At 32.2% G+C, this 115,413-nt stretch overlaps 5 protein-coding genes across 10 annotated transcripts; 3 read left to right on the top strand and 2 right to left on the bottom strand.

Annotated features, from left to right (window-relative positions):
• The first annotated feature begins 9,988 nt into the window (after nt 1-9,988).
• LOC134687912 (adhesion G protein-coupled receptor E1-like) lies at nt 9,989-14,729 on the top strand. The gene is made up of 4 exons (XM_063548370.1): nt 9,989-10,088; nt 11,562-11,698; nt 13,086-13,369; nt 13,811-14,729. Exons 1-4 carry the CDS (start codon nt 9,989-9,991, stop codon nt 14,727-14,729), a joined length of 1,440 nt encoding a protein of 479 aa, XP_063404440.1.
• An 8,009-nt stretch (nt 14,730-22,738) lies between these two features.
• LOC134687380 (DNA polymerase theta-like) lies at nt 22,739-56,290 on the bottom strand. Of its 2 annotated transcripts, none has more exons than XM_063547635.1 (27): nt 56,246-56,290; nt 52,664-52,801; nt 50,445-50,496; nt 48,805-49,924; nt 48,213-48,362; nt 47,566-47,720; nt 46,915-47,071; nt 46,284-46,410; nt 45,263-45,627; nt 44,441-44,578; nt 43,690-43,905; nt 43,283-43,425; nt 42,223-42,552; nt 41,605-41,929; nt 40,845-41,088; nt 37,694-40,443; nt 36,778-36,921; nt 33,572-33,871; nt 32,623-32,835; nt 31,092-31,219; nt 30,351-30,717; nt 29,669-29,839; nt 28,182-28,366; nt 27,059-27,170; nt 26,471-26,595; nt 26,066-26,201; nt 22,739-24,604 (listed from the first exon to the last, which is right to left on the bottom strand). In XM_063547635.1, exons 2-27 carry the CDS (start codon nt 52,741-52,743, stop codon nt 24,372-24,374), a joined length of 8,466 nt encoding a protein of 2,821 aa, XP_063403705.1. In that variant the 5' UTR covers nt 52,744-52,801; nt 56,246-56,290; the 3' UTR covers nt 22,739-24,371. The 2 variants fall into 2 exon arrangements, with proteins under 2 accessions (XP_063403705.1, XP_063403704.1); XM_063547634.1 differs by lacking the exon at nt 56,246-56,290 and adding an exon at nt 56,019-56,098.
• LOC134687381 (chromatin assembly factor 1 subunit B-like) lies at nt 56,075-75,389 on the top strand. Of its 3 annotated transcripts, none has more exons than XM_063547638.1 (13): nt 56,075-56,162; nt 57,759-57,881; nt 58,256-58,361; nt 59,631-59,657; nt 60,071-60,182; nt 66,376-66,479; nt 67,417-67,513; nt 68,687-68,959; nt 69,322-69,428; nt 70,911-70,965; nt 72,068-72,193; nt 74,067-74,223; nt 75,035-75,389. In XM_063547638.1, exons 2-13 carry the CDS (start codon nt 57,759-57,761, stop codon nt 75,320-75,322), a joined length of 1,575 nt encoding a protein of 524 aa, XP_063403708.1. In that variant the 5' UTR covers nt 56,075-56,162; the 3' UTR covers nt 75,323-75,389. The 3 variants fall into 3 exon arrangements, with proteins under 3 accessions (XP_063403708.1, XP_063403706.1, XP_063403707.1); XM_063547636.1 differs by lacking the exon at nt 56,075-56,162 and adding an exon at nt 56,300-56,509; XM_063547637.1 differs by lacking the exon at nt 56,075-56,162 and adding an exon at nt 56,306-56,381.
• A 3,317-nt stretch (nt 75,390-78,706) lies between these two features.
• LOC134687379 (uncharacterized) lies at nt 78,707-88,205 on the top strand. Of its 3 annotated transcripts, none has more exons than XM_063547632.1 (2): nt 78,707-78,762; nt 86,990-88,205. In XM_063547632.1, the coding sequence occupies exon 2, from the start codon at nt 86,999-87,001 to the stop codon at nt 88,109-88,111; it is 1,113 nt and encodes a 370-aa protein (XP_063403702.1). In that variant the 5' UTR covers nt 78,707-78,762; nt 86,990-86,998; the 3' UTR covers nt 88,112-88,205. The 3 variants fall into 3 exon arrangements, with proteins under 3 accessions (XP_063403702.1, XP_063403701.1, XP_063403703.1); XM_063547631.1 differs by lacking the exon at nt 78,707-78,762 and adding an exon at nt 82,942-83,176; XM_063547633.1 differs by lacking the exon at nt 78,707-78,762 and adding an exon at nt 86,220-86,293.
• Nucleotides 88,206-89,604: 1,399 nt separating this feature from the next.
• On the bottom strand, nt 89,605-101,296 carry LOC134687378 (betaine--homocysteine S-methyltransferase 1-like). The gene is made up of 7 exons (XM_063547630.1): nt 101,132-101,296; nt 99,217-99,407; nt 98,029-98,223; nt 97,307-97,418; nt 92,054-92,232; nt 90,885-90,966; nt 89,605-90,099 (listed from the first exon to the last, which is right to left on the bottom strand). Exons 1-7 carry the CDS (start codon nt 101,142-101,144, stop codon nt 89,810-89,812), a joined length of 1,062 nt encoding a protein of 353 aa, XP_063403700.1. The 5' UTR covers nt 101,145-101,296; the 3' UTR covers nt 89,605-89,809.
• Between the last annotated feature and the right edge of the window lie 14,117 nt (nt 101,297-115,413).

Here is a 115,413-nt window from a genome sequence, read left to right as displayed (position 1 = left end):
TACATCCCCTATTGCTGTTTGAGGTGAGGTAGGTATGTCTGAAACTTTTAACTGAATTTTCAGCTATTATTATACAACAAAGAAGTCACAAATGAATTTGAAAATCCTTTAGTGAAGTAATATTTGGAAAAAAGGAAATATATCAGGAACCAAACAATACAAGCAAATAAGTCCGTTCTTTGTAAAGTTATTGAGACATTTCAAAGAGAGCATATAGTTCGTCACATGATACACTATTCTCAAACAAATAGTACGGCTTTATTGCGTAGAGGTACAACTTTTAGAAGTAATGTATAAATGGGCAGAAGCCTAACATGATGACCACCACGCATGTCTCATTTATACAGACTTAGCGAAAGCTTTGATAAAGAACCACAGTGGAAAAACGAACAGAAAATTGAAAACTTTTGGATAACTTATTCAATCTTACTGACAATTTTTACTGTTTTATTATATTGTTCGTACATATATATATCAAATAGTTTCAGTCAATAGTGAAATCTCTGACTGGGAAGAGGAAACATTAGGAATACATAAGGCTCAGTATAACATGCATAAGTATGACACTGAAATTTTCAAAAGATAAAAGTTACAAAGATATTCTACAAAAAGCAGTTAGAAAAATGAAGTAATGCAATGTTCCCGGAATTCCACCGTGAAAATGTAAACATATTAATATACGTGGCTGCAACCGTAGACAAAAAAAAACAAATCATAAAATAATTGAAATGATTCATTTTTTGTCTTATTAAACATGTTAAAAGGGTATCGTTTACAAGAGCACGAATATGTCACATTGTTTTTTTAATACGTCTGAAAGTAACAAATTATTTTATATTGTTTCCGGGCACCCACAAATTAATATCATAAAAAAGGGTATTAAAAAAAATACCGAAGCACAAGGTAAATCCAATAAGGGGCAGTCCATAAAACAGACATTTTCAATCGCTCGACTATATCACCCAACTGGAGAAAAAAATGCCATACGATAAGTAATAAATAATTTTCACTTAAATATGATTTGATCTAAGAAAAAGAGGAGTCAGATTTGATTGTTATTGGATGTTGTTATTTCACTTAATAAATCGTGCGGTCGCATACTTTCGATAGAACATGTAGGATGTTTCTGGTAATTTCTGAATAAAGGTATGGTTCTGTTATATAATTATTATTTCGAAGCATTGTTTATTTAATGATTTAATTCATACTGTCATATTGTTAATTAAAAATAAGATATGGATACTTTTTTAAATCGGTAAGAAGTAAGTTTAGAAAATTTTGTAAAATCACTCACATTATAGATCGTGTTTTAATATTCGATTTCATGACCCTCAGAGGTATTTTTTTATAGCACAGGTGCTATATATTTAATTTATAAATTTCTTTTAGCAAATCGACATCGATAATTCAAGATATAGAGATGCCTTTGTTTTTTTACAAATGCAGTCTAAATCCTGCTCTGTGCATGTAAATTTAAAAAAAAAAAAGGAAACCATCCCGTGTGTTTACAATGACATAATGTTGGTACTATAATTCATAATTCAGAAAATTTCAATGATTTATACATGCAACATTTTTTGACAGGGGTTTATTTTAGAAAAGAAGACGTTTTGTATAATAATTTTATAACATCCGTGTATTTTTATATAAAATCTACCTCGCTTAATATTTATGGAATCTTAAGCCTCGGTCACACCTTACCGGATAGCTCGAACGGACGCCTAACGGATAAAAAAAAAGTTATCCGTTGGGAGTCCGTTGGTGTACTAACGGACATGTAACAAATGCCTAACGGACACACAACGGACATTGAACGTACGTGAAACGGATACATACCGGACAGAACGGACGTCGAACGTACATCCAACGGACGAGTACCGGATAAAACGGACACCTAACGGAAGCGTAACGGATAAAACGGATGAACAAAATAATCTGAAAATTAAAGGCAATAAACCATATGAAAATTAAAAGAAATAAACCATCTGAAAATTAAAGGCGCGTCAGATGGACATGGTATCTAGTATATATGTTATAATATTTGCTTCTGGGAAAGTCTGGTCAGTAGGACAGTTATCAAGGTCACACGTACCAAACAAATTGAACAATTTATCCGGTTTTTTTACGTTTCTTCACACGAGGGTAACTTTTTGAGTTAACTGGTTTAGTTGATTTTATTTTGTATTGCGTCTTGTTTAGCATGATATATGTGCAAATATAGAGCTCCTCTGATTAAAAAAAAATCAAGGTAGAAGCAGTGTGGTAATTCAGTCTTATAGAGTTTAAGTTGATTTTCTGAATTTGTTTATATTATGTACCTCTGGTATGAAAACGGATGTGGTGTTATGCGGAACTCTCCATCCATACTGCATGCTACGATATTTTGCTCCAGAAGCAAGGTGTCTAAGTGTAATTGCTAACTTGAGTCCTGGTTCCAGCGGATTTCTGTAAAAGTTATTCTGATTGGCTTTGCGAGGCCCAACCCGCTGCAATATCTCGTCGAACATCTCTGTGGGCATTCGAAGGAAGTGTAGAAAGGAATGCCGATCCTCCCGCCTAAGTTCGGTCATGAGTTGGTCATATAGACCAAAACTGCGTCGTCTTTCAGGACTAAGCCATGGTCGTGTCCACCATCTCTTTTGTCTTCTCCTTTCGACAGCTATAAGGTTTATATTTGCTACATTTAAGTTGAGTCTGGCCTGAATAAGAGCTGTTTGGTAGCGAAGACGTGCTCTTACTCCAAGATCAATCACGAATAATAAATAGTCATGACACTCAAGAAAATGTAACATACCATATATTGGCATTTCTGACGCGAAATTTCAATTGGCATTTGTCCGTTTTACATCTAGTATTTTTGAATTTTATGCATTTCTAATGCATATTTTGTTTTTTATGTATATTATTTTTCAACTTCTCTGTAACCTTTGTACTTGCATGGTTTTATGAGAATAAACTATCAGTAGGCATCCGTTTTATCCGTTATTCTTCCGTTAATGTCCGTTTCACATCCGTTTTATCCGTTAGGCGTCCGGTAGACGTTCGTTGATGAATTGGTCTACCGGATCTCCAACGGATGCATAACGGACACGTAACGGGTACAAAACGGACGAGTACCGTACAAAACGGACACCTAACGGACGTCTAACGGACGTTCAACGGACATTTTATCCGTTGGACGTCCGTTCAAAGTTTTGAACATGCTCAAAATTTTCCACCGGACAGAACGGACGTCAACGGATAAAACGGACGCTTAACGGACACGCAACGGATATGGACGGACGCCTAACAGATAAGAACAGACGTCTAACGGACATCAACGGATTGAAAAAAAGTTATCCGTTAGGCGTCCGTTCGAGCTATCCGGTAAGGTGTGACCGAGGCTTTACATTTTACAGTTGTTCTTTTTTTCAAAATTTTAAGAAAATAAGATCAAGACAACCGAAAATTGATTTGAACCACACTAAACTTCAAGTTTTGTACCTTTATTTGTGACATTTTTACCTATCAGTATAATTTGATGCGACTATGATACCAGTGAGAGGTTAAGCTAATTTTATTACGAGGTTTAATCCACCATTTTATACCAAAAAAAAGCCCTTACCAAGTCAGCAATGTGACAGTTGTTAATCATTCGTTTGATGTGTTTGAGCTTTGCATTTTGCCATTTGATTAGGTACTGTTTTGTTCTTTCTCACATCGTTGTCAATAATGTAATTTTATGCAACTGTCACACAAGGGAGAGATTACGCTAACTATTAAAACCAGGTTTAACCCACCATTTTTCTAAAAATGTCAGGAATATGGCACAAATAGTCTGTTTCTATCTTTTTTGACGAAGTGTATGTAGCACTTTAGTGTTTGTGTTGTGCCGTGTTTTTTCTATAATAGTTGGGTTGTTTCTCTCGGTAATGTATGCCCTTGAACAGTGAAATGCAACTGTTGTCTTTATTTACTCATTATGCCAATCAATTTATTATCATCATTCAAACTAGAACATCGCGTTTAATATGTTTAAAACTGCGAAATCGTAGGGACATAGCTAAGAGAAGTTGAAGATTTTGATATGTTCTAATCAATTAAGAATTGATAAATTATTAACTAGCCGCTTAAGACAATTAAGGTAATGTATTCAGTACTTTTTTTATTCTATCCAACCGAAATTATTCAAATAGTTAGAGCCAGTCTTTTCAAAGCTTTTTATATGTTTTTGATAAATCTTTTGGACAAACCATTTTTTGGAGTTAGGGATAAACATTGATTTTAACTAAGGCAGATAGATTCTGGCTTATGGGCGCGTTCGTAGTTTTGTAAAATTTGATGTCCGGAAAGTGGACTTGGTAGAACTAGAAAAGATTTTATGAAAATACACTGATATACTGGAAGAAAACGATGAGTTTTTCTCGGATTTTCCACTGTAATCATATATTAACATTATTCAAGAAAAGAATCCATATTGGTGCAAGTATTTGTTTATTGATATAGGAAGATGTGGTGTGAGTGCCAATGAGACAACTCTCTATCCAAATAACAATTTAAAAAGTAAACCATTATAGGTTAAAGTACGGCCTTCAACACGGAGCCTTGGCTTACACCGAACAAAAAGCTATAAAGGGCCCCAAAATTACTAGTGTAAAACCATTCAAACGGGAAAACCAACGGTATACATGTTCTATTCTTGGAACAGTATAATACATGGGATAGAGGGCGTAGCATTTAAATATAGATAAAGTTTTGATGTTTCCTCATTTGTATGTGCGATCTTCTTCATGCAAGTAGTGACTTAAAAGGAATACGGCCTGTTATATTTTTCTTAAGTTGCATTATCCCCTTGAAGAAAAGACATCAAATAAGCTAGAAAACTGTAAAAAAAAAAGTTTCCATACATGATTTCAAAAGTAGCATTTGAATATTATAATTGTTTGATAAAAGGCATATATATATACATGAAATAAGGTAGGTTATAAGTTTTACCACTCATTCATTTTGAGTTTAATTATATCTTTCAAGAAATAAAAAAGATACCCAAATTTCACAAACCACTTTGACATCAAGTTAATAATATCTGGGAGTCTTCTATTACTATTATAGATCGCAAAGGACATCCTGCGAACTGTCCATCATTTCTTTAAGCATTATATTTTTTAGGAAAGAAAGGTTTTTGTAAGGATATTTGGTATAGTTTGTACTACAGAAATCTGTGTGTTTTAAACTTATGGTAATTACTTTTTTAAAACAAAAATATACGTCTGTTTTCAGCAAGTTATGTGTATCCCGGGAACATTATCAAATCTAAATAAAAAGTGCTTATGAGAGAACTCAACTCTCCATCCAAGTCACAATTTGTAAAAGTAAACCTTATAAGTTTTCGACTCAGACCCTTGGGTCACACCAAACATCAAGCTTTAATGGACTCAAAAAATGACTAGTTTAAAACCATTCAAACGGGAAACCCAAGGTCTAATCTATATGAAAAACGAAAAATGAGAAACACTCGTGTTTATGAAAAACGAAGAATGAAGGATGATTGAACTGTTTATTTATGCTGTAAATAAAAACAAGTACGATGACCTAATATTTCTGTAAATTATCTAAACATATTTAGTAAGATACTTTAACGTGACTTTGTATATATAAACAAAAGATAGATAGAACTGATAATAAGCTTTCGGGGTTATAAGTTTTTTTAGCTGTATATAAGTGGTGCATTAAAATTAACATTAAAAGATGAATGTCATTTTGATACTGGTAAAATGTAGTCTAAAATTTGTAAAAGTCTCGAAAAACAAATAATTGTGTGTTTGTATAAATAATGTGGCGTAAATTTATGAGTTAAATATTTATGAAATTTTATTCCGGTCAGGAAATTTCATTAGATAATATTTGAGGATAACATTTAAAGTTTTTTTTTACATTGTAATGACAGCCAGGTTTTTTCTGACCCATTGTTAGTCAAAATTAAAATCACAAAAATACTGAACTTAGAGGAAAATCAATTCGGAAAGTCCATAATCATATGGCAAAATCAAATAACAAAACGCATCAAAAACGAATGGACAAGAACTGTCATATTCCTGACTTGGTACAGGCATTTTCAAATGTAGAAAATGGTGGATTAAACCTTGTTCTATATAATAAACTTTTCTGCGACTGTCAAACTTTCTAGATGTTAAGTTAGCTATAAAACCAGGATTAACCCACTATTTTTTGCATAAAGTAATTCTGGACGAAGTCAGGAATATGATGGTTGGTTTCCATTTTTTTTATGTGTGTTTGAGCTTTTGATTTTACAATTCATTACGGGTTTTTTTATTTTTTAATTTTGCTTTTTTTGTATTAATTTTTGCTTGAAATATGACAATTGTTTATAAGAATTAACAAAAAACCAAAGGACCTTATTATCTTTTTGATACTTATTTTGTAGGTCTGGTGAATCCCGAAATTAAATGTTCAACTAGGTACAAATGTTCTATATGCTTGGATGAATATTTTTAGAAAACCATGATATCAAACATCAATGAAAATAATTGTGTTTCCAAACTTATTCAACGACTGTAAATAAATCCACTGGTGATTATATAAAGTAACAAAAATAATAATATCGGAAAAATGAAAATAATATTTTTTTCACCGGTAAGCATTTTATTTCAGCGTACACAAATGTACTTGCGTACGAATGCTATTTATAATGCGCTGTTTTTTTGGTGTTTTTTTTATCAAAACCGCAAGATCAGTGCAAGATGTTTAGTACTAAACGCATTGACTATATACGTTCAAGTCAATGATTTTGATGAAGAAGAAAAGTGTGTTGTTGAAGTTTAAGTGATCCAATTTGCAAAATCGTTTTTGTTTTCCCATATGTTTTTTTATACAATCTACCCTGATTTACCAAACATAAAATGTCATCATATATATACATACATCTTAATTGAAATTACCCATGTCGCAATTATTAATAATCGATGCTTTCGTGACCAAGATTTTTTTCTTTCAAATTTTCAAGATCTGCTATATTTCAACCCGGATTAGACTTTTACATACAGTATGACATGACAAATTTGATCTTTGTTGAATTGTACAAGTCTGGTTGTTTGTTGTTAACTATGTTATCAGACATATTATAAGTAATTTCCTTAAGGCTGTTTGCTCCTCTACTTTTAAAATTTTTGCCAAATTTTCAGAATCCTCTGGTTTTATCCATGTATTATTATTAAAAAAAAAAATCACACTAACCCCTACTTTTCTTTTCATATTTTTATTACATATTATTTAAAAAGCCATATTTCAACATCTTATGAAAACCTTGTTGTTTTTTCATAGTCTTTTTTAACAAAAAAGGTGCCAATGTTAAGTGGAAGAAAAATCTAGAGATAATTATTTCCCGCCAAATTTTCAACGGCTTATATCTCGAAAACGAGCACACGGACCCTTCCTTTTTTCTGGCTTTTTAATTTCTTTATTTATAAACTTTCAATTTATAACAGTCTTTTAAAAAGCTTGTTATTTTTAAACAGAGTAACGTACATCCTTAAAACGGTTCAATATGAAATTCAAATTGTTACTTAATTTTAAAGATTATGAAAAATCTACATCTTTGATAATAACAACTAATTTTGATTTTGAAATAAAAAAATGTTGGTCAGAAGCTTTTTTCAACAAAAATCTGCTAAGCGTCTTCGGTAATTGTGAAAGATTATTTTATTTTTTTACAGGTGTCAAAAGTAGAAGTACTATCTTACGTTGTCTTATTCTTCAGTCGTATAAACAGTCCTAAAGTAAATTGTCTGCTAATAACTTGATTTTGGACCTGGATCCGATAAAAAAAAACAATCCTTAAAAATGTTGCTGTCAAAGTTTCTGTTAATTTAAGAAAATGATTATGACTGCAGTTGAAGAATTTTCATGAAAAGATATCTAATATTCGTACGTAAAGATTATATGTTAGTTATGTGTCAAAACTAACAGTTGTATTATTCATGTATTTGGTTTTGATGTTATATTTGTTATTCTCGTGGGATTTGTCTGATGCTTGGTCCGTTTCTGTGTGTGTTACATTTTAGTGTTGTGTCGTTTTTCTCCTCTTATATTTAATGCGTTTACCTCGGTTTTAGTTTGTTACTCCGATTTTGTTTTTTGTCCATGGATTTATGAGTTTTGAACAGCGGTATACTACTGTTGCATTTAATTATTAAAAGACGTCGGGAAATTTTAGATTTGCACAATATTGAGAGGTTTTAAATGGTAAATAATTTGACGATTGGATTGTTTTTTAATACAATTAATGTCTTATTTATAATTTATACATATTTCGATCACAAATATGTTCAAATTGGATTATGTATAACACACTTTTCATGCTTAATCTATAAGTGTGTGTGTGTATAGGATGAGTTATTGAAGTAAATTAAATTATTTTAATTGATTAAATGCATTCAGGTTGTTTAATTGTCTTTTTAAAGTCACTTTCCTAAAGAGACAAGACTTGTAAGAAAAATTATGGATATACGATAATTGCAAGTTACAAACAGTGTAACGAAATAAATATCGGAAGACATCGAGCTAAATATTCTGGGAAGTGCGGTCGGAGTTGTCATTCCGAATCCTAAAGTTATAATGCATCTTTCCCGGGTCCTGAAAAATGTTCTTGATTTTTTTAAAAGTCCTGATAACGGTCAATCCCAAATACCCGCGACAATACAAGCCTTATCCCGAACTCATGCAAAAATAAAAGACCGAAAATGGACCTTTCGCTGCCCCTCTATGGACACACGTGAATTAACCTGAGTTGTATTTTTCAATGTTTGTCGTAAATTTTTGTGTAGATATGAGTATTTTTACTACCAATGGTTACATTTTCTCCGAGGGTATCACCAGCCCCGTTTATAGCACTTCTGTGTTGACTTGAGTTATCATTGATATGTTCATAATTATAAATTTACTGTTAACAAAACTTTCAATTTTTGAAAACAAAGGCCTTTTCTTCCTCAGGAATAGATTACTTTAGCTGTATTTGGCAAAACATGTAGGAATTTTTGGTCCTCAATGCTCTTCAACTTCGTAATTTATTTGGCCTTTTAAACATTTTTTTTATTCGAGCGTCACTGATGAGTCTTTTGTAAACAAAAGGCGGGTCTGGCGTAAATATAAATTTTTAATCCTGGTATCTATGATCAGTTTTTTTTCATGTAAAAAAACGCTAGATTTGCCACTGTTTTAGGTATATATTGTATCTGCTAGAGTAGTATGATACTTTCATTATTGAGTTAAATCAAGATTTCATTGGAAATGCAAATTTTCATTGTTTAGCCTGATACAAACTATGATATTTCTCTTTTCAGATGTTTCAATATTCTGTATCGGACAATTTTCATCATTAGATGGGAGTCGGATATAGGTCACTTTAAGCATGATTAGTAAAACAGGTTTCATGATGGGCTTCATTTTTATTTTCATTACACTCTTCACACCAACGTTTATGTATAATTATAGCAATATAATACATAATCATTTTCTAGTGTGTGGCCCAGACTATTTGTGTGACCTTGCCTATATGAATTACACGCACTTACCTGACAATTCATACAAAAACATAGAACTATGTCCTGAATGTTTTTGCAATTCAACATGCATAATAAATGAAAATTGTTGCCCAGATGTGTTTTTTAAAATGCCAGAACAAACTTGCATAGATTCCATTATTCTCGATTCAACCTATAATGAAATAACTGCCATATTTCCAATGGTGACAAGTTGTCCATACGGGTCAAATGATACTGAAATTGAATTATGCGCAAAGAACACCTCAACTGTAGACCGTATAACAACGCCTCATGTGACGACAACCAACATACCACTAACTTATCTTAATAAACACTGCGCATCATGCCATGGACAAACCACGTATCACCAATGGAATTTAAATATTTCTTGTTACTTGTTTTCTGACTACAATTTCTTATCAACCTATCAACAGGTAATAGACGAGGCGATGAAGAAGGAGTGCTTTATTATGCATCAGATAGATACTCTGCCTGTTCGAAACTGTTCCCAAAATGAAGAAATACATTTTGACAAGTGTAACATGACAGGTATGTGGGACATATTCGATCCCGATATTCAGTACGCATGTGAATCTACATATAAACTAGTTTATAAAGTGTACAAAAACATATTTTGTTTCATTTGTAATCCTATTCGTCGCATAAACACGACAGATGTTCGAACTTGTAACTCAACTGGTTCCTGGAAACCGTTTGACCAAGGGCTCAAAGATGCTTGTCAACATTATAACAACCCAGAAAACAGTTTCTCGTCTTTAAATGTATTTTGCTACTTATGTAATAGAGATAACACTTTTAGTAATTCCTTTGTAGATGTAAATGCTAGTATCACTTATACACGTAAAGGCGACTTAACCTTTTATACTTTGCAAAATATAAGTGACTTCAGCCTGCCGTTTTATAAGCAATATTTGAAAGATCAGATGAAAATTACTACAGGAGCTGCTAATGATAAAGAAACTAAGAGTTTTACGTTAAACCTTACAAATACTTTGCTTAAGGCATATGCATATAATCCATTTCTTCCTGGATTGTGTAATGAAGAGTTGTTGCCCCTGGATGCTCTTAATGTGATCAAGCCGATTACGACCCCATGTAGGTGTAATTTGTCAGCGATTTACGAAGGAAATGTACCACTTTGTTTAGATTTGGTATTAACCAATCCATTCATGTGTATGGGCAATGTTATAAGTTTTGGAATGTCCGAAAAAACTGAAGAACTTGTGTTTGCCGTGGTAGAAAGCTGCTCTCAAAATTTCAAATCTACTTTATTAAGGAAAAGATGTACCGGGAATGGTTATGATATTTATTCATTACTCCCGGTCGTAGACACAGTTACGAATATTCAATACAAAAATTTTCATTGCTTCATTTGCAATCAAGTTACGTTTATGGATGATGTAGATCAGGTTTTTTACAATGATCGTTACCTTTTTCTGTTTTACATAAACATTATCTGCGAAAATGATATCGACATTGTATATGATCGTTATTTGTCTATATCTGATATTATTCTAACGGCTATGTTGAATAAATGCAGAATAAGCCTTTTAAAGCAAAACGAATTACCTGTAGAATGTCACAGGGACGGATATAATGATATCGTTCATCAGTGCAACGTTTCCGGATTATTGACGGAGTTTGATTCCGACATTAAGTGGTCATGTGAAAATCTATCGTATGCAGTATTACCCCAGACAATTCATAAACAGACGATATTTAAAAACGTATTTTGCTCGATTTGTAACCCTCCAAATGTTAGTGGAAATATCAAATCGAAATGTAACGAAACAGGTACGTGTCAGTATTTGGCTGAAAATGTAACAACTGGATGTCTTGTATTTCCAAAGGTTATCAGGGAAATTCCATATAAAAATGAATTTTGTCACGCTTGTAACGAACAACCATGCATGACGGTATTTCAAGTCAATGAAACTGCAATTGACACAAAAACCAACCTATGTTTTCCCCCTTTTGAACCTTTTGAGTGTCAATGTCTAGGCTCAGGATGTGTTGCTCCAATTGATATTCCGGGAGTGAAAATTCGAAACTTGTTCCAAATTGGTCAGACAAAAACAAGTGATGAACCATGGGATGTTCAATACTGTTCTGATGGACAGCTATACGACAAAGTTGAGGTAAGTACATCCCGACATATTATATGAAAATATTACAACAAATGTGCGTTAATTTAATTCTTGAGACGAAGTCACAAATTATAAAACAGTGAGTTAAACGCATATACACTATGTCAGACGCAATTACACTGACTTCTAAACTATCATCACGTACACTCGAGATAATGGTCAAACAAACACATCCAAAGCACCCTTATGGGATAGATATTATCATGGATCTTATTTCTCCTTCTGGTTTTACGATATATTTTATGGACAAAACAGTTGCTCGTGTCATGATTACAATATGTTGCTTGGTTTTTTTCTGCCTTGGTCCCAGTTAAACTATTGATATTGTCTTTTAAACGTTTTTTGTGAATGGTCATCATCTTAGTAATAATTAACTATTTAACGCGCTACAATTTAAACGCTATTCTAGTTTTCTCCGTTTTTATCAAATCTTTTATTCTTTTCAATTTAAGTTTATCTTTTTATATGCTTTACAAACTACCGATGATGACTCACATTCACAAAAGCACAAGGTATAAAGACAGGCGGAAGATACCAAAATCATAGTCAAACTATAAAAAAAACGAACTGTCATTTCTTTGACATAAAACAAAACACACAAAAAAACGACCAAAAGATAAAATCTACAAAACGCTACAAACAAAACTTAACACTGCGCAACATAAACTTAACGCTGGATCTCGGAAGGGTTTTCATAAGGTAAATCCAAAAAAAAAGAGAATGATGGCTTTTAAAAAGGGACAAAGGATTACATATGTTTTAAAAATAAAAGTAACAAAGACGAATAATTGAGATCACCCCTAGTTTTGGTGGGGTTCGTGTTGTTTATTCTTTAGTTTTCTATGTTGTGTCATGTGTACTATTGTTTTTCTGTTTGTCTTTTTCATTTTTAGCCATGGCGTTGTCAGTTTGTTTTTAAGAGTTTGACTGTCCCTTTGGTATATTTCGTCCCTCTTTTAAATCATGTATTTGTTCAAACATGTTCTTTGTGCAGCAGATTTACAATTACTTTAAATGTCATTCAAGATTATTAATTTTTGTTTACTTCGTTTAAAAGCATAATGCAGCCCATCTTTTCTTGATTTTGAATTTTGGTATTCCAACACCAAATTGTACCATCTGTTTTATTGGATAAGTACTACTAAATATTTATTTGTCTTTGCAATGTCTTGTGTAGTTCTATCCGTCATACGATTGTGTGTTAAGCTTTGAAAAATGAATTTCAATTTCATTATTTGCATCCGGTCCACTTTTGCAATCTTTAAACATTGGGATAAATCACATGAACATACTACACCACTCGTTTAATGGTCTCAATAGATATATCGTATTCTGATTATTTTTTAATTCAATTTTTTGTTTTTTTATTTTTTTTCAGAAAAACTGTCGCGACATCACGTGCTTTCCAGGAAGGCATTTGATTGGTGGAAATTGCGACCCTTTGTTCACCGTCACCAGGAACATAAGATACAACTTAGAGGTCTTCATTAGAAATGCTGATTCATCAGAACAGTTTAATGGAACAGAGAAAATCATATTACGATGGTTGGAAAATATTGTTAGAAATCATTCCATTGGCATAACTAGTATGGTTATTCTTAAATCTGAAATATTTTCAAATTTTCCATGTTCATTAGGTCAGTCAAATCCAAACGTATTTACGTATATTGCATTTGATGTGTTCATAGAATCAAACATTCATCGGAATGGCCTTGAACAATCACTTTTGGAAATAGTTCATGAAAACTCTGTGTTTAGGGATAATAAAGACATTTTTAGTATGGAAATATCTTTAGCATCCGCATTTTCTGATCTACTTCGTTTTGTTCACATGGCTAGGGAATTTAAACATGAGTCGCAATGCTGGAAATTGGAAGAAAACACCGAAATTTTAAATAAATACGGCAATTATATATCAACAAAAATCAATAGACAAATTGTCTGCCCACAGTTTGTTTTTGACGCAGACCAATACACAATAGATGGTTATTCTGTTCTACTTATAAAATACAAAAAAATCATTAATTACGACCTATTTTTTATGGATTCAAATAACAAAATAAGAATTTGTGTCGATGATTTCATTTCATTGCTATTTAATAGATATATCAAATCAACCACAGAATATGCCCTTGAAATAACGACAATTGTATGTACATGCGTTTCTTTATTTTGTTTGCTAGTAACTTTTATTACCTACTGCATTTTCCCAATACTAAGAACCTTACCTGGTAAAAATAATATGTGTCTCATATTTTCTCTTTTAATTGCTCAGACATGTTTGCAATTCGGAACAATTTGGACTGATCATATATTCATCTGTAAAGCCATAGGCATCATCCTTCATGTGTTTTGGTTGGCAACATTCGCCTGTATGAACGTGTGTTCGTATCATATGTATTCTGTGTTTACCACTTTCAGACCAACCAGTAGTATGTCGGAGAATAATGGACTCTTCTTAAGATATGTTTGTTATTCATATGGAACACCTTTCGTTATAGTTATCATTAATATAGCCATTCAAATTGTGCTGTCAGGTGGAGCAAACATTGGTTATGGTGGGTCGAACTGTTTTATATCAGATATTCCCCAAATCGCTGCGTTCATTTGTCCGGTAGGGGTCATCTGTCTGGTAAATATTTGGTTATTTGGGTTCACAGCTTACACGATATACACAAGACCAATCATTCGGAGCACCGCAAACGATAAACAAGATTTTTATGTGTATATTAAGCTTTTCTCGCTAACCGGAATCACGTGGATTGGGCAAATAGTAGACTCATTTATTCCATTGTCAGTGTTTTCGTTTGTTGTGACCATACTTACAGGTTTGCAAGGGTTATTCATTTTTCTAAGTTTTGTTTGTAACAAACGAGTATACAATTTGTTTTTGGGCATGTGCAAATATAATCATAGCGAAAGTGTTCGAGAAAGTATCAGATTGTATTCACTATCTGAAGTTAATTACCATGATAAGTATATCAAACGCTACCCTATTACAAAGCCATCAAAGATCTCTTAAATGTTCAACTTAATTGTAGTATGTGCCGATTGGTATTTTTTTTTTATGGAGCGTTTAACCAGGTGTGATTTTTATTTTTTATCGACTCCTAGGAGTCGATATTAAGAATTGAACGATGCACAGTAAGTGTGTGAATTTTTCTTGCTACCTGATTAGAAGATATTACGAGACGTGAATAATCAAAATTTATTGATTGGTTAGAACAATCCAAACATAGTAAATGTCCTTCAATCCCGTAGAGTATCGGATTTGTCCTCTCTATTTAAGCAACTAGATTTTACACAGGTAAATTTTATCTATAAATAATCGAATCTTCTGGAGTAAACAACAACGTTAAACGATATATGTGTGACCTCACTGTCCGTACAAATTTTGTAAACAAAAATGTCAACTGAAAATTTTTCGAGGTTTAGATTTACAAGAAGCGGAAGATTTCAAATTTTAACGGGAGGGACGGAAAAGGGTCTGAAAAGCGGGAGATTTTAACTCCCGCCGGAAGAATCACATGTATGTGATGCACGTGGCTATTCTAGTAAATGAATTAATCTACAAAGCGAGAGCACATTCCATTTTCATCAGCTAAGAGTCGACTATAGCCCTTTTGCAAAGGCTAACGCTTGTTTGAACTTCAAGTCGATTTAAAAACCATGCTAGTTTTCATTTCTAGGTTGCAACTCTACCAGGTATATCTGATTTTAGATATTGAAATATGATTCTGTATTATTTTTATATGGAGCCTTTAAATCAGTGATAATATAACTTTTATAATGCCCGCGTCACACTGTCCCGATTTTTATATTCGATGGACACTTGAATGCAAAAATTGTAAGTTCGTACGAAGTTGGTCCCGATCTCGTTTAAATACCAAAAAGTGACCGAAGCAAGTACGATGAATAACGAAGTCTATACGATGGTGCCGACATTATATACGATATCAAAAGATGGACATACGAAGGTTAATTGAAGACGGATATTAAAGCTTCATATCTCAGCCGAAGCCTACACGATGGATCACGAAGCTACACGATGGTTTACGAAGGCTACACGATGGATTACGATGATGGCGCGATGGCAATACGATGTCTCAAATGCGTTCTACCTATTTTGAACCTTTCTTATGATACGAACAGAATTTCGACAACATATCGTTTCTGTTCAAGTCTGCCATGCATGGCATAATTCTTATAAAACTTAGCTTAGTATTATCCTCTCGCCTACTACATGTAAGTTGCGTGTAGATAAAAAAATTATGGACACTCTAGAGCCAAAATGCTCAAAACTTGGGATAGTGTTACTCGTTAGGAATATCTTAAGCGCTATTGACTTTAAAATCAAAGGTCAAGGTCACAGTGGCAGTTATAATACAAGGCAATATCACCCTTGTGGACACTCTAAAACCAATATGCTTCAAAAGATTTTAACCACATTTGGTATATTGTCCTCCTTGTAATGATCTGACATTTTTTACGTTCAAGACCAAAGGTCAAGGTCATGCAGATGGGCTTGTTTTTCTCCTTGAAATAGCATAATACATAGGAAATTCGTTGCTTTATTTTTTACCTGCTGGTTCTAAAGACAACATTAAAGTTATTTCCAGTTACTGAATGTTTCGGTTGATTTCTAAAAAAATAGTTATTGTATCAAATATGCATATTCAATTTACCATTTTCGGCATGTGTCATATACAAATATAGTGTCCATATTTGTCCCCTATATGTTACATACGAGGGGATGCCACTTTCGGCATTGCCTTGTTTGAACTGCAAAATGTGTGCACTAGTCTGAATAATCACCCATAATTATGCCCATGTTTACTAATCTATCTTAAAGGTAAGGTAATGGGTTCGACGATCCCCTTTATTCAAAAAGAGCTCTTTCCAGGAAAATATCATAATAATATAGACAAAAGGAAGAATGTGGAGAAAGCAACAAATGCGGCAATATGACATATAGAAATTGATTATGGAGTAAACATTCGTGTGACAACAACTCAGACGATACATAAAAAAATCAGAATAATGAAGAAAAAGTTGGTTTCCCTATATACGTGTACCTACAGTGTTGCGTTTATGATTTTCATAATGTTACTTGATATGAACAATTGACCAAAAATAATATTTGACTTGTACAAGTAATTTCTGAGCCTGTAATAGCTGCTCTTCTTGTTCAATTTGAATTATTAGAAACAACGCTGTCTCTTGATCTCATAGAGTCATATGATATGAGCTCCATGTTTTGTAAACGCCTTTCTTAACTGTCGTATTAGACTGACCAGTGCATATCGCGCATGGCACTTTAAATGTATTTTAGCGCGAAAATTAACTTACATTAAGCTGGATTTATTGCCGTCGTAGTTCTATCTTATCGCCTTCGTACTTTTATTCGATGGCAACACGACGGGATTACGAAGTCTTCACGTAGTCGTGTTGCAATCGTAAGACCTTCGGGTTACTTCGTGATTCATTCGTGTAGACATCGTAATGTCAAAACTGCCCGATGGAAACGATGGAAACACGAATGCAATACGATGTTTAAAGATGTATTCCCGGTGACATTACGATGGTGAGGATGGTGATACGAACTCAATACGAACCCTCAACATCGGACGCACCTTCGGGGATTTTTTAACATGTTAAAAAATTAAGAACCCTTCCCGAAGTTGTCACCGAAGGCAAGAAAAAGTGGCCGATGGTTCTACGATGGTTAAAGATGGCACTTCGAATAGCCCGATATGATACGATCAGTCCCGATTTTGAAAATTTCCATAATCGTGTTGCCATCGGCGTAAAAATCGGAACAGTGTGACGCGGGCATAAACATATACAAAAATCCGGTCGAATGAGATAGCTAAAATTACATCCCAAAAAACTATTGAAATTATTTGCAAATTATTTATGCTGGAAAGCAGCAAATGGAAAACTGTATCCTTTCCTTTCGTGTGATCAGTCTTGTACTTGATAACTAATTACACAATCTTTTTTGATAACTATTTACACCACTGGGTCGATGCCACTGCTGGTGGACGTTTCGTATTACCAGCCCAGTAGTCAGTAGTCAGCACTTTGATGTTGATATGAATATCAATTGTTTGGTCATTTTTGTAAATTTCCTGTTACAAAACTTTGTATTTTTCGAAAAACGACGGATTTTCTTATCCCAGGATAGATTACCTTAGCCGTATTTGCCACATTTTGGGGGGAATTTTGGGTCCTCAATGGTCTTCCGTCTTTGGCTTTATTACTATTTTGTTCTGGGCGTTACTGATGAGTCTTATGTAGACAAAACGCGCGTCTGGTGTATCAAATTATAATCCTGGTACCTTTGATAACTATTGTAACTTTTTTTCAAAAATAATCATGTGAACGTAGCCTTTTATGAAGTGTGTCACACAATTACAATTCTGCATAATTCTTAAATGAACCATTACTTTATATCACAGTTGTCTTTTTTCAAGTTATATGTTTTATTTGTTATAATAGTAAATGGTATATATACATGTATTTGATCTATGTTGATCACTTTGAATATTTAACACACTATTTTTGAGTTTATGTATTGTCATTTACTTCAGGTGCATATGTTGTTACTGTTATTTTCATTTTCAATATTAGACGTTTGTTATTCAAACGTGTTGCTTAGTGTTTGGTTTGTTTTTATTATTAAATATTGATTCTATTTAAGTGAAGTTGTTTGATACTTTATGCCACTTTGCAGTACTATAAAAAATAAACATGCTTGAAGAATTTATATCATACACAGACCAAAACCATTTCTTGTTGAAATTTGTTGTTGGACAGAGGGCCGGGCTTTGTCATTCCATTCTTCTTTTCACGTTCCGCCACCTATAACGTGATGGTACCAAATTTGCAACTATTGACAGTTTTTATGCCCCATCTACGATAGTGGAGGGGCATTATATTTTCTGGTCTGTGGCTCCGTTCGTTCGTTCGTCCGTTCGTTCATGCGTCCGTTCGTCCATGCGTCCGTCCGTTCGTTAAAATGTTTTTGGCCAAGGTAGTTTTTGATGAAGCTGAAGTCTAATCAACTTGAAACGTAGGACACTTGTTGCTTATGATATGATCTTTCTAATGTTAAAGTCAAATTATACTTTTTACCCCAATGTCACGGTCCACTGAACAAAGTAAATGAAAGGGGAGTTTCAGATTAAAGTTTTTGGTCAAGGTAGTTTTTGATGAAGCTGAAGTCCAATCAACTGGAAACTTAGAACACATGTTTCCTATAGTATAATCTTTCTAATTTTAATGCCAAATTAGATTTTAACCAGATTTCACGGTCCATTGAACATGGAAAATGATAGTGCTAGTGGGGCATCCGTGTACTTTGGACACATTCTTGTTTTCATCTACTTTTATTTATGATCCAGACAAAAGTTTTCAATCCGTTATTATTTTGTTTATGTGTCCTTATTGACGATAGCTAAAATTCTAAATATATTTTTATATATTAGAAATGGTTAGTGTCCGATTTTAAAGCATCCTAAGATATAGTCAGTTGACGTTCATAGATTAGGAAAAGTGAAAACTTATATATTTAAAATTTCATTTTCATACTCGTATTAATAAATAAGACACTTCTAACGCATTTTGATATTTATGATTGTTTTTTCGTATCATATTTAATGAAACAGTTGTCTCAGTGTCCATGCAGGAGCGGGATCTTGCAATATGACCCTATAATTCTACGTTAGACCGTTTGCTACAATATGCCGAAATTCAAAGTTGTGTAAACAGTTAATTCATAATTGTGAACATATCAATGATAACTCAATTCAACACACAAGTGCTGACTATTGGGCCGGAAATATCCGCTGCGAAGTAAAACTCCACCAGCAGTGGCATCGACCCAGTGGTTGTAAATAAACTCATCCATTTTTGTCATCGTAGATACCAGGATTTAAATTTTATATTTGCGCCAGACGCATGTTTCGTCTACAAACTACAAAAGATTTATCAGTGACGCTCGAATAAAAAAAATGTGAAAAAAGGCCAAATAAAGTATGAAGTTGAAGAGCATTGAGGACCAAAAACCTCTTAAAGTTTTGCTTAATACAGCTAAGGTAATCTATACCTGAGATAGAAAGACACAGTATTTCAAAAGGTCAAAGTTTTGTAAACTGTTAATTTATAATTATGATATATCAATTCTAACTCAAATCAACACAGAAGTGCTGACTACTGAGCTGGTGATACCCTCGAGGAAGTAAAACTCCAACAGCAGTGGCACCGACCAAGTGGTTGTAAAAAACTGATCTTGGATACCAGGATTGAAATTTTATAAATTTTAAAAAGACCAAACGGGTTTAAGGACCAAAAAATCATAAAAGTTTTGCCAAATACATCTTATGTAATCAACAATAGGTGACCGTACCACCTTTAACAGTGAACTTTAATCCGTACCTCATGCGGCCGATTTTATTCTCAAAATATTTAAATCTGTAATTTAACGAGCAGATGTTTTTTTTTTTTTTCGTTTTTGTTTGTTTTTTGTTTTTTGGTTGTTGTTTTTTTTTTTTTATCTCAAACACCTCCTTTTATCTTAAAACGTTACAACAATAGAGAAGGAAAAAGAGGCATATAAGATTTAATCCCGTTGACTTAATAGACGTATGAGTTTCACTCAGTCCTTGAGAGGTAAAAAGTTCCAACAGAGGTAAATTGTATTAACTAAATCTGCAGGTTACATATTACAAATCTTCCTTTGTTAACTTAAATGTAAACATTATTTGATGATAATACGAAAATTTCAAAGTTTTGCAAATTCGTGTTTGTTAACAAGAAAAAAACGCATGATAAATACTCTTTTTATGATTAAGTCGTTATTTACATTTTTAATATTGTTGGATTTTAAACTGTGCAGATCACAAAAGAGGGACGAAAGATACCAAAGGGACAGTCAAACTCATAAATCTAAAACAAACTGACAACGCCATGGCTAAAATTGAAAAAGACAAACAGACAAACAATAGTACACATGACACAACATGGAAAACCAAAGAATAAACAACACAACTTATACGATCACAAAACATACGAAAAATGCCAAATTTCTTAATAACGTATATAATACGTGTATAAAAAAATCCAGGTATTTTTCAATACTTTCTCTGAGGACATTTGCAAAATGAATATTATATAAGGGTTTCAAACCCTTTAAATCGTATGTTAACCTTTAAAAGAAGTTGCTTATTTTGTTTCGTATTATATAGATATAGGAAGATGTGATATGAGACAACCTTACATCCAAGTAACAATATATAAAAGTATACCATTATAGGTCAAGGTACGGCCTTCAACGCGGAACCTTGGCTCATACCAAACAGCAAGCTATAAAGAGCTCCAAAAATTACTAGTGTAAAACCATTCAAACGGGAAAACAACGGTCTAATCAATAAAAAAAAATATATGCGAATAGTTAAAACGAAGTCGATGACCCTAAAGGAAGATCTGTGACATATCCCATTTACCTTAACCTTAAACAGACATAATCACAAGCCAATACATTGTTGACACTACAGCTGGAAATACCAACTAAACTTAGATTTAGGTTGTTTCAAGTCAATATTCTGATTATGAGATAACTACTAGTCTTGATCACTTCACTCTTGCTCTTTGTATTGTTTCTAAATTTTAACAATGAAATTGTGACTATTTGTTTGACTTCCTGGTCTGTTGAGCCTATTTAATTATACAGTGGGTTTGTGTCACAAATATTTCATTTCCATTAATTAATATCATCATTAGTTTCTTTGATTGACGATGTTACAATTCACTCACACAATTTTACAACTATTAGCAGCCTATATAAACAAGAAGATTTGCAGCTAGAGAACTGTTCATCTGCCTTAGATGTTGTCAATATACTATCATAGATACCAGGATTGCAACTGTATACACCAAACTATGTTACAAAAGACTCACGTCATCAGTGACGCCCAAAACAAAAGATTGCCACTTTTTATTTGACTTCCTTGTCCTTTAAGTCTGTTTTATTATACAGTGACTTTCAGTGACCTACCCAGAAATTTTCATAAGTGTAGCCCACTGACTGCCTAAGAGAGGACCCGATCCAGTCATGCTTCAGTGATTAATTTTATTATCAACAATTTGTTTCCCACTGAAGGGGAGGAGCAGGCCTCCTTGGCTGCCCAAACCCGTGAATATGCATCTAACTTTATATACTGAACTCACCCTATTATCTCATTTTAATTTGAACTTAATATTATCATTGGTTTGTTGATTGATGAGGTTACAACTATTTCCTTCACTATTTTACAATCAGAAGCTTCTTATTTTATATATATAAACAATATGAAGACTAGAAGTAAAAAAACTGTTCAACTGCTTTAGATGATGCCAATAAACTTATAAAAGATTCCAGGACTACAGCTTTATACAACAAACACAAGTTACAAAAGACTCAGCCATCAGTGATGCTCAAATCAAGAGCTAAAAGGTCACAAGGTTTTGCATTATACAGCTAATTTAATGTTTTCATGGGGTTAAGTAAATCCAATTTTGTAAAATGTTAATTTATAATAATGATCATAACTAATAATAGTTCATATCAACACAGAAGTACTGACTAGTCTATAAAATATTCTTTCCTTTTTTAACAACAACCAGCTGTCTAACACATTTAGCATCTGAATCAAACAGAAATCATTGAGAAATTTATTCATCAAGTTTATTTTTATCGCTTACAAATATACCAGTAAATCAATTTCAAATACAACTATTTTTCATAAATATTATTTATTGTAGTAACAAGTAACGAACATGGTATCTGAATTCACTAACATAATTTAATAAAAAAAAATATTTAAACTATAGCTATTTACATCTACAAAAATATCAGTACATAATTTGCCTTTACAAATACACTGTATAAAATCAATTGTTTCTAATTCAAGTTTGTTACACCTGCAGTGAGTGAAAGAGGTATTATCTATCTGAGCAACAATAAATACAAACCCCTGTATGAAAATTATATTTAATAATCAAAGCACCTTCAATGTTGTGAGTCAGACCATCTAATTTGATCATAAAAATCAGCATATTAATAAATTTACACAATTTCTTTAAATAAAATCCTTGCAAAAGTTTTATTTCAATTAGTTGTTGAAGCTCCTTTTCACCTATTGTTTGAAATTCTCATGTGACTTTATAGTTAACAGTAAGTTGAAGTAATTTAGGCTGGTTTCTTAAACGGTAGAGTGCTTGTATGAAAAAAAGGGCACATTAGCCAGTAAACATCTGCTGTTCGACTTCACCTTTTTCTATAAATGGTGAATGAGATGTCAGAGTTGGTGGTAGAAGAATAAAATGATGTTTTATACTTTCTGCAAGTCGATTTCTGATCTATGGTTTTGTTGTATGCCTTTAATTCAAATGCTTCTAAATTTAAAACTCTAAAGTGGTGACATTGAGCTCAGGCTTGCTACAAAATTGTCGTCATGTTATTCGCTGTTCAATGAAGTTCAACTAACAGATGTGCAAATACTGTAAATTCAGAAATTATTGCGAATAATGCGACAGAGTTGTAAATGCAATAATTAAAACTCGCATTTTGTAATATCTTAACTGAATAAAGCATGACTTTTCCCAAAATCGTAAAAATTAAAATCGCATTTAAGTTGAAATGACAAAATCGCAATAATAAGTGAACGCAATAATTTCTGAATTTAAAGTAGATGAAAATATGTATCCTATTACAGTTAATATTTAGTTATATGACAATGTACAAATGTATGAATGTACATGTATTTTCTATTTTCTTTGTTCAATGGTTTTCATATGTATTAAATAACTGACATGTATGTGCACAAGTAAACATAATTGAAGATGTAAAGTTAATTATCTGTTAAAGACAAAGATACAAATAAATGATTTAATTTGTATTTCAAAACTGAAAACTAAATTAAAAAGTTGTGATATCAATATAAATTTTATAAAGATTTAAAGACTTTATATATAACAGTAAAAAAATAGAAGTCTGCACACTTTCCAAATCATTGAACGCACAGACACAATATTGATTGCAGACTTTGAAGGAGTGTAGAATTACATACAGACAATATAAGTTAGATATCACAAAATACATTTAGATTCTTTGGCACATTGGTAAATAACAGGTCATTACTACTACTTTAAAATGTAGGACTAACAATGCATATACAATTTACAAAACAACATTGAATAAGTGTTTGATACCATAGTTTATATTTTGCTTTCTGTTCTGAAATGTTCATTATCTGTAAAAAATGATTCTGTACAAAACAAATCAAATACACCACACTTCAACAATTGTTTCTCCTGGTAAACAACTTCACTTCATTCTACTGTGTTCAAAAACAAATTCTTAAGTTCTATGAACATCATTTATTGAGTATTTCTGACACTTTTCTAATGGAGATCTAGACTAGTCCTCAAAAATACTATGACCTCATCAAAAATTGAATAACCCTAACATGTCTGATAAAGATTCAATGCTATGACCTTATCAAAAATTCAATAACTTTGACACATGTGTTCTTCATTCTTGTTTTTTATATATTCAAACTTTCCATCTTTTCTTATAATTTATGAAAGAGCCAATGTCAATACTTTCTTTTCCACTACTTGTTTACAATTTTATTTCCTCAAGCTTTCCCCAACTTGGTCCTGCCTTAACTTTAACTGGCAGACGGACAGATAACTTCATGGCATTCTCCATCTCACTTTGTATGATCTGTGCCACAGGTATCATATCATCCTGACAGACCTCATAAATCAGTTCATCATGTAGCTGTAGGACAAGGTAGCCACCAGATAATTTCATTGTTGTGGATTTACTTCTGCTTCTAACATTGCGTCTTTCTACAACAGCAAAAGATGATATTTATATTTTTAAAGGGCCATAAATATAAAACAGTAAAAGTAATGCCACCAATATTCAAACTTGATTTGTGTTTTGTGGTGATTAGCATTGTGCATAAGTTTCATAACTGTTGAAAAAAAAAAGGCAAGACTGATTATTGTGATTTTCAGAAAAGACTACTCACAATAATTTTATCAAGATTTTAAATATGAGTTTTATCTTTGCAATACCATTTCTGTTTCAATATTTTGCAATAATAAAAACTTGCAAAAAAAATCTAAATTTACTGTTACAGAAAACACCAAGTTGATAAATTCTTGATTTTTTTTTTGTTATTTTCACTGCTATTTTCTACTTATTAAATCCATGAAGATTCCAAGACTCACCACTTTTTATATGTATATGAAAAATTTATACAAAACAGTAAAAAAAACATCTAATAGGATATGAACCCGAAAGTGGTTCTTTAAAAGGTTCATGTCAATGATCATAACTAGCTCTAAGAAAACTGTACAATTTCTATAATCATGTTACTTTATATATTTTAAGGTGGTACCTAACACTACAGGGAGATAACTCTGTAAAGTCACGTTTTAAATATGTTGTGTTGTAAAGGGAATTTTAAGCTTCTCAATGATAAAAATTGGTATTTGTCAAACTGCTATATAACCAGTGTAATTTTTCTGACAAAATGGTTGGTTCAAAATTTTTGACATTTTTATATTTTTGTTAAAAGGTAAAAGTAAATACATTGTCAAAATTTATTGAAAATTAAATGAGCCAATTAATTTTAGTGAAAGTGTTGGGTACCACCTTAACAACTATTGTATAATAATTTGTTAATCAAACCACTTATACTATGAATTTACTTGTGATTTCTGTTTATCCAGTGACTATTTTACAAGAATACTTACATATGTAGTTAAGGTATCCGACCCATAATAAAGATGGTGGAGTGACTAGTTATAACATTATAGGAAAGTGCAATAAAGATGTTTAATATAAAAGATATTTTTTTAATTTCCTATAGTTTTGGATTAAATAGTATTTGGTGGTGTGTGAAGTTTGTTGTGGTGGGTAAAATTTGTTATATTTTCAATTATTTTTCTTATGTTATAATATAAAATTAAGCCATTTCAATTGATATTCATAGTGTATGTCTTTTTTATGTTGTGATGTTACACTTTTGTTTCATATAAGAGCGAAGGTTGGTACCTATTATAACGTTTAAACCTGCTGCATTTGTTTGCACCTGTCCTAAGTCAGGAATCTGATGTTCAGTTGTTGTTTGTTGATGTGATTTATAAGTTTTTCTCGTTTCTTGTTTTTTATATAGATTAAACCATTGGTTTTCCCATTTGAATGGTTTAACACTAGAAATTTTTCAGAATTTACAGTTTTATAGTATCCTTTGCAAATCCCTTAAATAGCTTTATCATCTACATATAAAAATTTCTTACCAATGAACTTATGAGAATGAGTAAATGCTGATTGTGGGAAAACTTCCTTTAATTTGATATCAATTTGATTCATTGCTGTTTTGACCAGGTCGGCTGCTGACCCTTGTACTGTAGTATTTACTGCCTGTCTTTCTGCCTGAAAAATATAAGAAAATATTTGTTTGTAAAAGCCTTGACTTTTAAAAAGTTTCCTCTGTAATCTCTATATAGCAACAAATTTCATAACTTTAGCAGGTAAAAAAAATATGCAAATATAAATTGTTGAGAATATGTCAAACTTGTATCTTCCTTTATAAAAATACACTAGAAAAATCATTGGAAACAGAAGGAGAAAATTGTCTGCTAGACAATAAACAAAAATTGGTATGGATGAAAATAATTGAATCCGTTCTAAAGGATAATTACATGAGCTCTGGAATATGGCTGAGTAGAAGTTATGGATGGTAAATATCGTCGTCTGCCAGTCATGGTTTGTACATAGCCTTTATTTCTACAGAATTCTACTGTTGTTCTCAAATATGTTCTCATGCCTGTAAAATTTAGAATTATAACAGATTATATGCTCATAAATAGAGGTAATGTTAACTTAATGTGGTTATCTCAATGCCATCCAATTATTCTGCTTTTTCAGACTCAGTCCCATATTTATATAAAACTTTGAATGAAGGGTAAATAGAAAATATCCTTACCAATTTTTTTTTCTAGTTATTGTTATACATTTCACATTGGCACCTTTTCTTTTCAAATTTATATTTAGATTATGAGGATTTCATAAAAATTCAAAATTGGCTTTTTAAACTATATCCAATAAAAAATATAAAAACATAAAATAAAATTCCACTGGCAAAATTTTTTGGCAATAAATGGATCAACTTGATGATTCTGAATAACTGACAGAAAGTTAAAAAAAAAAAGTACCAAACTTTAAGATTCTTAAAATACATACATGTGCAAATTTTTATTTTTATTCTAATATTAAATGGCAATACTGACTTGGATATTTAGCTTTAAACGTCTCTATGAATACTGCAGCATCATTTTCATCCACTTCTAACTGTTCTCCCAGAGCTTTTGCACCAATCCCATAAATCATACCATAACACACCTGTAATAATGAACTTCATAAAACAACTACCTATTTTTTTAAGTAACAATATCTTTATTTCATATTTGCTGTAACAACTTACTAAGTTTACAGCTTATAACTTAGTATCCTTTGTGTTTGTTTACCTAATAGTTTAGGGAAGCCCTATTTGGTAAGATATAACTTAATCATTATATTTAAATATAATTTACAAACATATATAATAAATATTGTAAATATTCATACAGTTCATTTGTTTTTTCTTTCGATTTTTTTATATATAACTTTTCCACTCTGATATTTATATGATCATATGATCCGTTTTCCATTAAAATTTGGTCACAGTGCTGCTTGAGAAAGGTAAAAGTGACAACATCCAATCTGTATTTTGTGGTAATATGCATTGTCTCATAACATTTGGTTGAGGTAAAAAAAAGTAAGAGAACAATTTGGGGACATACATAGATTGACTCAGTGGCATTTAAAGTTTAAACCAGTAAATAGCCTGTCACTTTTGTCTTATAAATTTTAAATTTGTGGAAAAGTATTTTATGTTTTTAAGGTTTAGTTTCAAATAAAATATGGTGTTTGTAAAAATTCTTTTTTAATTTAAGTTCTTTTGAATAAATAGCAAACTTGACCAATGCAATTTTACAATTATCATAGTTTTGCTCCTTGAAATATTTATCTACTAAAAAAAGGAAGAATGAAAAAACTAAAATAAACTTAAAAGAAATGCAGATATTTCTAAGAACTACTGTGGATTAATTAATTTTTCGTGGGTATCAATTTTCGTGGATTGAGGAAAACTTGCATGTTCGTGGACATCTGATTTCTTGGTTTTCCTGAAGTCTGCAGACAAGCCTATAGAAATTTTATTATTCATTGTACATTTAATTCGTGGTTACCTGTATTCATGAAATCCACAAAAATTGGTATCCACAAATAATAATGAATCCCCAGTATTTCTATAACAACTTTTAATCTCAATCAGTTTTAATTTCTCATATATTTCAAAAGTGTTACACATACCTGTTTAGCCTGTTGTCTTTCTACAGCTGTAACCTCCTCAGGAGAAATACCTTTCCATTGAGCTGTTATAAGTTTGAATACATCCCCATCTTCATTTAATATTCTGATCAGCTTCTGGTCGTTAGACAAGTGTGCTATCATCCTCAACTCTAACTGAGAATAATCAGCTGCTACCAAAATGCCACCTGATTAAAAAAACTTAAATAAGTTAGGCTTAAGGGAGCTGGCTTCTCAGTTTCAAAGTAATAAACTTTTCAAAACACTGTATATTGATAGTGGATTAATAAAGGAATGAAAAGAGCAATATATATATACCGTGCTTGTTTTTGAGATAATAGACATTGAAATTTTGGCGGGAAAATGTTCTCTCTTGATTTTTCATAGCTTTATCATTGACAAGTTTAAGTCCTCAAAAATTATTACAAGGTAATTAAAATTTTATAAGACTTTAACAGACAGCTTATCATTATACATGTCAAAGAATTGTAAAAAGAAAAATGGGGGTCACCGGACAAATTTTATTTAGACATTCAAATGGATAAAACCAGAGGATATTTGATTTCATTGATTTGCCAAAGTGTGCATACAATCTTAAAGAAAATTTGACATTTGTTGAACATTTAAATTCGTGGTTCACTTGTATCTATGAATTCTATTTAATTGGTATCCCATGAATAATATTTTCTTTTTAAGGTGGTACCTAACACTACAGGGAGATAACTCTGTAAAGTCAGCTAAACGTTTTAATTATGTTGTGTTCTAAAAGGAATATTAAGCTTCTCAATGATCAAAATTGGTGTTTGTCAAATTGCTATATAACCAGTGTAATTTTTCTGACAAACGGTTGGTTCAAAAAAAATTAATTTTTATATTTTTGTTTATGTGTCAAAGTAAATACTTTGACAAAATCTTATGAAAACTAAAGGAGCCAAATTAAGTTTAGTGAAAGTGTTGGGTACCACCTTTTAAGGAATACTGTTCTTAAAAGAATAATATGGTAGAATAGTATTCTTGTGTTTTTCTTTACACTGAATACATTGGAAGGTGCAAAATATTTTTCCAGATTCGCTACTAAAAAAAACCATAATAAACTTTTTGAAGCATAAACAAAATACATATATTCATAATAAACCATTCCGATTTAACCGTATCAAAATGTAGAGCAGATGTATTATTACAAGCTTTATTTTTGGGGTGTAATAACACTTATGCAAGATTCACATTTCTCTTTTTTAGTGTGGTCATTGTCAATGACTATTGTTAATCTTTTTCATCAGATTCTCTTCAGAATTTGTGCTTCAAATAGTGCATTGTTATGTGATGTGCAGTTTTTATAGGAGCCAATGATTCTCAGTTCTAGTAAATGATTAATTTAACCCATTAACCTGCATTTTTATTTTACTGCAAAACAGAAAAGACATATCTCACTGTTTTATTTTTTGTTTTTTCTGTCAGTTTATTTAATTCATTATAATAGTTTTAAATACCTTTAAATGGGACAAAAGCATGTCTCATGCTAACAGAATATGAACTATTTCTGTTTACATTCTCAACCCTTGCTGTTGATTTTGAAGCACTTTTCAACTGATTCAATTTTCCTTTTATTTTTCTTCCTGTAGGGGGTCCTTTTTCTGGTGTAGGACTCTCTCCTATTACATCTACAAGATAAAATATGATTAACACTGAATAATAAAGTGGATAAAGTAAGTTATACCATTAGTACTCATTTCATATTTTTAATAACGTTTGGTTTTTCAAACATTTTGGCCCTGAAGAGACATTCATTGTCGAGATGCACATCTGGTGCACAAAAATTGGTACAGTTAATGTTATTCAAACAAGAATGATAAATTTAAAATTTAGAAAGGTCAAGAGAAAATCTTGTAAATCTAATCACTTCTTATCATACATCATGTATTATTATTCATTTCTAATACAAGAACTTATTGAATATTCACTATATTTAGAACTATTCCGTCATGGATCATGTGTTGTTTGTTGATTTTAATACATCTGTGGTTTTTAGGGGTGTTTGGTGTGATCTGTTGTTTTGTGATTCTTCTTATTCTTTTTAGGTTTTATACCATAAGTCAAGCTCTCAATCCCCCTCATGAGTCTAGAAAAGCTAGACAATAGCTACAAAAGCATATTATTTTTCTTTAAACTCACCTGGTAAATTTATTTCAAAATCCTTGGGAATGTTCTGTAAATTAGGTTCTATCATACTGACTCGGCCTGTAGCTGTGTGAAACTGTGTCTCACAAAATATACGATACATATCTGCTCGTGTGTTGTGAACTTTAACCTTCTGTAACTGAAAAACAACCTTTGTCAAAGCACTGCTAATTCTTCTCCATTCCAAGATAACACTGGGCAGTGGATGGAGGGGCTTTAACTTTTCTAAAACTTCTTTGGAAGTACTAAGTGTACCTCTACCACGACCTTTCTTTTGACCTACTGCCCTTTTGTTTCCACGTAATTGACCTACATTTGATGGGTCACCATCAGGTGGCAGTTGCAATTCTATAAACAAAATCTGAAATCAAGAATGCAGTAAATATTAAATTTGATAAATATCGCTTGAAAAACATTTTAATAGAATTCTAACATTGTCTATATAATGCATATCTATATTGTGAGGCAAAATCACTTAAATCAATTGAGAAATTTCCAATCATGTCAATAAGGAAGGAATTTGCCATTTGCAGACAGAATATCATTGGTTTTCCATGGCTGCTACAGTTTCATATATCAACAACAATAACTGCTATGATATTTATCAAATATAAAGCGGAAATAAACAGAATAAATCAAACTAGTTAGCATGGGAGATAACTCCAGAAGCTTCATTACTATTATATAACTATGTTTTAATAGGTCAACTTGATAGTAAATAGTTTTATATGTTACCTGAGCTATATCATCAGTAGCAGTTAATGAGAATGGATGTCCAGCAAGTTGATATGCCTGATCTTCTAATGATGATAACCTAGCTAACATAATATTCATCTGGCTCTCACACTCATTTTCACTGTATCCTGAAAAAAACACCAAACTATTTTCATTATAAGGAGCAAGGGTCCGGAAACGGTCATATTTGCCAGTCATGTCCTAAACTGAAACTATAATGTCCTAAACTTTTAATTGGGATTTAGGTCAAATTTTATTTTTCTACATTAATAATTTCGGTCATTTCGTTGAGATCGACTTTCAAAATTGACATTTTGAACACATTTTTGTTGAGTTATCGACTTCCTGTAATTAAACTGCCACTCCAATAAAGTGTTATAATCCTGAGGGCCCTCCTAATAACTATATTAATGCCTCGGGGAGCTATTGGCTAATGATTGCTAATCTCTTTACCTGTGTTTTTAATTCATTGTAATTCACACCTGGCAATTAATCACAAGCTCCAAACTATTATTATAAAGAAATAAAAATTCCATACCAACTGGCTTCAATATTTAATTACTCAACAAGTCAGACAATTGTCAATTATGATTTAAAACCAAATTAAAACTTGGTTTAATTTTGTAGAATTTTTTTTTTTTTTTACTTCTAACACACGTGCTTTGTTTACTATGTAATACGCATGCTTGAAATTCTCTTCCACAGATTTAGACAATTAATCGTAAATTTTAAATAATTTCATCCTAAATAAAGCCAGTGCAACTACTTTAATTAATATTCTTACACTATTAAAGATAAAATATTAAAAAGCCGATGATTTCCTGTGATTTGGATAAACAAAACTAATCCTGGAATTGTTCGTATTAGTATTGTCGCAGTACATCAGATTTGAATTTTGACTTCAGAATCGAAAGAAACATAAGCGATAACTGAGAATATTATTGTTTTGAGACATTAAAATCATTTTATTTTTAAAATGCTGCCCTCCCTTAATTGCCCTTGATCGATTTTTGGAAAATGGTAGGACAAATCATGAAGTAAATGCGATGCAACAGTGAAACAAGTTTGTTGATGCTACAAACATGACGATCGAGTATGAGCATACTCATAATGAGTCTCATGCAGTAATGTGATTTTGGCAATCATCTTTTGAAAAGGGGTATCAACTTTTAAGTTGTATGAAAATGACCAAAATTAGGTGAAAAAATTTCCGGATCCTTGATAAGGAGATACAGTTTTTATTTAATTCATTCAGTATTTCTGCATTAGTAGTCTTAAATATGGACCAGCATTGTAAAAATATTTAAAACTTTTCAGCAATATTGATCTAGCTTTTTATCAGTGATTTCTCAAATACTAACATCCAGTCAGTCATAAGATTGTTGGTTCTCCTGACATAGGAGGGAGTTATAGTAAAGGTAAACAGGTAGGAAAACCGGCATCAGTAACAAGGAATGAGACAGCAATACATGCACCTTACTTTAATATCATCAATTCACATGTTACAAATCATTACGCTAATGACACTTACCAAAACCATTCAATTCCATCCTAGCCAGTGTAACAATGGATGGCATCTCAACATCCAAAAAGGTTGTCAGTAATTCCTCTTTCTGTAGAACATTGACAAAATAATCCATAACATGAAGCGTAAGGACTGATTCTGTTGTGGCTCTAAACCTCCCAGATCCTGGATTCTCAGGTGTCAGTCCAATACTACCATAGCCTATCCCACCACCTATCCCTAAAAAATTAGAGAAGTACTAAATGTACAGTGGTTTTTGTATTTACTGATACTAGGAAAGAACAGGGAATCAGTCCTATCCTGCCTAGACTAAAATTATCAATTGTTGAGGAAAAAAAGAAAGCTTTGTAATTTGTTAGATTCTAAATCTCAGATGAAATTCACATAGAGCAATAATAAATCTCTTAATTTATTGTATATTCTGGTGGACATCTTGTTCAGTAAATGTCAAATACTGTGGATTCATTATCATTCATGAGATACCAATTTTCACAAATTTCGTTGGTTCGGGCAAACCACAAAATTAAATGTTCAACGAATGAAAAATTGTATTAAGGCTTGTATGTAGACTTTGGCAAAAAAAACAAATCAAATATCCACCAAGTAATTAGTTTTCTTTTATCCACAAAAATTTTTACCCACGAAAATTAATAAATTCATGTAAAAATCAAACTTTACTTGCTGTTTATGTTCCATGATATAATGTCAAGTGTTAATTTACTTTTCTTCAAGATACATATCATCTCAATTTTAAGGGTTAAATATGAGGCATATAATTCTTAAACGGTAAATGGAATTTTGTCCTTAATTGTATGATCAATAACATTGAGTTCAAATCTCAAAAGAAATGGTGAAATATACTTCAGTTTTTCTACCAGAAACTGAAAGTGTGGCAAACAAAAACCGTCTAATGAACATGTGGACCAATCTAGGAGGAAGGGGGGAATAAAAATACCTTCTAACAATCCTCCTTCTGTTGGTAGATAATTGTGCACCATTCCAAGTAAGTTCTTCTCCTTGGCTCCTGGGTCTAACAACCAATAAGCTATTTTTGGATCCTGGATTTTCCCAGCTGGGATTAAACCACATCCTTTAACTAGTGTTGTGTACTGAGATTTACTGTCAAACATCATTAAGGATTTAGGCTTGCCTCTATACATGGATTTCTCCAGGACTGACTGAATGACCTTTAATTTGACCTCTGTTGTTATTGATTCATCTGAAGGAGCTGGAGCTAATGAATCATCTGGACATTCTGAAAATGGATTGATAAAAAATAATTTAACGAATAATCGTATTGCGCTGCATGTTCTTCATTAAATGAAGATATACTTTTGAAAATCTTCTAAAACATATATTTATTAGTATAAGATAACAGATACTTTTTTCAAGGATTTTAAACTATATAAAACTTACAGCCAGTTCATTACACAATAGAGCTGACCTTAAGACACTTTTATCATTTTTATTTAGGCCTCACTTGGTTTTGTTGTTTATTAAAATGAGTTCTCAAATGTTTGGGCCCAGTTAACATGATGGTTATTTCTTTACACAGCTGTTTCTTAACAACACTTCTTAATAGAAAATTTGCTAATTACAATCAGTTCAAAGTGTTTGACTTCAAGATGAGAAAAACAGCTATTGTTGATATATAAATTGTGTTTTAAAAGGGCGTTCACTTCTCAGTTTCTAAATAATAACCTTTTCAAAACACTAGTTTATATTGATAGGGGATTAATAAAGGAACCAAAAGAGCAAAAAAAATTATATAGGTCAATGTGCTTGTTATCGAGGTGTTAGCAATTGAAATTTTGGCAGGAAAATATCCTCTCTCTAATTTTCATAGCTTTATCATTGACAAGTTTAAGTTCTCAACCAGATGCTTCGCAGGGCGTAGCTTTATACGACCGCAGAGGTTGAACCCTGAACGGTTGGGGCAAGTATGGACACAACATTCAAGCTGGATTCAGCTCTAAATTTGGATTGTGATTAAATAGTTGACACAGCATAGGTTTCTGACACAGAATGAATGTGTTCTAATGAACTTAAATTTTTTGTTTTCTCTTAGAGCAATTCACTATGCTGTTCAATATTAATCCTCTCAAAATAATGTTTGAAGGAATTTTCTTTTTATTTATGAAATTTCAAATGAGAAAAATTGAACCCAATTTTTTAATCACATCCCCCTTTCCCTTATTCCAAAACTAATCTCAATTAAAATATTCTAATGGAGTTTGCAACAATAACTACTCATTTAAATACATCATAAAATAAACTGTAAATAAAATGTAAAAAAACTGCTTGTTATCACTGAATGGTAAAGATTATTTAAATTTATCAGTTGGTAGTAAAAAGTGAATATACATTGTATATTGTATATAACAAAGATTTATGTTGATTCTGGACAAAGAAAGATAACTCCAATTAAAAAAAATTCTTGCAATAAGATATTTCTTGCTTACTATTTTGGACAAAGAAAGATAACTCTAATTAAAAAAAAATTTGCTATTTCACAATATTGTGAAATTAGATATTTCTTGCCATTGCACAATACTGTGCAATTGAAAAGACTTGCTATTCCACAATACTTAATATAATAATTTTAGATCCTGATTTGGACCAACTTGAAAACTGGGCCCATAATCAAAAATCTAAGTACATGTTTAGATTCAGCATATCAAAGAGGCCCAAGAATATAATTTTTGTTAAAATCAAACTTAGTTTAATTTTGGACTCTTTCGACCTTAATGTAGGCCAATTTGAAAACGGGACCAAAAATGAAGAATCTACATACACAGTTAGATTTGGCATATCAAAGAACCCCATTTATTCAATTTTTGATGAAATCAAAAAAGTTTAATTTTGGACCCCGATTTGGGCTAACTTGAAAACTGGGCCAATAATAAAAAATCTAAGTTCATTTTTAGATTCAGCATATCAAAGAACCCCAAGGATTCAATTTTTGTTAAAATCAAACTAAGTTTAATTTTGGACCCTTTGGACCTTAATGTAGACCAATTTGAAAACGGGACCAAAAGTTAAGAATCTACATACACAGTTAGATTCGGCATATCAAAGAACCCCAATTATTCAATTTTGATGAAATCAAACAAAGTTTAATTTTGGACCCTTTGGGCCCCTTTTTCCTAAACTGTTGGGACAAAAACTCCCAAAATCATTATCAACTTTCCTTTTATGGTCATTAACCTTGTGTTTAAATTTCATAGATTTCTATTTACTTATACTAACGTTATGGTGTGAAAACCATGAAAAATGCTTATTTGGGTCCCTTTTTGGCCCCTAATTCCTAAACTGTTTGGACTTAAACTCCCAAAATCAATACCAATCTTCCTTTTGTGGTCATAAACATTATGTTTAAATTTCATTGATTTCTATTTACTTAAACTAAAGTTATTGTGCGAAAACCCAGAATAATGCTTATTTGGGCCCTTTTTTGGCCCCTAATTCCTAAACTGTTGAAACCAAAACTCCCAAAATCAATCCCAACCTTTCTTTTGTGGTCATAAACCTTGTGTCAAAATTTCATAGATTTCTATTAACTTAAACTAAAGTTATAGTGCGAAAACCAAGAAAATGCTTATTTGGGCCCTTTTTGGCCCCTAATTCCTAAAATGTTGGGACCAAAACTCCCAAAATCAATACCAGCCTTCTTTTTATGGTCATAAACCTTGTGTTAAAATTTCATAGATTTCTATTCACTTTTACTAAAGTTAGAGTGCGAAAACTAAAAGTATTCGGACGACGACGACGACGCCAACGTGATAGCAATATACGACGAAATTTTTTTCAAAATTTGCGGTCGTATAAAAACTATTAAAAAATAATAAAAAATTTATAAGACTTAAACAGATGACTTATTATTAAATGTAAAAGATTTATGTAAAGAAAAATAGGGCTCAATGGGCAAATTTCTTTAAGGCATTCAAATGGATAAAACCAGAGGCTTCAAAAAATCTGACTAAAATTCCAAAACATGACAAGTGAACTTCCTTAAGTGTGTCTTTTTAAAAGAAAATTTGTTGATTATTATTGTTACTAGAAGTATCAATTTAATGCAAGATATTACTTAAACTATGACAAACAAAAAGGCATCAAAATGCAAAATATATGAATCATATTAAAAACACCATAAACTTTTACTTTCTGTTTCTTCATCTTTAAATGAGATGTAGTAGGAGTCTCTGTTCCCCCAACAGACGGCCAGACCGACAATGATCAGATCTGTTCCATCCACTGTGAATCCTTCATTCTTATCAATCGTTTCACCGGCCGGCATGGACTGGACTATAATTTGAAAAAAAACACATTAAAAATAGTATATGTTAAAATAATTTTCAATGAGACTAAATATATTAAATGTACAATTTGATTTTTCAACCACAGAAACAAAGGCCATTTTTAAAATACAGAAACTAGGGTAAAAAAAAGTAATAGTTTTTCATTTAAATGCAGAAGTCCAATTGGGTTAGTAGGAAGAAATATTTTATATGGCTATAGCCTTAAAAGTATTCATTTTTCTTATCAATATTCCATTTTGAAATCCTTTCTTAATCAACCCTTATGATCAATAAAAGAAGTTTTGGTAAAAATCAATTAAAGCAATAGAACATCACGAGAACAATTTGACATCAATGGTAAGTCTAGGTCAAAGCCATTACAACAAACTCAAAAATCTTACCTCGATTCAGTCAGCTATCATTACTATTGTACAAATTGCAGTTACACAAATATTTTTTTCTTTTATTTGTACTTGTGAAATTAGAGACAATGATTTAGATTTTAACATTTAGTTTCAAGTGTTGGGTGTTACTTTCAGAATAAAAACAATATGTGTACATTGTCAGACTGTCGGAAAATATAAATTTAATTTTTACTCATTACAAAATAGGAGAAATGCTCCGCCAGCCTCGCTTTTTGCCCAGTTTATAACGCTCATACAAATAAATTCATATTTTCCGACAATGTACATATATAGTATATATAATGTCACAAATCCATGACATAAAATTATTGTAGAGCTTCTGAATGATAGATTTAGTAATGATATAATTATCACCTTTATCTTTTCCTCTGATGAACTTCCCACCTATACCTCCACCTTTTGGAAGATCAGGTTTCTTTCTCTCACAGGCAAGAGACACAGAATATTTCATCTTTGTTGACCATTCTTTCCTAAAAGTGTCAAACAGTCTTGTATCAGCACATACATCTATTACAGTTAGTGCACTTTGTGTTGACGTAATTCCTGACAGATCTGGTTCAAAGTCAAATGTTCTTTCCGTGTAATCAATGTCTTTTTCAGAATCTGAAATATCATCCTCAAGATCTACCTGAGAAATCTGATGTTTTATTCTCTCAAACTCTGATGTGACATCAGCTGTTTTCGCTTTCTTTGAAGCTGTTGTATTTTCCTCCTGCAGAACTGATCTTACAGACTTATTCCCTGCTTTTCCTTTCCTTGGTGTCAGTTTTAACTTATTAGGGGTCATTCTTTTAGAGGTCAAATGAGGTGACATGCAAGAAACATTATTCTCTGGTGGTGTAGGCGGCAGAAGGTCATTTTCTACACTTGTATTTCCATTACTACTACATTTTAAATAAATCTTGGAATTTGAAAGTATTGCTACAGCTTTACCTGTTTTAAGATGACTAGATTTTAATGATTTATCATCTTTATTTTGATTTTTATCTCCTTGCATTGAAATTTCCGTAGCTGCAGAAAATGAATTCATGCTATCAAGAAATGCTAATGTTCCTGGGCTTAATTTACTTTTCACTGGTTTTCTGTTTGTTTTCTTTTCTTTGACAGTTTTACTCTCGTCTGCTATCTTTACTGAATTACCCACAATTCCATTCTCATCCTTGTTCTTACTACCAACCTTATGTACAGGTGATTCATCATTTAAAACTTTCTCAACCATTGATAAGGTCAAAGAATCACTTAGTTCATTATTCTGAGTTGCTATTGGTTGTTGATTCTTATTGTTGTCATTACCCAGAAAAGTTGATGTAAAAGTATCCCCCATTTCCATGGCAACAGCTAAGTCCTCTTGCAAATTATGATATTGAGAGACAACATTAGGTAGCTGCTTCTCATTCTCTTCAAATACCTTTTCCTGTCCACTCTGAAAAGGAATGTGTAAATCTTGGTAGGATTCGTTTTGTGGGATCTGACCCGATTCCTCAAATATGTCCTCTGAATTAACATACATACATCGTTCAAAGTTACTAGCAGCAATTAAAACAACAGATCCATCAAGCAAATCATCTTTCTCAATGTCAGCCATCATTGGTGATGCATCATGGGTAGCTGCTCGTGGTACTGACATAGCAGTCTTACATGGTGGTTCTCTGACTGGACTTATTTCAATGATATCAATATCAACTGTTGGAGATGTCACTTTGTCCTTTGTTTTCACAACTGTTTGACCATCACTTATTTTTAGTTCATTATTACAAGTTCTTTGTGATACCTTTTCATATAAACTCTTAGCTTGCATTGCATTTGTATTGTTTCCATTTCTGATGTTACTGTCAGTGTTGTCTTCAGTATACCCTAAAAGACTTTTAGAATTGTTTTCATGATGGGAAAGTTCCATAGCAACTTGAGTGTCTACACAGAAACTATCTTCAAATTCATCATGACCATTGTCAGTATTTTGATCTATTTCAAACTCTATAAAGTTTACATTTTCATTATTTACATGTAATTTCTGATCACTGGTACTTTTTATGTCTAGATTACATAAATGTTTTAAGTCTGGGTTACTCGAATGTTTATCTAGTTCATTTTCATCCGTCTGCTGCTGTTGGTCCAATGGCTGACATGACACTTCAAACTCCTGGGTTAAACCAATGAACAAATCTTCACTTTCTTGTACCTCATCAATTTTTCTTTTTTCACTCACACTGTCTAAAGTTCCTTCAGAGAACTCACCATGCTTTTCACTTTCAATGATTAATTTCACATTTTCCACTACTGGTTGACCATTTGTCTTTTCAGTTACCGGTATTTTATTTTCATTTATATTCTTGTCAATGTTTTCAACATCTGCACAATGTTTCCCAATTGTAAAACTTATTTGTGAAAAATCTTCAAGGTCATTAGTCAAATTACAGTCAATGTCAATTTGCATTTTTTCTTCACCCTTACCTACTTCATGATGAACATCAGCTTGTATTGTTACAACATTTTTGGTAGTGTTTACGATATCCACATCTTCTTTATTTGGTACAATTTGACATGGACGGCTGATTTCAGTCTTACTTTCTTCACCATTGTTTGTATTGTTTACATCTGTGTCAGGTTTTTGCATTGTTACCTTTTCATTTCTTTCATTTAAACTTAAATTTATCTTGCTTCCAGTATCCTGCTTTTCTAAGACTGGTGCTTTTAAAACAGCCTGACCATATAGCTCATCATTTGCTATACTAGAATTTGCAGATTTTAAACTTCGTCTTTTTAATCCTGTAGATGAACGTCTTCCTTTACTTGTTTTTCTTTGATGAAAACTATTAGAGGATGTCTTTTTCTGTGTTGAACTGTTTCGTGAATTTGAAATGTTTGGAGTCACTAATACACTTGACCTTTCATTTTGACCTTGAGTTTTATTGACAGAATCTTGATCATTTTTCCACTGAATTCCAAGACCACCAAGTTCCTCTTGTATGATTGACTTTGCCTCACTTATGATTGCTTCTGCTGCCTCCAGTTCTGTAACACCTTTACGCCCAGTAAGCCATATACATCTGCTGCTCTGTCTTTGTGCTGCTTCATATTCAGTTTCATTCTCATGCTGCTTCTTGCTAAAAAATACAGACAAAAATTGGAATCTTGATTAATTCCTATAAACTGCTTACCAAATTATTTTATAGATATTTTTCCCACCATTTTCTAGCTGACTTTCAATGATTTCTACATGTGTTTTGCTATTTCAGCTGATGTATTCATGCAAGGTTTGACACATTAACAAAATGTTTATTCTTTTAAAATATTTTCCTATATGCTTAAATAAACTCATCATAGATACCAGCACTAAATTTAGTATATACGCCAGATGCGTAAACGAGTCACTCATGAACATTAGTTGCTTTCTGTATCTTGAACCATTACTCATTCTTGAACCATTACCCATCAAATAAATTAAAAGATTCTCCCTACCTCATGAAAATTGATTTTATATAGCTCTCGATGATAGTAAAAATACCTTTGAAATGGGGCAGCATTCTTCAGAACCAATTCAACATCAACCTCAGTAGCATTAGCCAGTGCTGTCACAGTATGGTAACCAGCATTGTAAAGGACTCTGGCTCTCTGTCCATTTAATAATGTCAATCTGACCAAATCACACAGCTCTCGCTGTATACCAAATGTTAGACGATTCTGGAACTGAGAAAGTATCAACTCTAGGTTATGCCATCCAAGACGTGCACAAAATACAGTAACCATACCTACAATATATAAACTTGTTTGTAAACTAAAATAGTGCATACTTGTGAAGGTTATTCTATTTAAATGAAGATGGGGGGGTAGGAGAAAATATATTTTTGGACACGAGTCAAATCTCATTTCCTATGGTAGAATGTCTGTTAGATGAAAATATAATTACTAAAAAAATGCTTGTTCTTTGTTTGATCTTTTGTATCCCTTACTACGCTTACATCTATGTTAATCAAATAGTATCTTTTCATACCTCTTTTTGAAAAAATGTTCAAAAAATGTTTAACAAATATTGCTTGTTTCAATTCAGCCTGCAGTAAATATTCATCTTTTTGGATTTCAAAGGTTCAGGGAAAGCACAAATTCAAACTAATTGGAAATTTGATGTATAATAAAATGGTGACTTTTGAAAAACCATGAAATCAAATATCCAGGAAAATGCAAGTTTTCCTCAATCCATGAAAATTGGTACCCACAAAAATAAATGAATCTACATTATTATAAATGCTAAATGGGTCAATACAAACCAGCAAAAGTAGCAGCAGACTGTTGTAATGACTGTAGCTGTCCTTTATTACAATTATATTTCCTGGCCACCTCAGGAAGAGGAACCTCATGTACCAAATCATGTAATATAAGAGATGTGTAAAATCTTCTATGGATTGCAAGACTTCTCATCTGTGCCTCAGTTTTGGTCAGAATCCTTCCCCTGATGGCTCGAGCTATGAAGCTCTCTTGTACCCCAACAAGCTCTGCTACTCTTTTCATGCCAACAGACAAGCTTTCCCAAAGACAATAGTATTGGTACCAGTCTAAACTGCTACCAAAATCCATACTATAAATTGGGGTTACCTGTAAAATATTTATAAATGAGCCTGATGATTAGACAAGTATCTCTTTTGTACAAAAAAAATCTCTTTGAAACTTATTATTTTGAATTCTTCACATATTTTGACCATACAAATCCCATAAATTTATAAAATTAGAAAAAAAGCAAACAATGAACAGATATGCATTTCCTTTACTTTTATATAGTCTTTTTCCAATTAGAGTTTTTGGTTGGATTTTTTATATAATCAAAAACTACTTTTGAAAAATAAGGGTCAATTGCAATATAAAAAGAGTAATTTTGTCATGTGTCATACCAAGTAGATAATATGAAGTTCATTTTCTAGGACAAAGCATTGCCTTGCTTTCTGTAACTCAGCAAACACCACCAATCCTTCCCGTGGAGAGAGTGAAGAAGCTAAAACAGCTGACCCAAGTTGTGTTGGACAAAATCTTTCTTCTTCCTTCCCATCAGGCAAAGCAACTTTTTGAAGGCACACAAACTCATTTTCCTGTAGGAACTTGATACAGGCTGCAATCATGTCCTCATTTCCATTGTCGTCTGCTGAGATAGCAGCAGATAACATGGTACAGGAAGTGTACAAGGCAACATCTGCTGGGACAGTGGCGACACCACTTACAACAATCTGGAAGAAAATATTACATTGTTGAAATATTATTTTTATGGTTTGAAATAAAGTTTCATGATTTTTGGTTAACATTGATAATTACAAGTCGATCAATGTTTTCAGATGTATAAAATTACTATATGGTAAACAGATATTTTAGTCTTAGTACCCATTACTGTGAACCAGTATGTGGTACGGGCTTTGCTCATTGTTAATAGTCGTAGGTGACCTATAGTTGTTAATTTCTGTGTCTCTTGGTCTCTTGTGAAGAATTGTCTCATTAGCAATCCTACCACATTGTCTCAATTTTTAATTACTGTGAACCAACTTATTCACCTAGATACTCATTTTATGTTTAGTCTTTTCTAGTAAACTTCAGAGCAATTTATTTTAGCAATTTTCCAACTTTCTTAATGTAATTTGATATAGGATGATTCAATTTTACATAATCACAACAATTCATATTCTCATTCTGACAAAAAAATAGATTGCTTGTTGGCTATCAATATATCTATCAAATGTGATCAAACATCTTAAGAACATGAGGACTTATTTTTAAAATGAGAAAATGGAAAAGAAGTAGTACGATGTAGCAATGCATGGTGCTAAATTCATACACACACTTTACCTAATGCAAAAAAAGGTCATTTTATTGCTATTCTTCATGACACAGTGAGGCCTGCAGCACTAGAGCAAGGTTCACACCTCAACAGAAATTTAAGACAGCTCAATAAATGAATCAACTGACCTCTAAAATTGCTCTTTTCAAACTAGAGCTGAGTTCCTGTCCCTCCCTACTGACCAGACAACTTTGAACAGGAGGTAGTGAGGAGGATATTAATGTTACAGCTTTATCTCTCTCATTTGGTCGGCAGATTAAAATACTCTCTCCTGGAGAAAAAAATTATAAAAATAACAGAAAATGATTTATACATCATAAATATAATTATACAAAAGGAAACAATCAATCAATTGCACAATTTCATTTTCTGTAAATATTTGCAAATATTTTATCAAAAGCATATAAAATCTTTCTTTTCAAAATGTCTCAAAGTCCAATATTCAAAGAATACCAGCTGTATAACTCCTAAACAATAAACTGTATTGTTGAAAAACCTGTTTATTTTAAATGAGTAAATTTTAATGCAAATTCACCTTCAGTATCAACTCCTTTCCTTCCAGCTCTTCCAATCATTTGTTTATAGGTCAAAATATCAATGATCTTGCCAGCATGGAATGTAGGAGACCTTACAATCACTCTACGGGCAGGCAAGTTAACTCCAGACGATAGAGTTGATGTGGCAATCAAAACTTTAATGATCCCCTGTCTAAAACTTCCTTCAATAATGTCTCTCTCATCAAATGTCAGTCCTAAAATGAAACAATCCTTACATTTATTACTTGTCTGACCCCATTATTTTTCATTTAGGGATCAGATTTATTCTTGCAACTTGCAAGGAAGCTCTGCGTATGCTTGGAGCTTTTTAGGTAGGCTCTACTCAGCAGTTTATGTGACAATAACCATGACATTTACTGGTATTCACATATCCTTGTTACAAATATTTATATCCTACTCCTAAGTTAAAAAGTTAACTAGAAGCTCTCAAAAGCCTGTGCCTTTGTAACGGCTTTAGAAATAAAATAGGTAAACAAAACAAGAAAAACAAAATAAATACTGTAAATTCAGAAATTATTGCTTGCATTTATAACTGAGATGTTTGAAGAATGGGCAAGAATGCAAGATTAATTTTTGCGATTTCATGAAAATTTACATACAAATATTGTTCTAGACATCAGAATATGAGTTATTATTGCAATAATCCTTTATTCTCATTTTTACAAATAATAAAAGGTAAGCATTAATTTGTGAATTACAGTATACAGTATATCAGTTTATATTGTAAACCTGCATGATGGTAGGCCACACCAAATGGAACTGTTCTTCCAAGTGTACTGTCCAGACCCACAGGTGTTCTCTTCAACTGTTCTACAACATCCATTAAATTATTACCATTCAGTGGTAGAGGTAGTTCTTCCTTCTCACCTAATTAAAGAGAACAAGATTAGTGTTCATGCACTGGCTTTTGAGATGTAAAATAACTAGTTAACTTTTGTGTTAAATCAAAGCTCTAAGATGAGAAGTTTAACCCATTGTTGATTTGATATGAGCAAAATTACACAATTGGTAAGTACCTAGCATTGTTTCATATGTTGTAGCTATATATGCATTCTTAAGGTGGTACATAACACTACAGGGAGATAACTCTGGAAAAATCAGCAGAGTGCTTTAATTGTGTTGTGTTGTTAATAAGGGAATATTAAGCTTCTCAATGATCAAAATTAGTTTTTGTCAAATTCCTATATAACCAGTGTAATTTTTCTGATTAAACGTTTGGTTAAAATTTTTGGAATTTTTTATATTTTTGTTAAAGGGTCAAAGTAAATACTCTGTAAAAATTTTAAGAAAATTATACGAGCCAAATTAATTTTTAGTGAAAGTGTTGGTTACCACCTTAAATGATTATATTAATGCATTTAAAAAAAAAACATGTTTGTAATGATCTAACAAAATTGGGAAAGGAAATGGGGAATGTGTCAATTGTTGGATTCAAAAGAAATTTGATTAATAATCTTTAATTATGTTTTATTTCAAATCAGATAGCTTTATATCATTTGCTTGTAAATAATGCATTTTTAAAAGAATACTTCAGTGCTAAAAATAACACACCATTTTGAGGTTTTGAATTCCTTAAAATCATGTAAAACTCTTTGGCTATGGACTCAGACAGCTTTTCACACCAGTTCTTGGTTGGACAAAATATCAAAACTGAATGACCTCCCTTTAACGTTTCTAAGCACAGAGGTATCACATGATCAGAGTCATCTTTAAATGTCAAGGTCAAATCAATATCCCTAATTTTCACTAGGGAACTATCATACAGAGTTGTCCCAATCTTGACACATTCTGTTAATGGTACAGGTCTATAATCTGTATGATACAGTTCAGCCTTCAGCCATCTGGCCAAGAGATCTAGATTTGGTAGTGTGGCACTCATCCCTACAATCTGTACACCATTGATAGTATCTGTAGATCTGAAACAAAACTATTTTTATAAATGTCAATATTCAATACCAAGTCAGGAATGTGACATTTGTTGTCCATTCGTTTGATGTATTTGTCATTTGATTTAGGCAAATGATTAGGGACTTTACGATTGAATTTTCCTCAGAATTCAATATTTTTGTGATTTTACTTTTCATGAGTTTGCCTTGAAATTTTTATTAATAAAATAAAATAGAAGAGAAATATTAGTCATTTCTTTCAGTGCTCCTACCAGAAGACAGGCCATTTTTTGGTTGTTAAATGTTACAAAGCATTTGTTCCTCTTCTTCATTGTCATATTAATGAAAATATGAGATATTACAAAACATTATTTGTTTGATTTCAATCCCAGTCAATATTATAATAAATGATATTTATTTTCACAAAGTGATCTGTAAACTATTAAAATGATAGATGTAAGATAATGAATTGTCTCCCTTGCTTCCATTTTTCTACTCAATTTTCACATCTTTTTCTCTTCAGTCTTGATCAGAATTAAATATCAATGCGATTTCATGATAGAACTTTAAACACAAAAGCACAGAATTATCTAGGAGGTTTCTTTCAGAGATTAATCATAAATTGCATAAATCACATAATATACCACAGTTTGAAATATCAACAACTGTGGTTCTTAAAATCTTACTGGTTGCCTATATTTAGCTGCTCCTTTTCTTTCCTCATCACATAGCATATCTTAGTCAGCATAAGTTCCAGCAGATATCCTCTGTGGGAATCTCCTACCAAATGTAACTCATCTACAACTATAATTCCTGGAAGAAAATATATAATCTTCATTTATAAGCTTTACTTAAATTTGACAAGATAAATACAATGTGTCAATATACGTAAATTGAATATATTGATTGATTGTTGGTTGCTTAACATTTATTGAATGTAAGTAACATTACCATTGGTATGGCAGAATTTATGTTTTATAAATTTTAAAAATAAAAAATAAAACATTTGTTTCTGAACGTTTTTATTATCCAATATCTGACATTTGAACTGAAATGTATTATTATTCCTTTGTGACTTTAAGTTGCTAAACTCAGAAATTAAAAAGTAAACTTAAAAGTTATCTGTGTACAGAACTTTGTGTACTACACGAAAAAAATGTCAGTTAGAAAAATATAATTGTTATCTGACATATAGATACTTAGATTTAAACCCTATCACATACAGTATTCATGTTTTATATTGTTGTTGAATTGGTAGTTTGTGATAAAATAAAATTAATGAAACACTGGATATTAACATCAATGTACTGTACCTACCGAGCTTATCTAATTCTTTATGTTCCAGTAACCTATTTATCAGACCGTTTCCTTTCTCTATTGTACAAACTGCTACATCTACAGATTTCAGCCCTCCTGGAGGGGAATAACTCCCCATAAATCCACTCACTCGGATTCCAGCATCTTGGTAAAGTTGCTGTTGTCAATAAAAACAAACGTTCAGCATATTTTCAATTTGAGAACTTGTAAATAATATTCTGACATGAGGAAAGACCTAACTGGAGAGATATTTAACTTCAAAATGTTAACATTTCAATAGAACATTTTGGGAGTTTTCGTATGTTGTTAGACAAAGATTCAGTCTTCATGTATAAAGATTTCTGATATACTAACAATGGATTAAGTTTTGGAAATATGTTTTAAGGCGGAAGAGCCTGTGAAAATTTTATTGTTCAAAGTTATGTTCTTTGGATAGAGCACTATTCAATGACCATTTCTAGGAAAACTGTATGATTTTTACTAATATGGTTGTAAGATCTTTCATACATGTTTTAAAATTACCATAAGTAAAAAATAAAACAAATTGAAAATGCTTTGTGTATCTTCTTGCTATTTACTCCCTCATTACAGGTCATTTATATATATACTCCCAACATTTTTCCAGATAAAAAAAAAATTCAGAAGACTTACCTGTAAATAAAACATTTTTTCTCTGGCAACTGATACAAAGGGTAAAATAAATATAGCTTTCTTTTTAGTTTCCATAACTCTCTTTAATACCAGTAGTTCTGCAACCATGGTCTTGCCTGCACTTGTTGGAGCAGAGTATACCAGATTTCCACCAGCTTTAATGAAAATTATTACAATTTAAAGACAATAGAAAATGTGAACTGGTATCCCGACCCCTTCAGGGCTTGAAGAGTCCATTATATGCTAAGGAAAACCCCAAAACAGGACTGTCTTTTTATGATACTATAAGTAACAATGCAACAATTCCATCTGTATTTCATGCTTTTGTATAAAACTTAAATGTGAATTTAATTCATTTTAATATTCAATTACATGTACAGTCATAAATTAATACATAAAGCATACGTTTATAGTATGGATTTTTTGTCCTATTAATATCTGACATGAATCATCATTATAAATGCTGTTTGACCCATTGATTTTTTCTGTTTCTGAGCAATTGCATGTATACACAAGTTTCATATTATGCATACTGTTGTTGTAAAATGATGCCCTTTATGGGTTCTTGATTAGATTAATAAAATTCTTATCTTATCTTATCTTATTCTTATTCTGATGTGATGAATCAAAATCAAAACTCTTCTTACCCAGGGTATTTCCTTTACAGAGGCATTCTGCTTGCCATTCAAACATTGCTGTAATTCCTTTACTGTGATACTGGTTTAACACTGTTTCAGGAAGTCCCCAGTTGCTAAGGCTAAGTTTATCTCCACTAATGTTTAGAATAGAAGATTTTTCTAAGTAAAAACAAAATAGATGAAATGAATATGCACATACACAATAAATCTACCATGTTAGAATATTTGGTGTTTCCCCGTAGGCCATTCAGCTTCATGGAATTTGTTATATAGATGTGATGCTATAATTGCTTGAAACAAAGTGTATTTTAAAATTTCCTCTGTACAAATGTGCCAATATGCTGTATGAAATTTCTATGGAGAGAACTTTCAAATATTCTGTGTTTTTCCCCTTGGGATTGATACTATATTTACAAGGAATGCTTTTGAAATTATACATGATAACAAATATCCTACATGTCCTATGCAATTAAAAAATAATTCTAAAAAGAAATGTAAATCATTATTTGAAGAGAGATGAAAAAGCATGAATTTTTAAATAACCAATAAAAATATTCTTACAAGCTAATCTTAAAATTGAATAAAACCATTGTATTCTTACCATGTAAATCTGATTTTCTTTTCAAGTTCTTTTCACTCCTATCTTTTTGATTATTTTTATGATTCTGATCTTTTGTCGGTTGTTGCCTGGCAGCACTTTCATCAATGTTTACATCAGGTTGATGTGAATTAGTCGCTATTTCCAATAGAGATGTCTTACATTTACTGACAACATTTTCCTTATCATTTTCTCTCACAGAAGTGTTTTGTTTCAACAATTTATTTTGTTGTACTTCTGACTTTTTTGCACTCTCAAGACTAGGGGATAAAATTATATCAGATATATTCATAGAAGTTTCAAGTGTAAATAATGATTTTAACAAATGATTTTGCCTCTTAACATGAGATGCTGTCAGTTTTAATCCTTTACGAGAATTAGGGGTCGTTTGAGGAGTTGAAGCAATCTTTGGTGTCTGCCATGAAATGCTATCATCATTTTTTAGATGATGTACAGATTTTTTAGTACTTTGATTACAATTTTTTCCATCTGTTGAATAATAATCTCCTGGTGACTTAAATACGTCATTATTTTTACTTGATGTACTGGTTCCACTTGGTGTTGTAGGGTGGCTCTTCATAACTGGAGTAACTTGTGCACCAGTTAAAGGTTTGCTTCTAAGAAATCTAGTTGAAGCTGCAGCAGCTGACTGTGGTTTCAAATTGTCTGCTAAATGTTTAGCGAAATTAGCTCCAGAATTAAGAGTTGTCTTTTCTGAATCATAACTGATCAAATTAGTCGCTGAAGTTCTTGTGATTGATGACTTTGACGTTGAATGAATAACTGACTTTGTCGTTGAATGAATAGCTGACTTTGTCGTTGAATGAATAGCTGACTTTGTTGTTGAATGAATAGCTGTCTTTGTCGTTGAATGAATAGCTGACTTTTTGGTTACCGGTACAAAAGCAGATGTCATATTTGTTGGATTTGCTGGTGACTTGGTTGTCTGGATCTGAAGTTGACATTTTCTAGATTTTGGGGTATTAGTCTTTTTGACAATGAAGTTTTCCTCCATCTTATCCATTACATCCAGCATTTCAACATCCAAATCAGTACAAAATGACGAAGAGAAAGATGCCATCATGTCTTTGTTTTGATTTAACTTCATGTTGGTAGTCTGGTCCTGTTGAAAAGAATGTTATTAAAAATTATATATCGGTTCAATAATTAAAATCCATCAATTATGAAGTAAGCTTCAAAGTGGGTCTCATTGGGGTCTAAGGATGATGCAGGATTGCCGATTTTTTAAATGCGTGACACGTGAAAGTCAAATTATTGTGTCGTGAAAACGGGAAATGAGGTTTTGCGGGACCCGGGAAATGACAAAAAATGAGAATTGCTTACCTATATAGTGTAAGCGGGATACGGGAATCTGACAAAACAGTAAGCGGGATCCGGGATCGGAACCCCCCAATGAGACCCCCTTCAAATTCAGAAATAAGTTTCCAAAATTCCAAATTTCGGTTTGATGTAATATTAAATCTATAATTTTGGGTCAACCAAGTGACAGACTCAGTATATGTGCTGTTTCAATATTCTTTTTTTCAGATGCTTTACAAGCTAAATGTTCTTGAATGAAGGTAAATACAAATTCTAAAAACCTTGCTTTTTTTGTGTTTTAGTATCGAATGGTATTTCCTTACCTTATTTTGATTTCCATCTGTGTTTTTTACTGTGGAATTTGGGTTCAAACATCTGAAATAATACATTTCCATATATTTATTTTCCACATGTAATGATTAATCAAATCAGAAAATATAAAATAATGAAGAAATAAAACAATACATCTCAAGCTTAAAAACAAAAATTTACAACATTTTCTTTTATTTCTTGCTAATTATAGCACTTTTTTTTATAACGACCATCATTTTTGCCATTAACGAAATAATTTTTTTAAATGAAGAAAGTATTTCTGAAAAATTTAAACACTGAAATATATAGAAGTAAAAAAATCACATTGTGCAAATTTTACCCGGTGAAAAGTAAGAGGCAAATTTATGACCCAATTTTGAAAGCTCCAAGGAATACAACCGGTGTTGTAATTTGTTGTTATAGGTAATTTGATTATCTGATGGGTCATTAATGGGAGGCATTACATTGGTGTCAATTTCTACAAAATATAACCTTTCGTTTGTGGCAAAAGGTTATATTTCATTTTGGCCAAAAAATAAAAACTACACATAGCAGTTAGACAGTGTATGTACACAAGTACATGTACATTCAATGACATTATAGTCTAACTAGTGTCAGAACAAACTTGGGTTTTATTCCAGTGTATAATGCTTTCTTTTAGGTTGTATGACCAAAGCAGAATTCTGTATAAAAATTATTATGAAAATTTTCTGAGTGTATAGTGCCATCCTTATGGTTAGGATTTTGGACCAACATGTTTTATCATGCAATCAAAAACGGTCCTTCAAAGTTATCATTATGTCCCTTTTGAATAAAACAATTTTATACTTTTTAACTGTACTATTCATACATGTCATAATATTGGCACAAATGGGGCGTATTGCATTTCCGCTAATTTTTCAAAATCCCAATACTACGTTTCCGCAAATTTAAAGTATACGTTTCCGCAATTTGTATTTATTACTTTTCCGGAAATTTACCTGGTAATTTATAAATATTTGAATACAATTATATAAGATAAATATTTTATTTTATATTTTACTTTAGAAAAGGTTCTAATCTTATATCTTCAATAAATAAGATATAACTTGTTGACTCTGGTAAGGATTTTGGTAAATGGCTAACACATTGCTTTGGTTTGGCTTACTTGCCAAATGACATGATTAAAGCATGCTTTGTTAAATTGATAGCCGATTCTCCATCTGACGGTAGATGCATAAAGTTTGCGGATTACATTTTGGAGGTTTTTTTTTAAAGATAGCAATTCTAGATTTCCACAAACCATTTGGGTATCACCTCCTTACCCCGACCAAAAGAGAACAACAAATGGTGTCGAGTCTTTTCATGCCCACCCGAAAGAGCAGAATACGTGACGCAAGCCATCCTAACACTTTTGTCTGTGTCGATGAGTTATTGAAACTGAAAACAACATCTTACATAAAGATGTGAACTCTAACTGTAAAAGTACCCGTTCGGAAATATGAAGAGGAGACGATCGACTTCCTTTCTTTTTTTTATTATGGATCTGCTTTCGATCAACAGGTATTCCATAATTATTTGTGGAAAAGTAATAATTTATTTTTTGCGGAATAGTTACTTTTTTTCCGGAAAAGTAAGATATTTATTTTCGGAAACTTAAACTTTTTTTTCCGGAAACGTCATCTTTTTTTTCCGGAAAAGTAATGCCAATTTGCGGAAACGTAAAACGCCGCACAAATGAAATGTTTTATTTAGTTGCAAATGTTAGAAATATGTGATGTGGCCCTACAGTCTAATAGTAGTTTAAATTAGTGATGAAGTAATGAGAGTGTAAATAGATTAGGTACTACCAGTACTAGATCATGAATTTTACATGCATACATGTATGTACACATGCTGTGTTGTTAAAAATTTGCAAGGGAAAAAAATAACTATCTATTACCACAGATTCTTGAGGGAGGGTAGGAGGGGTACTGATCCTGAAATCCTGAACTTAAAATCACGAAATCACGAAATCCCAGACTAAAAAAAACGAAATCCTGAGGTCCTGAAAATTCCAAAAAAGAATTCCCCGATCCCGAAAGGGTAAATCCCAAAATCCCAAGCTTAAAAACACCTGATCCCGGAGTCCCGATAAAGGTCCTATCCCCCTCATTCTTGAAGATTTGTAAAACAGTACAATGAATATATGTCTTCTATTAATTTTTTTTGTAGACAAGACAGCACATATATAATGTTATTATATGTTTACATGTTTTTCCTTTGTGCTGTTGAAGTAACAGGAATTCTGCCCAGTCTTCTTCTTGATGTCTGAATATGTCCTGTTGCCATGGTAGCACTCCAGAACACTGTCAACTGAATCCATTTCTTTTCATTTTGATGTATAAACCTAGAAGTATGTAAACCATTGTTATACATGTATTGTTATGGTCAAAATATATGGTATTATGTTCATGTCTAATCTAATTGAATGTACGTATACCAGTATGTTTTACTATTAGAGTAGTTGCAGTAAAGCTAACTTAATCAAATTCTCTTGGGAATTACAGCAAAAATGTTTTCTCTTTGTAACATTCATCATGTTCATTGACATTTCCACCAATTTATGATTTGGATGCAACTTTTAAAAGCATTTTTTTTTTTGCATCATTTTTTTTTTCTCTTTCCTATAAATTTTCATTCACCAACACTTATATGGGCACAAAGTCCCCAATAACAGTAGAAAAATCAATAAAAATTTTTTTTTTTATTAAATCAGGAAAATTTCCCGAAATTTTCATTGTACTAATGAACTCAAAATCGTTCAAAAATTTTTATGTCCTGTTTTGAATTCCCACATCTGCGCAGAAATCTACAATGTACTTCCTTTTTTACGGTCTTGTTTGTACATGTTGTATGAAACTTTGAGTGAAATATATATTTATCAGTCTAACGTAACGGTACCCAAATTGCACAGAGTACCCAAATTAGTATAAAATAGGAAGGAACTCAATACTAATTCATTTTTAATAATTGTTTGATATGAAAAAAACGCTACCTGATGGGAATGTTTCTTTATTTACATTGAATATTACCTCATAACTTTACTTAGGCCTAAAAAAAATAATGTTTTCCAATCACCCCCTTGAAATTTTGAAGGGACGGTAGGTAGGGATTTTTTTTTTATAATATTATGCTTCATTGCTGTCTTGGTTTCATGGACACTTTGTTCATTTGACAATTTTCAAGATTATTTCATGTTTCTACTGTATACCGTAGAAAGGGGTGTATAATCCTCAGTTTTTTACCCAGGGAATGAAATTGATGGAAGGGGTGCAGACTATGCAGTACTATAGGATTTCATGACATTTTTTTTCCAGAGTTGGGATACGATGTTGAATGAGGTTTGGCCAAGTAAACAGAAACATCATGTGTTGTCAATGTTATAATGTATTCTTGACAACTCTTTGTATTATTTAGAAATAAAATAAACAATCTAGTGTTGACTTAGTAATTTGCATAAAAATCAGCCTTTGATCCAATGTCCGCTTTGTTTCGGATTTGGTAAAACTTGTGTCATTGCATCTTAATAGTGTACCTGAATATCAATGAAAGATGAACCCTCCAATGATAAAGCCATAATAGTCAAGTTGAAACCTAGTGAAATCTCCCCAAGATCGATTTCGTTTAATGTTATTCGCGTGTGTACAGTACAAGTAAACCACGATGCGCCATTTGGAATATGTGCGACTAGAAAGTATAAAAATTTCCGTATTCCGACTTTTTGTGTTTCACTCTTAATTTATGGACGTAAATGAATCAAGACCTAGCCTAACATTTTTTAATTGTAAATTGTAACCATTAATACTGAAAGTGTAAACCTGAAAGAAGTGGAATTTTGTATACGAAACTATATTTCCAGATGAAAGGTCACATTGTGCAGGTGTATCGTCTTACTTGACATTGGATGAATTTCATTGCTATTGTCAAAAAAGGTGGTCCTTTCTGTAAAATCTAGAAATATTTTTTTCTCCACGAAATAGCCACACTTTCTGCGTTGAACATTGAAAAGGACGCGTTGTGTTGCCATGTTCAAACACTGACAAACGAAAATAACTACTGAGCATGCTCCCGATATATAATTAGCCAAGAAGATTCCACTTTCCAGTACATTCTAAAAATAAGCCTCGAGTTTAAAGTCATAAGAAACGAGTGACCGATGAAAAATAATGTTCTTCCAATTCTTGAACCAATGCATACAAACATCATAAACTTAGTCATTGTTAGTCTTCTATGCTCGAATTTATCATTTTTTTCGTGTAAATTTCGTATAATCGTCAATTTTTTTTTTAATCTGTCAGTGTTGTTGTGAAAATATGGCAGGTAATTAAAGTTCGTGTTCTGAAGCCGAAGTTTAACGATTGTCACCTGTTTGTCAACAATTGACAAAAAATAAACAAAAAAGCATGGAAATTGAGCATGTGTTTAACATGTAAATTCAGATAATAGTTTATTTTAAGGACATCCATGCGTATTGTGGTCACCGGATTTTTACGAGATGGGTCACACTGAGGTCACCTTGCATACGGAAAATATGTCGGGGGAATTGCTTGCTGGAAGGAAGCAATTCAAATAAGTTAACTTCTCCTAAATATGAATAAATTAAAGAATTTTCTTCAGAAAAAAGTATATGTACATAAGTTTTATAATGAAAACTATCCATTGAGTTATAAAAAACATATGCATTATTTTTTTTTTATTTGAGGTTTCTTATGACTTTAAAATTAGCATTGTTTTCTTTTGGGGCGAATAAAAGATCGAGGGACTTAGAATTTTTTATTTTCTTTCAGAAAAAACGGTCCGTAGGGATACAAATTATTTTTTTTCCCACATCAGCTTTAAAAACTTTTGAGTCAGGGGTCTGAAGGACGGTCGGTCGGGTGTCAGACCGGAAACACAACATTTTTTTTAGGCCTTAAATAACTTCACAACTAAATCCCTAACAACAGAACCAAAATGGGAAACGTTACAGTATTTCCATTTCATTTTTAAATAAAAAATAAAATCATACAGACCTCTTCCCTATTCACAGGTAATGTGTATCTCATTTTATACATTTTTCTATCTGACTCGGGTCTGAATTGACTAACCCGGTTCGAATTTGAGAAGACGATGATTTACCCTGTGCCGATTGGACCAGTAGTTGATTTACATGGTGCCGATTGGACCAGTAGTTGATTTACATGGAGCACAGGAGGTTGAAATCCTATCAATGAGGGTCTATAAATATGTCAACTCGACTATCACAGTAGAGCTTCTCTCGCTTCTCTCTACGAGAGAAGCTCTACTGTGATAGTCGAGTTGACATATACTCTCTACGAGAGAAGCTCTACTGTGATAGTCGAGTTGACATATTTATAGACCCTCATTGATAGGATTTCAACCTCCTGTGCATGGAGCCGAAGTAACTAGAATTCCACATATTTGTGATGTAAACAGTCATAAATAATTTGGTCAATGTTACATCTTAAATTCTATGGGGGAAAAGATACAAGTGTACTGTTTCTTTAAAAGTATCAAATAAATGTCGAATTTAGGGACATTAGAAATTTCCAATGTTAACTAACACTAGTTTTGCAGCCTGAAAAACTTTGTTGACTTCAAAAGTCTTTCGAAATTTCCGCTTTCATCAACGTCAAAATTATGCTTGATTTCTAAACTTCGGCTCAAGTACGGACACACAATTCCGGAATTTAATAGAGCAATATTATGTATGTATTTTCATGTTTTTGGCAATCTATAACCTCTGATCAATGCAATTTAACAACCAGTACTCAATTCGATTAATATTTACCCACTATAATCTTGTACTGCAATCCTGTTTAATTGTTTATTAGAAACGGAAATCAAGCGCTAAACTGATTAAGACTAAACTACCGCCAAATTTATAAAGCTGTGTACCACAAAGAAGTAAATAAAAACACAAGAAGGTGCCATTACAGTGACCAAAGCAAAATTTCAATACACTAGAACACTTCGAATTAACGTTATCATTTATAAAAAAATGTCAAAACTCTGAAAGGGCCAGAAAAAATATTGAAAGATCCAAAATAACACTGTAAGTAACCCCAGTCAAAAAAAAAAAAATTATGTTTATTTCAATGATTTTTGTTTTAAAATTAATATGCTGCCAAAATAACTATTCATTAGGATAGGAATTATGCCCTTTACCTGAGGTGTCATACGGTCATCTTGTGCTTCCAATTGGTTTATATTTATCGTGATATTATGTCAAAATATCCTTACATTGCCTTATTCTTCTTCTTCAGGAAGTCCACCCTATCTGCAGGGTCACCGCATTTAAAAATTTTGTTTATTTTTAAAATTGCGTTATTATGCATGTCGTGATACACCTTATTGCTATTTTTCCAACATTAGAGGACATTACACAGGTTCCCGTAAAATATCTTGAGGTAGTCCAAATAATTATGACGTCTGGCAAGGCTGTTTTAATTTTTTCTGGGACGCCTTCCTACGACGTCATCACGCTGAAGCCTTTTTTTACGTCTGATGTTTGAGAGCAAATTTTAGGGGAACTTTGACACCTAATTTTGACAAGAAATTTTCATTGCCAGTTAGAAATTTTTATGTAGTTACAAAGTCCTACCTTTTTTGTTCTTATTGATGTAAAATATTTCCAGAAATAAAAAAAAAAAAGGATTAAATAAGATCAGATTCCATTTGAAGTGGGGAAATATTTATTTTGTTTGGAAATGATTTCCCACAATTACCAACGAAACTTCACTTCTGGTGAATATAAAATTTAAAATCCAATAAAATTTAATAGATCCAAATTTCCAAAACATTCAATTTACAATACATTATCCAGAAATTCAGGTCTGTCAAATTTTAATCGATTTTAAATTTTATATTCACCGGAAGTGATGTTTCTTTGGTAATTGTAGGAAATCATTTCCAAACAAAATCAGGATTTTTTACAAAGCGTCGTAAATTAAGTTTTATGTGAAAACTGTAAAAGCTATAGATCTTAATTGTGTGCTGTGATAATTTAAATGCTGAAGCAATTTTTCCCAACAGAAATAGCCATGAAATCTTCATTGACAGCAGGAACATACATATTGACGAAACTCGACACTGCGGTAGCTGAATTCACCATCAGGTCATAGCTGTAGTTAATAAAGATAGGATATGGAAACAGACATGTTAAAAAATGTAATCGCTTTTATCCTAATAACTTCCTATTATATCAATTAAAGGGGCAATGGAACCAATTTATAATATGTATAAAATTAATACTCTTTATAGAAAATAAATAAAATAAAACAAGTTAAAATGTTGTATTTCAGATGAAAGTAACAACTCCAGAAATATCTTGGCATGAAAGAGATCCAATATATAGTGTAGATTTCCAACCTGGTAATAGAAAAGTCAAAAGAATTGCTACAACTGGTGTAGACAAGTTCATACGTGTAAGTATCATGAGTATAAGAAAATTACTTTTTCAGCTGTTAGAATGTAGATAACTGGTAAAATTTCGAAAACACTATGTTTTTGTGTTCATTTCTACTAATTAACATGTGTTAAATACACACTGACTGTAATTCAGAACTAGAAACTTTGTAGACAGGCAATTTTGTTTGATAAGTTATAGTGCCTGTGTGTGTTTTGGGTTGGTCAGACACCTACTTCCAGTTTTCCACAGCTTTAAATTATGATTATGCTTAGTGAATGGCAACACATGCATATACAAATGTAATCGGATAGTTGTCTCATTGGCAAACATACCACATCTTCTTTTATATATTTTGGTTACATATGTATTTAATTGAATTTATTTGAACAGATATGGGAAATCAAAGTTGGTGATGATGGTAAAGGGACAGTGGAATTTATATCTAACTTAAAAAGACACACAAAATCTGTCAATGTCTGCAGATTTTCCCCAGATGGTAAGACTTTTACATCTTAATATTTATGTTTTCTGTTGTAAAAAAGGTCTGTCAGAAATATATATCATACATATTATAACAAAATATTACTAGTATTTATAAGTTATATAAATCAAAACATAGTTATTACTAAATGCCAAAGAAATATGGTATTATTCAAAAACAAATGATGAAGAATGTTAAGATTTGCATATTTAACATGTTTCAGTTGATAGATGTGTACCCATCTACTAGTGACACCAGCTGTTTTGTGAGTCTCTGTCCTGAAATTTATTCAAAGGAGTTTTAATATACTTCTATAATCTACTTATTATATTGTTAAAATTCCAGGCCTTTAACTTGCAAATCTTCTATTACCATACCTGTCAACCTCTGAAAATGAAAAGTCAGGTCATGACCTGCATTGAGAAAAAAAATCTCAGGTCATAACGCGTACGACATTTTGCGGGCTCAATTGAAGAACAAAAATATGTTTACATATAATTTATATAGTCAATATGTATATGAAACAGCTAGAACATGTATACAAGTTTATTTCAGACTATTGTTATATTCCATAGTAGCAGACTTGGCATTCTTTAAAAGAACTGCACTTGGTTTCAGTTCATAGCAATGCAAATGTGTATTCATTTTTCAGGAAAGAAGAGCACACAGTGTATCCTTATTAAGATCAGCCCTAAACTCTGTAGCTATTTCCTTTACTTAAGAAAATGCCCTCTCACTGTCTGCATTGCTGTTTGGCAAAACCAGTAATGTTTTAGCAAGTTTTGACAAAACAAAAAATCTTGGCTTGTAAAGAAAAATGTCATGCAACTTGGACATTCCTCCCCAAAATGTACCAATGTCAGTTTCAGGGGAAGTGCAAAGTGGAAGTTCATCTTATGGGGTCAACTGAGAGTCACTGAACTCATCTTGTAGCTTGTTGAAAATATTGTTACGTAGCTCAGGTAAACAGTCCTCCATTTTGACTTTTGGTTATCGAAAAAGACCGATAAAACCGAAGGTCGTATTACTTCTAAATACCGGAAACAATTCCGGTCAGAATTCCGGGTGAAACGGGTAATGTTAGAAATTCCCGGGACCCGCCGGGTAAAGAAAAACTCCCGGGTGAGAGGTGAAAATAACGGGTGTCACCCGCAAAAAACGGGTGAGTTGACAGGTATGTATTACAGGCATTGGAGTTTTTCACAAATATCATTAATATTTAAATATTCATATATTTACTTAGAAAATATGGTAATTAGTTAATGTTCACTTGTTTTATTACAGGAGAAGTGCTGGCCACAGCAGGAGATGGTAGGTAGATTTTAACTACATATATTCTACAGTTATAAGTAGTAAAAACTAAAAGTTAAACATTTGAGAAAATGAAATAATATGCAAATTTCATTGATTCAGTTGTTCCTTAAAAAATAATGCAACAAAAAAAATATCCAATTGTTAATTTTTTTTTATTGATTTTTGATACTTTAAAAGGTCATTCACATCTATATGAAATTTTAGTAAAACAAATTTTATAAAAGGTATGATTGGTGAGCAATATCTTGCAGTACATTTTGTAGCCAAATTTGAAAATGCTTTAATTGTAAACACTGAAGTTCTTATTTAAGAACTCTGAATCAACATCAAAGTAGATTTTGCATGATTCTGTATTTATGTTTATACTTGAATAATGCTAATTAAAATATAATTTAATCATTATTTTTCAGACAGTGTAATTGTGTTTTGGAAGTTAAGTGACGTCCCTGTGCCACAAAATAATATATTTAATGAAGATGAAGAAGATAACAAAGAAAATTGGACACCATTCAAAATGTTAAGGTATAAATAGTTTCTGCCTCTTGTTCAATCACCCTAAGAGATTTATTGACCTCTAAAAAGATTATTCAAGAAATAAAATGTTGTAATGTTTAAGTAGCATACACAAGAATTGCGGACAGCTCAGCTGGATGGCCTTATCAACTATCCCACAGAGAGCAGTTACCATTGAATTTTTTTTAACGTTATTGTCTACGGGGAATTATGACCACTAGTTAGATAAACGATTACTTTTCCTATACTATAGATATCATATAAAATTAACAAGTTATAAAGATTGCACCATTTTTCTAGCTTTAAAATGGTGTAATAAAATTCATTTTATCTTGAAATTTACTGGTGTCCTCATCGTGTTGAACGTTGGGTCATCTTCTGGTTGAATATATAGCAAATACGAGGTATACATGTCTACTAAAAAAATCATATTTAATTCATTTTTTATTGTAAATTAAATTAATACCTTATACAATATTGGCAAAAAGTTTTTCTATCAAATGGTATAAAAATCATCATTTTAAAATAATGTTTACTGGTGTCCCTATGCTTTTAAAAGTGGAACTTCATATTTATTTGTTATACAACGATCTACAACGTATATTCAAACAACTAGGATTGACCGTATTCAAAGACGAATTGTGGTTGGTGTTATAAGTTGAATTCTCCATTTTATGATGTGAATTTCCTTTTTTTTACATCCATTATTTAAAATATCTAGTTAATTTTTAAGCAATACATTAATTTCTGTTATAACAAAGATGTCTTTAAAGTACATCAAAGTTAAGTTGTGTGGTTCTGTCGACATCTTTGAGAAGAGTACAGAAAAGGAATTTTTTTTTCTAAAAAAGGCTTTGTCTAAATAAACTTATGTAGTTTCAAGTAACAATAGCATTAATTTGTTATCAATTAATTGAATACACAATGATTGTATTGATTAAAAAAAAATGGTTACATAATCTGAAAAATTTAATTGAAATAGAATATGGATGCCAACGTGAAATGTTAATGTTATCCAAAACATAAACAATGAATGAAAATGGCAAAATGCATCGAAAAACGTTTTTCAGAAAAGCTCCATAATAATCGATCTAAATATGGAAGTATTATATAATACATTTTGTACTTCCATGATCTTAAGGCCTTTTTTTTTTTAATTAGTTAGTTTACGGATCCGCCGACCCGATTTTGTTTAAAAGTGAAATAAAATTAAAATTTTGATTTCGTGTTGTTTTTTATTCCGCCGACCCGATTTTTCCAGTGCTGTGAATAAAAAAATCCGAGGCGTTCCAAAACGTTTTGTCTGTTTCAATAAAGCGTTTGTAGTGAACGGCGTATTTTGAAAAGCTTCGAAATGACGCAGACGAATTCAAAAACCCAACGAGGGAGGACCATGGAGTCTGACGGCTTCATCTACTTTCAGTTGAATATTAACTTTGATGGTCAACGTACTGAGAGCACTTTTATCTTTTATCAAATGCAAACCTAAGCAAACAATCGGCGATGCCATATTCGCCAAGCACGCTGCAATTGCAATTATTAAAGGAGTCAGAATAATGTGTTTGGGTAAGGTAACATATCTTTGGGGGAACTGTTACCTTGTGAGCTAGCACATTTAAATTCTGGCTCAGTGTGTCAGTTTAGCATTTCATTTCTCATTATCATATTCTCATCCTAATTATGCATCTGATTAGCCACTAGACATTAAGGTTCATCATAAGGAATTGAAAAATATGGCCGTGTTTACACCTCAAAAATTACTATGAGTACAGACAAACTGGTACATTTAGGAAAGTTTTAAGGCATGGCAGGAACTAGATATATAAAAGTTATATGAAGTCTACGTTTCAGAAAATGAAAAACTTACCTGCATTTTGATGTGCATTTTTTTCCAGTCTGCAGAAGATAGCAAAATAAACAAACACTCAAGTTTCATTTGATACGGTCCACTCAGTTACACAGTTTAAACCTGTTAAATCACCTATTGTTTACAGGTGTCTATTGTCCATCTATTGTCCATTTAAATCAATACTACTCACAACATTGATTATATGAGGGGAGCTTGTCAATCGTTTTCACTACTTAGTTAATTTTTGCATCTTCTGCAGGAACGAAAAAAAATGGATAGCAAAATCTAGAAAAGTTAATAATTTTCTGAAAAATAAAATTCATTTAAAATTTATATATCTATTTCCTGCCATCCCTTAAAACTGTTGCAGGTGTATAGGTTAGTCTGTACTCAGAGTAAAATTTGGGGTGTAAATACGGCCATTTTAGCCAAAAGGTTATGATGAACCTTAAACAACAATTGACCATCCATCCATCAAATGCAAAGCATATCAAGATAAGAGCTAAACTATTTCTCCCCCTCAACCCCTGTAATGTCATGAATGAACAGCATTTTTTTTTCCTCCGACTCAAATTTTTCAGAACAGTTATACGTGAACAAAAAAAAAATCTAAGATTGCTATTTTATTTTTATTTTTTTTACCTCCTCCGACCCTAACCTTTGACACTAGTTGTCCGTAAACCAACTAATTAAAAAAAAAAGGCCTAACTGCCATATAAACACAAATGTGTCAATATTTACATAGTATATAAGCGTCCCATGGGGCCACGACAAATCCTTTCCAGTGCTGTATTCCAAATTAATACCATATGTTGCTATTTTATCTTATCATGGAAGTATTATATTGAAAATAAAGTATTTCACACACAGGTTCTTATTGAGTGCCCCCCCCCCCCCCCCCCCCCCCCCCCCTTTTTTTCTTCTTTTTTTGTGGTTAAGTTTTATTTGAAAATATTCTTTTCATATTTCATTTTTTTTCTTTCTTGTATATCTCTTATTCTGGCGATATAACCATACTTATTTATATTTGTTGTTCTATATTCTTTTGTATAAGGGCATTCTTATTTCTACACATAAGAATATACAGAGGGTTATACATAAAAAAAAACGTATTTTATTAAGTGAAAATAAATTTAGAAACGTTGAAATATGAACGAATATTTTCAAAAATTGATTAAACAAACAATAAAAAACGAGTGAACTAAACGAGCACCTGACTTTCGTGTGTCATGACATTCCTCATTGACAAATGTTTTGCGCTATTAGATATTTTGTTTCTGTTTTGAATTCTTTCCGTGTATTTGCTTAAGCCTCAGTCACACCTTACCGGATAGACGAACGGACGCCTAACGGATGAAAATAAAATTTGTCCGTTGACAAAACTGTAATCCGTCTGACGTCCGTTGATGTACTGACAAACTAAAACGGACGCCTAACGAATACACAACGGACACGCAACGGATATACAACGGACGAGAAACGGAGACGTAACGGACAGAACGTACATCGAACGGACGAGTATCGCATAAAACGGACACCTAACGGAAGCGTACCGGATAAAAAAGATATACGAAAAAATTAAAGGTGACAATAATCATACATGTACATCGTAAATCGCATTAATATTGAAAATGTTCTGTGTAACTAGTTTTGGTTGGTTCTTCAAACTGCAGCTAAAGGGCAGTGTCTGACCATATTAACTGCCGCTTGATTGTGAAGATGTGCCCTTACTCTAAGATCGATTTTGTCCGATAGTGTAATTTCAGCTCCCAACATGAAATTTGAGGCATTAAACATGGAGAAATAAATTTGAAAGGGGTATAACTTGAAATAAATGGCAAGTAACCCACTATCAACACTAGGGACTATATTCGAAAATCAAGTGACGACAATTGTGGTCTTGGACCTTATATGAATAATAAGAATTCATGAACTTTAAGAAATCTAATTAGCAGTTCTGACGAGAAATTTTCAATTTGCATTTATTCGTTTTAGATCCGTTCATCATCCCTTTTGTCCGTTATACGTCCGGTAGAAGTCCGTTTCACATTCGTTCAACATCCGTTTTATCCGTTAGATGTCCGTTAGAAGTCCGTTGATGAATTTATCTGCCAGACCTCAAACGGATGTATAACGGACACGTAACGGATACAAAACTGAAACGAAACGGACAAGTACCGTACAAAACGGACGCCTAACAGACGTCCAACGGAGATTTTATCCGTTGGACGTCCGTTCAAAGTTTTGAACATGCTCAAAATTTTCCACCGGACAGAACGGACACTTGACCAATAAACCCACAGGAGGTTTACAATCTTTCCTAAATCGCAACAATTTTGTGTCAGGATTTTTGTTTATTTGCGGTCATTACTGGTTCTCCGTTTACAAAATGTATTAAATTTCTGTTCCGTGTATATTTGGTTATAATATGCCTATGGATTCAGAGGCGGTTTTAGGGGGGAGCGGGCCCCTCAAAGAAAAATTGGTCTGAACTACCCACCAAACCATCAATGATTCTGTAATGAGGGGTACCCAAATTGCCTCCATGCTTAAATTTGCATCGTCAAAAGTCGAATAACAGAGCTTTTGTTTATTTTATTCAAATATTTTGAACGTTTGGATATTTGTCCATGCTTACTCTTCTTTTTTAAAGAAATGGATACTTGAAACATATTGTATTAGGTAATTTTAAAAAGATGACGTTTTGATGACGTAAAATCAGACTTTACAGGATCTTACAGCTTCAAGTTCTCTATTTTACAACTTTGTTTTACACCGTTACTTTTCAAATACAATATAAGAGAATGGTCTGTATCCTATAACCTCCTTGTTCATATTTACAAAATCAACAGATAATTTATAATGGATATATCTGCTTTGGATATTACTTCTAAAATCAAGGATCATTAACCTTTATTTGGCTGACCTAGAGTTTTAAAAGTCATAGCGGGGATCCCTTCTAAAATCTATTGCTTCTGGAATTATCGTGTAATTGCTAATATCATTAATTACGCAATATGCCTAACGGCAAATCGACATCTATTGGTGGGGTGTTTGTTATGGGGAGTTATCTTTTCTTATCTACTGGTCACCAGACGATGAGAACAAATTGGGAACCAGGATAGAAAATTAGCACGAGTTATCTCGCCTTGAAATGTCCATAATTCTTGTACATGGCCACAAATTCTATTTCTTTTGGATTTATCAGACAATATTGTTAAAAGGTTATCCTAAATCAAGTGAAAAAGTTGTCAGAATATTAAAGATTAAATTTTTCGGCAACACATGTGAAATACTGAATGTGTTGTGTAAATCAAAATCAAACTTGGAGAAATTATGTGACTTTTCTTTATTTTGTCGATAAGCCAAAAAAAATGGGACGAAATCCTTTATTTGAAATATAAAGAAAGATTATTTTTTTTTGTATCTGACTTCATATTCTGATATTGGTTGCTATTTTAGACCACATTGTGTACAGATTGCACCTGGTTTCATAGCTTAACCTCTCACTTGTATGACAATTACATAACATTCCATTATATTGACCAAAATGTGTGATCAAAAGTATCAGACGTGTATGGTCTAAACATTTGGGGCCTCGTTGACAGAGTGGCCTTAGTACTGTATTTCTAGCCTGTCATTCTGGGGTTGTGAATTTGAATCTCACACTTCTCAGGTGCAGTAGACTCCAATGTTATTTGATTGAGATTGTAAGTTCTCCTACTGAGGTTGGTGGTTCTTTCCTGGCAATCCAGCTTTCTCCAACATAAAAACCCATCAACTTCTAATCACAGCTTATTGATATTTGGTTTGTTATTGGTATGATAAGTGTACTGTGATTTATAATTAACATCTTCAGTCATGGTACATTAACTTTCTAAATGTTTTGCAAAGTTTACATATTTAGATATTTCCACACTAATATAAAAAAGAATATGTGGTATGATTGCCCATGAGACAGCTATCCACAAAAGACCAAAATGATACAAACATTAACAAATATAGGTCACCGTATGGCCTTCAACAATGAGCAAAGCCCATACCGCATAGTCAGCTATAAAAGGCCCCCATAAGACAATGTATAACAATTCAAACGAGAAAACTAACGACCTTATTTATGTAAAAAAAATGAACGAAAAACAAATATTTAACACATAAACAAACGACAACCACTGAATTACAGGCTCCTGACTTGGGACAGGCACATACACAAATAATGTGGCGGGGTTAAACATGTTAGCGGGATCCCAACCCTCACCTAACTTGGAACAGTGGTATAACAGTACATAAGTTGATTATCTAGCATATCTGTCAGAACATTAAAAGCTGTGTCTCTGTGTTTTTTTATTTCAGAGGTCACTTAGAGGATGTTTATGATTTGTGCTGGTCAGCTGATGGGAAAAGAATGATTTCTGGTTCTGTTGATAATACAGCTATAGTGTGGGACATAGTTAAAGGTATGTAATCCTCCAATGCTAATTATGTAATATACATTAATTTCTGCATGTAGATTGTGTAAAAAGTGAAATAACAAAAATTCAGAACTCTGAGGAAAATCCTAATGGGAAAGTCCCTAAGCAAATGGCAAAAGCAAATGCTCAAAGAAAATCACAACTGCCATATTCCTGAATTGGTACACTCATTTTCTTATGTAGAAAACGTTGAACTTAAAGTGTTATAGGAGAAAGAAAGAATCATTGATTTTACATATATATTTTTTTAATTTCTGCATATAGATATAAGAAGATGTGATATGAGTGCCAATGAGACACCTCTCCTTCAAATTCACAATGTGTAAAAGTAAACCATTATAGGTCAAATTATGGTCTTCAAAAGGGAGCAACCTATTTAAAAGGGCCCAAAAAATCACTAGTGTAAAACCATTCAAACGGGAAAACAAATGGTCTAATATATATGAAAACTGTGAAACACTTTTGCACCACATCAACAAACGACAACTACTATAAAAAAGATGTGGTATGATTGTGAAACAATAGTTTAACATCACAACATAGAAAAACACTTTAAAATATCAATTGAAATGGCTTTACTCATTCAAAAGATATAACACATATTAACACAAGTGAATAAATTTGATCTATGATACAATGTAAATTCAAAATGTTTATTTATTAAAAAAACTCATAACATCAGTTTGCACAACTTGAACAGTAAATTAAACCATGCATGCATGGTTTTCTAAAAGCAAACTGAAGAAGAAAGAGATGAATGGTAAGGGTAACCTTTGTCTTGTACCTACTGTCTATTTTGCATCTTAATACACTAGTACTTGTTCTTTTGAAAATATAGAACCTTCCATGACTGCAATTTCCACATTTACTCTACTCCCCTTAGTAGCATTGAAAATATATATCTTATACTATTTACTTTCAGGTGAAAAGGTGGCACTGTTTAATGAACATAAAAGTTTTGTACAAGGAGTAGCTTTTGATCCTTCAAATGAATTTGTTGCTACACTAAGTACAGATAGGTAAGGTAAAAGTAAATATATCATGCAGAACTCTGAATTTCAAAACCTCGAAGTGATCATCAAAATCTGTTTCAAGGTTTTTTTACTATGGTAGATTTCAGATTTCCAAAATATAAAATGGAAAGGAGGGGTATTTGCTTATGCCATTCAATTTCTGATGATATTCATCTCCCAAAGACTCATCAGTGAAGCCCATATCAAAAAAAGTTTAAAAGGCTAAAAAAAAAAGTAGGAAGTTAAGGAGCAGTGGGGACCTCAAATTCCAAAATGTATTGCCAAAAAAGTCTACGGTAATCTAGTTTTCGGGTAGCAAATCATAAGTAATTGAAAAAAATTGTTCACAATGATTTTATAAATGCGATTAGATCAATAATTATATGTTTTATTTTTGTTAAATTCAGAATTTCATGTACATGATGTATTCATTTATTAATGTTCATCTGCCATAAACTATAAAAATGATATGAATGGTGATTGATTCATTGGAGTTCGATATTTTAATAGTAAATTGCACTTTCTAAAATTCTTAACATATTCTTAAACATTATTACTGTATGTGTGTGAAGCAGTTGTCATTGTAAACTCACAAACTAAGAAGTAAACCTGTTGATGGGTGATAAGAATTCAGAAAAATGTATTGCATTATTTTCAAAATAATTTTTTCCTTATACAATTTTTGTTTAATGTCTTCAATTAACACCTTCACATGGGACTGACAGTGACTGATGATTTTTTAAAGGGAGGCATTAATCTTTAAAATGAAGTATATATAGATAACATGGATAATGTATACTGAAAAAATCTATTAACCATATATATAATAAAAAATAATTTGGCAAGCTAAAAATGTGGGGGGGGGGGGGGGGGGGGAGGGGGTGTAAAATGTCTTTAAAGCAGTTGAAACATCTACTTTTATTCCTTTAAAATATATAAAATCAACTACTTGGATCCTCACCACTCATCCGAAAATTAGAAGTACATGCAAAAAAAGAGTGGACAAGTGAAACCTCTGTAGTTAAGAACTACAGCAAAAGATAGTGTTATGAATTGAGATAATTATATTGTATTTTAAGCTTCGACAGCATTTGTAAATCTATGGTATGAAAATTGGTGCGGTCATCCAATAAAGATAAACCTAACAATCGATGTTTTATTAAAATTGTTATTTTTCAGGTCTTTGAGAATTTTTAATCTTAGCAATGATAAGTGTTTACATACTGTTTCAAAGATGTCTTTACCTCAACCAGCAACACAGTCACCAGACAGCCCATCAGAAATTAAGCCCAAGTCTTTCAAAATGTTCCACGATGATACAATGAGATCATTCTTTCGTCGGTTGACTTTCACACAAGATGGAGAAATTCTGATTGTTCCAGCTGGATGCATTGAATGTGGTGACAAATTGATTAATTCTACATATATGTTTTCACGACAATTGCTCACCAAGTAAGTATGGACAATTTATAGGAATTCTGTACATGTTGTATACCAAACAATTTATTTGATAAGGTACTAATCAAAGAAGTTACATTTGGATTAAGAAATTCACATTTTAATCTTCATTCACTCTTCAATTTTCACAAAAATTCACATTTGAAATAAAATCTCTTATCAATTTTAAATTGAACAAACATGAACAAAGAAAAATTATGAAAAGATCTTTTGGTGAAATATTGCTTAGTAAGAAGAGCATATTCATAAAATTCATTGTTATAAATTATGTAGGGCACTCAAATTTAAACCAGCGTCACAGATTCAAGGCAATAGAAGTTCGGCATACTGATATGTAATTATTTTATTTCTTTCAGACCTTCTGTATATTTACCTAGTCCAAATAAAGTAACTGTTTGTGTGCGGTGCTGTCCGCAAAAATTTGAGTTGAAAAAGATAAGTCGACAAGAATCTGGATCAGAAGGTATTCATGTGTAGATTTCTATTCTGTAATTTGTGGATAGATATTGTCTTTATAAAGTCAAAAAGGGGTAAGGGAAAGAAATAAAATCTAGGAATACTGTTGATTCATTTATTTTCCTGGATTGAGGAAATCCTGCATCTTCATGGATTTTTGATTTCATGGTTTTGTCAAAATCTTCATACAACCCAGAAGCACATTAGAACTGCATTGAATATTTAAAGGAGTAAGTTTGGTAAGTGCCATATTTGGCCCCAATTATAAAGTTCAAGGTTACAAGACAATAATTGTTTTAAGTTGCTTGAAGACATGTGAGAAAGCTAAACAGAGCTGTTTTTGTCAAAGTTTAATTCTAACACGTTGAATTTTACATCCCATTTTGGTGAAATTTTACAAAATCAGCTGGATTTCAACCAAATAAAGGATCGTCAACAAGCTTAATATTCAAATGAGACATGTTAAATGTCTTCACAAACATTTAAATATTTTAAAAGATCTTTGTTGTCGACATATGCACTCTATGTTTCCTGTCTATAATCTTTGGAAATTTATCCATTTTCATTGATTTTTTCGTGAAAAATCAATATGAGTACAACTTGGGACATCATAATGAAACGCAGAAACGTAAATTTTTTATCAAAATGGCTTATATTCTACCCCGTCAATGTATTAGCTATAATTTATCGTGATATTAGTCAATAAATCGGAATTTGAAATTTACGCTAAGAAAGGGGGCCATTTTAGGACCTTATCGAACATACTCCTTTGTGGTTCACTAATACCAACAAAATCCATGTAAATTGATATCCCTAGAATATTATTGAATCCATAGTTGGGAAATAAAGCAAAGTTAGTGCCATGAATATCTGTTTATTTTTAACAAAAAACCTGATGGAGAATAAAGAAAATATTTTCTAGAAGAAAACAGTTTTATTATCAGTTCTTAAAAAGTATACATAGCGGGTGTTACAATTGGACTCAGAAACTTAATGATGCCATTTGGCTTTTAATTGATTGTATTTAGCAGTGACTTAAATACTACTGGCATGCAACGAAATAACTTGATAAATTTATCTTGCAAATCAGATGTGGTATGAGTGCATATGAAACAACTCACCATCTTAGTCACAATGTGTAAAAGTAATCAATTATAGGTCAAAGTAAAGCTTTCAACACAGAGCCTTGGCTCACACTGAACAACAAGCTATAAATGGACACAAAACGAAAAACACACCAACAAACGACAACCACTTAACAGGCTCCTGACTTATGTCATGTGCAAACTAATGCAGAGGGTTTAGATATTTTAACAGGTGCCAACCTTCACATTAACCTGAACCAGTAATGCACATTACAACATAAAGACATACTAAAAAAATCAGATTGAAATGGCTTAACTTGATCAAAAAGACGTTATTTAATGAACAGAAACCATAATTAATGATTATTGATGTTAGTAGCTTATTCAATTATTTTCCTTTTCAGATCAGACCAACAATAACAATTTGAAGGAATGGGAGAAATATTCAACAATGTTTAGGTAATTATAATGACTTAGTCAGCTTGAAGAAACCGAAGATGCTTTAGTTTAGAGATGTAATTATTCAGCTTTAATTATACCCCCGCTTTAAAAAAGGGGGGTATACTGTTTTACCTCTGTCTGTCTGTCCGTCCGTCAGTCAGTCCATCCCATGAATATTTTTCGTCGCATTTTTCTCGGGAACTACAATACAAGGATTTCTAAAATTTGGTTTCAGGGTTTATCTAAGTCAGCTATACCGTGTGATGCGTTTTCAGATTGATCACTTGACAACTTCCTGTTTACCGAACACTTGTATGATTTTACACATGATAGCCAAGTTGAAAATTTTTGTCACAATTTTCTCAGGAACTACAATACAAGGATTTCTGAAATTTGGTTTCAGGATTTATATAAGTCAGCTATATCGTGTGATGCCTTTCAGATTCATCACTTGACAACTTCCTGTTTACCAAACACTTGCATATTTTTACACTATTAATATTATCCACTTGTGGCGGGGGTATCAGTGAGCAGTAGCTCGCAGTTTCACTTGTTTAATATGGTATGTCACATTTATAAGATAAACCAATTTAATGAAAGAGATTTGATTAATGCATTATTCTGATCTGCATTGCGCAACATCACATGACTCTTCAGCCTTACATTGAACCTGCCACTCTTGTAGATATGTGAAAGTTTCAAAAGGAATACAAGAAAATTTGAATTGGTATCATATACAGAACACAGTCAAAACAAGTCTTTATATTAATTATAACTTTTTAACGATTTGTTAACACAAAATTTTTCCACAGGAAAAAGGAAAAATCTTGTTATTGATAAAGAAAAACAGGATGGTTGGTGGCTGCCAACAAGTTCAGTGCAATAACTCATGAACTTTTCAACCAGTGCTTTTGAAGTATATTTAATATGTTGATACAGATGACAAAATGAACACCTGATTTGCAATATGATGATTACAATTAAGTTTTAGGTGTAAAAAGTTTCAATGTAAATATGGTATAGACTTGTAATATTTATGGAAAAGTCCATTTCCTGTAAATGAATTGTGTGTTAAATCATTTTATATAATCTTGAATCAATATGTATCTTTTCTTGACAGTTTGCCATACAGAACAGTGTTTGCTGTAGGAACAGAAGACTCAGTATTGTTCTATGATACACAACAACAGATGCCATTTGCTCATGTGACTAATATACACTATCATCAAATTAGTGATTTGGCATGGTAAGATAATGTAAAAATTTGTATTTAGGGGAAAGAGAGGGGGCATCTCAAAATTCACAAAAGATCCCAGGCAGGGTCAGCCATTACATATATATTTCCTACACAGCCAATTTTGCATAGGTACTATGTCTGTACCAAAAACCTGTAGTGCTGGAAATCTACTTTTCATATTCAGTACTATTGTGTTACTCTAAAATTATTGTAATATTTAGGTACCTGTATTTTACAGTACTTGATTTGTAATTTAAGTACTACATATTTTTGGTTACAACGTTACATTTTCAGCATTTTGATAGTATGTCTATTTCAAATCTCTTAAAATTATGATTTTAAACATGGAATATTGTGATTGCTTTGATATTATTGATGTACCAAAATTTTATGTACAAATCAAGTACTGTAAAATACAGGTACGTAAATAGTACAATGATTTTAAAGTAAAGAAATAGTACTAAATATCAAAAGTAAATTTTCAGTACTACATATTTTAAGTACAAAAATAGTACCTATGCAAAATTGGCTGTGTAGCTATCATGACATCTTATTTAGATGTAAACCGCATGGGATTATTTGGATTATTTGTTATATATACTAGTCAACAAAAGAAACGATACATGTCTTCTTTTTCAAGTTAAAGATTAGGTTTTCGGTTTATAGGACCAATATTGAAGGTAGTAATACTTAATGACCATGGAAATATAAATCCGTTGAAAATTTTTTTTTTTTGCTTTCATGATGTCATTTGGGCGAAATTTTAATTTTTTGCCAAAATTTACATAAAACGACAATTTTCAAAACAGAAGTTCGAAATATTGATGCCAACCTCTCATTTAAAGGTAAAGACAATGTTTGCCATCAATTCTTTTTTAAAAATCATACTGTTTCTTCGTTTATTTGTAAATCAAAGTTAGGCCCTATAAGAAATCGTTAAAATGTATACATTATCAACTGACTTACCATAGACAGTATGTGTAAAGTGAAATTAAAAAAACAGTAACAATCTTTAAACTACTCCGAAAGGTTCCAAATTTATAGTATGTTGTTTTCAAAACTTAAGCATTGATTTGCGACCAAAAAACTTTTTTTTTGCATTTTTTGCATTTTTTGAGATTCAAAAAACACTTTTTTTTTACCAAATATTAAAAAAACTATATTTCAACTCATGAGTTACAATATAAACATAACTTGATTAGCATATTGAATATTTTTAAACAAATTTGAAAATTTATTCAGTACTTACAAAATTGTGAGTCAATTTTTATCCAACTTTTTGCAAACATAATTTGCCCCCCCTACGATCATTTACATGGAATTTAGTTACTTTTCGACAGATTTTGATATTCATTTTTAGAAGTGCATAGATTGCAAATAAAAGCTTTTTAAAATAGTGTATCTCATTTTGTTTTAAGTTTAATACTTTTTGATCAATTTTATTCCAAAGTCGTGTATCGTTTCTTTTGTTGACTAGTATAGATCAGAGCCAATTTGGAAATTCATCTGTACAGAAGATGAACATTTATGACCCATTGACATTATGTCATATATAAATGTCTACACATTGGTATATTACCTCTGTGAAACAGAACCCCATCAATATATTTGACATTCCAGAAGAGTGACCCATATAAGGAGCACGTCTGTGTATACCTTTTTATAGGAAGAGATACAATCCCCATTCAAATCAACAGACTTGCAATTGCTATATTTTAGGACTTGTGGTTTATTTTGTGAGCTTTGTTTGCAGTTTCTACAGTATTGTATCCTGATATTGCCTTGTGAATTGTTCTAGAGATAAATTTTTGACAAATTAAAAGCCGTTCCAAGAACAGCTTCTCCTGATTTTGGCAGATGACCTTTTTTTTTACCATTTCAGGTCCCCAGATGGACAGTTTCTCATTGTGAGTTCTACAGATGGATATTGTACCATAGTAACATTTGACAAAGAGGAACTTGGTGTCCCATATATTGAACCTGTTAAAGAAATTATTGAGAAAACAAGTAGTCCTTCAGCATCCTCTGTTAGTTCCAAGGTAATTATTGATCTTTTAAACTTTATATTTGTCAAAATGTCTATTTAATAAAATTATTTTAAAAACTGTAATAAATGCACGGACATTTTTTTACAAACTAATTGTCATGACATCTTTGAACAAACAAATCCCAGATGAAATCTTTAGCCATTTCTGACATGAACACTGTGTGAAGTGGAAATACTATTATGTTGGTATGACTTTAAAGTCCAGTATGGTGCAAACAAAATTTTCATCACATAGATGGAGAATATGAAAAATTCAAAAATGTAGTGACAACATTCATCTGGTAAAGGGTCTAAAACATTACTTTGGACTTTTTAATTAATTCACATATTCTCTGCATCATTTGGTAGCGATTGTTATGTAAATTTGAACTCTACAAGGTAAACTATCTGATGTGACAGTTTATATTGCATTATTCAAACACCTTATTTTGAGTCAGTCTGGGTAGATGTTTCCAATCAGTTAAAGCCAAATGTATCCTTCATAGTCAACACAAATAAGAATAAAGAATATGAAAACATATTCTAGCCTTCAAGTAATGGCAGTATTTCTCAGTTCTTTCAATTCTTACTTTATTTGGCCTTTTTAACTTTTTTGTATTCGACCATCACTGATGAATCTTTTGTAGACGAAACGTGCATCTGGCGTGGTTACTAAATTCAGTCCTGGTATCTATGATACGTCAGTAGAATGAAAATTAAAGTACATTACAGCATAAGATAATGATTTTAAATACATTTATTAAGCTTATTTTTGGTCTCGCTTTTGATATAGTTGTTGATATCTTCTTTTTTTTCTTTTTTAGAGTGAGGAACCAGTTGTCATGGATACAGACAGTGAAGATATGAAACTTGTCTTAGAAACAAGCATTGATGATGTTCAGTTGGCTGCAAGTCCTGTAACTAAGGGAACAAAAACTGACCAATCAGATAAACCCGCAAGTGAAAAAAATCAATCAGCAGAGGCAGACAAAAATAGTGCAAATAAGAAAACCCCTGCAGCTCCATCTACAGGACTTACGATAAAATCAGCAGCAGGAAACCAGAAATCTAGACGTATTCAGTTAATAACATTGTCATCAAATAAATCTTAGAAAAATCATATAGAATGTCACTTTAATGTATTTATAACAATGAAATAAAAATGTATGTATATTTTTATAGTGTTTTGATTTAGTACTTAATCAAATTATAGTTTCTGTTTGATGTTTTCAATTCACCTTTGCTTGAGGCTTTGGACTATAAACTAGTTTATTATACCACCACTTTAAAAAAAAAAGAAGTGGGAGTATACTGATTTACCTTTGTCTTTTAGTCTGTCCATCCACATCCATCAGTCTGAATGTTTGTCCCATTAATATTTTTTGTATCTTCCTCAGGAACTATATTACAACAATTTCTGATGGTTACAGGGTTTAAGTGAGTCAGCTATACAGTGTAATGTCAGATGGGGTATCATTAGTGAGCAGTAGCTCTCACTTGTTTTCACCTACCAGTGGTAGAGTTCCTTGCATAACTAACAGTATGATTGTTTGTGATTTCGGTTTGTCCTATGATTAAAGCGACTTCAATAGTCGAGTGTTCTGAGTAGCTTATCTGCAATGATAACTAGCCTGCAAATTAACACTGTGGAGGTGAGTTTGAAACCCTGCTCTTGGCAATGTGCATACATCTCTAGCTTGTTAATTGACTAGGAATGCTTGGTTCTCCCTTTGTACTTCAGCTTATTTCACCAATAAAAACATGCCCAGCTGGCATGATAAATGCTGAAAGTGGTCTTGAACCCTAACAGTTAATTATGTTTATAATCAAAATCTAAAATAATATATAATGTATCGAATACCTGAACTGTCATTTTATCCATTAATGAAATCAAAAATAGCAAAAATATTTTAATGATTGACATGCATTTTTTTTAATGATCAACTAGCATTTTTTAAAAAGAAAAATATTGGTTGTAGAAAAAGAAACTAGATTATAAACTTACTTTATATATACATTGCAGGAGTTTTGATTTAATTTGGTTTTATTTCTGGTCCGCAACACTCTTCAAAGGTGAGATATGTATGTTGCTTTTCTCAACTTTTGCAAGGTTAACAATTGTCAAGCTCTGCGTAATTTCATTTTAGTAGCTCCTTTTTTTCCACAACATCTAGAGGAGTGTTTTGTTATGAATGTTGGTTGTCTAGTATGTTCGGTGTATGGAAGGACTGTAATGTTTACATGTCCAACTGGCAGGTGTCAACTAACCTTGAACTCATTTTCGTGGTTCAGTGGTTATAGTTAAGTTTTTGAGTTTTAGTCTGTTCTTATACTGTATGCAATAAGTCTACTAAATTTGGTGTATTGAATGATTGTTAGGTGTCCATGTCTAGCTGGCAAGTATCATCTGACTTTGACCTCATTTTCATGGTTCAGTGGTAATACCTAAAAAAATTTAGTTTTTGGGGTCCTTTTTTCTACATGTAATACTATTTGCAATAGGTCAACTATATTTGGTGTATGGAAATATTTTATGATCTATATGTCAGTTGTGCAGGTTTTATTTGAACATTTTCACGTTTCATTGCTTGGTGTTAAGTTTTTGTGTTTTATTCTATTTTTCTTAAACTATAACCAATAGGTCAACTATATTTGTTGTATGGATGAATTGTTAGCTGTACATGCCTGCCTCATTTTCATGGTTCATTGGTCAATGTTTAGTTTTCTTGGTTAGTAATGTTAAGTTTATGTGACAGTTGTAAGAAAGCTTTATATTTAGGACTATCAACATAATTTCAATGATTAGTAAAGAAGGCGATACATTTCAGCGTGAGCACTCTTGTATGTTTATTTTATTGACAGTTATTATGGGTTTCGTTTTTCTCCAAATATGTATGGCTGTTTCAACTTTGGTAGTCTTTTTGGTGTTTGAATGGAAAACACTGATCCGAATGAATCTTGAAGTAAAAATATTTTGCCTCATGTAGAAAGATCGGTTTTAATGCTACCTGTTATATGCTTAAATCTCTTGCTACAAGTATCTAATGAGTCAATAGGTAGTTCATAGTAAAACAAGATGTCTGTCCTTACTCAATATACCTTTGATTTCCGATGTCATTTGAAGTTTCAAACTCTTCATCCAGGCAGAACCACCTTACAGGACCTATACCTCAGTTATTAATGGTTCAGTAAAATGGTCTCGTCCTGAATATGCATAGAATAATCTCTACTTGTTGTTAATTATGAACCAATCTGACCTAGATATGATTAACTTAAACATTTTACTTTGTTTTCAATAGGCTGGTTAAGCTGATCATAGCAATATTCAATTGGTTATGACTGCTCTAGAATTTACTGCGATTAACCTTCCAACATATATATTCAAAAGAAATTGTAAGAATGTTTTTATGATCATATCAGTGTTTATATTGGAACAGCTTGCATGAAAACATATAATTGATATTTATTAAATACAACATCACATGTTTATACATATATTTTCATCTACTTAGAAAATATTATCAACCTAACGACTTCTTACACAACAATGCAGAGTTATAGGAGTACTGGAATAAAGGGCGAACAATTTTGAATGCCCTGGATAATAAGGATTTGGTGGACATGTATTACTTGACATTTGCTAACAAGCACAAAACTTTGACGGCAAGTGCTTTTCGTTTGAGACAAAAATATGATGGGGGGAAAGTGGATCCATGCATAGCGAGAATTGACGAAATGGTGTGTAGCGAAATGCAATATTTAGTTGGAATGTTGATAAATTAAAGCATCTAAGCTTTGAAAGTTCTTTTTGTTTGTTTTTGACTGATATATGTCTTTTAAATCGTAGTCAGATGTGGATTTAGGGTGGTTTTTGAGCTTCGTATACAGTAAATGCATTTTTTGAAGTATCCGGTGTACTGATGATACACGGTGGTAACATTCCTATAGTTGTCTCCTTCCATACCCCCACCCCCTCATATTTCAAAATCTGGATCTGCAAATGGTTATCAATTGATTAATATCAAATATCGAATGTTTTAACTACCATCGATACTAAAATTACACAGTATTGCATAGACACAATTTATCCACTCTCTTTCGAAAACTAAAAAAGTCTGCAAGGACTAGAAAAAAGTCAAGTCGAAATTGGACGTAAGACTTATCCGTTGTTACAAATCACCACAATGAAGGTTGATAGGTACAGTGACGCTGTTCAATTTCTAAATTGTTATTTAATTTGAACTTAATTTCCTTTCATTTTTTGTCATTTTCCCTGTTTGATGTTTTCCATAAATATTTTCTTACACCTAATGTACACTAAGCATTCAATCGGTCATAAATATGCTATTGGTCGCTTACAAATAATATTTACATTAAAAGACAAAATCAAATGTACGTACAAAGTAAACAATTCGACTTAATGGAGACCTTTGAAATTAATCTTAATTTGTTCGAGATTTCTCCCTTTATCAACTGTTTTTATTCGATTTGTACAAAAGCGATAGAATTTTTAAAATATCGCAGTAGAACCATGGAAGTCTTATAGAAAGAGGTAAGATAAAGTCAGTTAATGTTTAGTTGACGTGCTTTTGATGCTTTTGTGCTTCAAAATAACATATATACAAACTACAAGATCTACAAGCCAGGCATAAGTAGGCCAGATTGAATTAAATTTAATGTTTTATCCATATCTTTGACATTTTGCATGCAAATTGTTGAATAGAAAATAAATGTATTTTTTATTTTATATGTTTCCACAAATAACAATAGCTAAACGCTTTTCTAAGGTTAATATAATTTAATGTAAATGGGTATATGTATAGTACTATTCAGACAAAAAGTTGTTATTTTTTTACGCTTGCACAAAACTGTTAAATACAGCTTTTTTTAAATAAAATAGCCGTAAAAACCCAATGCAATGTCCATGCTTGTATACAAAATGAAATAAGAAGAGTAAACTTTGATATTAAGAGTGCATGGTAAAAACGTCAATTTTTCTTTAGTTTAAAATTTATGTTAATATATTTATAAAGCCCATTTGGTTATTAAAGTTTTTACCGTTGTTCAGGCTTATTGCACGGGTAAAAGAACCCCCCGAAAACGTAGTAGGCGAAGCAGGTATTTATATCTCAAATCTTTCGTCAATTCTTCAAACACAAAACTTGCAACAATACGATAAGCTTGCAAATTTATACTATACACTCTCATATGTATAGCTATGTCAAAGTCCATTGGAAACCAAATTAAACTTCTTCAGATCGAAACATTAACATTCCCGATACAAATGTGCGAACGGACACGACGGTCACTATGTATAAAAGCCACTTCGCTCAGCTGAGTTATTAGTGCAATTGTGGTTAAATATCTAAATAGGGTGCAGATATGAATAATTGTATATCATTGTATAATTTGTTTAGAAAATGAGAGTAATTTCAATCGAATGCATTCCCAAAAACTTACTCGAATCGCACAATAATAAGTATTCAGGCAGAAAAAAAATACTGAATTATATCGAAGGTAAAGTCTTCGAAGTGAGCCAAATTGTAATGTGGTTTCTTTTTTTATATTTAATGTTGAAAACACAACTTTGACATTTGGTTTGTTGTAACGTCTAGTATATTTGATGATTCCTGTATCAATTTTATTAATTGCAAATGTATGTACTGTTGGAGGTGTTGTTTAAACTGGACGATCAAACATTTGAACATGATTTATGTTGGTAAGTTCACTGGGGTAAAGCTGATGACCCTAACTGCATTCACGGTCATCCCAAGATGTCGGACGAAAAATTAGGTGAAGTATTTGTATTGTCTGTTAAGGTGTTTCTACATCATTTTCTTTACAAAGCATACATTGGTACGATGTAAATTTATAAAAGATTCACACGGAAGTCAAAAATCTCTACCGAGGAACTTGTATAGAACGGGAAAATGGATTTGAAAAAATCGCTAAGATGACCGTAAATCTACTTTAAAATATTTTCAAGATGACCGTAACATAAAATGAGGATGACCGTGATTGGCAAAATGATGACCGTAATTTCGAAAGGATGACCGTAATTTATAAAGGATGACCGTAACTTATAAAGGATGACCGTAACTTTCATAGTATAACCGTCATTTATTGTCTTTGTTGATTGGTCTTCCATTTTATCTTGTAAGTAAAATAACAGAAAAGATTTTTAAAATACTCCGACCAAACTAGTGAAGGTGAGCTCCAGCAAAATAGATCCTAAAATTGTCATGTATAAATAGCGAATTTCAAATTTTTTTTAATCTTATTTTTTTTTTTTTTTTTTTTAATTTTATTTGTATAAACAGAAAACAGAATTGTTTTTTTTATATACCAAGACAAATCAAGATTTTATTCTGCTCCATATACATGGGCTCAATTACCGTATTTTGAAATTTACAGGTTGATTAGAACTTTTTGTAAAAAATAAATACTAGCACATCATAGAAAAGTAAGAGAGTAATCTATGTTTCAAATTTTAAAACAAAAATCTCTTTATTAAAGGCTGTGGATTTTCTATAAAAATCTTGGTTTATTTGCAATAAAGTACTCTTTTTCTATTAAATGCAATGCAACAGTAAATAATAATGCTTTGCATCTAGTTTCCCCCTAGTATATGTTTAAAATGGACTGTATCTATTATTCATTATATCTGTAGTTTTGATACAATTGATGTTTAAAAAATTCGTACAAAAATGGCTACAGAAGGGTACATAAACCTTAAAGCATGGCAGGACCTTTAGATAACCTGGTTTTTGAGTTGCATTTTTTTTTAAATATGCAGAAGATAGCAAAATAAACAGACATACGAGTTTCATTTGATACGGTCCACTCAGTTACACAATTAAAATCACCTATTGTTTGCAGGTGTCTATTGTCTATAGTGTCCATTTAAATCAAAACTACTCACAACATCGATTATACTATTTACTACCATTTTCATATAATCAATATACGCCAAATACTGCATGAATAGTTAAAAAGTACTAACCGAGCCCCTATTGCGACAAACTCAACAAAAAACAATGCATGCAAATACGGATATTTCTTTCAGTTGACGAAAATCCTTTTAAATTTAGTCTTTCTTTATAAATAAATTACGGTCATTCTAAACAATTTACGGTCATCTTTTAACCAATTACGGTCAGCCTTGTTATGAATCGCTAATCCTGTTACGGTCATCTCGATTACGATTTACGGTCATCCTAGCGAGTTTTTCAAATCCAAATTCCCGTTTTATACACGTTCCTTGGAAGAGATTTGTGACTTCCGTGTGAATCTTTTATAAATTTACATCGTATCAAAGTATGCCTTGTAAAGAAAATGATGTAGAAACACCTTAACAGACAATAAAAATACTGACCTAATTTTTCATCCGACATCTTGGGATGACCGTGAATGCAGTTACGGTCATCAGCTTTACCCCAGTGAAGTTGTGCAGGTGTAAACATCATTGGACATTTAAGCCTTTAACTTGTATTGACACTGAATACTGGTATATGTTACTTATGTAAGTAAATGTTTTCTCAAGGGCAATCTGATGACCATACTTGGCCACTGAAATAACTTAGGGTATGAATACTGACAGGTAACAGACACTTCAATTGTTTACAAATAAAACGTTATTGTCACTTCATATTCTATTCTATATATTATTGCATAGTTGCTTCATTCATACGAGTAGAATTAACATGAAATGCTAGTCAGAGACGAACCTATATTATACTTTTTTTTAATGTAATCTTGAATTTTTGGGTTTGGAGGATATTGGGTAATTACAATTTTGGGTCATTTAAAGTATTTATTGAGTTAATCAAGTGTACATAATGTGCGAATATTGGTTAATGTTTTTATGTGACAGTTGTAATAAAGCTATATATTTAGGACTATCAACATAATATCAATGATTAGTAGAGAAGGCGAGACATTTCAGTGTGTGCACTCTTATATTAGACTATATAAAGGTCAAATCGAAAATGGACATAAGAAATATCTATTTTTACAAATCACAGTAATGAATGAGCCTTGGCTCTACGCAAAACAGCAAGCTATAAAGTTCCCCAAAAATTACTAGTCTAAAACCATTCAAACGGCAAAACCAACGGTCTAATCTATATAAAAAACGAGAAACACTTATGAACGACACCAAAAACAAGATATTGTTCGTTTGTCGAGTTCATACATTTCTACGCGGGTTTCATTTGCTCTCTCATTTAGAGAGTTTCAGCTGTATCCAACTATATTACAAGAAATGACCGTCGTTATAACGGTGTCGTTTCACTGACTATGTACTTTCTCCCTAAAGTTACAAGGGTATATAAAGTGTTTCATGTTTTAATAAAGTTAATATATTTTGATATCATTGTGTTGAGAGCGTTTGTTCTTTTTAAATTTGTACAAATACATTATTTCAAAATTCTATTTTATAAAAATAATAAAAAAAATTCTACTCTATCCAAAAAAGACATTTAACATTTTACAATAATAGGAAATAACCAAAAGTATTTAATGTTCTTTTAAACAATTGGCCTTTCATCTATTATGTGTTAAATAAATACAATTAACTTTCGATTCAAACATGAAATTCATTAATTTCTGTTAAAATAAAGTTGTTAAGTCTAATCCATTTATTCCTGTAAATACACATTTATTTAAGATCACGTAATTTGGTTATTTATGTGCTTGTCTCGATTTATAGATCAACAGTCTCAAATTTAAATCAGAGGGAACCTATTATCTATAGAATATAAGTTTTGATTAGGATTATATTTTAGACGTACAGTAAAAATATTGTGGTGTCCGCAACAGTTTAACTATTTTCCTATGAATTGTTTCTCTACATGAATATGATATCTGACTAAGTTCTGGATACGACTATGGACCTTACGACGTGTGATTATTGCACTAATGGGGGTGTATACCCTGCCTGTGCATCTATTTTATGGCCACCTAAGGTAATTTGTTTTGTTCTTTTTTTAATTTTTTCTTCATTAATATCTTTTTTGGTTTAACTGTACTGCTGTATGGTTATATGATTTCGTGTTTTGTGTGTTTTTGAACTGGAATATACGCAGACACAACATTTTGCACCAGGGTGGCGTTAAGCATCCATAACTAAATCATTCGCTTGAATTTGGGTGTAAACTTGTTTTGGTAGCCTGTAGTTGTCTTGACTGCAATATAAGTTGTTCTGTTAACGACAGGGATATGCGACCCTAAAGTCATCGGATTCGTAAAAATTGTCTTAACATTATAGGGTGTTTAAAAAAGGTCTAAAAAATTCTTAACTTGGTCCAAGAGAATCACCTTTAACAAAGATTTAAAAGAAAAAAAAATCATTTACATGGTTCCGCATCTAGACCCGATTTTAACAGTTTTGTTATCAATATGATGAATTTAAAACCCACTACATCTATACATATAAAACAGTATTAACGTCTAGGAATTAAGTAGAAATAGCAAGCCTTCATGGTTCTATATCATACATCTATTTGTAATACTAAAAATAAATTAAAGACTGAAAATATATATACATAATATCTTAAATTATGTTATATGAATTTAAGGCGCAATTACTAATTTGTAAGCCGCCTTCCAAAACCAATAAAAACAACATACATCTATTCGTATGGTTTATTTATATAGCTTAACAAATTTTCTAGTTTTCTAGGCACTTTTGGATAAAAAGACATTCTACTTAAGTTACTGAGGGGTTTTAATGGTTTCGGTGCCAGTTTTTAATGTTTGTTAGTTTCCTTTCGACAGTTTATCTCTGGAACAACGTATACAATTCAATTGTGTCTCTAATCTTATTTGAATTCAAAGGGATATGACTAGCCTTTTTTTATCGCATATTATTTATATATCCCTGGCCTACTGGATAGGTGTTAATGATTAACAAGATCATTGTGGTGTCCCCTTTTTTCACCAAAGGCGTCAACTATTATGCAACATGCTCGTCGTGCTATGGTATTAGGATGCCAATATATAATGAGACGTTCACATTTAGTCTTATTCGAAATCAATGTTTTCTATACCTTATACTGTTCGATGATGTTAGCTTTTGTTTGAACGTCTGCTTGGATTTGCATGTGTTTTTTTTTTTTGCCTCACTTATGATAAGTTTTTCGGTCTGTGCGTCCGTTTTTTCGTCTGTCTGTTCCGCTTCAGGTTAAAGTTTTGATGAAGTTGAGGTCCAATCTACTTGAAACTTGGTATACATGTTAGTATACATGTAGCCCACGAGTAGTAATTATATCCAGAATGCAAAAAAATGAAAACAAAAAGTTACTTATAAATATCAATTTGGAAAATTCATATTTTTATTTGATATAATTTGTATTCCCCCATTAGTTGGAATCAAGAAGAAGTCATTCATGAATACCTCAGAGCATAAAACAATACATACTTGACCTATTGACATGTTTCATTTCTAAACTATAGTACTTTATATTAATACTACGTCAATTATGATAATATTACTGCAATAAAACACTTAATGGGTTGTTGAATATGCATTGTGACAGATACAAGACCCTTAATGTATTTGTATACGCCATCAATTCAATATCAATTCAACATTCCAATCATATATTTTAGATAATCCGGACTAAGGGAAAACTGTTCAATGAGATTAAAATTCGTTTTGTTATTTTATTTTTTATTATTATTTCAATCATCCTGTTCTTCGAGCATCCAATTCCAACCTAAGAAACACACAAGGCGCGTTGTAATACATTTAATATATACCCACATTATAATGATAATTTTTGTATTGCAAGTTTTACAGCTTTAGTTTACAGTAAATAGTTTACCCCAGGCCCCATCAAGTTCACTTTCCATCGAAAACTAGATATGCAAATTAAAATTCCATAATAAAAGTAATATAAAATTTATACAACCCTCTGAAATATGACCATTTTGTCACTTGAACTGTTCAAAGGTAAGAAACTTACAATTTGACTTTGTTAGAAATACTATAATTTGAAGAAAAAATATATGATTATATTTTTTTTTCTATTTTTTTTTTTTTTAAAGAACTTATATTAATATTAAGTACTATAATTCAGGAGATGGGAAGTTAAAAACAAATATTACTTTCTCAAGCATTTTGAAGGAGATTAAGTTTTTGTGATAATCACTGAAGTAACTGGACACTCCGACTAATTCAGACCATTGCTAAAACAAAATATATAAAAAATGAAGTGAAATATTCATATCAACTTCTCTTATTGTAATTTATAAATGGACAAGACTTTTCACTGTAATACTGGGGGAGGGGAGGGGGCTATGCGTTGTCCTTATTTGGTACCACTTTAATTATTATTGCGTAATTCAGACCATTGCAAAACAAAATATTTAAAAAATGAAGTGAAATATTCATATCAACTTTTCTTATTTTAATTGTAACTTATAAATGGACAAGACTTTTCAATGTAATACTAGGGGAGGGTAGGGGGCTATGCGTTGTCCTTATTTGATACCTCCTTAAGTATTATTGCGTAATTTGGAACAGGAACTGATTATCATTCAAAAGCACGTGATCATCAACACTTAGGAGTATGAATCAAGCATTAAAGCTTCCGTTCTTTATACCTTTCCATTTTCATTATTATTATTTTAGAATGAGATTTCCAAATAAAGTTGACCTTTTATGTATGTTTTCCCTAAAGGAACATATATTTCATGTGAAGCTAGCCGTAATATTTAAGTAGTACCAAACTATCACGTAAGAAAACCGAATGTGTATAAATCAACGTCGGCTGTTATCACCAAACTTTAGGTGTTCGACACCCCATGTGAAAGGCTTATCTTGGGCAGGGAATGTAGAAAATCAACATCAAATGTTATAATATAATTGTGGGTAAATAAACTTCAAGACAAGTTCTGATAAATTTTGGAAATAAATGACTTTTTAAAGATTGTTGTAAACCAAAACAATACCAATGCATGAGACATTTTCGCGTGTCTACTTTGAAGGTTTGTTCCGATAACTTGGTGATAAAAACGTATACTCTGACGAATCTTAACATATCACATGTATACACTGGAATATTAAGTCGTAAAATAAGGTACTAGTAAAACAAAATAGTTCCTTCCATTAGAAATTATTTTGACAATTTTATATTCCCTATTCAGTCGTTTTCTTAAACATTTGAAACCAAAAGAAAACTGAATGCATTTTCTTTCAAAGCCAAACAGAATAAAAACAGACTGTAAGTTAACAATGAGAAAGCCGTTGAATGTTCAAAAACAAAATTAGATGTGGATTTCTTGGTAAAAAGCTTAAAATTATCTTATACTTTAGAAAGATTAAAAAAAAACAGTGGCTTGATTTGCACGTAAGATGTCATAGATGGTTTGACCAGCATTGAAAATCGTACCTATATATTTTAACATATAGACCACTTCTTCCTCTTAGTAAAACATATGTATAATCTATTAAGTTTGTCATTAAGGTATACTATTTTCTAAAGAGAGGTGTGATTGGAATAATCAGGTGTTTCCCCTGAAAATGAGATTTTTTTTTCATTATACGAAGAATAGATCTCAAAGTTAAAATAGCGTAAACTTTATGGGCAACTTGTAGGACCACATCAGACGTTTAAGCAAACGAATCTGCCGTTCCAACAAATAAATAACAATTATTTTAATTCTAATTGACTGTTATAAATTGTATTTATATTTCAGTCTTTAGAAGAGCTGATCAGCCCCAAAATCTTTCAACATGCATAACTAACTATCAACTATCTTTTGTTTGTTTTCAGGCTAAAGTGATGAAAATGGGTTCAAAATCTTCTTCTAAGAAGAGGAAAAACGGTCCTCCAAAATACATGGAGAAAATGTTGTTTATAAACCATAAAGAGGATCAGCAACTACAATATAAATTGGAACAACTTCATTTGAAATCACGTGACCGAGAAATTGAAATGGATCTCGCCAAGAATCGTGTTGAGAAAGAATGGAAACAAAATAGCAAGAAACAGATAACAATTAGCGAGTTAAATAATGCAATGGGAAAATATAACCGAAATGGATTTATACCAGACACAGCGACAAGAGCACGTGCCAGAAGAACGTCTGCTAGAGCTGCACAAGATTTGTCAGTTAACGATTATCTTATCGAGGAACATCGAAAACTATCGTCTGTTATTCCTGAGATTTTGACTGCTTTAACTATCCCTAAAAACCAAAACTCAAAACAGTTAGTCCCAGATGCTCCTCTTTATCAGCAAGAAAATGTGACAGATTTAGACGTTAACAAAATTGTCAAGATGACACACGCAGTCAAAATACTGCGGAAAAATATATCGACGAGAATGAAGGCAAATGAACACCAACCTCCGTTAACTGTGGTTCTTAGACCTTCAAGAAGTGACGGGGATCTGAATGTTTATACAAACGGCGCATGTGCACTAATGAAGCGTAAAATTGACAGGAAACGAAAACAGTCAAATTCAAATTATGAACTCCCGCCTTCTATGCAGAGGAAACTTGCTGCTCTGGAAAAGCAAATGTCCGACCCTCGTCGTCAATCGGTAATGGCCAGTATTCCTGACGTTTCAAAATTGAAGAGTCAACAAAAAAGACATTCAGTATGCGTTCCTGCTTTGCAAAGGTCACAGAGCATAGCAGCACTGCCACCTATTCCAACAACACCCGGAATGTTACGAAGTCTCACGAATGTTTCAATGAACAGTGGATTAGATCATCGTAGAAAGAATTCATCAGAAGGAAATTCACAGACTATTGATGAAGACGAACTCCGATCAAGACAAAAAATAGCCATGGAAATGGAACGATATGATGCCGTCAGAAATAAGATCACAAATTTCCTAGACAATAAGATAAGACAGATTGACTCTAACATGTATATAGATGCTAGATGATTGGGAGCTTTTCAGTTAATTGTTATTTTTTTTATTAAACTATTGTTATTCAAATGTTGATAATTAACCAAAATAAATCGAAATATGACACTTACTTAATCGTCGACCCTAACACACTGTAATGATTATCGAACGATAGGTGATAAATACATACTTTATTTTATAGATTATACCGTTGGTTTTCCTCGTTTGAATGGTTATACACTATAGTAAATTTTGGGCTCTTTATAGCTTGCTGTTCGGGGTGAGCATATGCTCGGTGTAGAAGATCATACTCTGACCTATTATTTTACAAATTGTTATTTTGATGGAGAGTTGTCTCATTGGCACTTAAACCACATATTCTTGTATCTATATATGGTCTTCGAGTGATGATTGATTGCTTAATTTGTGTTTAACTCCACTTTCAGTAATATTGTCATTTTCGTTACGGCAAGTTTTTGATGAAGGGCGAAGCTGGAGTACACGACTTTGGTAGAAAACCTGACAATCCTAGTCTGTACTAAGTATCACTATTGAAGTCGACCATACCACATGCAGGTTCGAACTCACAACCCATGTCAACAATACGACCGAGTATATTAACTTAACAAAAACTTGCAAACCTTATGTTACCTTACCACTCCAAAACAAGACATTTATAAATAAAAAAAAAAAATTATATACACGTATAAATAATAAAAAAAATTATATATACACGTATGAATAATTACTTATAACTTCATGGCTATCATCGGTACTAGGAAACTGATGTCAAAAGTTAACATCAGCAATATCAAGGCATGAATTCGACAAGTGTCGTCGAGTTATTTGTGGGGGAAAAAGTCAGTATTGCAAGAGCTCTGGTGCAATCATTTATCATCAGAGTTAGAGTAAAGCCTTGGAAATTGATTTCAGAACAAAGTATAAGCATTCTTGAGCCTATATTCATCATCGGAATAAAATAGACTTATTTTACAATTACATTACGATTGAATCAACACCCATTGATTTTTTTGGTTGTTTGTTGTTGTTTTTTTTGGGGGGGGGGACGTAATGACAATTCTCTCAATTGATTGTCCCCGTGGCGAAAATCGGTAAGAAAGTGAGTGGTGTTGGGCACAAAGATAGAAGGTACAAAAAAATATAAGTTTGCATCGGACAACGATAAGTCTCCTCCTCTTAAAGATGATAGTTAAAAATCTAAATGTGGTGTCGACCCAGCATTTGGATTTCGTCATGGATGAAATAATATAAAAAGTGTGATTCACGGTACATAGACTTTTTTGTCGTAGAAAATTGAATAGGGGGTTTGATTCCCATAATGATCATTGTATACCAAATATCACTGAATTACAAGAAGTGGTAAAAAAAAATTCACCATAATCTAGACCTAATCACAAACTAATACAATTGTTGATACCGCCGCCGACACCTAAATACCGTCAAAATACCTGTGTCTCGCTTTTGGACTCCGTCAAGGCGAGACAAAAATAAAATAATAAAAGCCTACAGCATTCTGAACTTAAATTTTATTCATTTCTATATGTATATATTTGACACTCATGTCATCATAAATTTAGCAAGACATGTAGCGATCTTTTGTTTTGTAAATATTACAAATGAAATAATATGTATTGTCAAGGATTTTACTAGTCAAAAAGCAGTGAACAAGTGCAGGAAGCTTCGAACTAAAATCATTGCAATTCAGATAATAGCTTATTCTGTGGGTTTTCCTGTAACCATGTACTGCCTTAGCTTGTCAGAGCTTGAATATTTTTTACTTATTTTTTCCCCAAATATAAAGCTTTGAGATATGTCGGGTGAATACTTTGATGCTTCAGGCTGTCTTCCATAAACTTGTGCCAATTCTCGGAAATAATTTGGTGCATTTCCGCAGCACAATCCGATATATTCTATTCCCATTTCTTTTGCTTCAGTTGCGAACTGTCGAATGTCTGAACGGCTACACATGGCACAAGCTAAATCTAGTGGATACAAAGATTTACCTACAAGAGAGACGTAAATAATCTTTAATATAATTTTGTTTCCAAATATGGTACGTTTGTATACACTAGAAAGCTGTACAGAAAGGTCGCGTAAAAGATATTTAAAGAAAAAAAAATATATTTAAATTATGTTATAACAAATCGATAACACGTCTAAACATCAACCCAACAATGTTAGATCTGTAAATTTGCTTTCGCAAATTTTTGGTTCTTCCCTCGCCGGGATTCGAACCCATGCTACTGTGATATCGTGACACCAAATCGCCTGCACTGCAGCCGTCCCGCTAGACCACACGATATATATATATATATATATAAACACATTGTTCTTTAAAGTATCAGGATAAAAAAGAATGAAAACGGAAAACGTGAAAAATAGACAACAACCCGACCAAACAGTAGAAGAAACAGATCTTACATTGTTATCTTATAATTGACCCATAGGACCAATTCAACAGCACCGTTCAAATTATCATTTATTTGTTTTTCGGAATTGGAATTGTCTTTTATCTTTTGTTGAGTGTTAATAAAACAGACATCGTCTTGTGCAAATGGTATGTTCATTGGTAGCTATATACGTTTCATTCAGATAGATACTCATTTATGGTTTTATCAAATGTAAAGAAATGTGTCATGTTGTTAGAACCTTAAGTAAAAAGTGAATACTAGGTAATATTGTAAATTTATAAGCAGACTTAAGATTTCAGAAAATTACCAATAGAAAGGATTTAGCTTACTTTCTTTACAGTATTATTTATCATTTGACAAGCGTTATGCACACCAACCTGTTTCTGGGTCCAACAAGGACTGAAATGTTCGATGGTCATCTGTTGTTCGGAAAGGTACAGGCATTGCAGCTACTGGACCCTAAAATAGTTTCAGTCTATTAAGAATTGTATATGACAAATTAAGCTAAAAGTCTTGGATATGAAACAGTATACTGCAACATTACATATACGAAATATCTCTTTAGAATCGTCGATGCTTGACGATAACACATAAAGAAATAAAAAAAAATTAAATTAAAAACATTCTTGTTTATTTTCATCATGAAATGATAACGGTCGTGAATCAGAACCATTTATTGTTAGATGACTTTCTGCTTTAAAATATCGATCTGCCGGATGAGTTAAATTCTTTTCAACTTATGTTGTACTGTTACACCACAGATAAGGGGAGGCCGGTTGGCGCATTCAAACTTGTTTAACCACAGCACACTTGGAATGTGCCTATACAAAGTCAGAAGTCTGTAAACTAATCATGTGGTTGCTGCTGTATATCGTATTTGCTTTTTGTTCATTGTTATGTATATAAATTAGGCCGTTAGTTTTCTATTTGATTAGTCATTCCGGGGCCTTTTATTGCTGAAAATGTGGTATATGTTTTTCTCATTGTTGATGGCGTACGGTGACCAATAGGTGTAAAATTATGATAAAACGCGATAAGACAGTCTCTATAAGAGACAAAATGGCGAAGAAATGTTCAGCTAAAGGTCCCGATATGGCCTGCAAAAATGAGTAAAATCCATACCGAACAACAAGCTTCAAAATACCCCGAAACGACAAATGTAAAAACATTCAAACGAGAAAGCTAACGGTCTAACTTCAGCTCAAAGCATTAAACAAATAGGATATACAGCCACAAACGACAACTACACCACTATAATTACAAACTCACTATTATTTGGACAGTCACGTGCATACATAATGTGGCGGGCTAAAACGCGTAAGCTGGTCACGTGCCCAACACTCCCCTAAACCTGTGACGGTGCAACAACAGAAGAACACAAGAACAAAATGTACAAAACAATAAGCGAAAAACAAATATGATAAACCGCCACCACTCAATGGTATACTCCGGACTTGTGACGTTTGCATACGACAACCCCTCCCCTAACCTGGACAGTGGTGTAACACAACTAAAAAAAATGAACAAAGGGAAATTAATCACTCACCTGGCAAACCTTTTTTATTTCTCGTAATAATGGAAGCATAGTTCTTGGACCTCTACCACAATTAATCCCAACGACATCAGCGCCAGCCTCTTCAAGACGACGACAGGCTTCTGGGAAGGGTACGTCGTCAGTTGTTTCATCAGGAATGTATGGTGTGAGAGTTATTACAGCAGGTACACCTACAAGATTTGCAGAACATTTTTCTTTTTCGATAAAACAAAATATTTACTTATAACAAATATGCCCGATTGGTGACATCATCGAATGCGACATTTTAACGAATTTTAAATTAATTTGATATCAACAACACGTTCTAGGACAGTAAGTGACACTAATGGGACAGGAACTGCATAGCCCGGAGTTCACTCCAGTTTGCGGGGGTTCTTGTTGCTGTATCTTCAGTTTTATGTGTAGCGTTTTGTTGACACCTTTTTTTTACTTCGGTCGATTTTTGTTATGCGTCTACGTTTCCTCTCACTTGTGGGTTTTGACATTAAAGGGGAAATTCACGATTTTTTACTTATGGTTTAAATATGTTTATTATGACATAATATATATATTCACAAAGTTTTATCGCTATATGTGCAGTAATAAAGGAGAAATTCAATATTTAATGAAAAAATATTAACTACTTCCTGTAGGTCGTGACGTTTTCTCCTGGTTTTTGCATGCCGGGATTTAAAATACAATCATTAAAAGTCTTGGTTTTTAATCATATTTTAACGTAATCGTAAGCGCGCCGATGACTTATGCTTTATCTAAATAACCATCCGATAATAAGAAGATAAAACGCACAGACGTTCAATTGTACATATTCATGAGATAAATTTTCTATGTTAAACGTATATATTCGAATTATTTTTGTAGACAACACAAAAAGTTATAAATTTATTTTTAATTAATATATTTTCGGACTGATAAGGTGAACAAAGTAAAGTACAATAATCTGTAAAGACAATATGTTGGTGGACTCTTATTGACCTTTTACTATCTCTGCTATGACTTGGTTGATACGATGTGTGTATTCACGGTTCTGTGGCAATACGCGTAGATGGCTTGTTGAAAGGTAAATTGTTATTTGCACTTCGGTATTTAACCACGCCTCTCGGGCACACCTTGCCAGGTGTGACTGTCTATTCCTCGGGGTCTATTCGGATCAGTGAATTATAAGACAAGGGAGCATTCAATACACATATTTAAAATATATATTCAAGTTGGTGACAAATAAAAATTGATCGCCACGTGGAATTAATTAATTATGTTTGGTGCTATTATTTATTTGAATTCAAATAAGTTAATTTACTAAGAAATACACAATTTTCGGTTAAAGACGGGAAACTTAAATCATATGTCCGATTGAAATGATTTACACCTTTTGTCCTTGATTGATGTCTAATAAAAAGGAGAACTTAGAAATTATAAATAGCTTTACCAAAGTATTTTTATTTGTCTTTATTAGGCAAATAAATGAATGAGAACACTTAGATTTAAACTTTTTTAAAAGCCACGTATAAATTAATAACTGGAACTCACTGAAGATAACTCTATCGAAGCGGAATATAATATGAACGAATAAAAAATTGACAGCAAATTTAAGGTCTTCTTGGAATGGAATCGAAAAAATTACGAATAGATATTCTTTATCAAGTGTGAAAAACGTCAACCAAATTTAATCATAATCGGGGACGTCCTTATTAAAATAGTCTTCGTCTCACAACGTATAATACTTAATAACTATTTGACCAAAGATGTTTAAAAACAAAAGACAACGAATTTAATGTCATCTTTCCCTTTTTTTGAATGTAATTATAAGTCTGTTCAACTGGCAAGAATACCCCTAAAGCGGACAAATATCTGACAAGCAGTTTATTCTTTAAATTTGCTGTCATTGAATATCAAAAAAGAAAATAAATCCCGAAAATGATTTGAAACTTTAATATTCAATAGCTTTCCTAGAAAATATTCACATCCCTCGGGGATTATTAGTGTACGTCCAGTTGCATATGTTGGAACAATTGTGGTGATGACGAATTTCTTTCTTTATTCGAGAACAATCTAATTGATATATAAATCTGTGATTTTACTTTGTTCATAACTTCGATGAACCAAAGCAAGTTATAGATCGACCTGTATTTAAATCAAATTGGTCCTCTTCTTCTTCTTCTTCTTTTGGTATACAATAGTCTATCGAATTGGATGGTTACAACTGTTGGTATACGTGGACTAGTCTATTTACAAAACTTTTACCCCAATTTGCACAAAAAGTATGTTTCTTTCTTATGTTCAATGTATACATGTATATATTTTAAATTGAGCTGTAGTTCCGTAACTTTCTATCCGGACGTATAAACGAATCGTCGACAAGTGCGCACATTTTTTTAATCAACATTTCTGGAATGATCCAACTATGTCCTTTACTTTTGACAACGAGTAAATATTACATTTTCCCAGAGACATATAATACAATTATATGTCTCTGATTTTCCCAAATTAACCCTTGGAAAAAATACGTATATTTGTATATCTTTAATTTTTTTTGTTTTTTGTTTTTTTGTATCATTTTTTTTTTATAAATAATATTCTTTACACCAGAAATTTTATTTATAAACAAGCGTATGAGTTAAGTAAAGACTAGTATATTATATCACTTTCGGATACGCAAGACAGAGATGTATATTATACATGCAACTGATAGTTCAAAATGGAAAGTTATAAGTTATCGGCCGTGTACACTGATCAATACCTACAGAAGTGAAACGATGCATGAACTTGCAGGCCCGACAGGAAATCGCTTGAATACCTGGACGTGTCACCTTACACCCCTCACAATACCTTTGGGAGTAATACCTTAAGCCATGCGGGTGATCAGTGGAGCGAAGATCCTAATTTATTTGAATAAAGTATATTACTTTAAAGAATTATGAACGAATTAGATTTTCGAAAACAATTTTCACGGAACACTTATTTATGATTTGAACTTTGACTTTTTAACTTATTCCAATATTAACAGTTTAAAAATAACAGACTATATGGTTATTAAAAAAATAAGAACATTTTATGTATCAAGGTAGTTAGTCAGATAAAACAACCGTACGATTGACAAGATATCGACACGTAATTAAGACTACATCGGTTACTGTAGTTTTGTTTCTTTGTGGTTTATAGACATATCGTGATTTTTATTTGGACAAGATAACAAAATGGCGGAAGACAGAGAACTGATACTCAAAATTTAAAATCGATGGTGATCTCTTATCTAGCGGAATAAAACTTTAATATTTATAAATTTGAGCATTTTTATACAGAATGGACATAATATCAATTTTTGATTTTTTTGCGAAGTTTCCCTTTAAGTATATTCTACTTTTTTGGACGAAAAAGTATCTTAATGAGTTTTTTTTTTAATTTTTCAAAAGGTCAACTGAACCTTTGCTCAAAACTATATAAAACAAGCGTTCAAGAACTAAAGCACCGAATCATATGTGAATGATCTTTAGAGGGAATAACAGCTTAGGGGTAATAAAAAATTATTACAACCAGTGATGGCTTCAGGGGGTGTTCGACCAAACTTTTTTTATTTAAATTTATTGGCTATAAATCTTTTTCTTTTCATTTAAAAAACATTCCCTTTTTGTAACACGGACCAATAATTGCAACAAAAACTAGATGACAATAAAAAAAAATCATCCCCATTTTCATTCCAGCATTAAATCCAAAACTTTATAAATTAGATGTACACTTCTTGTACTTGAGGGTGTAAATCCTGAAGACATAAGACGATCACATCTGATTTACATAGAAGTAATAAATAAATATTTTCTCTTTTCTCTTGTTCTTACAATACTGAATATAAGTTTGATAAATCAGATAAAGTATCATAATATAAATTTTCAAGATGCAGTGACATTTGGAAGATGTTCTTTAGCTCTGCATGGAAAAGTTTTTCCATCAAATCTTTTATACCTTGATCACTTTTTTTTAATATGGCAATATGAATTGCTATACTTTTCTAGTTCAATTGCCAAAATCTGAACTTTTTTTCTGATAAATGATACCTCTTTTAACAAATGCATGTACTAGTATATGCAAGACTTATGCGGGATACCCTTTGTAGCTTGCTGTTCGGTGTGAGCCAAGACTCCGTGGTGAAGACTGTACTTTTATCTAACCAGGTTTTGATCTATAATGGTTTAATTTTTACAAGTTGTGACTTGTTAGTCCGAGATTACTCTGACGTCCGACGGCTGTTTAGCCAGACAAGCACGGCCCCAGCTTGTCTGGCTAAACAGCCGTCGGACGTCAGAGTAATCTCGGACTAGTGACTTGTATGGAGAGTTGTCGCATTGGCACCCATGCCACATCTTCTAATAAATGCATGGATAGAAGCTGACACCGATGAACGATAAAACAAATTAAAGCTATGATATTTGATCATCGATGTTATGTAGATAGATATAGGAAGATGTGGTGTGAGTGCCAATGAGACAACTCTCCATCCAAATAACAATTTAAAAATTAAACCATTATAGGTTAAAGTACGGCCTTCAACACGGAGCCTTGGCTCACACCGAACAACAAGCTATAAAGGGCCCCAAAATTACTAGTGTAAAACCATTCAAACGGGAAAACCAACGGTCTAATCTATATATGATGTACTTTGTACAATCGGTCAATGACATTTTACAGGTAATGACCTAGATAGACGACCATTTACAAGTTAATGACCTAGATATATGTACATGGTTTCAGTTTGTCAACTTGCTTTTATATGCTCCAGAAATAACAATATAATTATATTGATCCTATAGTATTGTTGTTAGTTGATACGATTGAGGAGAATTAAAATGTAGAAATATATATAAGAAAATGTCAGAATACTGACTTGCACTGAATTTGAATTAAAAGTTCTACTAGTACAAACTACAGCTACAATTGTAAGGAATTCCGAATCATACTGAATTCTATTTATACTGTAAAATATACATACATTTAGTAAACATTTACTAAAACCTAAACAGTTTCATTGCCGCAAAATTAACGGCTCATAAGTGCTTGTATCGTTCACCTCAAATTATCATCAGAAGTAATCATGCATTGATCGAACGGGAATTTTGCAGGGACCTAGAAATTACTTCGACTCATCCGGTTTTCGACATAACCGAGCTCGGCACAACGGGGTTCGACTGTAGTGCAAATTAATACATGTCAATGTGCCTCAATTTATAATTAGGTGACTTATGAAACGATACAAACCATTGCCGTATTTTTTTATTGCTTCTAATGCTAACAGGCCCTCTCCTAGGTCGTTGAAAGTTTCTCCGATGATAAAGTCTGCTTTCTCTTCCACTGCCCATTCTACTTGTTCCTTGAAATGTAAAACAAATCTTTCGATCTCGTGTTCTAACATCATTTCAGTATTTTTTCATGTTTTGGGTAAATTTTTTGGGGTATTTTTTTGCCCATAATTCTCTATTCTGTAGTATGTTAGCACCTCATGCTTGCCTATTCTTTAATTTATTGGCCGATTTTTCTTCATTTTTTATTTTTTTGGAATATACTTCTGTAGATCTGGCCCATATTTTGCAGAATTTGCGGGCTCATTATGATTATTCTCTATTCTTGATTTTTTGGTTAATATTTTACCGTATATTTTGTCCATTCTATAAAACCGATCAAGTCATGACCAACCTGTATAATATCATTATCAAGACAGTCGGGAATATTAGGCTTTTGACAGCAAATCGAACATGGGATCGGGATCATATTGATTAAGTATAAAAAGATATACAATGGTTTTTGAGGTTCACCAAAATATGGATGTGGAATTAAAAAAAGAAGCAAAGAGATATCCCCCCATGCAATTGCTTCGTTCAGTGTCAGTACAGTCTTTTTAATGGAAAATAAAAATAGAAGTAAACAATATTATATACGCCACAGATTGTTTTCAGAATATACTATATTTCAGACCGATTTACCTTGAACATTGCTCGTATTTTGTCGCTGGCCTCTTCATCCCCAACAACATAAATGCCTGTGTTGCAGATTCCTCCCGCCATTAGCGTTCCAGTTTCGTCTGCGACTTCTCTGGCTATTTTTAAGGCAATGCGATTGAGTTTTTCCAAATCTTCTTCACGACCAATCAAGCGTAACTTTTCCCTATGACCATAGTACTGTAATTTTTATAATATAATGGAAATCAAGACTTGAACTGAACAAGTTCTAATAATAGTTTAAAATTTGCAACTTCATCTAAAAGACCGTAGCCTTCACGTGGGAGATGGGTTTTTTTGTTGTTGCAGCATTTAAACTTGACTGATTGAACCTAGTTGTAATCGTATTAAACATTTCGAAAGTAACTTTTCACAAAATTGCTTTACGAAAACGACATAAGACTAGAAAACAAATAAATTACTACAGGAAATATTTTACTATCTGAAAAAGCAGTCAGCCCAGTTGTTATTTGAACAAAGTATTATCTATATCGAGATATTTTTAATACTGAAATAAATTCAATAGAACTTTTCATTCTTACCATTTCTACTGATTTTTGATCCTAAGAGCTTATGTTTTGTCATTTTAGAATCGATAATGATGGTAGTTTTCCTTCTGCAATTTATTTACATCATGTCTATTTTTGAGCAATGAGCACACATCTTGTCGGTGTCTCGACTCACTAGCGAAATGTTTGCCCGGTCTCAGGTATATAGGTTACAGTTTAGTCGCATGTAATCTTACCGATAGTGACATTATTAATGAGTGTGAATTCACATGACGGGCGATGCAAGCATAGCAGGAGAAGCTTTTCTTGTCGACGCATCCGCTCTCGCTTCTTTTTGGCGCAGGCGAACTCCTCATCTTCTTTTTATTACCTTGATTCATCAATCAATAATCGATTTATCACTCAATTAACGATTTAACAGTCAATAATCGATTTACGAGATTTTAACATCGGTTAACTATTGTCGTCTTTATTTAGAGCTTGATACATGGAATCGGCTCATAGCATGTTGGAGACTTTATACATGTTAGTTTGTGAACTTTTCATGTTTGGGTTTTCGTTTGTTTATATGTTTTGCGTTGTGTTTTTTTGTTTGATTTTTGTTGACGCGGAGGGGTTGCATTTAATCAGCCGTAATGTCTCCTTCCATTTATATCAAACTTACAGTAAATGCCTCAACAACGTCTGTGCCTGCATGCACAAATTCTAAATGCATCTGACGTATAAGTTCCGGTTTTTCTAATACAACTTCTGGGATAAAAGCCCCTGCTTTAAGATATCCTCTTCTTTCAAATTCCCACATGTAACCCTCCGCATTAAGGATACACTCTCCATTCTTTAAACGTTCAATTAAACCTTAAATGCAATTAAAAAAGAATTCATAAATGAAGAGAAATTGAAAAATTGGTAACCTTAATGACCAGCGACAAATATTACATGCAAGTTAATGACTTTTAATTTGGTGATCAACCAGAAGGCATTCAAGTAATCAACTTGATATATCAACAATGTACATAAACGATGTCAATCTTTGATATATTCCTTATTAAAGACGAATGTGTCAGACTGTCTATTCTAATAGAAGTATAAAACTTTGATATACTTGTTTAAATTGAAAAAAACAAAATTTTCACAAATTAAGGTACCTTCGAAAATTTTCTTGTTTACAATTTAATGCACGCTTTTATGACCTTCTAAACTAGTCTATTAGTGATAATATTATGTATACATGTCATGCTTTTTTGTACGCTAAACTGGGTCAGGGATTTAAAAACATAGAATGAAGAAAACAACATGTTTAGTAACACACAAACGTTATGCATAGTGTGTACATAATTATGTATCTATTCATAAATTGTTTACGGTGAAAACAGAGTGCGCTATGTGCTCGTTCTCTTTATTTCTGTCATTATAAAGTTCAAGAACTTCAGAACTACAAATCTTAATTATTTTTTTTAAATAAAGGAGCCCGAGGACTAGGGTAGCTATTACTTGCTTTAGATTGTTTTGAAATAACAAAAAAACAAATAAAATGAAAATAAAAAAAAAATGCGTGTTTGCCTCAAATCAATGGTTTTGATGAGAAAATAACATTTTGTTATTTGGGCAATTATTTACCTTGGTACAGTGTTTCAAATGTTATTACACATGGAAAATACAAATATTTATATAAAATTGTCTTGTATCGTTCTGTTGTTGACTAGTATATGTACTAATAGCTCTTGTGAATAAGTGGATTACTTAGGGACTACTTAGTTTTATCTATTATATGTCATCATGACCTTTAGACGAATATTTTGTTTACTGTCGTAAATATAGATAATGCTTCAAATATATGTCCCATAAATGTGTACTTTTGTTATTATTAAATGAATGAAAAACGATTCAGCACACGTCAGAACTTTTACAAGACCAAAAGCGAAACAAAACAATAAGCATGCGAATCAACGGATAAAAGTAAATGGTAAATCCTGCCCCTCTTTTCGGTCCCCCAAAAAGAAAATCAAATGAGCATCCCCGTAAAAGTTTTAATAAGTCAATAACATATATTGTATCTATAAATGAAGCTATACAAATAATGCCACGAAAAAAACAAATACAATGCACTGAAATACATCGCCACTTTTACCCTTTCTCCTCAACTCGCCCCTCCATTAATCAGTCACTAGTATTATTATACAGTAGAAATATCATATAACGCAACACAATTAACACACTACAGTAAATGATATATGATATCCATGCGTTAAGTATGTAATATACACACGCGGAAATCAATACTAAAATACAACATAAAACACAGCTTAGTCTATTTATTTTGCATTGTTTTAGGTTTGTTATAGATTTTCTATATCTTGAAGCACTTGAATAAAAGTTAAAAATAAAACTGTAACAAATAAAAATAATTAGGTTAATATATGGGTCGAACAACTTCTAAAATTACGTCTGAATTGCACCTTCACAAAAAGATAAAAGGTGTTGATTTGTTGTTAAAATAAACACATGAAAATGTTAGAATGCTAAAAAGATAGGTCGATTACTAAATACATATTTAAACATATAAGAATTGCTTTACTCACCACGCGTTGACATCTTTTTCACGCAAATAACAGCTCGACTGAACTATACTGAATAACGCGGATTTATCGGTCAATGTTTACCACAGAGCATTTATCAGGATAATGTATTTTTCGACGAGATAAATTGAAGCGTTCTAATTTTTAACTCTGTGGATACAAATGGTTATATAATCTTATTGACCTGTCAGGAAATATTAACGTAAGCAAACAGGATTATATTTAATAAATATTATTAAATGAGAGTGTGTGATGATGAGTGTACGGTAAAACTGTACAAAGATAGGGAGAGGGTTGAGATCTCACAAACATGTTTAACCCCGCCGCATTTTTGCGCCTGTCCCAAGTCAGCTAGGAGCCTCTGGCCTTTGTTAGTCTTGTATTATTTTATTTTTTGTTTCTTGTGTACAATTTGGAAATTAGTATGGCGTTCATTATCACTGAACTAGTATATATTTGTTTAGGGGCCAGCTGAAGGACGCCTCCGGGTGCGGGAATTTCTCACTACATTGAAAACCTGTAGGTGACCTTCTGCTGTTGTTTTTTTTTATTTGGTCGGGTTGTTGTCTCTTTGACACATTCCCCATTTCCATTCTCAATTTTATTATCATCATAGATATCAGGACTAAATTTTGTATATACGCCGGACGCGCGTTTCGTTTATACAAAAGACTCATCAGTGACGCTCGAAGCCAAAAAAGTGAAAAAAGACCAAATAAAGTACGAAGTTGAAGAGCATTAGGGACCAAAATTCCTATAAGTTTTGCCAAATACAGCTAAGGTAATCTATTCCATAGGTAGAAAAGCCGAGAGAAAAGCCTTAGTATTTCAAAAATTCTATTAAAATTTTGTAAACAGTTAATTTATAAATATAACCATATCAATGATAATTGTGATACCCTCAATGATAATTCATGTCAGCACAAAAAGTGTTGACTACTGGGCTTGTGATACCCTCATGAGATCTTTTCGTGCATCGTGTTTGCGATTGTTATTTCATACGTTTACGTGTTTTGTACAAACTGTGGGAAAAGTAACGTGTTTTCTAGTTTTAAAAGGGGGTTCTCAAACCAGGTTAAAGGGAAAAGGGGGGGGGGGGGGTACACGCTATATAGATATAGGAAGATGTGGTGTGAGTGCCAATGAGACAACTCTCCATCCAAATAACAATTTAAAAAGTAAACCATTATAGGTTAAAGTACGGCCTTCAACACGGAGCCTTGGCTCACACCGAACAACAAGCTACAAAGGGCCCCAAAATTACTAGTGTAAAACCATTCAAACGGGAAAACCAACGGTCTAATCTATATAAACAAAACGAGAAACGAGAAACACGTATAAATTACATAAACAAACGACAACTACTGTACATCAGATTCCTATACCAATTTACAATCTATTATCGAGGACCATATGCAGGAACTCGGTTAGCAGACTAAAATTTTGTTAATCAATGTGGGTTTTTTTTTTTTTTTTTTTTTTCCCTGTCTATTTGCATTACTTTATTTTACGGTGACATCAATATTTCTTTGTTTTCAAGTTATGTTCAGGATAGTAAACGGTACATTGCTAGAATTCAGTCTACGGATATGGATATTTTGTGAACATTTTGTCAAGTTGAATAAACGTTGTGAAGTTTTTGTGAATTACAAGCATGAAAGTGCAACAGTGTATCTCTCCCAAAGCAGAGAATCAAGAAATTTAAGGGCTCCAGTTAGGATTTAGTGTCAGTATTGAGAGGAGCGATGCGGGTTGCTAGTGAATTTTAATGTGCATGCATGTTCGATTGTGTTGTTCAAAAGACAACCGATAACTTGTGTTTTAAAAGAGGCAACAAGGAACACGAATGCAAATACTTATGTACAGAAAAGGGTTTGTTGTTTTATGAACATGCAATTACATGCAATTGCCAGTACAAATAGTATCGCTTATGTACACAGTACATGGACATGGCTATTTGTACATTATTGGTATTTATTAGATTGTCTAATAAAGAATTAAAAACAAAATTCAAGTACCTGCAAAAGCGTTTTGTGTGCGTACCGGACGAAAAAGCTCTAAACAATATGGTGGTGGTGGTGTGACGTATAGATACCACACAGAAGTCCATATGAAATTATACATCCAACTACTAGAACATTCAAGATCGTACTCTCAACAGAGATTTATATTATATAAACATGCCACAACCACCACACAGCATAAGACCTCATATGAACATTTCAAGATCTATAATATGTATTGGTTACTTTAACTATGCAGAAAACCGTAAAATATCATTTCAAATCGGCCTAGTAAGTGTTCTACTACACGAATTGCAGTGCTTTTAACGAGTTCCTTAACTACTATAAAAAAAAACTGACCATTAATTTTAATTTTTGTAATAGAACATGTTCTCCTTGACAACATTTATGTACGTTTCGGCAATGAAGATTATCGACAGATTGTATGTTTTCATATGGGAACCAATTGTGCCACTTTAGTAGCAGACTTGTTCCTGCAAAGTTATGAATCACAGTTTATGCCCAAACTCAGTAAAGTAGCATCTAAATTCCATTTAATAGTATTCAACAACATTTACCGTTATCTTGATGATAATTTTTTAAGGAAAATAAGGGTCTTGGGAAGAAAGAAAAAAGTAAGTAGTTTCCTTTAACTTTTCTTTCCGCTATATAGATGATGTTCTCTCACTAAATAATTCATAAATTTGATGCCTTTGAAGAACGCATCTATCCTATCAAACTTTAGATTAGGATACAGCAAATACAGTTATGTCTGACTCATATCTGGACTTACATCTAGAAATTGACAATGAGGGTCGACTGATAACAAAATTTTACGATTAAAGAGATGATTTCATCTTCTCAATTGTGAACTTTCCAATTCTATGCAGTAACATTCAAGCAGCGTTAATCAAGGGCTTGTATGTCCTATCGTGATTTCCATGATATATGATTACTGCTTACAAGAAAGCTATCAAACCAAGAAATATAAATGGTGAATGTGAAATCATCCCTCCGTTAATTTTACGAACGCCATCACGAGTTAGTTGACCGTTATCATGTGTAAACTTCGTTTTAAAGATGATAGTGAATAAGTTCCTTATGTCATTACTACAATGCCGTTGCCTTTCCACCAATGTGACCTACCTAATTAGACTTATTATCGGGTGTGTACTAACATATTGAGCAGGATCTGCTTACTCTTACGGAGCACTTAAAAAAAACAGTTATCAGTAGGGTTAGTATATTGCTTATACCTTATATTGAGTTCTATATTGTGTTTTGTGTACCATTGTTTGATTGTCTGTTTCTTTTTAAGCCATGGCTCATTGGCAACTCTTAAGTTTTTCCTGGTTTTTTTTTGTTTTTTTTTAGAATACTAAATACAAAAACTAAAGTATGCAATGCTCATCAGGTGTATATGTCTGTTTATCAGTGTTCATCCTATCTTGGTCTCATTTTCATTGATATGGTTATATTTATAAATTAACTGTTTACAAAATTTGGAATTATTGAAATACTTAGGCTTTTCTACCTCAGGAATAGATTACCTTAGCTGGATTTGGCAAAACTTTTAGGAATTTTGGTCCTCAATGCTCTTCAACTTCGTAATTTATTTGGCCTTTTTAACTTTTTTGAATTCGAGCGTCACTGATGAGTCTTTTGTAGACGAAACGCGCGTCTGGCGTATATATAAATTTAGTACTGGTATCTTTTATGAGTTTATTTTCATGGTTCATTGATCATTGGTCAACTATATATAGTTAAATACGACGTCAGCACATTCTTTCATGGCGGTAATTTAATAGTAGTACCGTTTTATTTATGTTTTAGCCAAAATCCAATCATTATGGACTAGGAAAGTTGGTATAGAAAAGACTACATAGTTCCCTTTGTTTTATTCCAGTTCACTTGTTTTTAGGGAATATAGGGCTACGATGGTTCACAGACATTAGATCTGGTTCTTTGATAAGATTCTGATAAGGATAAGGCTAAGCCAACTAGAAGCCGATGCCATAAATAATGTCTGTATCTGCACCTACATCAAGACTTGTATGTCCTATTTTGAAATTATTGCTATACTTCGTATTTCAATTATTTTTATGGGCAGCGTTTATTTCTTAAGAAGAAATGCCCAAAAATAGTAGAAATGTAAAGTAAGTCGACGGAAAATACAGTCAAAGCAAATGGCACTGTTGTGTTTTTTTTAAATGTATGGCAATAAAATTTTCTGAAGCCTTTACGTTGACGTTCGAACAACCACCACTGCTATATCCCATAGTTTTGCTTTCAGTGGAGAACAAAAAAAAGCAAGAATGTTCAATTATTTTTAAGTCAAATAGTTCTTATAAATGAAGATTGATTTAAGACTGTTATTTATAACTAATAGTTCATTCGTAGTGTCATTATAGTTAAGTGCCTGGGGACTATTTATTCCATCTTTGTCCGTCAAAATAATTTCTCCATGGCCATCACTTGAAATCCTATGAATCGTATTGGAACTATTTCCTGCTACGTAGACATTATCTTTGCTGTCAATGGCAATACCGTATGGATATTCTAGTTCAGAACTGCTGTAAAACACCTCCTCTTTACCCCCGTCGCCCTGTACTCTGTATATCATTTCGTCAGATAAACCTGTATAATAAACAGTATCCGAACAAACAGAATGACAAAAATCCCATATACGATTTTTTACTTTCGTTTTCGTCAAAGTTTTGCCGTTCATGTCAACCTTGTGAAGGGTATTTTTATCTTCCTTAATCATTATCCATATATTATTCTTCTCACAGTGCATAAACCTAACTAAGTCAGATCTGATTGGTTCAACTAACTGTAAGGTTGAAAGGTCAATAACCTGCATACCGAACAGTCCACTTACATAGGCTCTATGTAGACCAATTGATACCGAGACGTCACATGGTTTATCGTCGAAAGTAAACCTTTTTAAAATACTTCCATCATTTGCTTTACATATGTATACAGACTTATTGGTTTCGTCTGATATAAGCAGCTTGTTTTTTGGAAGAAAGCACGCTCTTTCAAATCTGATGTTGTCACCCAGCTCAGAGGCATTAAAGGAATTCACTAGTTTAATTCTAGATCTTATCCTCATTCTTTTGCTTAACAAGGACGGATTTTGCTTCTCTTTTCTATCTTCAAGGGAAAGCTGTTCACTTGCTCTTTTCATTGTGTTTCTTACATTCAGATCAAAGCTTTATTTTGGTATTTATCTCGATTGGTTTTTTTTATTTTTAAATCTGACTATCTTCATGCTGTTGACCTGTAAAAGGATATGGAAACTTGAATATAAAACTCTTACTGCACATAATAAGCCGTTAACAAATTTCAAAATAATTTTAATAATTGTTGAAAACTTCTTTTTGCAATTTTATTTGGGTCAAAAGTGTATGACCAAGGCACATTTGGAAAATCACGATCCACGCATTTACAATCCTATAAAAAATCCTATAAAATTACAAAAAAAGAATTCAATCGCTAAAGTTACATTTGAGTTGTTATGTATTTTACCTTCCGTGAAATTATGAATCGGATTAAAATCACAACTTGATAACATTGAGTTAGTAAAGCAGTTTAACTATTTGGGTATTGTTTTTACTAAAACAGAAAACTTTAATATGACTAAAAAATATTTATCCGATAAGGCCTTAAAAGCCATGTACGAAGTCCTGAAAATAGGAAGGATGTATCAGCTTTCTGTTAAATGTCAGCTTGACCTTTTTGACAAAATGATCAAGCCCATTCTATTGTATGGGTGCGAAGTATGGGGCTTTGGTAATAATGATATCCTGGAAAAGATTCATTTAAAATTTTGTAAAATTCTTTTAAACTTGAAATCCTCAACGCCAAATTATATGGTTTACGGGGAACTAGGTCGTCATCCGACCGAAATAGATATTAAAGTTCGAACAGTACTATTCTGGGCAAATTTGATATCCGGTAAACAAGCAAAGTTTTCCTTCATATTATATCAATATCTCGTCATATGAACGATCGCCATAATAACCAGATAAAATGGATCCTGTTTATACAAAAATATTTCAAGATTGTGGTTTCTCATACATATGGGAGTCACAAAATTTTGTTAATATAGAATGGTTAAAAACTGGTATAAAGCAGAGATTGCTAGATCAATATATTCAGAACTGGAATTCCCGTATTCATTCTCACTCCCTCAAAATTCACCAAAAGGTATAAACTACAAAATTTTTAAGAAAAACTTGGAATTCGAAGAATATTTTAATATTTTGGACTTCAAAGACGCTATTGTTTTTTATGGTTGATTTAGAACGACTAATACCAAGCTGCCGATTGAAACAGGAAGATGGCAAAACGTGATCAGAGAAAACCGCTTTTGCAGTCTATGTAACAACCGACAAATAGGTGACGAATATCATTTTATATTTGAATGCAATTTTTTCCATCAAAAACGAAAAGAGTTTTTAACTGCATATTTTACAAAACGGCAAAATACAGTTAAATTCTCTGAACTTATGTCAAGTACAAGAAAACCAGTTCTGAAGAAGCTTTGTTCTTTTATAAAAAAATATAAATACTAGTGTTTGTACTCCTGGCTTGTAACTTCTCTCGTTTGTTTTGTACATATTGTAAATATTTATTGTTGTATTTATAACCGGAAGAAAAGTGACATTGGGAACTTTTACTATAATTTGCAAAGTGCTTTTTAGGAACTCTCGTTTTGAATTGAATATGTATATGAACTCTCGTTTTGAATAGTTATATGAACTCTCGTTTTGAATATTTATATGAACTTTCGCTTTTAATTGAGTATTTCCCATTTTAGTTTTAAGTTGAATATTCTTATTTTAAATGTTCCTGTTTTCTTAAATATAATGTTTCTTATTTCAATGTCCAAAGAGATTATAGAGTTACTATTTTACAACTTAATCCGATGGCTGTCAAGAGTGTGAGAGATAATACATGTATCTAACACTTGAACTACAAAAGCAATTATCGCTATTTTATAAAGTTAAGCCGGAGGACAATGATCAGCTTATTATTACATAAGATTGGACAATTATATTTATATTTTATGTGAACCTTTTATAATGTTTTAATACCCTTATCTTTGACTTAATTTATGTTTTGTAAACTGTTGCTTGGGCAGTCTTCCCCTAGCTTTCGAACTGTAAACTTGTGTTAATAAATTTGTATATATTTTTATACGGTCTTGCGTTTAAAGCAGCCATAGTGTCGATTATAGACCTAAAAACTTTAATGTAACCCATGCCGCAAGTTCACGGGGTTATAATTGGGAAGGACTCCTCGATTACCGTAACCTTAAGCAGCCAAGCGAGTGTTTTATTTATGAACTAGTCCCAGTATGCAAAAATTCAAAAATGGAATTACCGAAAATGGAACATTTTAAAGCATTCGAAACCGAAAATGCAGACTGTGTTTTCTAGTTGGAACAACGGCAATGGTGGAGCGGTTTACATATCGTGGACTTAGACCAGAGTATGTTGCTCCATGTGCTTTGCTAGCAGACATTACCATTCAGATAGGATCGGAGCCAGAACCAGTCAAAATCAACAGTGCTATCAAGAAAACCCTAAACCACAAACCCAACCCAGAAGTCATGGTAAGTGTGGTACATGCTGTCATAGTTACGAACATTTTTGAGAATGCACATTTTTACATTACCCCTATTATTTTAATATACTTAATCTAGAACCGCCCCTAAATATATTACATTAGAATAGAAAATCCATGTTTTATCATAGTAGTGCTAAGTTCCACAAGTCCCGCATATATATAAACCAAAGACAGGTTATGAATTCTAGAAACTGAGAGTTTCCCAATCCAAATATTTTTAATCTGTTTGCAATTACAAACTGTTAAAGGGCCGAATGTTAAATAAATGTAAAAATAGGTTCTGTTTTCGATTTTCATTTTTACATTTAGAATTTATTAAGAACCAATTTCATTATTCTAAGATGAATTACCACTTTTTTTTCTGAGATAATTGCCACTGGTAGTAAGAACACCTCCATAAATCAAGCTAAAGTCTGTGTATCTTTGTTGTATCATAGAACCTAGTGTTTTACACAAGTGAAGGTTGTAACTTTGAACAAGGATCACTGACTATAGTATACTGAAATAACCACAATTATTGTTTTAGTTGTCGTTATTGTATCATATAATACAACATGCTATAAGTAGGTAAATTTGCACGTTTGAGCTTGTGCATAATTGGATTATCGGTGGTGTAACAAAATCATTTTATAATACAATTTTGGTGCGAAACAAGAATGCAGGATGGACTCGTCATCTGTCTTGTGGTCTTGTTTCCGTTGGGTGTACAGGAGTGACGACCTGTATACTACAAGTCAGAAAATGCATTATTATGTATGATCAAAGCCTGCTTACAAGGTAGAAATATCCACTGATAATCTGATAATCGGTTAAAATTCTTGATTGTGTTTTCGAAATCCTTCCAGTATAGTGTAGTTTTGTTGGAATCATAAACGGGCCAATGCTAATTATTGCCAACTCCTTTTTATTTTTCTCCAATTCTTTGAATATTTAGTCCTACTTTTATGATTATAGTAAAAGCAGTCGCAATTTATTTTATAGATCTATACATATAATGGAGTCATGCTCTTTTGAGTTGTTAAGTTGAAATAGACATTTTAGTATATTTATGTCAGGAGTCCCCCTATACTCAGAGTGTTTTAGTATATTTAGATCAGGAGTCCCGCTCCTCAGAGCGTTAGTTTACTTATGTCAGTACTTCCCCTCCTCGGAGTATAGTATACTTATGTCAGAAGTCCCCCTCCTCAGAGTATAATATACTTATGTCAGAAGTCCCCCTATTCAGAGTACAGTAAACTTATGTCAGTAGTCCCCCTCCTCAGAGTTAGTATACTTATATCAGGAGTCCCGCTCCTCAGAGCGTTATTATACTTATATCAGGAGTCCCGCTCCTCAGAGCGTTAGTATATTTATGTCAGTAGTCCCCCTACTCAGCGCGTTTTAGTATATTTGTTGTAGTCCCTCTCCTCAGAGTATTTAAGTATTTTTATGACCCCCCCTCCTCATACCCCCCTTTATATATTAATGAAAATGCCCCATATATGTGCATTTTCTAAGTTCGTGATGTTTTCAGTATGTACACACTTTCAGCAACCAGAAAGAGGAATTACCCATAGACAAATTAACCATAGACGAATTACCCAAAGACGAATTACCCATAGATGAATTACCCATAGACGAATTACTCAAAGACGAATTACCAAAAGATGATTTACCCAAAGATGATTTACCCAAAGACGATTTACCCAAAGACAAATTATTCATAGATGAAATAACATTTCAAACTTAAATACAAAATGTAGCAATTTGTGCTCGGGACGAGCACTTCGGGGAAGTAGTGGAGAATATAACCGGAAGAAAAGTGACATTGGGAACTTTTACTATAATTTGCAAAGTGCTTTTTAGGAACTCTCGTTTTGAATTGAATATGTATATGAACTCTCGTTTTGAATAGTTATATGAACTCTCGTTTTGAATATTTATATGAACTTTCGCTTTTAATTGAGTATTTCCCATTTTAGTTTTAAGTTGAATATTCTTATTTTAAATGTTCCTGTTTTCTTAAATATAATGTTTCTTATTTCAATGTCCAAAGAGATTATAGAGTTACTATTTTACAACTTAATCCGATGGCTGTCAAGAGTGTGAGAGATAATACATGTATCTAACACTTGAACTACAAAAGCAATTATCGCTATTTTATAAAGTTAAGCCGGAGGACAATGATCAGCTTATTATTACATAAGATTGGACAATTATATTTATATTTTATGTGAACCTTTTATAATGTTTTAATACCCTTATCTTTGACTTAATTTATGTTTTGTAAACTGTTGCTTGGGCAGTCTTCCCCTAGCTTTCGAACTGTAAACTTGTGTTAATAAATTTGTATATATTTTTATACGGTCTTGCGTTTAAAGCAGCCATAGTGTCGATTATAGACCTAAAAACTTGAATGTAACCCGTGCCGAACTTCACGGAATCATGTCGCAAGTTCACGGGGTTATATATTTGTTATCTCTGTACCGATGTAATGCATTGGCTTTATGAGAATAAAGATATATACATTCCCAAAAATACCCATGTCCCCACAAAAGCCAACAAATTTCTTTTTTCTTCAGGAAATAACGCAATATGATATTAAAATACAAAATAAAATACAAGGTGAGCAATGTCATGTGTGATAACAAATCTGAGAAAGTTATAATACATTTGGACATAAATAAGGCCGTTAGTTTTCTCGTTTAAATTGTTTTACACTTTTCTCGGGGCCTTTTATAGCTGACTATGCGGTGTGGGCTCTGGTCATTGTTGCTTGAAGGCCGTCCGGTGACCTATAGTTGTTTTAAATGTCTATGTCATTTTGGTCTCTTGTGGACAGTTGTCTCATTGGCAATCATACCACATCTTCTTTTTTTTATATTAAGAGGATTTGCGGATACAGGTCATACACATACAGCGAAGGCAAATCATTGAACCACTAGCTTAGCTAGGGAAACTCCAAATAATGTGAATCCAATTATAATGGGACCTGCATGAGCAGAGTTTAATCCGATGTCTCGTGTTCTGAGTGTTTACCACACTCTCTGCACATAAAAAAAAACAATATGAAGAGTTTTTTCAAGAAATACCTTGCGTTTATTTCTTATGTGTTCTGTACATACATGCTACTGGATGTAAACCAATAAACGACCATTCAATCACAAAAATAAGGGAAAAAGAAGCCTTGTTTGTGACAGTTTCCGATATAGAGTGGACAAAACACTAAAAGGAGAAGAAATATCCTGGAGATGTACAGTAAGTACCTTTTTTTACAAATTTAATGTTAATGTAAACTACTTGTTCGTCTGTTACGCTTCAACTTCCATAACTTCTTTTAATTTTGATTTATATCTATATCATTATATGTCTATCTTATACCTCCTTTAGATTAATTTTTTAACACATTTGAATATAAGCTACCACATATAGGGTTAGGTTGCCGAGTTTTATGTTTTATGACAGTGCTTTGTTTTTAGTGCTTTGTTTACAATTAAAAGATGTTTTAATCTTTTTGTTGGTAAACTCCTGTTTTATGACTGTGCTTTGTTTTTAGTGCTTTGTTTTTTACAATTAAAATATGTTTTAATCTTTTTGTTGGTAAACTCCTCATTTAATGAACTATATTCGTAAGAAAATGTGGTATGATTGCCAATAAGACAATTCTCTATCCAAGACCTGTTTTCGCTCAAATGTCCTACGCTTATTCTTATTTTCGCTCAAATGTCCTAAAATTTAGGCGCTCAAATGTCCTATACTTTGGCGCTCAAACGTCCTTTTTTTTCGCTCAAATGTCCTGTCAATGCGCTCAAATGTCCATTGCCGGGTTTCCCATATTAATTACGTGGAAAACAAAAGGGCCTGGAGTGGTGTAATTTTCAATCTACACCTTTGTACTATATTAGTGATATATAAAGTTGAATTCTTTGATTCGTCGTTTTTACGTGATGACGGCTGAAAAATTGGACTTCGTAATTTTAGTATTATAGATATATTTTTTTATCAGTCTAGAGTGTTCAGAAAGAGTCAATTGGCTAGTCGTTTGTACGTGATGACGGCTGAAAAATTGGACTTCGTAATTTTAGTATTATAGATATATTTTTTTATCAGTCTAGAGTGTTCAGAAAGAGTCAATTGGCTAGTTTGTAAATTGTGCTCAAATAACGTTGTCAATGCAGCACAAAAAAGTCATACTTAAATTTGATTGGTCATTATAAATAACATCCTACAATCTATATATGTGTTGCATTATTCTATGTTTTTAAATTGATATTAATGTTATGCAATCGTGTATTTATCTTTCTTTTGTTGCTGTTATATTTAAAAAAAGGATAGATTAGACAAACCTGATGCGCGCAGTTTTGTAACTTTTATCAAAAATATATAAATAGAGATTGAAATGGATAATAATTTATAATTTCAAACATACCTGTCATTGTTGAATTAAAACTTGCTGACGTCGTCAAGCTCGTTCTAAATATAACTATTATTTATTTAAAAACCAATAATAGATCGATAGGCACATTAAACCGGTAACGGGTCCAATACAGTTTCCAAACTCCGGACAGTGATCGTTTCCGTTCCGGAACTATTTTCCTTTACTCCATCAATCACTGCCACCGGCTATCGAAATTCGTTCCAAATTTTGGAACGTTTATCTACGCATTAAATTTCCTCAGAACCATTAGTTACCGGTTTGAAAAATCTCAATTTTATAATTTCTTCCCAAAATTTAAATAACTTTTCCTAGATATAAAAAATGAGCAATAAATTAACTTCCCACACCGGAACTTTATTATGTGTGCATTCTTATCTAAGTTATCTTCCCCAGCCCTTTGGAAAGTAAACATGGAGGGAAACGTGAATGAGATAAATGTATACATGCTAGACGCATAATTCCTCCTAAGTCCAAAGAGAAAACAAGCCCAAATGCTGCAACATAAACTTGGACAGATACAAATGATGATTTGAATTTGAATATGCGGTTGTCAACGGAGGAAGTACATTGAATTTGGTCTACCAAATTATGCAAGCCTTTCCATATGATGTTTCCTTTTCAAAGGGACATCTTTTATCCATTTATAGTCGGATCCAGGGTGGCCCAGTCCTTCTTTTTTCCCTGGAAAATGTTTGTTTATTTTATATATGGAATCACTGAAGCATGACTGGAACCCACAACTCCACCCCCCTTTTAGGTCAGTCAGTACCCCTTCCCATAATCTGGGAACAGTATATCTAACCTGCCATAATATAAGACATTAGGTTCATATCATTTCCGTTCAAGATTTGACATTGTTAGTTAAATAACATAAAAATGTGTCATTTTCATTCTTTTCACACTACAATGTACATGTATGTCAAGACATTCACAGTATGAAGTAAAGAGGGTTTCAGTTAGACTACAACCCTACATATATAAACTTTAAAGTTTGCATCATGGACATATATAGTGAAACACATTTGTGACTAATTAACAAATGACCATGTTAACTTTCCCTTCAATATGTTCACTAACTTGATTTATAGCACATAGTATATTGGCCATTTGATTTTTACACAATCATTGGGACTGAAACTCTTAACACATTATGTGCTGTAATACATATATGATCATGATGATTAAAATATGGAGTTCAGGAATAATTGCTAATGTGACTATCCACCAAAGTTAAAATGATATTGATTTAAGAAACTATAGGTTATTATGGTATAACCTGCATGTGCTACAGTCTTATTTAGCCATCTCCATCATTTTGTCATGTCAAACCTTACAAAATGTGACATATTTTCACATGTGTTCCAGATTTTCTTACCTACAATAGCAATTATAATGTTTATTCAGTTTTATTTTATTTGTGAACAACCACACATCCAAGAGTTATTGCAGGCTTAAACTTTTTTTTGACATCAACTCAAGTTTGAATATGGTCAGTCTTTCATTTCATCCATCATGACAGAGCTCGAGGTGTAATAAAAGTTAAAAACAAGAAAATCCATGAAATCAGCATTTATTAACTTTGCATCTATAATCATGATAATAATGTTTTCAAAAGTGAATTGTTAAAATACGTTTGTTCCTTCCAAAATATAATGCTCTGTTGGCATGGTTGGTTGCTGCTATATACTACCCAGAGATGGAACCCTGAACAATAATGGACACAACATTCAAGCTTGATACAGCTCTCAATTTGGATTGTGATTATCATGATTATATATATATTTGACATAGCTTGATTTCTGGCACAGATTAAATGTGGACTAAGAACTTTAAATTTTAAAACTGGATATTTCCTTTATAATATGTACATGTAATATGGTATAATTATCTAAAACATAAATACATGTTGAGATTCAGCATATCAAAGAATCAGAAGAATTGAACTTTTAATGAAAGCAAACTAAGTTTAGTTTTGAACCCTTAGGACTTCAATGTGGACTAATTTAATAATGGGGCTCAAAATCTAAATTCATGGTTAGATTCTGCATAACAAAAAAACCCTTAATATTTATTATTTTTTATAAAAATCAAACAAAAACTTTAATTTTGGACCGGTTGGACCATCTTGTACAGATCCATTCTCTTTTACTTTAGTTATTGTCTAAAAACTAAATGTCTCCCAATGATGACATCACCATACCATTACACAGCCACAAATTTCAAGCAGT

The sequence above is a fragment of the Mytilus trossulus genome, chromosome 10, assembly GCF_036588685.1.
Source record: "Mytilus trossulus isolate FHL-02 chromosome 10, PNRI_Mtr1.1.1.hap1, whole genome shotgun sequence".
Taxonomy (NCBI): domain Eukaryota; kingdom Metazoa; phylum Mollusca; class Bivalvia; order Mytilida; family Mytilidae; genus Mytilus; species Mytilus trossulus.
Note: the sequence above shows the minus strand (reverse complement) of the source record. Positions and strands in the feature narration are given on the sequence as shown.

Coding starts and splice junctions, on each gene's coding strand:
- LOC134687381 (XM_063547638.1), top strand. CDS start 57,759: ATGAAAGTAACAACTCCAGAAATATCTTGGCATGAAAGAGATCCAATA. Junction 69,429..70,910: donor ACAAGAATCTGGATCAGAAG/GTATTCATGTGT, acceptor TTTCCTTTTCAG/ATCAGACCAACAATAACAAT. Junction 72,194..74,066: donor CAAATTAGTGATTTGGCATG/GTAAGATAATGT, acceptor TTACCATTTCAG/GTCCCCAGATGGACAGTTTC.
- LOC134687379 (XM_063547631.1), top strand. CDS start 83,099: ATGGACCTTACGACGTGTGATTATTGCACTAATGGGGGTGTATACCCT. Junction 83,177..86,989: donor CTATTTTATGGCCACCTAAG/GTAATTTGTTTT, acceptor GTTTGTTTTCAG/GCTAAAGTGATGAAAATGGG.
- LOC134687912 (XM_063548370.1), top strand. CDS start 9,989: ATGAAGAAGGAGTGCTTTATTATGCATCAGATAGATACTCTGCCTGTT. Junction 10,089..11,561: donor TGACAAGTGTAACATGACAG/GTATGTGGGACA, acceptor GTCAATGTCTAG/GCTCAGGATGTGTTGCTCCA. Junction 13,370..13,810: donor TCAAATCCAAACGTATTTAC/GTATATTGCATT, acceptor GCTATTTAATAG/ATATATCAAATCAACCACAG.
- LOC134687378 (XM_063547630.1), bottom strand. Junction 98,224..99,216: donor ACGTTGTTGAGGCATTTACT/GTAAGTTTGATA, acceptor TAAAAATTACAG/TACTATGGTCATAGGGAAAA. Junction 92,233..97,306: donor AATAAAAAAATACGGCAATG/GTTTGTATCGTT, acceptor CAAATCTTGTAG/GTGTACCTGCTGTAATAACT.
- LOC134687380 (XM_063547635.1), bottom strand. CDS start 52,743: ATGGCAACAGGACATATTCAGACATCAAGAAGAAGACTGGGCAGAATT. Junction 47,721..48,212: donor CTGTAAAGGAAATACCCTGG/GTAAGAAGAGTT, acceptor TTTTCATTAAAG/CTGGTGGAAATCTGGTATAC. Junction 44,579..45,262: donor GAATTCAAAACCTCAAAATG/GTGTGTTATTTT, acceptor CTCTTTAATTAG/GTGAGAAGGAAGAACTACCT.